We start from the raw sequence: 140,801 nt of genomic DNA, 5'->3' as shown, positions 1-140,801 counted from the left end.
GGGGACTGGGGGCTAAAACATGAAGAACGGTTGCAGCAAGGGTCTTCCAACTTGGCAAGTTTAAGACTTGTGGACTTCAACTCCTAGAATTCCTGAGCTAACATGACTGGAGGAGGGATTCTGGGAGTTGAAGTCCACAAGTCTTAAAGCTGTCAAGTTTGAAGACCCCTGGGTTACAGGAACTGGGCCTGGCTAGTCTAGTGAAGAGAAGGACCTGGGGAGAAATAAGAGCAGTGTTCCAATATCTGAGGGGCTGCCACAGAGAGGAGGAGGGGGTCAAGCTTTTTCCAAGGCACCTGAAGGCCAGACAAGGAAAAATGGATGGAAACTGATCAAGGAGAGATTCAATCTGGAAATGAGACATTTCTGACGGTGAAAGCAATCAACCAGCAGCTGGCCTTCAGAAGTTATGGGTGCACCATCATTGGAGGCATTAAAGAAGAGACCGGACTGCCATCTGTCCGAAATGGTGTAGGGTTTCCTGCTTGGGCGAGGGGTTGGACTAGATGACCTACAAGATCCCTTCCAAATCCGTTAATCTGTTATCATAGTACCTTTTAAAAGTTTGTTCTCTAAAACTGTATATGAAACATGAATGACACCAAAGAAGAATAATCCAAGAAAGATTAAATATACCTGTTATAAGGGACTTTAACACAGTTAAAGCTCACCGGTCTAATCTGATTATGTTGATCAGATTAGACCGGTGAGCTTTAACTGTGTTGATCAGATTAGTCCTGATCCTTGTACTGTATTTATCTTCTGTGGCTTTGCTGGTTTTAGCCTAATGGAAACTGCCCTTCATTTGAACAAATCCAAAGATAGCTAAGTGTTAGAGAAGAAGAAATGGCGTGCACATTAATATGGATTGGGGGTGACATGATAGCAGTCTTCCAATATTTGAGGGGCTGTCACAGAGAAGGGGGCGGGGGGGGCGGCGTTAGCCTGTACTCCAAAGACCTGAGGGCAAAAAGCAACGGATGGAAACTTACAAAAGAGTGAGTCAACCTAGAACTAAGGAGAAATTTCCTGACGGTGAGAACGCTCAATCAGTAGACTGTCTTCTGTCTCCAGAAGTTGTAAGTGCTCCTTCACTGAAGGTTTTCAAGAAGAGACTGGACAGCTATTTGTCAAAATGGTTTCAGGGTCTCCTGCCATGGGCAGGGGATTGAAATGGACCTCTGTTGTGATTCGCCAGCAACCGGTGCAGACGGCAGCAGAATCGGGCAGTGGAGAAGAACGGGGACCAGTCCAGGAGTCTGCAGGGATGGGGCCAGGACTACCTGGGAGTGGGGTGCTGCTCCAGAGTCTGGCAGCAGCGAGGCAGAGGAACCAGGGGAGCCTGTTCCCAGTGCACGTGTGCGCAGAGTTGCCAGAAGCCAAGAACAGCTGAGACAAAAGGGGCAACTCAGGAGTAAGGCTTGGAGGCGATTGACCCTCCCATAAGACATAAAGGAGGAGCAAAGGGACAGGAACCTTTGCAGGAAGCAAAGACATTCGTTCTGTTCAGATCAATCCTTGAAGCTCTGTGTCGACTTTGTACTTTAGTTGGTTTTTATATTCATTTGGCACTTTTGTTGTTGGCAGCAATTCAAAGGAGAGAAAGGTGGGTGCTTATCTCAAGAGACTGTTTGGGACTCATTACAGGCTGTGAATGAACATAATTCCCAGCTTTGAAATAAAACAAGAGTTGTTTTAACTAAGCATGTGCTTAATTGCGGTCTCAGGAAGCCTTGGTCAGAACAAGCTCCAAAGTCCCTTCCAATTCTGTTATTCTGTATCAGGGGATCTTTAGATATTTTGAGATTCCCACTTGTTCAGTGCCTTTAGAACCATGAAAATAAGTAGTCCTCAACTCAAGGCCAATGTTTATGAAACTTTAAGATTTGTGAACCTGCTGGCTGGGGAATTTTGGGAGTTGAAGTCCACGCATCTTAAAATGCCCAAGATAAAGAAACTCTGTTTGATTCACAACTTGGTCTCTCAGTCTCTGTCCTTTATCTGCTTCAAAGAATTATGGCTGCTTCTACCCTCCTGTCCTTCTGTAAGGGCCTGGAGCAGAGGTGGGTCTTCAGCAGGTTCTGACCGGTAGTGGAAATTTTGTGTAGTTTGGAGAACCGGCCAATCCCACCTCTGACTGGAGATTTCCCCTGCCACGCCCACCAAGCCACACCCACAGAACCGGTAGTCAAAAAATTGGAACCCCACCACTGGCCTGAAGCCTCCCCCCATCCCAGGTGCATCACAAGGAAGGTGGAAGGATTAAGAGAAGATGCCAGCTCCACCCCCCCACTGTGCATCCTTCTCCCTTCTTCCCCATCTTTTTAATTGTCATTTTTACTGTTAATAGGAATATTTATTTTTCATCGTTTTATTGTTAGCCTTGTAAGCTGTCCAGAGTTGACCTGAGGAGAGATGGACTGTAACGAAACCAAATAGACCAGGGATGTCATACTCACACCGTCACAGCGGTGTCACATGACGTATCGGGACCAGAGATGGGATTCAGCCACTTCTGACCGGTTCTGGAGAACTGGTAGAGGACATTTTGAGTAGTTTGGAGAACCGGCAAATCCCACTTCGGACTGGCCCCTCCAACCCCATCTCTTCTCTGCCTCCCGTCGCGCCCCAGCTGATCGGCTGGGTTTGCTTTGGTTGCCCTGCACAGGAGAACGGAGCTGGAAAGCAGGCTAGTGGGGTGGGGAGGGAAGGGGGATTTCACAATATATCCTTCCCCTGCCACGCCCACAAAACCAGTAGTAAAAAATGTTTGAATCCCACCACTAATCAGGACTTTTTTCCCTTCACTAAACCGGCCGTGGGTGTGGCCAGCATGTGACACAGCTGGCCTACCGGCCGCGAGTTGGACAGCCCTGAAGCAGATGAATGATTGCCAACTCTACTGCTGGTCCTTTTTTTAGGAGGCTGGGGGCCTTTGGGGGCCAAGGGACCGGCTGCCATGGGCTTTCTCTCTCTGCTGGCTTGCTGGGGCTTCGCTCACATTTCCTCCCCAGAAAAAGGCCCCTGAAGGAGCTTCTCTCGGCCTTTCCTTTGCCCTGAGTTTCCTCTCCCCTGTTGTTGTTGGGGGGTCCCCCACTCCGGCCTGCTTTGGTATCCCCCCCGAATCCATTTTAAGCCATTTTAAGCTCCCAGAATCCCCCACACAGCTTGAAGTGGCCAAGGTTGGGGTGCGTAGGAGAAGAGCTGGGACCCTAATATTAGGGCGAAAAGTAGCATTGAAAATATAGGATAACTTAAAGTTGCACGTAGTCCTCGACTTACGAGCACAATTGAGCCCAAAATTTCTGTTGCTAAGCAAGACAGTTGTTAAGGGAGTTCGCCTCATTTTACGACTTTCCTTGCCCCGGTTGCTAAGTGTATTGCTGCAGTTAAGTTAGTAACATGGTGGTTGAGTGAATCTTGTTTCTCCATGGAAGTTGCTCGTCCGAAGGTCATAAAAGGGATTTTATGGGATACTGCAGCCTTCATGAATACATGCCAGTTGCCCAGCATCCGAAATTTGAGTGTGAAAAATGGTCATGTCACTTTTTTCAGTGCCATTGTCCCTCGAACGGTCACTAAACGAACGGTTGTAAGTTATAGTTATGGCATATCTAAAAAGAATACACACTGTACATGGTCCCCAACCTTTTTGGTTCCACGGATCCGTGGCGGTGGCTGTGGCTTCAGTGTGTTCATTGGCAAGTGGAAGTGCTTTCACACACCTGCAACCTAAATCCTGCAGATGATGCTCAGGTGAAGTTCTGCAGGCCTGCCCGTCACTTCCGTGGCCCAGTTCTCAACAGGCTGCAGCCCTGTAGCAGCCCAGGTGTCCCCTCCCCCGCCCCCCTCCTCACCTGGCTGTACATCATCATCACAGAACGTGAATCTGGCCAATTTGTAAAGGGAAGCAGCCTTCCCAGCAGGCTTCGGAGCGTTTTCCCTGGAGCTAAAATCAGGTAATTGGGGGCGTGTCTTTGTACTGCGGCTACCTTAGGTCGCTCGTGTGCCATTAATGGCTTTCTGTGAGTTGCTGTGGGGAAGAATGGCTCCAAAAGGCTGGAAGTGCACATGAGCTCAGCCCTGGGCTACATGTGCCGCACCGGGCCAAAATAAGGCAAGCCTGGATAGGTGGAAGGCAGAAGAGAATGGGCCAGAGTTGGAAGAGACTCTTTGAGGTCAGCAAGTCCACCCTCTTGCTCAGTGCAGGATCCACCTGACAGCATTTGTGACACGTGGCTGCCCATCCTCTACTTGAGGGGGAGGAACATCCATTAATTTTTTTACTTATCATATTTTTCGGAGTATAAAACGCTCCTAGTATAAGATTCACCTAGCTTTGGGGCAGGAAAACTAGAAAAAAAAAATCTGCCTCCCAGCAATTTGTCTCCTTGCTGTAAATAGCAGACAGCCTGCTCAGCTTCAGCACAGCCTGATTAGCACAAGCACCTGGTTGTCAGTTAGATCGGCCTCCCAACAATCAGCTGTTCCAGGCTGCAGGGATCGCCATCGCCTATTGCTCCCTCCACGTGCCCCATTTTTGGCCTCAGCGCGTCCCATTTTCCGCCCATTCTGATCCCCACCGCCTGCAGCAGGCCAAAAACGGAGCATGTGGAGGTCAAAAATGGGGTGCACAGAGGCGACAATAGGTGATGGCAATCCCTGCAGCCCGGAACAGCTGATCGTTGGGAGGCCGATCTAACCAACAATCAGCTGCTTGTGCTAATCAGGCTGTGCTGAAGCTGAAACAGATTGTTTGCTGTTCGCTGCAAGGAGGCAAATTTCTGGGAGGCTGAAGGGTGGGGCCAAAGAGTGGGCAACAACAGACCTTTCTTTTGGAGGTGAAAAAAGTGCATCCTACACTCTGAAAAATACGGTACTTATTTAGTAAATTAAACAGCATCTCATGACTCCATCAAACTTCTCTTTTTCCTATGAGGTGGCACAGTTAGGATGGGGGGAGAAATGTACTTTCAGGTTCTGTGAAAATGGCTTTACAATTAAGGGCCTTCTGGTGGAGTTTCTGTCCGGTCTGCCTCCGAAGGCTAATCTGTCTCCTCCTTTTCAGGTATCCTATCGGTCCCCTCTACTTTTCCACTTCCTGCACTTTTTCTCCAGTGCTTTTTGTTTATGCTCCCCTTCTTGAAACCTGCCTGAAACCTTATTTCTAGTGGGGCCCAGAACCAGGCAGCCAGGAGGGTCCCATGCAGAGTACACATGCTTGTCATTTCCTGTTCTTAGTTTCTTATTCAGATTTGCTCCTGGTTCACTTTGCCCCCAGGTTTGTTACTCTCAGCTTGCTGGTGGCCGTGTCAGGCCTTGTGCCCTCCTGCGTCTGTCTGCCAAGGCAGGTGCCAGCCCGGTGTGTGAAATGTTTGGCCTCTCCTTAGAGCAGAAGCTGAATTGGTTTTCAGAGCTTCATGTGGCAGAGGGAAGATACAACACATTTATGATCTGGTTCTGGGGTTCTGACAGTGGAGCGTGCACATGGCCACGTTACACTCAAATCTGTGATCATGATTTACAATTTTTGATGCCACTTTCCAGCCTTTACAAATGGTATCTGGCAAAAAGCACCACCTTCACTTTAGAGCTGCCACAAAAAATGGTGGTAAAATCAGGTTGTCATGACTTACAACAGAAATTCTGGGCTCCATTAAAGTTGTATGTCAGGGATTCCCTGTAGAAAAAGGCCCAGTGGGTTCCTGAGGAAAAGCCCTGGCATTAGGGTGAGGGAGAGTTCAGAAGCGCCCTCCTCCCCGGCCTCCAAGCCAAGCGTATCCTGCTTAGGGACGCTTCCAGAAATGGCCTCGCTGCCCCTTTCCCCCTTTTAAGGCACCCATCCCATTGCTGTTCTTTAAATGTGTGTGGTCCAGACCTCCTTCCTTCTGAAACGCAACATTGTGCCAAGGGAACCGTGCTTTCCTGGGCTGCTTCCACTCATTTCTGGGTCGCAGCATTGTGCCAGCTGCCACAAGGGATGTTCGCATATATTTTTTTTAAAATGGTCTTAATAGCGAGCAGAGAGAGCAATGGAATTCTCTTCCCTCTCCCAAATATTTGCACCGCTGTTTTTAAATCCCCTCTTTTGGAACACACACACACACGCACCTCCCTTTGAAACAGTCCCAAACGCTGTTTCCTCCCCTCCCCCAAGGTGATGTCCTGGTGGTGCCCATCAAGCTGCACAAGTGCCCCTTTTGCCCCTACACAGCGAAGCAGAAGGGCATCCTGAAGCGCCACATCCGTTCGCATACCGGAGAGAGGCCGTACCCCTGCGAAGTCTGCGGCAAGCGCTTCACGCGCCAGGAGCACCTCCGGAGCCATGCGTTGAGTGTAAGTGGCATGTCGGGCTGCACCCACCCACCTGGGGGAAGCCGTGTTCCCATTGCAACTGACAGTCCACTTGTGGGAGTTGGGGAGGTTTTTGGGGAAAAGGCTGGGCATGACTCGGACCAGCACAGACGAGACACGGAGTTTGGGGCATCAGCCATGTGGTTTGTTCACTGTAAAATCTAAATGGCCGCCCAACTGACACAAAGGGGACCCTGGGCAGCTCACAACATCAACATATACAACCCATTCTCCCTCCTGCCCTCCGCCTCCCATGGCAGCAGCAGCATAATTAGGCCAACCCCTTGATTGCTCCATCTCCATGCAGAAGGGTGGGGGCCAATCTGGGGGAAGGATGGTCCTTAAGGAGGGGGTCACCCCCGAGAGGGCCTTCTTTGGTGGCCTCAGCCTGACAATCTGGTCACGTGCCCTGCCTTCCTGTCTGGGTGGGCCGGGTGGATGGAAGAGGGGATCCTTCAAGCTGCCTGGCCCCAGTGACCCCCAGCACCTTAATCAGACCAGAAGCAGGTTGGCAGCCAGTGTGGCTCCTGCAAAGGAGGTGACGGTGACCGATGCACGAGTCCAGGCTGGTCTGGGCTGCTGCATTCTGAACTAACGGAAGCTTCTGAAGGCTCTTTGTGGGCATCCCCGTGTAGAGCGCATGACGCCGGTGCAGACGGGAGGGGACCTGAGATGGGCATGTTGGTCCAGGAATGGGCCTAACCAGTGTGCAATCCAAAGTTGTGCAAGGGCCCTCCTGGCCACGCCTGCCCCTCTGTGGCTGACCGCCCTGCTTGATTCTTGGCTCCCCAGGTCCATCAGTCTAACAAGCCCATCATCTGCAAAGGATGCCGGCGAACGTTCACCAGCAGCCTGACCCAGGGCTTGCGTCGCTTTGGCCTGTGTGACAGCTGCACGTGCGTCACTACCACGCACGAGGATTCGGGGCCCATCAACCTCAGCCTCGTGGAGCCTTCCTCCGAGGGGCCGGAAAGGAACGACCCGGACAACGACTGGCCCATCTACGTTGAATCCGGGGATGAAAATGATCCGCCTGAGGATGAGGCCAACCCCGACCATAAGCGGGGCCTCCGTGAAGAAGCACTGATGTAGCAGTGCAGGGGGGGGAGGGGGGAGGGAGGGGCTGGGGCCTGGTTGGGAATCCCTTTTCCTTATTATGGATGAGTCGACCAACACAGTTACCTAGAACTGCATGAAGTTGTGTTCTTTTGATATAAGTGGATGTAATTCTCTTTTGGAGACCACAGGTGGATTTTGTCATTCCGAAATGTCTTTTTCAATGGTCTGTCTGGTGCTGTGCACAACTTATTTGGAAAAGATTCCAGGTTCAAAAGTGGGAATAAGAGGGCTCCCAGCTGCACTTTCCAGAAGTTGGGTGCCTTTTGCAGCTGGCTTCTTCTCTGCTCCCTTTCCTCCTGCTGCTGCTTTTTTCCTTGAGGATCCAGAAAAGATTTGAGGGGACAAGCTTTCCTTCCTTCCTTCCTTCCTTCCTTCCTTCCTTCCTTCCTTTCCTTTCCTTTCCTTTCCTTTCCTTTCCTTTCCTTTCCTTCCTTCCTTCCTTTCCTTCCTTCCTTCCTTCCTTCCTTTCCTTCCTTTCCTTTCCTTTCCTTTCCTTTCCTTTCCTTTCCTTTCCTTTCCTTCCTTCCTTCCTTCCTTCCTTCCTCCTTCCTTCCTTCCCTCCTTCCTTCCTTCCTTCCTTCCTTCCTTCCTTCCTTCCTTTCCTTTCCTTTCCTTTCCTTTCCTTTCCTTTCCTTTCCTTTCCTTTCCTTTCCTTTCCTTTCCTTCCTTCCTTCCTTCCTTCCTTCCTTCCTTCCTTTCCTTCCTTCCTTTCCTTCCTTCCTTCCTTCCTTCCTTCCTTCCTTCCTTCCTTCCTTCCTTCCTCCCTCCCTCCCTCCCTCCCTCCCTCCCTCCCTCCCTTGTTCTGATCTTTAATTCTAACTTAGAAATGTAGAACATGATTCTGTCCATGCACAAAGTGGAAACTTCATCACCAGTTTGAAGTTTGAATCGAAGAAGAACTGCCACAATGGAATCCTAATTTTTAGATATTTTTAACAGCAACTTAAATGGACGCTTCTGTTCTGCCTTAAGCCAGGGGCAGATAAAAAGTTTACAAATCACTGGAGAAACAACCTTGGGGATTGCCATGCATCGGGCACGGATGTGCTTCCTGCTCAAACCGAAGGGGCACTTTTGTCTTGAGCGGTGTGTCCATGGCAGGACTTGCTGATGGCGGAGCATCTCCAATTGAAACACCCAGATATTTTGCTGCCTGACTGGCTTGGTATCAGCAGCTGCCTTCAATTATTGGACCCAAAGCCGATGGGTGGTGTGGCTGGCAGTACAGAGGATGTACTGCTTGTTGACCAGGGCCCTTAAAACAACCAGCTGAATTGATGACTCCGGATAGTTCATACCTCTAGGAAGAGATGTGAGAGGGAAGCTGATGGTACTCCGGAGCCAGAGGTGGGGAGTAGAGCTCCAGCATCTTCATTGGCGGCTGAGCTGGGACCTCTGGCACGCCTCAGCAAAGAGCCTGAAATCAGCCTGTCGGGTCAAGGTTAATAGAAGTCCATTTTGCATTTGTGCATTGCAAAGGAAACGCTGTGAAGATTTCCGGGAATGTCCGCATTGTGGACCTGACCGGGGGGGACCCTTGAAGGATCCCCTTTCTGGTGGTGACTTTATTGTGAACACTGAGTCAACAATGAACCACAATTCTTTAGTTTACTGCCCCACTTCCCTCCAGGATGTCCCAAAGGTGCTTTTTCAAGAGGCAGCTGGACTTTCTGGTTTTTCTTTGAAGACGTTTCACTTAAGAAGAAGCTTCTTAACGGAGCAGAGCTGAAGAACCTTTTTGGGTGAGAATTGAAACATCTTCAAAGAAAATCCAGAAAGTCCAGTTGCCTCTTAAGAAAAGCACCTCTGGGACAACCGTGACCTGGATGACTAAGAATCTCCATGGACATTTCCCTCCAGGGTGTGTGCCTCTCGTTGCACAGATACATGGTAATATGGGTGAGTTGTGATGGTTTCTGTGTTTGTATCGTCTTACAAGTTTGTCTTGAGTATATTCCATGTTTTAAAAATATACAGTTTAAATTTTGCTTTATTCCTGTCGATGATGTACACTAGGGACTTGGTTTCCTATAGAATGTGAAATTACTCAATGTATGTCCTCAGATTGATTTTCTAGAGGTTATTTAAACAAGCTGGGGAACTATCAAAACACATTGGATATAACAGAACAAAGCTACCAAAAGAAGCCAATAAAGTGTAAAATAAAATAAAAAGTGTAAAATCATATGTAGTGGATTGTAGCTTCTGTATTCAGACTCTGGGAAAATCCCCCAAAAAGTCTGCAGGAAAATCCCCCACCCCGTTTTCCTACCGATCGATCATTCTTTATTTGGGATCGCAGGATGCCATTTCCAGCTCCGTTCTCAGAGAGAGAGAGAGAGAGAGACTTTTGGCTTCATGCAAGGAAAGCAGCAGAAGCAGCAGAAGTCTTTCTTTCTCTCTCCCTAAACTCTGCCAGAAATGAGTCTTTGCCGGCGCAGCCTCTTGGACGGTCTCAAAGACTCATTTCTGGCGGAGTTTGAGGGAGAAAAAGAAAGACTTTTACTCCTTTCCTTGCGTGCAGCCAAAAGCAGAAGAAGAAAGGAGCAAAAAGAAGCAGCCCAGTGGCCAGGCAAGGCAAGTGGGGCAAGTTCCCCCCCCTCCCACCTTTCCCCTGTCCCCTCACTACCTCGTGTTGTTCGCAATGCAAGCAGCGCAAGCCTTGTGTTCCCGTGGGCCATGTGGGCGGCACAGCCTTCTTCCTGCACAGCCTGGATTAATTGCTTTGGGGGTGACATTTCTTTGCGGACCATCAAAATTTTCTTGCAGACCACCAGTGGTCTCCGGCCCACTGGTTGGCAACCACTGTTCTAAGCAGCCTCTCCCCCCGTCTCCCAAGGGGGTTCCCCAGATGTTAAGTACACCTGGTGTCCTTTCCAGTGTGTTGGACTACCTCCCACCGGCTGTACTGACTAGAAATTGCGGAGATTAATCTGGCACATTAGTGCAATCCATAGTAGTAGGAGGAGCAGAAAGTCCTGGTTTCTAGTTCTCCCTAAGACACGGAAGCCAAAATTGGCCCCAATCACACCCTCTGTAAAAGCTGGCTAAAAAACCCACGCTTGCTGTATCCTTGCTCTTTAAAAATGGAATTGTCCCTCCTCTGCTCCTGCGCTTCCCAAGTGCTCATCCCCAAGATGATTATTGAAAAAGTTCAAAATAGAGTATGTGAGCGCACAATCAGCCCCGCTGCTTTGTGTAGCTGCTACTTTGACTTGTTTTATTTCCCCTCCCTTTGCCTTTGCGTTGTCAGGTTCCAAGGAATTGGGGTACCTGTGCATCCCACTGTTGTGGACCGGCGGAATAACCTGAGGCAAACATGGAGCGAACTTCAGCTTTTACTTTATTGTAACAATAAAGGGTTGCCGCGGCTGCCGCGTTAACAAGGCAGCCAGCTGGCGGACAACAGCTGATGCTGTTTGACAGCTCCCTTTTAAAGCCGGCTGTCAAACGGCATCAGCCAATAGGAACGGTCCGTGTTCCTGCTGGAAACACGGACTGGAGTGAAGACTTCAGCTCAGTCTTTTCCAAACGCCACACTCCTTTCCCCCAGAACGGAGCATGCATAGTCCTTCAGATAACTTGGGCGCTTGCGCAGGCGGCCAGATCTTCTAAGTCCTGACGAAGCTGCTGCTGGAAGGAACTTTTCTGCTTGCTGGGCGACTTCTGGTGCCGACGAAGCTGGCATCTCGGCTTCAGGCATTTCTGGGCGAGGGACAGATGGCTGTTCAGGTAGGCTTGCGTTCCTGTATGATCCGAGGGAAGTTTCTTTGGGCGCCGGCGGTTTCTCTGTTGCAGGAACGTCTTGAGGGCCATCTGCAGGCACACTCCAACGCCTTCTAAGCTGATCGATATGGCGGCGCCAGATGCGCCTGTCTTGCAGTTGGACCCTGTAAGACTTAGGACCAGTTACCACCACAATTTGCCCAGGCATCCACAAAGGGTGTCCCGCATAGTTCCGGGCATAGACCTGGTCATTCTCAGCGAACTCCCTTGCCTGGCTTTTTGACCCTAGGGGTGTGACTGGGGCATAATTCGTATGTAGTCTGTCTAGGGTGGTCCTCAGACGTCTACCCATGAGAAGTTCAGCCGGAGACCTATTAGTGGTGGCACAGGGAGTTGTGTGCTGGGTCAGGAGGTACTTAGCGAGCCTAGAGTGCCAATCTATAGGCCCAAACCTTGCCAGGGCCTCCTTAACTGATCTGACTGCCCTTTCAGCCAGGCCATTACTGGCAGGATGAAAAGGAGCTGTAAGTGCGTGCCTTATTCCTAGGTTGGCTAGGAAGACCTCAAACTCATAGGAAGTAAACGGGGGGCCACTATCAGACACGATGGTGTCAGGGAGGCCATGGGTAGCAAATATCCTTGATAGAGCCTTAGTGACAGCTTCTGAAGTTGTGGTGGTCATCAAGGTCAGTTCTACCCATTTAGAAAAAGAATCAACCATCACCAGGAATGTACGCCCATGAACGGTGCCAGCCAGATGAATATGCACCTGGGACCAAGGGGCCACAGAATCTTCCCACCTGCCTGGAGTGGATGTGGGTGGAGCAGGTCTGGTAGCTTGGCATGGCTGACAAGCATTCACCCAACTTGTAATCTGAGCATCCATGCCTGGCCACCATACATAATTGCGAGCCAGGGCCTTCATCCTGACAATGCCGGGGTGGCCCTCATGCAGGACCTTTAAAACTGAGTCTTGCAACTTGAAAGGGATAACTACCCTCGTTCCCCAAAGTAAACAGCCTTGCAAAGAAGATAGTTCTTGCTGGCGAATTTTGAAAGGCATGAATTTGGGGGCATAAGGAATTGCTGGCCACCCCCTTCCCACCCAGTCAAGAACTGGGGCAATTACCTTGTCCCTGGAAGAGTGGGCAGCGATATTGAGGGCAGTGATGGGGAGTTTGAGGTTGTTGATCTGGAAAACAGCATTAGTTGGTGCAGGATCTTCCACAGGAACAGGCAGGGGGCAGTGACTAAGAGCATCAGCGTGGCATAGACTCTTGCCAGGTCAATGAACCAGTGTATAGGAATAGGCAGCCAGAAATAAGGTCCACCTGTTCATTCTTGGAGACAAAATCTGAGGAGTTTGTCTCTCGCCAGACAGAAGGCCTAACAGAGGCTTGTGATCCGTGATCAACTCGAAATAGTGTCCATATAGAAACTCATGGAATTTTTTGACAGAAGCAACTGCAGCCAAAGCCTCCTTGTCAATTTGGCTGTAGTTGCGCTCAGCTGGGGGAAAAGTTCTGGAGAAAAAGGCAATGGGTGCCTCAGAACCGTTAGGCAGTCTATGACTTAAAACAGCACCTATGCCAAAAGGAGAAGCATCTGCTGCTAAAACTAAAGGTAAATGTTCATTAAATTGTATCAGGACAGCATTGGAAGTAAGTAATGATTTGACAGCATGGAAGGCATTGGCTTCCCTAGGTCCCCAGTGCCAGGGGGATTGCTTGTCCAAGAGTCTGTGCAGAGGCTCTGCAACAGAAGCTTTATGAGGCAAAAATGAAGTATAAAAGTTAAGAAGTCCTAAAAAGGCCTGGAGCTCAGTTTTGTTAGTTGGCGTGGGTGCCTCGTGAATAGCCCTTACTTTGGATTCGATTGGGTGAATACCAGAGGCGTCAATTCTGTATCCCAAAAATTCTACTTGTGGGGTGGCAATAGTGCACTTGTCTTTCTTTAACTTAAGACCATGCTGTCTGAAACGATCGAGGACTCCTCTGACTCTTTGCAGTAACTGAGGCTTGTCAGGGGCAGATATTAAAATGTCATCAAAATACGGAATTACGCCCAGTAATCCTTTAAGAAGTCTTTCCATTAAGGATTGGAAAATTCCTGGGGCTACACTTACGCCAAATTGGAGGCGCCTACATTTGAAAGCGCCCCTGTGCGTTACAATAGTTTGTAGTTCAGCGGCTGTGTCATCAACAGGGAACTGTTGATAGGCCTGTGACATGTCTAATTTAGCGAAAATGGTTCCTGGCTCAAAAGAATGTAGTAGGTGCTGGATAACAGGGACTGGATAGGCGCTGATTTGTAAATATTTGTTCAATGACGTCTTGTAATCCGCGCAGATTCTTATGCTCCCGTCTTTCTTCAGGGTTGTCACTATTGGGGTTTCCCATTTTGCGAAGTCCACAGGCTCTAATGCACCTTGTTTAATTAATTTGTCAAGCTCCATGTCTAATTTGGGGCGGATTGCAAAAGGTACCCTTCGAGGCTTTAAATGGATTGGTACTGCCTGAGGGTCCAAGTTGAAAGATATTGGGGTTCCTGAATAACAGCCCAGCTCCTCGCTGAACACATCAGCATAGTCATTAAACAAGGTGTCCACTTCAGGATTTGTAATAGAGTGGATTCCACTTATATGAAGGCCAAGGCCAGGGAACCAGTCTAACCCCAACAGGCTAGGGAGGGCACCATCCATTACCACTAAAGGCAAGTGACCTTTAAAATTTTGAAATTGTACAAAAAACTTGCCTTTTCCGATGACTGGGATGGTCCTGCCTTGGTAGTCGCGTAGGGTTAACTGGCAGCCGTGAAGCTTCTTCTTAGCCATTCTGGGAAGTAGTTGTTTCAAGGTGCTCCCTGAGATGATGGACAGTGCTGAGCCTGTGTCAACCTCCATCCTGCAAGGTTTTCCTTCTATAGAAACAAAAACACTATTTTTGTTAGAGCCTTTGTTAGTCAGCTTGGCTTGATAGCAGGTAGAACAGTCTTCAACTTGTTTTTGGAAATGTTGGGTTGTCTGAGGCTTTTGGGCAAAAGTCTTTCCTGCTTGACAGATCCTGGCTAAATGACCCTTCCTTTGGCATTTTAGACAAATGGCATTCCTGAACTTGCAGGATGCCCTGAGGTGGTTTCCCCACAGCTTAGACAAATGGGCTGATGCCGTGGAGGTAGATTGGGGTTTGGCCCGTTTTTCCCTTGACTGGTTTTTTGCTGCCTGAGGTGATTTACATCATTAGTTTCTTCATAGCCTTCTTCTGAGGAGGCTTCATCGTAATGGATGGCCGAGCTGCCCTGGCTAATTGGATTTCCCTGAATTTCTGCTGCTGAAAGTGCTGATAGTTCAGCAGCTTGAGACTCTTCAATTGCTAATTTAAGGGTTAAATCCCTTTTAGCCAATAGACGCCTTTGTAGCCTTAAATCCCTGACTCCACAAACTAGTTGGTCTTCCAGATAGTCTCTAAACCCACAATGCAAGGCAGCTGTTTGTAGGGCAGCCATGTACCCACTAATAGTCTCTCCCTCAGCCTGAATCCGTCTCCTAAAAGCATGACGCCTGCCAATTTGGGATGGCTTAGAGGAATAGTGGTTGGAAAGAATTTCCTGCAATTCTTCCCATGGAACAGTCTTAATTGAATGTGGAGCCAATAATGCCGTAGCAGTGTCAAACACTGTGGCTCCACAAAAACTTTAAAAGTAGGACTTTTTCCTATGGTCGGAAATGTCAGCAAGGTCTATGGCATCTAGGAAACAGTCAAATCGGTTTCTGTAGGATTCCCATGTTTCCGCTGTCGGTCTGAAAGGCGGGAATGCAGGGTTCGAAGTCATCTCGACTCAGCGGTGCCGGATCTTTCGAGGAAAGTTGAAATTCGCGCTCGCGAATAGTGACAGTAGCTCTTAAAGTGACATTCAGTTCGGTAGTGACTCTTTTTGTAGTGACTTCGCTCAGTGATTCTTTGGCCGGTTGCCTCTTTTAGGGATCCCACCTTCGTCGCCAGTGTTGTGGAGCGACGGAATAACCTGAGGCAAACATGGAGCGAACTTCAGCTTTTACTTTATTGTAACAATAAAGGGTTGCCGCGGCTGCCGCGCTAACAAGGCAGCCAGCTGGCAGACAACAGCTGATGCCGTTTGACAGCTCCCTTTTATAGCCGGCTGTCAAACGGCATCAGCCAATAGGAACGGTCCGTGTTCCCGCTGGAAACACGGACCGGAGTGAAGACTTCAGCTCAGTCTTTTCCGAACGCCACACCCACAATCTGGATTCCCCCCAAGTGTGCTGAACTACCTCTCACCAACTCAGCACTGCAGCTGTCTAGGCTCCGTCCACACTTGGGCTCATGGCCCTGCCTGGACCCAATTGTGTTATAAACCCATCTCAGCCGAGCGTTATATATTTTTTTCTGCCATGGCCTCTGGATGATGATGCCGTTTCTGGCTCAGGAGTCAGAAGGTGCAAATTGTCCTCAGTGGACCTGATATAAATACTAAAGTTCTGTTCACCGTGCAGGAGGCAGCCTGGAGGTACGTAAAGTAGATTAGGCTTTGCTCCTTGGAGGAAGCCAGGAGACCGGCAACGATGAGGAATAGTATGAAGCATTGAGAGAGGGCAGCGAACATCATGTTGATTTTCTGAAGGGAAGGATTGACAGGTGAGACAGTTAATCCATCTGGATTGTGGTCTTCTGCAGTGGTCAGAGTGCAATATTGCAAGCTGATTCAGCTGACTGCCAGCAGTTCCATCCTACCCAGCTCAAGGTTGACTCAGCCTTCCCTCCTTCTAAGGTCAGTAAAATGAGGACCCAGATTGTGGGGGCAATTTGATGACTCTGGAAATTGCTTAGAGAGTATATAAGTCTAAATCGGGTGGGATTCTACCAGTTTGCACCTATTCGCTAGAAGCGGTTGTTAACATTCTAAGCAGTTCGGAGAACCGGTTGTTAGAAGAAATTACTGGGCTAATCCTGTAAGGAAGGCAGGAAGGAAACATTCTGGTGTTGCTTACAGAAACTGCCTCTCCCTTAATCCTTATTACATTCTTGGCAGGACTAGACTTCCTGTCTCTGGAACTTCTCTGGAGGTTTTCCCCCCTCCTTTGCTGGTACTTTGCTTGTGTGGAGTGACCATTCAAAGTTACAATGGCACTGAAAAAGTGACTTATGACCATTTTTCACACTTACGACTGTTGCAGCATCCCCCCAGTCATGAGAGGCCAGGCAAGGAGATGCACGTCTCGATGTGAGTGATATTGAGTTGACCACGCCCACCAACTAAGCCACACCCACAGAACCAGTTGTTAAAAAATTTGAATCCCACCCCTGGTCTAAATGCGATTGTTATTGTGGCTTGGGGGAAAAAGTCAAGATGGCCCATACTCAACACAAATTTGGTGATTAATTGACACAACGCTGCAGCTTTCTTGGTGATAGTGCAAGGGTCTTCAAACTTGGCAAGTTTAAGATTTGTGCACTTCAACTCCCAGAATTCCTGAGCTAACATGACTGGAGGAGGAATTCTGGGAGTTGAAGTCCACAAGTCTTAAACTTGCCAAGTTTGAAGAGCTCTTTGGGGGTTTAAGGACTCTTGTTTGCATCAGACAATTCAATCTGGTTTCAGGAATTTTCTTGAGAGCAGAGAATGAAGCTTATTTATATAAGGGGAGAAAGAGGAGAGAATTCTAATCAACATTCCCATTCTGGCCAAACCTAAGCGAATTATTTTGTTCTCCCATTTGTGTTTCATGAAATTGTGTTGTCTTTGCCTTCCCTGTGAGGACACACCATCTGTGTGTTCCTTTCATCCTGTAAATGCTAAGTTTCATTATATTTCTGTGAAACTTTACAATGAAAGTTAATTTTAAAAATGGCATTTTGATAAGCAATGCTTAAAAATAATGGAAACAGGCTTATTCCTAATATAATTTTGATTATTTTTCTATGAGCCCAAGAAGCTGTTTGAGCTAATATAATCCAATCTCATTTCAAAACTATTTCTTTACTTGGGAGGTGTCAATGGTCTCCCCTGCTGGGAAGTCCCATTGACTGCAGAATACAAATACTTTGAAGTAAGCTTCAGCCTCTCAAAAGTTTATTTTGTTTTCAATGAGTAGTAATCTTTAAATCTTTAAACTGATTTTTTTTAAGAAAGCTGTTTTACTTGGTTTCCTCTGTGACTACAAAATTTAAATCTTTATGAGATTTAATGTGGCAAAATTCTTCCTTAATTTCTGCCTTTGTATCACCGGAGCTTATTGAATGGAAACTAAAGCAAGTTCCTTGACATCCACTGAAAACTTTCATAAATCTTGAAGTCCGAGTCTTCAAAAGTAGGCAGGGCAGGCTGGGGCTAAAGTTCCGAAGTCAAGCTCACCTCCTGGTGCTTCCCATGTGCATCCAAAATAGCTTTTGGTGAAATTATCATTTTTACTGAAACTGGGTGACTTTCCTTCTTGAGGAATGTTTGAAATTTCCAGTTTAGCCACAACTGTGGTGGTTTCCCATTCTAAGCAGATCTGACATTGTTTAGTTCTTATTATTAGTTCCTGGTTATTCAATAACCAGGCTGGAGAATTCTGGGAGTTGAAGTCCACAACTCTTAAAGTTGCCAATTTTTGGAACTCCTGTGTTACAGTAACTAAAAATAACAAAGGCAAAGATGCAAGGACTCCAACTCCCAGAATTCCCCAGCCAACATGCTGGTAAGTCCAGAAATCTTAAAGCAGTCAAGATTTAAGAAATGCTGACATAGACACCAGGAAAGAAGAACATTTGGCATTTGGTAATCATAGCATCTGATCAGCAGAACATGGCTTGGCCTTGCTGTGGGCTGGCCCAGCGCTGCTAAAGCCTCCTTTTCTATAAGAGGCTCTCCTTTCGCCGTCTTTTCTCCTAGACGCCGAGCATTTTCTCTCCTAAATGGCATCCTTTTTGGTGCCCAAAGACCTTTCACACCAAGGAAAAGACAACCTGGTTAACTAGGTCCTTCCACTCCAAGCTTATTTCAGTCAGCTGCTTCTGGGAATTCCTCGTGGCCATCATTTATGATAAATAGAATATTATTATTTTTATAGGACAAAAATAATAAATGCACACCAGGGGCAGAGAAGCAATTCAAAAGAAGTCTGAAAAAGATTCATCGACAATAGGGCTGTCAAATTCGCAGCCTGCAGGCTGGATGTGTCACGTGCTGGCCACGCTCATTCCCAGTTTAATGAAGGGGGAACAGTCCCAATACATCCCATGACATTGCTCGAAGCCACGAGTTTGACACCTCTGACCTACAAGCAAGCAAAAATCTGGAAACTCAGTCTGTGTGAAATAGATCTCCAGTGCCGTCCACCACTGGCCTCTGTTTGCAAGCGATGCCCTCCCGATGTTGGGTTTGTCTCAAGGCAAAAGGGCTGGAAATAAAGCGGAGAATCGACAAAGGCCACTCTTTGACCACACTGTGCTGTTCTCTCTGCAGGATGTGGAACAAATAGGAAATGATTTGGTAGCCTTGTTTCCACACTGGGGCATCATTCAGTCTTTCTATGTTTGTGTCATGTCTCTTCAGATAGCTGTAGCAGCTCAGGACTTTTGGAGCTGACAATGTGAACAAAATAAAGTTTTGACAACAATATAAACTTGGTGAGGCTTATGGCAGTATCTTTTGGAGAGCGATTTTGGTACAGGTGGTCCTCGCCTTACATGATTGAATAAAAAATTACAGTTGTAAGTTGTAGTCATTAAGCAGGGTATCATGTGACAGTACCTGATTTTATGACCTTTTTTTGTTCCAGTAATCATTAAGTGAATTCATTTTCACCAATGGGCATAATAAGTGAAGGCTAGTTTCTGGCAAAACCTGCCGTAAATCATGGCCATGTGACTGAGGTGCTGCAAACAGCCAAGATGCAATGGCTGCAGGGGGGTGGGGTGGCCTTTGAAATCTTGAAACCAGGTGATAAATGCCTTTTAGGGAGTCTGGTTGTAAGTCAAGGACTACCTGAGGCTGTTTCTCTTGAGAAAGGCATTCTCAGTTGTGGACAATCTTGTATTTTTGTGCGGAATTTCTACGATTTGTGAGTCTTGCTATAGACACTGCAGGAGGGGTACATTAGTCCATGGAGGCAAAAAAATATATATATCAGGAGCTGTTAGCACCTTTTCCAAGTAACAAATGACAGCGGAAGAAGGCAGGAGATGGGAACTGTGTCCCAGGAACAGAAGGAGGGAAGCCCTCGAATCCTCAAAGAGTACCAAGATCTACGTCAGGAAACTGAATTTCATTAAGGGCCACATGGTGTTTGACCTGAGGGGGCAGGGTGGGCATGGCCAGGGTAGGTATGGCCAGCTTGATGTCACTCATGTCAGGGGCACCTGGGGTGGTCTGAGCACTCTGCCAGCAAAAATGGGCTCCTGGTTTCGGCTGTGATCGCCTCTTGCAACCCTCTGCCAGCGAAAATGGAACTTGGGTGGGCCTCACATGTCCCACCGTGGCTTTGTTTTCACTGGCAGAGGCACCATGGGCTGGTCCTTTGCTGTTTCCAGGGTGGCCCTATGGGCCAGATCTAAGCACCCCCCCCCCATGCCGATCTGGCCCTTGGGCCTTGAGTTTGGCACCCCTGTTCTATGTGATATATTTAGTGAAAAAGGGGTTGGATGCAGTCCCATCCCACCAGCCCACTGACTTTTCCATGGAAATTTTCCCAAACCCAAGCTATATTCAATGACCCCTAGAGAACTGGGCAAGGTAGAGACTTTCATTGACAAAAAAATCTAGAATGAGGGTTCATTCAACCAGCCCGACTCTGGGAAGCCATCCCAGATCCTTGGTTCTGTTCCGAGAACAGAAAGATGGTCCCTTTGCCTGTGTGTGGACCATAGAGGGTTAAAAGCTGTCTGTGTGGAAAATGTTTAACCCCCCCCCCGCCCTTAATGAAAGACATGCTGGCCCATCTGGCAAAAGGGAAAATTTTTCACAAAGCTAGTCTACTGTGAGAAGCATAGAAGATCAAAGAGGGAGATGAGTGGAAGACAGCGTTCAACTGCCCCTTAGGGTGTTTCCAGTTCAGACACCTCCTATATAGATGCAAGGAGCCCCTGCGGTCCTCATGCAACTGATAAATGAGGTGTTGCACGAACGTTTATACAAAGGGGTGCTGATATACTTAGATGACATTTTAATCTGTACCGAAACTATGGTGGAGCATGTCCAGCTGGTGTGGGCAGCACTAAAGAAACACCATGCTACTCAGCGATACACAAAACTTTCTAAATGTGTGTGCCATCGAAGCAAGATTGACCACTTGGGTTACCGAATATCCCATAAAGAGATAGAAATGGACCCAGAGAAAGTCTGTGCAGTACTGGACTGGGCTCCACTCTGCACCAGGAAACAACGGCAGAGCTTTTGGGGATGTGCAAAGTTCTGTCAGTAATTCATCCCCTCATTTGCACAAATTGCTTTCCGCATCACGAATCTGATAAAAACAAAAGCCGCTCCCATGGATATTGGACTGTCAAGCGGCATTTGAAAAAATTTAAATGCCTGTTTGCAGCCAAGCCAGTCCTTAAAGCACCCGGACCCAAGTGCTCCTTTTGTCATCCAAGCTGATGCCAGCAATGTGGGTGGGAGGGCAGACATCCTAGAAAGAAACCAGGAGGGGGCTCTTCAACCATGTGCCGACACATCCCAAAAACTCACCAACGCCTGTGTGATGGTGGACTGTTTGGGAAAAGAGATGTATGCAGTGCGATGGGCATTACTTACATGGAGCACTTCCTGATGGTGGCGAAGGCTCCTTGCGAGGTTTGGATAGACCACAAAAATATAGAGCCCCCTCCTAAGAGGATAAACAATTTTGGGATCTTTTCCATCAATGGTTAGATAATAAAATACAGAAATGAAATATGTAGACTTTTAGAAAATAATAAATATATAAAGATGTACTTCTTTCTTATTATATCTACAAAACGATTTTAGGATAGATTTGGGGTGATAATATGAACTGTTATAAAATAAACTAAGTAAATTATGATTATCTTGTAAAACATGAATGAATTAAAGTATAGTCAAATGATTGATTAATAATGATACCAAGGTATTTAATTTTTGATTGAAAATATGAGATTATATGCAATGTAATTGTAATTGACGACTATGAAATGGAAGCACAAAACAATTTGTAAACCAACCGGCACACTGTATGTACACCTATGGAAGATAGCTTGATGTTTTTATGTTTTGTTTGTTTATGTTTGTTTTTAAAAACTAATAAAAATTTTTTAAAAAATATATATAGAGCCCCTAACCCTCACCTTGAAAGCTGTTGCCTAAATAAGTCCGATGGGTGCAATACTTCAATAGCTTCAATTTCACTCTGAAATACCTCCCGGGGGGGTGGGGGGGAGCTTCCTAGCTGATGCACCGGTAGGATGACTCAGTATAATAGCTCTTAATCCAGAAATAGTCAGTCCAGTCATCCCTTCCCACCAACTAGCAGCCCCAGTAACCATCAGGGCACAAACAAAAATGAGGGAACCAAAAACTGAAGCCCCTTAAAAGGAACCCCGGAGGGAGACTAATGGTTCCAGAAACATAAGAATGAATGCACCATGAGAGATGGTTTGGCTTGGGTGGGAGCTAAATTGTATATCCTGAAAAGCCAGAGACTGCTAATTCTAGAGACAAGCCGTGACTTTATAACCACGGGACATTTCGGGTTCGTAAAAATGCTCCATTTGGCTGGAAAAGGACATTAAAGGGTACATGGCAAGCTGCCAAATATGTGCTTCAGCCAAATGACAGCAAGAGAAAACACCAGGGCTCCTTCAGACAGTAGTGGAGCCTAGCGCTCCATGAAAAGAAATCTCCATGGACTTTATTGTAGAACTCCCTGGGAGCTGGATATATGGTGATCGGGTCGTAATGGACCTACTCTCCAAACAAGTACATTTTGCAGCCTGCCAAAAGATCCCATCTGCCCATGCCTTGGCTAAACTTTTCATTAAACATTGTCTATAGACTGTATGGGGCTCCACCACTCATAATCTCAGATCGTTGATCCAATTCAGCTTGAAGTTTTGGCAGCAGTTTCTGGGACTTTGGGGGACCTCCCAGGAACTAAGCTCTAGTCACCACCTCCAAACTAATGGGGTATGTGAGCAAGCTAATGGGGTTCTATAACAGTGCCTCAGGTGTTATGTAAGCTACTAGCAAGGCAACTGGACGGAGCACCTTCCATTTGCTGAAGTAGCATACAATAATTCTGTCCATAGCTGCACAGGCTTCACCCCATTCAAGGTGGCCACAGGCCAAGACTTTGCCTCAATACCAGAATTACCTGTGCCCCTCCCATCACCTCTCAAAGACTGGTTGATCCAATTACAGGACATCTGGCCAGTAGTTAGAAAATTGCTAGAAGAGGCAATATAAAATATATTGCTATAAAAAGCAAGCTAACAAAAAATGCATGAAGCCTAAGGACTTTAAGAGGAGATCAGGTCCATCTGTCTACCAAGTACTTGCAATCCAGGTAACCCTCAAAAAAAGAAAACAGAACCCAAGTATGTTGGATCTTTCCCCATTAAATGCCTGATTAACTCCCCAAATCACTCGGGCGGATCCACCCGATTTTCCACTGCAATCTGCTGAAACCTGAGGTGCTTTTCCCGCTGCGTCCAGGACGACCCACCTGAGCCTCTCATGATCGAAGGGGAGCAGCATTTCAAAGTCAAAGACAATCTGGATTCCCGCAAATACTGAGGGAATATCCAATACCTGATGGCATGGAAAGACTTTCCCCTTCCGAAGTGCAGTGGGTGGACTTTAAAGATGTTAAAGCTGTGAAACTCCTTAAATGCTTCCACAACCAATACCCTGGCAAACCAAGATGGTCTAACCCTGGTTAGATCACTCCCTCCCTCCTGTCAGACTGTGCTCCTTCTAAATCCCAAGAAAGAAATACTCAGACTCCATGGTGTAGAGCAGAATTTATCTTTTACTGGAAAATGAAATAGTAGCAACAGAATCAGTTCCGAAACTAAAATATTGGCGGGTAAAATGCATATACAAAGGGATAGAATTGCTCCCCCCCTCCAGAGATCAAATGATTCTTCCAATTAAAACTTCTGAATAGGATCATGTGGTCATCTCTAGGTGATGATGAGGCTACTGTCAGTGACCTTGACATATTTTGATAAAAGTTCGCAGTTGCGCATATAAGAGGACAGAGGTTAGTGAGAAATGGAAAGTTACAACAAAGAATCCCCCCTCCCTTTCTTTACCCAGCAAAGGAATGCAAAACACCTCCTGCCTTCTTCCCTTCAAAGATTCCCCCCTCCCACCGTTTCATGACAGCCGAAAGAGAAATAAAAGCATAGCAACAAATGAGCCATAATTAGGAGCGGAGATATCTTGATAGGCAGGGATGGATATCTCTTGAGGCTGACATTCGGACCCCCTAGAAGAAGGACATTAGTCCCTGTAAGAGAAAAACAATCATGTATTAACATTGGCATACATTTCTATGGTTTATCAGGGTATTTGGCATAAAACTTTTTAAGCAAATCAGGGGCCCTAATGTCTTTTTCATTAACCCATTCAGCTTGGGAAGGAGGAAAATGTTTCCACGCTACAAGATATTGGACACGACCCTCCATTTCCTAGAATCTAGAATTTCTTTAATCTCGAAATGTTGTTCCCCCTCGATCAACAGGGGTACGGGTGGATCAGACTGGGTCGGCCGCAAAGTACTGGTATGTTCTGGTTTCAACAAACTGACGTGGAAAACAGGATGAATACGACGAAGAGTCTTTGGTAAAGTCAGTTGAACAGTCACCGGATTTACAATCCTCTCAATGGGAAAAGGTCCCACGTACTTAGGACCCAGCTTCTTCGACTTCTGAGTAGTCTGCAAATATCTGGTCAAGAGGAAAACTTTATCGCCCACCTTATACACCATCTGTGGGGCTCGCTTTCTGTCAGCAAATTTCTTATGAGATTGGTGTGCCTCTTCCAGAGCTTTGCGAACGACCGGCCAATTTTGTTGAAGCTTAGATATCCAATCGTCCAACGATTGGATAGTGGGGTTTTCTCGAGGCAGTTCAGGTATGGGCACAAAATCTTGTCCCGTGGCTACTTTGAAAAGAGTAAATCCCGTACTACTGTGTACAGAATTATTATACGCCACCTCCGCAAAAGGCAGTAAATCCACCCAATTATCTTGCTGATAGTTTATATAACATCTGAGGTACTGTTCTAACACCCGTTTGTCCTCTCACAGGCCCCATTAGTTTGGGGATGATGGGCGGAGCTTAGGCTCTGGGTGGAGCCTATCAATTTCAAGAATTCTCTCCAAAAGTTCGAGGTAAATTGGACCCCCCAATCAGAAACTACACGCTCAGGAACGCCGTGCAACCTGTAGACATTTATAATGAACATTCTGGCCAATGATTTCGCTGAAGGAATCTTAGAGCAAGGGATGAAATGAGCTTGTTTGGAAAACAAATCAGTCACTACCCAAATGACAGTGTGTCCAACACTCTCGGGTAGATCTACTATAAAGTCCATGGAAATTTCCTTCCAAGGTGCCGTTGGCCTGGCCACATTCTGCAACAAACCTGGTGGTTTACCAGGCGGCCTTTTCGCTGAAGCACAAACTGGACAGCTCGCCACATAAGTCTCAATGTCCTTTTTCAGCGAAGGCCACCAGAACTGTCGTTTCACCAAATGTAGAGTCTTCACAAACCCAAAATGACCAGCCGCTTTAGAATCATGAGTTTGTTGTAAAACTTGGCTTCTCAGGATTTGGGGTACATACAATTTTGCACCTATCCAGGCTAGACCATCTCGAATGGTGCAATTATTCGCATTTGCTAGGAACCACTCATCTGTTTTCAAAGCCTCTTTAAGTCGTTCCATCAGGTCAGTGGACAGATCCCTCTCCTGGTCTCTTTTTGTGCTCTGGTAATTACAGGAGCAGCCAACTGTGTAGTGGACACGATTGGTCTTACCACTTCTTTTCGGATACTGTTGTATTGAGGCATTCTAGACAAAGCATCCGCCATAAAATTTTTCCCCCCTGGGATATACTTCAACGAGAAATTGAATCGCTTGAAAAACTGAGCCCACCTAACCTGCTTAGGAGATAGCTTTCGAGGAGTCTTTAAAGCTTCCAGATTTTTATGGTCCGTCCATACCTCAAATGGATGTTTCGCTCCTTCCAAAAATTGTCTCCAGGTTAGTAGAGCCCAACGGACTGCAAAAGCTTCCTTCTCCCAGACGGCCCATCTCCTTTCAGTGTCAGTCAATTTACGGGAGGTATAAGCACACGGCTGTAGTGTCCCCTTCTCGTTTAATTGAAGTAAACCGCCCCCACCGCCACATCGCTTGCATCAGCTTGGATCACGAAAGGGGCATCCATGTCGGGGTGTTTCAATACTGGTTCTGCAGCGAAAAGTCTTTTTAGCTTTTCGAATGCGGCTTGGCATTCCATGGACCAGTTCAATGGTTGGCTGGGTTTTGGTTTCGCTTCCCCCTTGTCTTCAGGAGGTTGGTGATGGGCATTGCTATTTTGCAAAAGACGGGATGAATTGCCGATAGAAGTTGGCAAACCCAAGAAAACTTTGAAGTTGCTTCCGGGTTCTCGGGGGCCCATTCCAATACAGCTCGCACTTTCTCTGGATCCATCTCAATGCCCTCGGGAGAGATCACGATATCCCAAGTAGTCGATTTTTCTTGATGGAACTCACACTTGGACAGTTTGGCGTACAGTTTGGCTGCCCTCAACTTGTGCAACACCGAGCGTACGAGTTTCACATGTTCGTGTTTATTCTCCATGTAGATGAGAATATCATCAAGGTAGACCAGAACCCCCTTGTATAGATGTTCGTGAAGCACTTGATTTATCATTTGCATGAAAACAGCGGGTGCCCCCTGTAGGCCGAAAGGAAGAACGTTGAACTGGAAGCAACCCATCGGGCAGTTGAACGCAGTCTTCCACTCATCGCCTTTCTTAATTCGGATCCTGTAGTATGCCTCCCTCAAGTCCAACTTTGTGAAAATCTTCCCTTCGCCAGGTGGGCTATCATGTCCTTCATCAGGGGAGGGGTACATATTGTCCACCGACACGGCGTTTAAGTTTCTATAGTCCACTACCAAACGTTTTGAGCCATCTTCTCGCGGAACATTACAGGGGCCGCCACTCGAGGTCTGGCAGGCGTGATGAAACCACGTTTCAGGTTTTCGTCGATGAACGCTCTCAGTTCTTCCAACTCCCCCGGTGTCATCGGATACAGCTTCAGTTTCGGGAGCGTTACCCCTGGTAGAAATTCGATGCTGCAATCGGTTGATCGATGGGGAGGGAGCTCGTCAGAAGCTTTTTCACTAAACACTTATCTTAAGTCCCAGTATTCCTTCGGATTTTCTCCTCCCCATCCACTCGTTCGACACCTGCGGAAGCTGCCTCGGCCGGAACTTGGGGCTTCGGATGGGGCTTCTCCTCCCCTCCCGAGAGTGGGGCTCCTCCCCTTCCGGTGGGCGATCGGTGCGGATGCATATCCACCCTTCCCTCCAGTTTATGTGGGGGTTCCATTTCGAAGCCAAGGTAGTCCCAATATTAAAGGCTGTTCTATCCCAGGGGCCACAATAAAGCACAAAATCTCGCGTGAGTTCCCATGGTCATTTCTAAGGGTTCCGTTATAAAGCTTGCCGGGCTACCTCCCACCACAGATCCGTCTAATTGACAGAAAGCTATGGGCGTTTTCAAAGTTCTCAGTCCGATGCCCATGGTTTTAACTACTTTCATGTTAATTACACACCTCGTGCACCCCGAGTCCAACAAGGCCAACATCTCTCCCTCGGTCCCGATGTAGGGTCCCTTAACTTTATTGGGATGGTCATGGGCCCTGGGTAGGACTTACCGAGGCGTCATCCTCCGAATCGGTCTCGCCGAGTAAGGTTGGAGGTCCCAGCTCCTCCCCGCCGGAAGGGCGACCTCTACAACCTCCTCGCCTTCAGTCCGGTCTCGCGGGGCTTGGTTGGGGTTTACCGGGCTTCGTCCCTGGACCCTGCGTCTTTGGTGGGACCAACTTGACTCGGCACTCCGCCATCCGGTGGCCCTCTTTCCCTAACGGAAACAGGCTGTGGTCTTGGCTCTTGCTGCCATCCCTCCTCTTTGGGGAGTGGAGGCCTCTTGGGGCGTGGGGGTTTAGATTTCTCCAGCCAGGGCCCCTTCTGCGTCTGTTTCGAGCCAGATCAATATCCACCTCTTCCGCCAGCAAGTACCACGACTGCAAATCACGTGGATCCTTCCGGGAGATGCACATGTGGTATACATCTTCATTTAAGCCGCCTTTGTAGGTTTCCACCAGGGCCTCTTGGGGCCAGCCTCGGAGACAGGAGACCAACTGCCTGAACTCCTGGGTGTAGTCTGCCACCGATCTCCCCGCTTGGGTCAAGGTTTTCATTTTGATTCTAGCCCTTCTCTCTGCCAGGGGGTCTTCAAATCTTCTCCTCAATGCAGTCATGAAAACATCGAGGTTTCGCAGTTGGGGGGAGTTATCATTGAACAAAGTCACCACCCAGTCTGCTGCCATCCCTTCCAGGGTCCTGGTGACACATCTCACTTTGGCTGCTTCAGAAATGAAACCTTTCAAATTCTGCCATGTAGCTTCCCACTTGCACCAGGAAAAACCCCAAGTCTCTGGGATTTCCTCCAAATTTCACATCTAAGGGAGGCAGGGGGCGTCTTCCAGGAAGCACACCTATTGCTGGGGCTCCCCAGGCGGCCGCGGGTGGCTGCACCGGCGTAGGTTGGGCTAGGGGGGTGGGGTTGGCTTGACTTCTCCGGGCTGACTTCGCTCCCTCTTCCCCCTCATACCTTTGAGCCGTGCCGGGCTTTTCAGAAGCATCCATAAGGAATCTGCCGCCTTGATCCAGCCTGCATTCCATCTCCTCCCCCTCCTGCCACAGCCGTTCCTTCGCACCTCTTCGTCTTACAGTGATTCTGGGAGGAGGGGGGTCGTCCCGATCTCTCCAACCAACCCCCAACGACCATCTGGGCATCTCAGCTGGGGTTTCTTCCAGAGTCAGGTCGGCCAGTAAATCAGCAGCCGGCATCTCTGGCAGCAACAACGGCTGCCCCCCACAGCTCCCTGGTCCTCTTCATCGCTGGCTGGAGACGACATGAGATGAAGCCCCTCGAAGAAAAGTTGCTGTTTTCTCCGGGTGGGTTGATGTATTTGGAGTTTCGGAATAATGTCAGACTATGCTCCTTCTAAATCCCAAGAAAGAAATACTCAGACTCCATGGTGTAGAGCAGAATTTATCTTTTACTGGAAAATGAAATGGTAGCAACAGAATCAGTTCCGAAACTAAAATATTGGTGGGTAAAATGCATATACAAAGGGATAGAATTGCTCCCCACCTCCAGAGATCAAATGATTCTTCCAATTAAAACTTCTGAATAGGATCATGTGGTCATCTCTAGGTGATGATGAGGCTACTGTCAGTGACCTTGACATATTTTGATAAAAGTTCGCAGTTGCGCATAAAAAAGGACAGAGGTTAGTGAGAAATGGAAAGTTACAACAAAGAATCCCCCCTCCCTTTCCTTACCCAGCAAAGGAATGCAAAACACCTCCTGCCTTCTTCCCTTCGAAGATTCCCCCCTCCCACCGTTTCATGACAGCCGAAAGAGAAATAAAAGCATAGCAACAAATGAGCCATAATTAGGAGCGGAGATATCTTGATAGGTAGGGATGGATATCTCTTGAGGCTCTCACCCCTTCTCTCTTCCTTTGCAAGACTTATGTCCTTGTCAAGGGGGGCAGCATGTCAGGATCTCCATCGTCAGCCTGGCGCCTTGCTGGGTTCCTGCCATCAAAAGGGAAAGGAGGAAGGGGGCATGGGAGGCAATCCACACCTGTGTATCTAATGGTGGTAAATGGGAAGTAGTGGTGGAGAATGGAAGGGAGAAATGTCACTTTTTTCAATAATGTAACTGAAAGGTCACTAAATGAATGGTTGTAAGTCGACTACATACATAGGATTAAAAAGCATTTGGAAGAGTGTGGTGTTTGTAGTTCAATCTACAAGTGTTCATTGGGCAGAGCAATTGAACAAAATTGAACTGTGAATGTAGGACAAACAGAAAAACAACTATCACTTGCCCTCTTTGCCCATAAAGCTCTCCAAAATGAATTCAATCGGACCTCAGATCTTTATGAAAGCCACAACAATGTTCTGCCCTCTTTGGAAACGTCGCACGTGACGAGCTCTTGCGAATCCTTTGATGCAGAAGGAAAGAATAGCCGAAGAGTCGCTGGCTCTTTACAGGACTCCAAATTCAGGGTTAATTAAACAATCACAAGTTCTTGGGCTTCTCGTGAGCCACAACAGGTGGGCACAGTTTAACCTGGGGAGATGCTCACCCAGCAAATTGTCACATCCAGTTTTTAATGCCAGTCCTGCTCTAGTACTGAGTGGGAACAGCAGCCATGCACAAGAGTTGCCCCTCAGCTGGAGCTGGGTGAGAGCCAGCTCTTTCTCAATGAGGGCTTGTAGATTCGGTAGGCTTTGGGAATCTTGGGTGATGCACATGCCGGTCAACCCTCCTTTGGCAAAGTTGAGACTTTCTCCCAGTAAATATCCCCGCTCCCCCCGATTGTATTGAAAGGCGCTTTCGCTGCGGGAGCTCCGGAGGGCTGAGTGGTGGCCGGGCGCCCTTCTCTGCCCCGGGCGGCGGGGGACCGAATGGCCTCCGGGCCTTTCCAGGAAAGCCCTGCACGAGACCGGGCGTTTGGGGGCATTTTTCAGTTGCAGCCGGAAAAGAGGCGGTTCCAACCACGCGGCTCCTCGAGCATCGCTCCAGCCGTTTTTGGCAGAGATTTGCCCCGACCCGTTATTCGGCCGCCGTCCGCCTCCTGAAGCTCGGCCCGGCCACTCGGTCAGAGGCCACGGGAGCCAGGCCGCTTCCCCGCCAGCTCGTCCCACCCACGGCCGGGCATCAGCCTCGCATCAGGCCGGTGGGCGCAGCAAAGCCCGGGCAGGGGAGGCGAAAACGGCGGGCGGCCCGGACTCCAGCGGGCGTGGGGAGCCACCGGCCCGACGGGGACCCGGCGGATGTGGGCAGGGCGCCGGCGGGCGTCCCGGGGGCGGCGGGGAGGGCAGCGCCAGCCGGACGGGCGCCAGGCCGGGCGGGGCAGCGGCGCGGGGCGCCCGGCGGGACCGAGGAGGGGCGCGCGCGGCCAGGCGGCGAGCGGCGTGCGCGCTTGGCTCCTGCCGCGCTCGCTGCGTTGCCCCTTTAATTGTGTCCCCGGCCCTCGGGCGCCTCTCTCCGCCGCCCACGTCAGCAGCCACCTTTGTCTCTCTCCGGCCGGGCTGCGGGGCGGCGGAGCCCGCGACGCTCCGCGCCGTCACCCCCGCCTCTCCCTCCTTCCATCCGCCCCGCCGCCCGCCCGCCTCCGGAGCCGCAGCCAGCCCTGCCCTGCCTTCGCCGAGCGGTAAGTCTGGCAGCAGCCCGGGCGAGCAGGGCGTCGGGTGGGCTGAGCGCGCTCCGCGGCCTCTGCCTGCCTCGCCCGCCCGGAAGGGTGCCCGCCCGCGCCTGCCCGGCGCCCCCATCGCCCGGCACACAGGCGGTCCCGGGGGCGGGCGGGCGGGCGGGCGGGCGCCATTTGCTGCTGTTGCCGCCCCGGGCGCGGCGCTCGCTCCTCGCAACAAAGGGCGGCGAGGCCGGTGCTGCCGGGCGCGGCGCTGCGAGACGGGCGCCGGGGCGCTTGCGAACCGGGCACCGAGCGGCGGGGAGGGCGGGGCCTGCCGCATCGCCACCAGCGCCGGGCGGCCCAAGATCCGGCGGGCGAGAGCGAGGGAGCGGGGTCCCCCCGTGAACCTCCCGGGGCTCCCGCTCCGGCGCCGCTGCCTTGGCGGGCTCCCGACGGCCGAGCAGCCAATTCGGAAGTGCGGGCAAATACTGACGGCGCCCTCTGCCAATGCGCCGCCGCGCTCCCTCTCCGGCCGGGCTGGCCCGTCGCTGCCCCAGCTGCCCGCTCGCTGCGGCGGCGGGCGGTTAGGCGTCCGCAGGCGGCGCGGCTTCCTTCGGCCCCGGGCGGGCGCGGCGCGGGAGCTTCCTCAGCGGCCGCGCTGGGCCGTCCTCGGAGCTCACCTGAAGGGCGGGGACCCTCTGGCCGCCCCAGCTCTTCGCGCTGCCCTTCACGGCGCCGAGCAAATGGCGCTTTGCGCGCCGCGCCCCTCTGCCCGCGAAGGCGGTTTGGCCCCCGCCGGACGAGCCGGCGTCTGAGTAGCGCCTTCCCGGGGAGCCGCCAGCGGGGCCCCTCCGCCTGCGAGGAACCAGCAGAGGGGCGGGAAGGGCCCCCTCCCCCCGCCGCAGCCTTTAAGGCGCAGGCCGGAGATGCTGCCCGAGCCGCGTCAGCGAGGGACGCCCAGCCTCCGGGGACCTAAGCGGGATAGCCGCGGTCCTCATCGCCGGAGGCTTCTGCCGCCCTGAGGAAACCAGCCGGGTTCCGCGGAGAGATTCGCCCTGCGCGAGAGCCGCCTGAGCAGCTGCCAGAAGGCCCGGAGGGAAAGGCTGGTTTGGGGAGCCTGGCACGGGGTCCCGACGCCTTTGGCAGCCTCCAGAACTCCCCTCGCCTCCCGGTCCTCGTAAAAGGCCTGAGGAAGTTGGAAAGGAGGGAAAATACCAGCAGCCAAAACCACAGTAATGGAGAACAACACACCCACCCCGCCTAGTGTGCCAGTTTGGAATGAGTTTGTGTAAATGATCCCTCAATGTGCCTGGCTTTGTGACCAAGAGTGAAGCCTTGCCGCCTGCTTGGTGGGGTTTTGCATTTTCCACAGACCTTCGTCCTGTAACCTGTTTATATTTCTTCATAAGATTATCAAGTGCCTCCATTCTGAAAGCCTTCCTTATAAAGTCCAGTTTGGACAACAGTGGCTGAGATGCAGCAGACAGCTGGGGAAGAAGATGTCATGTGGGTATCCAAGCTTTGGGGGTTAGTTTGTTGTGTGAGGATGGCCGTTCACTAAACGGGCTGATTGCAAAACAAAAACAGGTCTGCACGGGAACATTTTTGCCGAGGAATAAACCGGACTGGACAGGATTAGAATAGAGTAACCTACACTAGGCTAAAACAGGAGAGATTTCCCAAAGTAGCCACAGCTGGCCCAGTATGAGGTTATGAGGAGTGTGAGGCAGATTGAGGATTATTTTCCTCCCACAATTGCAAACTTCCTGATAGTTACATCAGCTGGCTTAACTGCACCTGTGTGGCTGAAAGTGACCAATTCTTTAAAAGTGTGGCATGGATTTTGGGGGCCACATAATGTTAATTCCTGCTGCAGATGTTTAGAGCAGAGGTCCCCAAACTTGGCCACTTTAAGACTTGTGGACTTCAACTCCCAGAATTCTCCCGCCAGCTGTGCCAAGTTTGGGGACCCCTGGTTTAGAGCAGCTGACCCAGAGATTCTGCTGAGGATGAAGCTTTGAGGGACTGCTTGTACCAAATTCTGCCTCATTTGGCAGAGTAGCAAAAAATACTGGGGTTCCTGTGTAAACCTCACTAGTTAAAGGGGACACAGAAATTGGTTTTCTGTTGTAGAGCTGCTGCTTGAGTGGCTGAAAAGTATATTGTGCTGTTTTCCATAAGGCTCTGTAAGTAGCCTGATACAATTTTGGGTTTCTTAAAAACATCCTGAGAATTTTAGGAAGTTTCAACTAGGCATTTGACTTGTATCCAATCTTTTTTTAAATACTGTAATTAGTCCAATATCCAGTTGCTCCAGGGATCCCAACAGGTCTGTTTATAAATTAATTGAAGTAGTTGAAGTAGTAGAGAAAACCAAGATGATAAGATAGTTCAGAATTAGCCAGAAATAAGCAAATATGGTTGAGTACGATTTATGAGCACAGTTGGGACAAGAATTTCCATTGCTAAGCAAGGCAGTCGGTAAGTGAGTCACACCTAATTTTGCCACCTTTTTTAAAACCACAGTTAAGTGAACCATGTGGTCCTTAAATGAAGGTGGCTTCTATTTGCTTCTGGTGATCACTAGAACACTGTAACTGCCATAAATATATGACAGTTGCCACGTGCCCAAATTTTGATCTCATGACTCTGGGAATGCTGTGAGGTTGTAGGGACCAGTTGTCATTTTTAGGAAGATAGAATCCTAGGGCTGGAAGGGACCCCTGCCCACCTTACCACACGCTGGACTAATGGCTGTCCATTCTTGAAGAACATTTTTGGAGCACCCACAGCTCTTGAATGCAAGATGCTTTATTGATTCATTCTTCTCGCTGTCAAGAAACTCCTCCTTAGTTCCAGATTAGATCTTTTTTTTAATGAGCTTCTTGTCTTGCTTTGGAGAATAAGAACTCATTCTGCCCTGTGATTGCTCTTCAAGAACTGAAAGGCAGCTATTGGGTCTCCCCTGAGCCTTCTCCTCTTTAAACTAAAACATACCTAGTCATGCCCTCAATCGTTCATCACACGGTTTAGTCTCCAGGCCCCTTATCATCTTTGTTGTTGTTATTCTTCGCACTCTTTCTAGAGTTTCACCATCTTTTTGTATCTTGGCGACCAGCACTGGATGCCGTATTCCAAGTATGGCCCCAGTACTGCAGTGTAGGACGGTATTATCAGTTTGTGTGGTTTTGATGCTGTCCTTCTGTTGATGCAGCCTGGGGTTGCATTGGCTTTTTTAGCAGCTGCAGCACACGGCTGGCTCATATTTAAGTGAGTGTCCTCTAGGACTACCAAAATCCCTTTCAGTTACTGCTGTTGAGCCAAGTACTGTCTATTCTATTCTGTGTATTTGGTTTTTCTACCTGAGTACAGGACCTTACTTTTGAATTAGGTTGGATAGGGTTCAAGATTTTTCTGGATCTTAAGCCAATCTTCTATTGTGTTGGCTATTCCCCCCAATTTGTTATTGGCTGCAAATTTCTATCTCCTCATATTATCCCCTCATACTGGATGATACTTTTTCAATATCTCTGTAACTTCAAATTAAATGAAGGGTTTATTGTCAAAACTCAGCAATAAAATGGCCAAACTTTCTTCATAGGCTTCCCGATCAGGCAGCTTTTTGAACCCCTCTCTCTACCATTAACCAATTCTGGGGGAAAAAGTGTTCCTGTGCAGTTGCAGTAAATTGATGAGAAGTAAATTTGGAGCCCTTTTAAAGCTCATTTTCTGATGAAATGACCACACTTTTCTTTTAAGGTAAAACTTCTAGGGATAGGAGATCTGTGGGCACCAAGAACAACTTAGCTTATATGCCACCTGCACTCCAATAAAATGCAGCGTGTTTAGCTGTATTTACACAACACTAGGCGTTTCAGGAATTAGCCAATTGTGTAAACCCAGAAACCTTAACAACTCAGAGTCAGAAGGAGGATAATAGAATCATAGAATTGGAAGGGACCTAAGATATCATCAAATCAATACCCCTGCATGCTACACTCTACCCTCCCCAAAACATGTAACCCCAAATATCTTGTGTCAATTGTTAATCAAAACTATTTTGTACAAATCCCAAAACCTGGTCACTTTGTAGTAATGGCTTTGCACTAACTAGCTGCAGAGAAGGAAGAAAGTGTAGAGAGGCTGGAAAGAGAAGGCTTCCACTGCAGCAGTATTTTTCAACCTTAAAATCTGTCGATTTCATCTCACAGAATTCCCCAGCTAGCATGACTGCCTGGGGAATTCTGGGAGTAGAAGTCCACCTTTCTTCAAGTTGCCAAAGTTGAGAGACACTGCAGTATAGAACCAACTGCTGTACTTTGGTAGCTACTGAAAACACCTTCAAACATTGGGAACTCTTAAGCCTTCCACCTTGCTGCTTTCCAGCCAGGGGGGGAAAGCAGAAATAATGATTGACACTTCGTGAGGGCTGGTGTGATGCTAGGCAGGAAGGAAGAAACAGCTGGCGACTGTATTCAGCCCTGCATTTTGCCAGATCCAGCGGTCAGGCAAGGAGCAATGCCAGGGAAGCTACTGCGATGGATTAATGCTCACGAGTAGAGCAGGGGAAGAGCGGGGGATGCCAGGGCGAGGGGTGGCCTTGATTGCCTGAAACCTGAAGAATTGTTTCTAATAGTGGCTGTGTTTCTCAAACTTGACAGCTTTAAGTTCGGAGGACTTGTGCTCCCAGACTCCCCCAGTCAGCATTAAAAGGTCTAATCCCAGAACAGGCTTATAATTATAATCATCTCCCGCAGTGGAGGATGCAGAATGAATCCTGGGAGCCTGGCAAGGGAATTCTGGGAGATGAAGTCCACCCACCTTCAGACAGCCAAGGTAGAGGGTGTAGTATTGGGCTCTCACAATTTCATCATTTAAATCAGGGGTGTCCAACCTTGGCAACTTTAAGACTTGTGGACTTCAACTCCCAGAATTCCTCAGCCAGCAAAGCTGGCTGAGGAATTCTGGGAGTTGAAGTCCACATGTCTTAAAGTTGCCAAGGTTGGACACCCCTGATTTAAATCATTCTTCTCTTTATATATACTATAGGCTAGAGCCTTCTTTCCCGTTAGGGGAATCCATAGTTCCGTGCTTTTAGCTAAAGAAGGCTTCTGGGCTTGGTCCTCAGCATATTCAGGTAAGCCAGGAGGTAGTTGCTGCCTCTTAGCGAGTGAGACATTCAGCGGTCCAGCTCACCCCTTCCGTCTGGCAGACCATTCCCAATGTCCAAGGGGCCGCCTTTTCCCCAGAGTCTCCACCATCCGATTCGATCTAGCAGATGGGGGCTGCTGCAGATCCCGTCAGTCAAAGGGGGTTGGCTGGTGTGGAACTTCCTCCCCTCGGAGATTAGAAGGGCCCCAACCCTCTTGGCCTGTCGTAACGCTCTAACCACCTGGCTGTGTCCCAAAACTCTTGGCATGGTGGGTGCTAAGGGCCCAGCTTCCTGGCTCAACTGTTAACTAGCTAAGCATCTCGGCTAGTTGTTTTTGATGGTTTTTTATTGTTTTTAAAACGCTTTTTATTGATTTAATTGTTTTTGTACTCTTGGGAGTCATTGACTGAGATGGGCAGCTACACAAATGGCTATAGGAAGGGAGGAAAGGAAGGAAGGAAGGAAGGAAGGAAGGAAGGAAGGAAGGAAGGAAGGAAGGAAGGAAGGATACATCTCTCTGTCCCAAGGTCTGAAAATAGCTTCCTGTTAAAAACATGGCAGCCGCTGTGGGTATGTCAAAACAGCCCCTCTCTCTGCTCTCTTGCAGCATAAAGCTTGCCCGGTTCCAGGATGGAGATTTCTTCCCACCAATCCCACCTCCTGCAGCAGTTAAATGAGCAGCGCCAGCAGGACCTGTTTTGCGACTGCAGCATCCTAGTGGAGGGGAAGGTCTTCAAAGCCCACCGCAACGTCCTCTTTGCCAGCAGCGGCTACTTCAAAATGCTCCTCTCCCAGTGCTCCAAGGAGGCCGGCCAGCCCGCCACCGCCACGTTCCAGGCCTTTTCCCCAGAGACCTTTTCTGTGATTCTGGATTTTGTGTATTCAGGCAAACTCTCCCTCACTGGCCAGAACGTGATCGAGGTCATGTCGGCCGCCAGCTTCCTGCAGATGACCGACGTCATCAGCGTCTGCAAGACGTTCATCAAGTCCTCCCTGGACATCAGCGAGAAGGAGAAGGACCGCTATTTCAGCCTCTCGGACAAGGAGGTCAGCTCCAACGGGGTGGAGCGCTTGTGCCTATACAGTGCCGGCTGGAGAGCGGAGTCCAGCCCCCCCCGTTCCCACCTGAGCCCCGACCGAGGGACCTGCGTGGTCAACAGCAACTCTTGGACAAACTTCAGCTACTATCCACCTGGTCCAAGAGCCACCCAGCCTCTCTCCAAGCACGACCAGAGGCAGGAATCCCTGAGGAAGGGCAGGCACCTGGGGCTGGCCCAGCCTGCGGACGGCCCCCCCTATAAAGCGAACAAGCTGGAAGACCGGGCTTCTGCTGAGCAGGCAAGCCACGCTCCTCCCTCTGAAGAGGAGCTCCAGGTGGACTCGGAAGGGGATTCCTGTCCCGCCAGCTACCAGTACGGGCAGGGCTCAGATGCCGTCGCAAGAGGGCTGGCTGTGCCTCAGCACGAGCACGAATTGCCCCATTCTGCCAGCAAGTCCAAGTCTTCCAAAGCCGAAGAGCCGTACCCCAGCATGCCCTCCGTCCTGGGGGTCATGGGGAACTGGGCTGAGGGTAAGAGCCTTTGGAGCTGCACTCCCTTCCCTACCCGGGCAGAAGCCCCAGGCTTTTGCAGAAGCTCAGTCAGGGGTGGGAGATAAAAGAGAGACCCCTGAGTTGCTAGTCCTTGGGAAGGGTCCAGGGGACGCATCGCCCATGAATGTTTGCTGAGTGCTGGGCAGGAGTCGGTGGATTTGGGGGGGACTCAGCTCTTCGGCAGGAGTTTCAACCCAGAGTTCTCTTTGCGTAAGGTGGGTGGCCGAGACGTTGGGCCCAGAGGGAAACCCTGGAGATGGTGAGCTGGTGTAGCAACAGGTTAGCCCTCCTGGATAAACCAGATGGGAAATGGGACTACTTTATTCTAAAAGTCTATTAAGAGTCTTGCAAGTCTGAAGGTAGAAACTTCGTACTGCCGCTTTTAGCTGCCTGATCCTTTAGGACGGGTCCTTCCTAAGTGTCCTGCTCTGGTGGTTAAGCCGTTGGGATCTTCTCTGATCCTTCCTTCCCTCAGCAGCATCTCTTTCCTTTCTCCCAAATACTTTCCTCATTCCCAAATACTGTTTTGTACTGCCTGCCCAAGACAGTTTGCTGCCAGAAGTAGATCCTCCCATGTCCTCCCCCAACGTTATTCGAAAATGCTGTCTGACTGAAACACACAATTCTGCTTTCTTTGATCCTCTGCTCAAGTTGACCAGATGTTGCATCCAGTTGCACAGCAGGGAAATCCATTGAATGTGTATTAACTGCATTTGTTCTAAAGAGGCTTTTCGCGTCGCTCACATGAGCTATTCACAATTCACAGTTTATTTCATTTCAGAGAAATAAACTCTAGAAACTGTGTTTTCCCCAGCTGAGTGCCCACCAGCTGTCTTGAGCAGCCTCGCTCTTTAGCACGCAGATAGTAGAAATTATAGTCCAGCACACAGCTAGAAGGGATCCGGTAGAGAAGAATGTGTGAATGGGCTTTTATATCCACTTAAGTAGTCAGTCACATAGTTCAGTTTGCTTGACTAGTCTGACATCATTCAAGGTTGCTATCAGCTTCTCCCTGTAGTCCCCAACTTGAGCAAGTGATTCTGGGCAGCTAACAACTATTTATTTATTGCACCTTTATTATTATTTAATTATATTTACAAATAACACAGTGAACATAATCAGTGTCTCTTCTTCCTATTTCCCCGACAACCACCACCCTGTGAAGTCAGTTGGGCTGAAGGTGACTCTTTGTGCCTAAGGCGGAACAAAAACTCGGGGTCTTCTGCTTTCTGGCATGGTGCCTTAACTACCCCAAATGGCAAAAGAACCACAAAACCTGCAGAATTAGAATTAGAATTAGAATAGAACAGAGCTGGAAGGGACATTGGAGATCTTCTAGTCCAGCCCCCTGCTCTCAAGCAGGACAACCTATACCAGGGGTCCCCAACCACCGGTCCGCGGACCGGTACCGTCCGCTGAACAACTCCTACCGGGCCGCGGCTTGGGCGCCGCCATCTTTTTCATGAAAAAGTGCTTCCGGTGAGCTTTTCCGGGTAGAAAGCTCACCGGAGCACGCTTTTCATCAAAAAGATGGCGGCGCCCAGCTGATGCCGGTACCGGGCCGCGGCATCAAAAAGGTTGGGGATCACTGACCTATACCATTTCAGACCAGTCTCTTCTTAAAAACCTCCAGTGATGGAGCAGCCACGAGGCTTCTGGAGGGAAGCTGTTCCACTGGTTAATTGTCCTCCCTGTTTGGAAGTTTTTCCTTAATTCCAGGTTGCTTCTCTCCTTGATTAGTTTCCATCCATTGTTTCTTGTCTTGCCATCTGGTGCTTTGGAAAATAAGTTGGGCCCCTCTTCTTGTGGCAGCCTCTCAAATACTGGAAGACTGCTATCATGTCCCCCCTTCTTTTCTCTAGACTAGCCAAACCCAAATCCCGCAACCATTGTTCTTCATATGTTTTTTTTCCCCAGGCCTTTAATAATCTTAGTTGCTCTTCTCTGCACTTTTTCCAGAGTCTCAACATCTTTTTTGTAATGTGATGACCAAAATAACTGCTGAGTTTAAAAACGAAAATAAGCACCATCTCTTGGGAGGCCTCATTTGTTCCCACCTAGAATATTACGAAACTATCTCTTTGGTTTGTATTTTCTTGCTGGTGATTTCTGGGCTCTGGCCTTGTGGCTGTGCCAAAATTGGGCAAGGTATCGATCCATGCAACAATAGGGCAGAGGAGATCAAAAGGGAAGGGCTGAACTAATTCCCTGGTTGCAGGGAGAGCCTTGGGCAGAAATCACCGGCTGGCTGAGGTTCTTTGGGGTTTTCTCCAATCTCCAAGAAGAAAAAACGAGCTCCCTCTGTGTTTTGCGTATTCCAAGCCTAAACAAACAATTCCTCCCTCCTTCCTGCATATTCATTTCTTGTATTCATACCCACAACCAAAAATAGGTTTCAGAGCGACAAGTAATACAGATGAACCATGATTACAGTATAACAAAAACCTGAGCATATCACGTTTGGGCCTATCAACAAAGTGGGCAGAAGCAACAGACACCGTTTTCTGCCCAAATCTGTCTCCTTCACTCAACAGTGGAAAAAAGCTTCTGGTGCCAGAGGCCGAATTTGGCCCCGAGAGGGACGGGAACCGGCCTCTTGGCATCCGGGGACAAAAGATGCCTGTGTGAAAGATCTGCTGAGCCTGAAGGACGCGCCTCACCGGAAGAGCGACTCCTGGGGAGATTCTGTGACTGGGCCGGGCTGTTCCAGGTGGTCTCTGACTTGTGACTGTCATTGAGCCCAGAATTACAGTCCTGGGTTTGTCCCAATCATTATGGCTCCAGCCTGATTTTGCAGCCTTTTTTGTAAACGCTGCAGTTGTTAAGCAAACCAGTGGTTCATATTGGGCTGGTTTTGCCTGAAATGGAAAATAAACACCTGTTTCCAGCAAAAAGTATTGCAAATTGTGACTCTGGGATGCTGCAAACAGCTGTAAATGTGGGCTGGTTGCCCAATGCCCAAAATGCAGTCACAGGCGTGGGGTGGGGTGGGGCAGTCATCAGAATTTTGAATTTGGGCTGTAAACAGCCCTGGAGAAGCCTGTCATAACTTTGAACAGCTGCTAAACAACTAGTCATAAGTTGAGGACCACCTGCAGTTTCCAACAGAATCTGTTGCAAGTCCTCCTTGTTCACTTTAACAAGATTGAGCCAAATGAGCACACAAAGATAAACCACTTTGGGTTCCTCCATTTTGGCAACCTTAACACAGGTGGACTTCAACTCCCAGAGTTGCTGGCTGGGGAATCCTGGGAATTGAAGTCCCACCTGTGTTAAAGTTGCCAAGGTTGCAAATGCTTCTTCTGGGTGCCTTCCAAAGCCTTTGAAAGACGAGAACTGCCACTCAGGCCAGTAGGTCATCTTGAAGGTCTTGCAGCTGAAGGGATTATTGCTTTGCATTGCAGACGACCTGCCACGGATGAGGTTCAAGTGCCCCTTCTGCACCCACGTGGTTAAACGGAAAGCAGACCTGAAGCGACACCTTCGCTGCCACACAGGAGAGCGGCCGTATCCATGCGAAGCCTGCGGGAAAAGATTCAGTCGGCTGGACCACTTGAGCAGCCACTTTCGGACGGTAACCTTACTTTTTTTTTTAATGTTTTGCTTTAAGTTGGTACCTACACACACACACACACACACACACACACACACTAGGAATTCTGGGAATTGTAGTGAAACATCTGGAAACGCCAGGTGGGCAAAGCATATGTTCTCAAGGCAAAGTCTGCCTCCTACTGAATTCAAGGGCGCTTCGAGGCCCTTTTCCTGTCATCCATGTTTTCTGAATTTCCTGTTCACAAATGAAGTGCAGATGTTGGCAATTGCCTCTTTTGGTATCTGCTTGAAGCAACCCCCCCCCCCTTATTAAGTTTTGTTGAAAAGATGAAGTATAAATGAAAAAGCATTTTCCTTCAATATACTTGTATTACCGTGGGTTCTTACCACAACCAAGACCAAATAAACTGAAATGTTACATCAGCTATGAAGATCCTGGAACAAATCTTCACCCAGGCACTGATAAAGCATACCACCTGATAGGCAGACTCATATATCCATTAAGAATCTAAAAGTAAGGAAAATAGTGTTAATACTGTAAATCATGTTTTATTTCACTGTTGCTTTTATTTGTTTCCCATGTTATAAGGAAACTTTTGTAGTAGGTCCACATTTTAAAATGCTATTGTGTCCTCTAATTTTCAAAAAGTCAAGAAGCCGAGATTGGTTAATGTGGGGGGAGAGAGAATCAAATATATTCAAGATGGCAGCCATGATTTTGTGAGGTAATCCATTGTACAACACAGGGGAAGGACCCTACTGGCATAACAGCCGGTTCAGTGAGTGTGCGCTTTGCTTCTGACTGAGCTTGGCATGGTCTGGGGGATAGGAAAAATGTTCTTGATGCTAGGTTGCTCGGATGGATGTCTTGGAGCCTGGAAAAGGGAGGAGCGTTTTGCAAAACACGACCAGACCAAAACTTTGCACATTCTTATCAGGGAAGCAAGCAACAACCTCTGGGCTTTTCAAGAGTGGTGAATCCTTGCCCTGATTAACATCGATTAAAGAAGCACTGAAATATAATTCTCCAATTTCCAAGAGTCTATAAACTCCCCTCTATCAATAAACATGGCAAATAAAAAAAATACGAGAATGTAGCATTCTTGGATGTGAATGGCCGGACTGCTGTTCATTCGGCATCTGCCTGTCATTCGCATCAGACACCCTCCCTCTCTTCGTGGTGAGGTCTTGATCTGACTGGAGGCTTCTGTTGTGGTTCACCAGCAGCCGGCAGCGGAGTCGGACAGTGAGGATGAAAGGGGACCAGTCAGGGAGTCTGGAGAGGACTCGGACGAGGGTCCTGCATCCGATGCAGGGATGGGGCCAGGACCATCTGGGAGTGAGGTGCTCCAGAGCCTCGGAGCCTCCAGAGCCTCTGGAGTCTGGCAGAAGCAAGGCAGAGGAACCAGGGGAGCCTGTTCCCGGTGCGCGTGTGCGCAGAGCTGCTAGGAGGCAAGAGCAGCTGAAGCAGAAGGGGCGACTCGGGAGTAAGGCTGGGAGGTGATAAAAGTCAGACCTCAATGACAAAACCTTCGCAGGAAGCAAAGTCGTTCGATAGATTCCGAGTCCTTTTTGAAGCTCTGGTTGGTTTTTTCTTTTACTTTGGTGGGTTTCTGTTATAATTGGAGACTTCTGCTTGGGGCAGCATTCCACAGCATTGAAAGGCATGTGCTGATCTGGGGGAATTGTTTATAATTAGTTCTGGCTGAGAATGAAACTAATTCCCAGTGTTGCAATAAAATAGGTTTTGCTTTTCAAACAGGGTTGTGTTTAAGTACGTTTGACGAAGCTTGAGTCAGGACAGCTTCTGGGGCTGAGGCAAGATTGGCTTTGGCATTGCAGAGGAGCCTCTGCTCAGCATGAGGGACTTTGGCCAAGAGAAGCTGCTGGCAGACAATGAGCAGAGAGGCCGGGGGTTGACCGCGAGAGCCGCCTCTCCTTCCCAACAAGATGGAATTGGCTTTCCCCAACATGCTAACCAAGTTCTGCAGTGTCTACATTCCAACAATATGTTAACTCTTTTAACCTGGTGGCTTTCTGAGTGGCTTAGGGTTTTGTGCAAAGCCAAATCTTTCTGGAGTCTATACATTGTGCAGACCCAGAAAATGGGACTAATTGCGTCCTTAGTTTGCATGTTGCGCAGACGCAGCACTTTAAATGATGACTCTTGTGCAGCCTCCCAGGTGTCTTCTGACTAACCATCCTTGACACTTTCTCCAAGAACCAGATCTGATGAACTAGGTGGAATAATCTCATCCATCCATCTGTTGCATTTCTATCCTACCATATTCTCTCTGAGAGCTTAAGATGACTGGTATAAGGACCAGCCTCTCCACTCTTCATAAAATAAGGATAGACTCTAGAAAACTTTGTATTCAAAAGGAATCTTTTTATTGAAGGGTGGTAAAAGCAAGTCAAAATTCAAAACAGGATCTGAAGTCCCTCAGGGCACGCAACTAGGATAAAGGGGATTAGAAACCCCTCCCAACAGTCAGATGTAGATTCCACCAATCCACAGGTGTGAAGATGTTATTATACCATCCTCCCTGAGAAAGCAGATAAGGTAGGTTTCCCAGGACTATTTCCTAGCGCTGGAATCCACATGGGCCCTTCTCTCCTTTCATCTCCCCAAGAGGTGAGAATTTTCCAGACATCTGGGGCACCAGGCAACGGTTATAAATCGTGAAAAAGTTATACAAAAGACACTGTAAGAAATAGGATATTTAGGATACAGAGAGAGGAAAAGAATTAAATGTATCAAATCCAACACACACACCCCTTTCTTCCATTGAAGAATGGCAGATACACGGATCTGACAAGTGGTCTCAACGTTGCTCTCTGGGATCAGTGATGAAATGAAGACGTAGCTGGCTCTTGATCCTCATGGATATTGCTTAAGCTACAAAAATAATTCTAATAAAATATATCTAAACACCAACGGGATGGATCGTCTTGTTATATTATGGCCACAATTCCTTATAATAGTGTGATTGTTCACAGCTATTATGTTGCACAAGTCATTTACAACACTATTATGTTATAGGGTGTTCAAATAGAATTACAGAACATTCATGAATGAAAGCAAATACACTGCTCAAAAAAATAAAGGGAACACAAAAATAAAACATCCTAGATCTGAATGAATGACATATTCTTATTAAATACTTTGTTCATTACATAGTTGAATGTGCTGACAACAAAATCACACAAAAATTACCAATGGAAATCAAATGTAGCAACCCATGGAGGTCTGGATTTGGAGTTACACTCAAAATTAAAGTGGAAAAAAACACTACAGGCTGATACAACTTTGATGTAATGTCCTTAAAACAAGTCAAAATGAGGCTCAGTAGTATGTGTGGCCTCCAAGTGCCTGTATGACCTCCCTGCAACGCCTGGGCATGCTCCTGATGAGGTGGCGGATGGTCTCCTGAGGGATCTCCTCCCACACCTGGACTAAAGCATCCCCCAACTCCTGGACAGTCTGTGGTGTAACGTGGCGTTGGTGGATGGAGTGAGACATGATGTCCCAGATGTGTTCAATTGGATTCAGGTCTGGGGAAAGGGCGGGCCAGTCCATAGCATCAATGCCTTCGTCTTGCAGGAACTGCTGACACACTCCAGCCACATGAGGTCTAGCATTGTCGTGCATTAGGAGGAACCCAGGGCCAACCGCACCAGCATATGGTCTCACAAGGGGTCTGAGGATCTCATCTCGGTACCTAATGGCAGTCAGGCTACCTCTGGCGAGCACATGGAGGGCTATGCGGCCCCCTAAAGAAATGCCACCCCACACCATTACTGACCCACTGCCAAACTGGTCATGCTGGAGGATGTTGCAGGCAGCAGAACATTCTCCACGGCATCTCCAGACCCTGTCACGTCTGTCACATGTGCTCAGTGTGAACCTGCTTTCATCTGTGAATAGCACAGGGCGCCAGTGGTGAATTTGCCAATCTTGGTGTTCTTTTGGCAAATGCCAAACGTCCTGCACGGTGTTGGGCTACAAGCACAACCCCCACCTGTGGACGTCGGGCCCTCATACCACCCTCATGCAGTCAGTTTCTGACCGTTTGAGCAGCCACATGCACATTTGTGGCCCGCTGGAGGTCATTTTGCAGGGCTCTGGCAGTGCTCCTCCTGTCCCTCCTTGCACAAAGGCGGAGGTAGCGGTCCTGATGCTGGGTTGTTGCCCTCCTACCGCCTCCTCTACGTCTCCTGATGTACTGACCTGTCTCCTGGTAGCGCCTCCATGCTCTGGACACTACGCTGACAGACACAGCAAACCTTCTTGCCACAGCTCGCATTGATGTGCCATCCTGGATGAGCTGCACTACCTGAGCCACTTGTGTGGGTTGTAGACTCCGTCTCATGCTACCACTAGAATGAAAGCACCGCCAGCATTCAAAAGTGACCAAACCATCAGCCAGAAAGCATAGGAACTGAGAAGTGGTCTGTGGTCACCACCTGCAGAACCACTCCTTTATTGGGGATGTCTTGCTACCTGCCTATGCTTTCCACCTGTTGTCTATTCATTTGCCCAACAGCATGTGCAATTGATTGTCAATCAGTGTTGCTACCTAAGTGGACAGTTTGATTTCACAGAAGTGTGATTGACTTGGAGCTACATTGTGTTGTTTAAGTGCTCCCTTTATTTTTTTGAGCAGTGTATATGTGTCCGAGGATAATGTTGCAAGATCCAATCTGGGTCAGTCACCAGGACTGAGTCATCCAGTCACCCAGAGGTTTAGACCTCTGAGCTTTCAGGCTCATATTGGAACCCATCCTCAGCGAAGTTCTCTCTAGCACAGAGATCTCCAAACTTGGCAACTTTGAGACTTGTGGGAGTTGAAATCCACAAGTCTTAAAGTCATCAAGTTTGAGGACCCCTGCTCCAGCAGAATGTCTTCTTTGGGCTATTCTACGCATGGTGTTTATGGGGTGCCTGGTTGGGTGTGTCTTTGTATTGGTTGATTGAGTGTTGATAGCTGGCCATTAAATGGTTGGTTGTTGTTTCCTTGTGCAGCTGAGCCCTTGGCTCCTAAGTAGCTGATAAGTAGGTGGCAAATCAGAACTCTCCTGCTGACTGACAAGAAGCCCATTTCCTAGACTTCAATGGAACATTGAACAATATATGTGTGATATCACATGCCTCAGTACCTCAGAATTAAATTGATGCCATTAGTCTAACATCCTTTAAAGCAGGGGTGTCCAACCTTGGCAACTTTAAGACTTGTGGACTTCAACTCCCAGAATTCCTCAGCCAGCAAAGAATTCTGGGAGTTGAAGTCCACAAGTCTTAAAGTTGCCAAGGTTGGACACCCCTGCTTTAAAGCAGGAATAGCCACAACTCCAGAAGATACGCTGCAGAAGATCCAGAAGGATATTAACAGACTTGAACACTGGGCCATAACTAACAAAATGAAATTCAGTATAGAGAAAAGTAAAGTTTTACACTTAGGCGAGAAAAATCAAATGTACAGGTACAGATTAGGTGAAACCTGGCTCAATAGCAGAGACTTTGAAAAGAGTGCAGAAAAGAGCAACAAAGACCATGGTTAGGGGATTTGAGGTTAAAGCATATGAGGAATGGTTGCAGGAATTGGATATGTCTAGCCTAGTGAAAAGAAGGACTAAGGGTGAGATGATAGCGCTGTTCCAGTATTTGAGGGGCTGCCACAAAAGAAGAGGGGATCAACCTATTTTCCAGAGTACCAGAGGCAAGACAAGAAACAATGGATGGAAACTAATCACAGCAGCCTAGAACTAAGGATAAATTTCCTAACCGTGAAAACAATTAACCAGTGGAACAGCTGGCCTTCAGAAAGTATGGGTACTCTATCACTGGAGACTTTTAAGAAGAGACCAGACAGCCATTTGACTGGAATGATCTAGAATCCCCTGCTTAAGTAGGGGGTTGGCCTAGAAGACCTCCAAGGTCCCTTCCAAGCCTGTTATTCTGTTCTGTTGTTTTTCTGAAGAAATATATTTTGCAAAGGGAGGAGTGCATGTGTGGCTAATATAAACAAAATATTTTAACCCAAAAATGGTTTGTGCATGTACTTATTGAAGAAGAAAAAGTTACTTCAAACTGTCCTTGCATTTTATAACTTTGTTGATATCACCTTGCATCTTATATACAAAATTGTATATAATTATAAAATTCTACAAGAGATTTATCCTATAATTTATTTGCTTTACAAGTAATTTGTTTTCACCTCTTCTTTGCTAAAAGAAAAAGAGAGAAAGTCCTTATCCTGAAATGTAGGTTTGCCTTGACTCAATCTTGACTCCTGCTGATGTCATAAACAATTTCATAGAGTTTTCTTCACAGCCACAGAGAAGAGGTTCAGCGCCTTTTTTTAACCTCCCATCGTATTCAAACACTAATTGTGTCCTTATCTTACAAACAGACAAAGTCTTTTCTAGCTTAAATTGATTTAACTTAGGTCTAAATTTAACTGATTCTCTCAGTAAGGAGAGTATTACTTGCTATTGCCACACAATTCCGTTTCCATTTAAGCACTTTCTGTCCCCTCCCATCATTGCAGATCCATCAAGCATGCAAACCCATCTGCAGAAAGTGCAAGCGTCACGTCACCGAAATGACAGGCCAGGTGGTCCAGGAAGGGACAAGGCGCTACAGACTTTGCAACGAGTGCCTCTCTGAAGCTGGGATCGACAGCATCCGCATTGATTTGGACACAGAACCGCCCCCGGAGTTTCCCCTGGAAGAGGACAAAGATTCCAACTGGAATTACAGCGAAGACAATAGATCTGATGTGGAGATTGTAGAGGACGGCTCATCTGATCTGGTTATCCAGCAAGTGGATGATAGCGACGATGAAGCCGAGGAAAAAGATGTAAAGCCCAATATCAGGTAGGTATGAAGGACTGATCCTGAATAGAGCCTCCCCCCTCCTCCTGTTACGTTATATCATTCCTTGTCTTGAGCGTTGACGTCCAGCCTGCCTGCCGGCCCAGGGTTCAAATGCACTCTGCTCTGAAGGCTTTCCCTGGCTTGGGGTCAACTGCATGCAGTGACGGACATGCCGTTATGTCTCTTCTGAATTTAACTACTCCCAAGTATCCCAAGCCTTCGTTTCAAGATAGCGTGATGTATGAACAATGATTTGCAAACGACAACCATTATAACTTTTGATAATATAAAATTGTCCTTTTAATCCTTTTACAAAATTGGAAGCCCTTCAAAATAAAAGTGAACAACTTCATAGTAATTCAGTTACTGAATTAATTTTTTTGCAAGTATTTAACTATAAACACTAAGATCAAAAGGTTTAGCAGTGTTTCAGCCACGGAGAGTAACCTCAGCCCTGTGTTTTCTTGTAAACACGGTCAGTAGATCCAAAGGAATGTAGTAAGTGGACAGCAATTCATAATCCTTCACCAAGCACGCACCTTCTCCAAACCATTGTTTGTTTATTAAAAACAGTTAAGTTTTCAAAACCAGTTTTTGATTCACGGATCCGTTTTTGGTGAACCCTTTTGGCAGGCCTTGCAATTGGTAGAACAACTGACACTTTTCAACACACAGGTGGTAGTGCAGCTCATGAGACATGTGTTCACACATGTTCACTTCCTTGACCTTATGGAAATGTTACACTGCACCAACTTATGGGGTTGTGAAAGGTAATAACTTGTATTTTCTCATTTATCCCAATGCTCTTCGGTGACATACGTCATTATGATTACTTCACCTGAATTTACAGGATATGTTTTGCAGTTTCTTTTTCCAGTTGTGCTTTTGTTTTTCTTTTGTTTTTTTTTTTCTCTGCCTTATTGAAGCAATTAAACAGAAAAAAAAACAGATGACCCTTAAGTGGAAGCAAAGAGATACTAAAAAGCTTAGCTTCATCTTGACAGTGATTGACAGTGGTTTTCAAAGTTTGTGAATCCTTTGAATGTTCAGTATTTCTGCATAATAGATTTAAAATGAGATCTGTTCTTTATACAAGTCTTAACACTAGAAAAAGACCATTCAATTAAACAAATCAATCAATCAAAAGCATTATATTTGTTCATTGAGGAAAACGATCTAAAGCTACCTACTTGTGTGTGGCAAAAGTACATGAAGCCTCAGGCAGGTCTCTCAACCTTAGCAAATTGAAGTTGTGAGGGTCCAACTCCCAGAATTTACCCTGGTTGGGAAACCCGGCCCAGCTCACCTGAAGGGGAAATCAGAGTTGGGTATTTCAATCAGTGGGAAGAGGATGCAGGTGTGAGGTCCATCTAACTTAACATAATTGATTAAATAAATAAAATATGTTTATGCAAATTTACTTATTTATATGCTGCCCACCCCCTTCTGCATATTCACTATTAAAGTCTGATCTTCACAACTCGTGAAGATGTGGAAGTATGTTGTACGGAGAATAGATCATGTTTTAAGTCATATCTCCTCACCTAATGTCTGTTTGAAGTTACCAGGGATGCTCAAAAGGTACTTGGAATTTTGAAGCTCTGACGGCTGCTCCTCTCCCCACCTTTGCAGTCACATAATCACATTTTGGCCTTTATAATTGTTTGCAGCACCCTGCAGCCACATGACCACAATTGTTGGTGTTTCCTTTGCCAGTTTGGCGGCATTTTCTTCTAGTTTTTTTTTTAAAGTCTATTGGATAAAATTGATTCATTTAACAATTGCAGCAGAAAGGGTTATGAAATGAGGCATGGTCACCCAATGACCCACTTAATGACCACAATGATTTATGACCATAAGTTGGGTCTCCAGTCACTTTTTCCAGTGCTATTGTAACTTTGAATGGTCACTCCACACAAGCAAAGTACCAGCAAAGGAGGGGGGGAAAAAAACTCCAGAGAAGTTCCTGAGATAGGAAGTCTAGTCCTGCCAAGAATGTAATAAGGGTTAACGGAGAGGCAGTTTCTATAAGCAACACCAGAATGTTTCCTTCCTGCCTTCCTTACAGGATTAGCCCAGTAATTTCTTCTAACAACCGGTTCTCTGAACTGCTTAGAATGTTAACAACCAATTCTAGCGAATAGGTGTGAACTGATAGAATCCCACCCCTGCCTGTATGTAGAAATATTGAACATTCAAAAGGGTTCACACATTTTTAAGCCTCATTGTTTATTTTGGCACCTCAGGGCAAAGGATCTAACATTCCCCCCACTGTTTGTTATTGGGGGATCAGGGAGGTTCCTTTCTCCCAAACTGCTCTTTCCAACCTCCGTCTCTCGGCATCTGTTGCTGCTGCTGCTGCTCTGCCAGGATCATCCACTCCAGAGGAACTTAAAAGTTTGCAGCCAGCTGCCAGGAATGGACCTATTTTGAAAGCCCTGTTTTGGGATGGGTGGGTGTGCTAAACAAATGTACCTGGATCAGTGGTGGGATTCAAATTTTTTTACTATCGGTTCTGTGGGCATAGCAGGTGAAGGATACTGCAAAATCCCCCTTCCCTCCCCAGCCCACTAACCTGCTTTCCAGCTCCGTTCTCCTGTGCAGGGAACCAAAGAAGACCCAGCCAATCCGCTGGGACTCAATCGGAGGCAGAGAAGAGATGTGGGCTGGGCCAGTCAGAGGTGAGATTTGCTGGTTCTTCGAACTATTCAAAATTTCCGCTACCGGTTCTCCAGAACTGGCCAGAACCTGCTGAATACTCACCTCTGACCTGGATCCTTCTGATTGAGCAACCCCTGGAATAGCAATTTTACTGGGGGAGGATACCCCGAGATCCTGATCTAGTTGCTATTTATTGTAAAACACACATGACTGGCAAAATACCTTTCGCTGACACAGGATGGCAAAACCCCACAAGTCCCCCAGGTCGGTGACATTTGTCAAGTGGGCAACTGCAGTGGAAGACTAGAGGAAACCACACCGTTGAGCCTCTTGGCTTCTACGACAGTCAAATATTTTGCAATACTGTTTGTTTATGCAAAGTGAACATATTTTGAGTACATTTAAAATATTTACATCCCATCCTGGTGCCTGATTGTGACCGATCAAGGCAACCATTCCCCAGCTTAGATCCTTCCTATAAACCAGGGCTGTCAAACTCCCGGCCAGTGGGCCGAATGCGTCACGCATTGGCCACGCCCAAGCCTGGTTTAGCAAAGGGGGGGGGGGAAGTCCCGATACGTCATGTGACATCACCGTGACGTGAGTTTGACACCTCTGCTATAAAACGTTTCTCAATTTCAGAAAGCTTTAAGATGCGTGGACTTCAGTTCCCAGAATTCCTCAGTCAGCATGGGAATTCTGGAAGTCCACATATCTATGTTAAAGTTACCAAGCTTGAAAAACACTAATTGAGCATTTCCCAATTGTCGCAACTTGTAGACAATGGTTTTCAACCTCCAGAATTCACAGCCACGAGGAGGCTGAGTCGCATCCTCTGGCTCTGGCAGTTGAAGAAGTACAGGTAGTCCTCCACTTATGATCACAGTTGCTAAGTGAGATATTTAAGTGAGTTTTGCCCCATTTTACGGTCTTTCTTGACGCAGTTTTTAAGTGAATCTCTGCAGTTGTCCAGGTAGTAGCGTGGTTGTTAAGTGGCTTCACCGCTGACTTTGTCAGAAGGTCGTAAAAGGGGATCGATGATCCCAGGACACTGCAAAGGCCATAAACATGTCAGTGACCAAGGGTCTGAGTTTTGATCATCTGACAATGGGAATGCTCCTACGGGTCAGCCTCGGAAGCCATTTTCCCCTTGGCGCTTCGAGGCCGCCACATTTTGTGCCTGGGAAAGTGGGAGGGGGGGTTGCAAGGAGCGGTGAAGGATTAGCCACAACCGCATCCCTTTCTCTGGGAGTCAAGGGCGATTGCCCTGCACCTGGAGGGGGGTCACTGCGGGGTAGTCTCCAGTTGGGACAGTCTCCATGATTGGACCATGGGATGGACTGGTGGGTGCAGGGGATGGATTTTTGACTCTCTTTTGGGTGGGGGGGAAACCCAGAACTCTCAGATTTGGGTTTTCCCAGATGTGCCAATACGGCATCTCTAATAAAATAGAACTTTGGGGAAATGCTAGCCTTCGAATCTTTGTTCTTGGAGGTTGTTACTTGGAACGCTGACACAATGGTCATAAGTGTGAAAAATTGTCATGTCACTTTTTTTCAGTGATGCAACTTTCAAGAGTCACTAAATGGACTGTTGTAAGTCAAGGACTACCTGTACCACATCTGAATGTATCAAAGTCACTTTAAAGATAGCTTGACGTAACTGGAGCTTAAATGAATTCATTTCTTATCATTATTTTGTTATGATGAGGCTTTCTGCTAAGCAGAAACTGTAGTAGGGAGCTAAAAGATTATTTACTATTTATTCGTTTTGTTCTGCTTTTATTTTTATAAGTAACTGAAGGTAGCGAACCTACCTAATGCTCCTTCCTCCTCCTATTTTCCCTACAACAATAACAAGTGTTAGGCTAAGAGATGGACTGGCCCAAAGTCCCCCAGCCAACTTTCATGCCTAAGGCAGGATTAGAACTCACCTTCTCCCGGTTTCTAGCCTGGTGCCTCAACATGTCATGCCTGTTGGGGAGTCTGAATCTGAGGAGGAAGCTGAACAGCTGACAGGGAGTGGGAGTGTGGCTCCATCAGCTGTGGAAAAAACCGGGCTGGGCAGAGTAGGGGGAGGGCAAAACAAGGGAGAGGGAATTCAGAGGAAGACCCAGGCCCACCCCCTCTTCATCCTAGGGCACGCAGGGAGGAACAGAGAAGAGGACATGGGGTGCGTGGCTTAGGGGGGAGGAAAGGGCCCTGATTCCCTTCATTAGCTGCAGCTGGGAACAGTGTATAAAAAAGATAAGCTGCCGATGGCAGGCTGTTGGGAGCAAACATGACTTTATCCTGTATTGTCATGGCTTATCTGTGTTCCTGGCATCTTCCCAACCGTGCCTTCAAGTCTGAAATTCTTGCTTCTGCCTTGTCAAACTAATTACTTCAGTTTGGCTTGTTTGGATTTTAAGTTACAGGTTGCGTTATTCATGTTTTGGAGGGACAAAGGCTGTTCCTGGGAGTTTTTTTCTCCAGCCAGAAGGTAACCTGGACATTGAGGGCAAAGTTGGAGATAATAAAGGGACTCTTCTTGCTTATCTGACTGTGTTGCCTTCATGCCACGCCCCTTTGGGTCATCAGAGAACCACGAGACAGTGGCTTATTACATTCAATCAGTCCACTCTTTGCATTGGTGGGACAAATGGATTCCTGCAACCTCCCTTGCCATCCATGGTACCCAGTTCATGGACTGTGGGTGCAGCTGACATGCAGAAATACACAATCCTGGTCATCAACAAGGAAACTCATTTCAGACCATTCACATACCTTTCAGCCACTAGTCTTACCTGTCTGGGAGCCCTCCTCCTGTGGTTGTTGGTATCGCCCAATCAAACCCAGAAGTGGAATCCCAGACAAGCCCCCCATTGTCCCCAATTCGGGTCTGAGCCTGGTGCCAAAGCCAATGAAGAACACCAGATACATGGTGCAGATTTGTTTCCTTTTATTGAAGTGCTCCAAGAGGTCATGGCTAAAAATGCCAAGGAACCTGAACAATAGAATAAAGCAAGCTTTATACAATTTCACTAAAGTGGAAGGTGGGATAAATAAGAAATATAATCTAATACACATTTTAGTAAGGATCTAACAATTGTTCTATTGGTTTCTAGCTGTTCCTATTTCTAAACCTTGCTAATTAACGCTCCAGGAGTTATCTAATATACATTCTATTTGCTGCCGGCCAACCCTATTCCTAACTTCCAGCTGTGGTATGCAGGATATCTAACTTTTGTTACCATTATCAATTCTTTAACCACCCACATTTGATACAAGTTTTGCAAAGGCATAGTCTCCCTGGATAAGCATTCTTTGGTCTTGCCAGACAGGCTCCACCATTTGCCTTTTTTTAACAGAAAGAATCCAGGCCTGGGAGCACCCGATCCCCAACCCCTTCCGATGGCTGGAATGGAAATGGGGTGGGGTACATGCAACTCAGTGACCAGCAGGGGCACAGCTGCTAAGTGTGTGACATCTCTTCTGCTAGCCTCCCCCCCAGGCCAACCTTGACTCACAACCACAATTTATGTTGCTAAGCAAGACAGTTAAGTGAGTTGCACCTGATTTTGCAAGCTTTCTTTTGCATGGAGGAGCCTTCAAACGTCTGGAACAAAATCATCTGGGATGAGACCAAAATTGAACATTAGACCCAGCCAGACACAAACCCTTGCAGAGGAATCCACGGGGCTTGTGGAGACGCAGAACCATCCCTCCAGGAGGCGGCTCTCTGCTGCTCTGCAGTGGGGAGATTTGGCAGCAGTCCAAGTCGATGGCAAGAGGAACGCAGCCTCTGATCAGGAAATATTGGGAGGACAATGGGTGTTCATCAGCTCTGAAGCTGCACACGGGGCCTACCTGGACTTCCCAACACGATAGACATCCCGCACACCTCCCAAAAAGGGCAAGATGACCCTGGATGGCTTATAGCAGGAGTCCTGGAATGCCTGTCAGTCTCATGACCTCAGACATGCAGCTCATGCTCGACAACCCAGTTCTGCACCACAGAGGGAGTCCGCAATATACATTGTTTACGTATTGTTTTACATGAAGACGTTTCTGGGCCTCAGTAAGACTACCAGGCTCCGATTGTGGTTTAGACATTTGAGTGGTGGTCCTCGATTGACAACTACAACAGGGATTGGAATTTGTGTCGTAAGTTAATGTGGTTGTAAAGCAAGTCCTCAAATGATTGGACCCAATTTTATGACCACTTTTACTGCAGTTGAGAAGAGATCTCGCTTCCACAACTGACGCTGCTTGCCAGAAACTGGCTGGAAAGATGGCAAATCTCAACCGTGCAATCACATGGCCCTGGCACAATGGTCCTAACTGTGAAGGTTCTTTTTCTGAGCCCATAACTTCAAACTCTCATTAAATGAAGTGTCGTAAGTCAAGAACTCTCTGTATGACGCAACTTGCGTGTTCATATCTGGGGACTGCTTGTTTTACACCATGCCGTAAGATCTGCAACAGTGTGGATAACAGACCCTTTCTAACTTCTGATCCATGCAAACCACATAGCTAGAAGCAGTCATGGAGGTTATGAAAGGAGAACAAGGAGAATAGAAGATGTAAGTTGTGCTTTCATGGCCACCTCATCACGGAGAGCATGGCTGGAGGAGGAGGGCTGCATTACAACCCCATCCTCCAAGGGTTTCTTATGGCTGTCAGTTTCCGCTATTCACGCCAGAGAATAAAGACAAAAAGCAAACCTTCTGCCAATGATCTGTAAAAACACGGCACGAACAGACCAGCAACAAACTTGCTTTTTGTCAGGGCTGCCGGCTGAGTGCCGCCCACGACCAATATAGCCACGACCACCTCCACCACACCCTGTAATTTACTTTCTCCAAGCAAGGAGAACACCGTTTGACAGATAATTAAACCCCACGCCTCAGCTGTTGGCCGTGCATGCGCAGCACATCCCACCCATCACCAATCTTCAGCAGCACATTGGTCATTACTGCTGCGAGGTTCCATCCGACTGTCCACCCGCCAGAATGGCAGCCCTGGGCTCGGGTAGGGCTGACTATGGCTACATGAGGGCTGGGTGGGAGGGGGAAGGAACCCAGTGTAATTGAATGGCTGCAATCAGTGCCAAAAGCAAATGGATATTCAACAACATATTCCCCAAGGGGGAAGTGGAGGAAATGGCAAAATTAAAATAAGAAAGTAATTAATCCCGGTTAATTTCCATGAAGGATCTTGTCATGGAATAGATAACAATTTCATCTCTGGCTTTCACGGCCAATTATCTTCTCAATGGCTGCTGCCTGAAACTGCATCCAGAGCTTTTTTCCTCCTGGCTTCTGGGCTCCTCCTGAGAACGATTCCTGTTGCTCCCAGGGCCAGATGCAGAGGAACCACCCAACAGAATGACCTTTGTTTAAATATCAATTATGACAAAAACCTCTGGTTTTCCTTCTTCGTAGACCTGCATGGCGGAATACGTGATCGCTTTGACTTCTCTCCCCTGAGATGAACAAGCAAAGAGAAAACAGTAAATAACTTGCTAATTCAACAAACCATGTTTAATCATGGCTTATTCAGGCAGAATTCAAACATCCTTGTCAAGAGCAGAGTTCAGAAATCAGATGTGACTATTTGAGCAGCAGCGTCCCTTTGCATTGGATCAGACTAAGAACAACTAAGGGAAGAGCCCTTTAGCCAAACTGGAGGCAGTGAGGGTACTTGCTCCTCCTAGTCAAGAGGAAAATAAATGCAGTTACTGAGTGTATAAATCATGCCAAGCCATACCACTAACTGGCTTGTAAGGCATGGGTTATTTAACTGTGGTTATGTGGAGCTAAACAAGTGTGGCTTATTCAGTAAATCATGGTTAAATGAGCTATGACTTAGGGTAATGTGTGAACCCAACCCCAGGAGAGCTTGCTATTTGCAATTATTTGAGTCAGTGCCCTTTTAGCTGAAAGGTTGGAATGAACTTTATGTGGTGGATGTAAGTTATGAGCCTTTGATTGTTTTCCTGCAATGCAAAAGGACGCTCAATCAAACCAGATTTGACTCTGATTCACTAGTCCACAATAACCACATTCAAGCTTGTTAGAGCATACCTGGGGATGCTTCTGCAAAGAGAACTCTTCTCCCCACCTTGAAAATAAAGGAAAGCCATCATATAGATGATTACCAAAGAAAAAGAATTTTTTAAAAAGCCATCAACAAAGGAGAGGGAAGCCTCCTGGCTCATTTAAAGCTGTCCCCTATTTGTCCATGTGAACGGAGGGCCGGCACACACTTGTGGGACTGAATGAAGCTGTGCAAGCATGCCCCCCACTCACACAAAACCATCCCCTTTTCCCCCCCTCCCACTAACCCAGAAAAGTGGGGGAATGCGGATTTAAAGGCAGACAGATTTGATCCCAATGGCCTGCACTTCCTTTCCCAAAAGTTCATGAGAAATCACGGTGAACCAGGAACCTGGCAGAGAGATGACGCTTAGTAGCCATGTGGACTCTGCAGAATCTTCCACGAAAGTCACAAGAGTCTATAGATTTTAGAACTTCAACTCTTCTGGATAATTTAACTTACCCAATAGATCGTATCTTGAAGCGTATTCGGTCCATGTGAACCACTTTCACTTCCTATAAACAGGGAGGAATTTAACCTTAGTACGAAATCTATACACCCTCACAGGCTTCACACAGCTCCGGTAGCATGTCAGAGTACCAGGATTCTTAATCCAAGCAGAACGATTCCGCACTCTCTGCATACATCAAAGTGCACCTGAAGCGGTAACTTCGTAGAGCCTACAGATTGATATTCTAGTCTGCTCCAGCATCCTGAACAGCTGATGTAATCTAGTTAAGTTATAAAAATCTGATTCCCAAGTAGAACGCAACTAGTGGGACCTTAACAAAATACATTCCTGCTCCTCTAGATTTTCTCATTGACTATTTGCAGTCTTATGATTCTACCTCAGCCTCGTAAGAACGGATGAAGAGCCGGTATGTAAGATATCCCTATTTCTTAACATGAAAAAATAATAAATACTCACTCTGGGTATGAAAAACTCCTCGGCGCTGAATTTATAGAGCCACTCATCGAGGAAATGAAAGAGGAGAGAGAGCATATCATGCCCTATGGAAAAATATATTAGAAGCCTCAGGTGGATTTTCAAAGCAGAATTCCTCCTCCCTGCCCAAACCCACCCGATTCTCGCCTTAAACAGCTGGCAGGCAAAGGAGATGAAAGGGGATCTTTGTGTGTACTGGGAGGACTCCTTATTTTCCTGCACATTCTTAGCTAAGTTAAAACAGTCTTTTTTTGCTTGTTGTCCTGGACAACAGTTAAATTTTCTGCCTACCTGCAGGAATCGGCAATTATGCGTACAAGTATTTTAAAATTTTGAAGAACTATTTTGATTGACACTGAATAAGCACGTTTGTCTTTAGCTACGTTTACTCAAGGTTAATCACTATTGTCTATGTAAATATGATAGCTTGACATTTTATGTTCCTGATGAATGGTTAAGAATTTATCCATATTGAGTCAAAGATCCAAAAAAATGTGATAATGTTCCTCAAACACTCTGGATCACATCAGGTTAAGTGAACAGTGGAAAAAGCTGTCTACCTTCTTCCTTCCTTCCAGGTTGCATTGTAGGTCACCCTGCAGGTGTGCACAAATGGAGGGAGGGGGGAACCAACTTGCCATTCAACTGCAGTTTGTTTTATGACAAGGCCAGAAAGCTGAAAACATCCCCCAAAGCTCTTTCATAACATGTGAGCACCAGTAAATTACCTCAATTTAAATGTACCTTTCTTTTAAATTCTTTAAAATGAAATTCTAGAATAGAGACGTGTTCCCCTCGTAGAAATGTGCCCACTGGGTTATGGAGCCTGGCACCAGTCTACACCTCAGGAGGTGTGGCTGTTGTTATCAGAGAATCTCTAGTAGCCTCCAGGGTCACTGCTCCACAAGCGCCCGGCTGTGAGACCCTTTTTCTCAGGTTGGGCTCAAGGGATCAGGTGGGATTGCTGCTGCTATACCAACCTCCCTGCTGTGTGGCAGCTTCCCTACCTGGGCTCCTGGACCTCACCGCAGGGCTGGTGGTGAAATTTCCCAGGCTTATAGTTCTGGGGGATTTCAACTTGCCATCCCTGGGGTTGGGGTCAGAGGTAGGCCAAGATTTCATGGAAACCGGGACTTCCATGGGCCTGTCCCAGGTCATCCAGGGCCCAACTAGGAATAGTGGTCACACCCCGATTTGGTGTCCTTGTCGGAGCAGCGCCTGTGTGACCTGGAATTAGTGGACCTGTCCTTGGTTCCCTTGTCATGGTCAGATCACAGTCGGGTGGCAATGAGTTTCTCAAGAGCTACACCCCACCCCGGCGGGGCAGGATTGACTGAAGAAAAGTCAAGGAAGCCCTTTACAAAACAACTTTAATGACTGCGGTATATCAGACAAGATCTATATATATTTTGAATTTTTCATAAATCTTTCTCCCACCCACATGGCATAACAGACTAGAAGCCAATCTCTTTGGGGTGGAAATAATGTTTTCCATCGGCCTGCGTTTTGTGGTGGCCAGAGAAGGACTAAATGGTTGACCTTACTTCAGATGTTTTCCTTGGGATCATTTGAGAAATGTCTCAATACACAATAAAAGCAGATCCGTATATTTAATCAATCATTCATGCACTGACAGATCTGAGAGGTCCTGGGTGCTCTCTGTGCTTGCTCTTTTCTTGCAGACGTTTCATTAACCAAACTAGGTAACATCATCAGTGCTGGTAAGAATTGGGGTTTGCTGTCATTTTATATTCTGGTGTCTTGCCTGTCTGTGTGGATGTGGGTGGGTAGGGGCGGTCTTAAGAGATTATTTGGTTGGGCTGTTTACTGGTGGCTGTTTCTTTGGCAATTGGGGTCTTGTTTACTTGATTTTTAGTCTGAAGTTAACCTTGGAGTTAAACTATGCCAAGGGTGTCAAACTCGTGGCCTGCAGGCCAGATGCATCACGTGCTGGCCATGCCCACCCCCGGTTTAATGAAGGGGAGAAAAAGTTGTGATTCATCATGCAACGACAATGTGACAACATGAGTCTGACACCCCTGATTTATGCTGGTCTGGTTGGCAATTACTGGTGGAGAGGTGCTGGAATCTTTTTCTCTCTCTTTTCGGCTGGTTGACTGACAGGTCTTCATCTAATACCTTGCTCTTTAAAACCACTCATGTAATTCAAGGCAGTCTTCTTAAAAGTTGTTCCTGCCTGTGGAGGTTGTGAGCAAAAACTTCTGGGGAAATGCCCAATTAGAACAGCCAGGCTCCAACAGCGCTTTCTTACCTTCCGCTTTCACCTCTACGGTGTCAACAGGTGCAACAGTCTCCGTGTCTGTCATGTACCCAAACATGGCCATAGCACATTGTTCAAATGCCTCTTCCAAGGAATCGCCCCAAGCGTGCAACCTACAAGTTAATCAGAATTAATTCTGCTTGGTAGGGTGGGCCTAGCATCAGAATAAAATACACAGATGAGGAATCTGAAGACCAGACTATCGGGAAGAACAGTTGACTTATAGGATAAATGGTAAATGCTTTATACGTTGAGATCTCCAATAGAAAATAAATAGATGCCCTTTTAATTCTGTGGCTTCTATTCAATGTGCTCAACAATGACCTCTACAATAACTTTCCCCTTAGAGAAACCGTTGTCCCCACCCACTCTTCTTCCCAGTCTGCAGATGAATTATGTAGTCTTCCAACAAGTACAAAACCATATTAGCTAGAAGCTTTGGGGGAAGACGTGTATCTTAGGGAGATAAACTCCTGTTTTGCAGATAGTGAGTTCATATTTGGTTCCTCCCCTTTACAAATAGAATTGGAGACTGGAGAAAGTTCCAGCCTGGAGAATGATTTTCAGTTGAATCCCAAGCATAATTTCTGTAAGCCATAATTTCCTGACAACCCAGTCACAAATTTCCTAAATTATAAAAGACTCAATTTAATTAATTTAATGGACTCAAATTAAGAGTCTCTTAAATTGATTAAATCTCATTAAACACACCAAATCAAGATAAAATTTTATGGTTTAACACGGGAACTTGGACAATGTATGGAGCAAGACGAATAAGTAGTTTAACATGGTACAACACTTTGTAGACAGATTTAAAATGCTAGTCTAGCATATCCAGAGCCCAATAAGGCTAGAGTTACTAAGGAGGGATTATGACATGAAAAACCTCTTTCCGGAAGACTAGAGAAAGAATGGGCATAACTTAGCCCTCCCTCCTTCCATTTATTAGAGTACATGCTTGAATAAAAATACTCACTGCACATCAGCCGTATGATCCAGATCTAAAGGTGGTTTAAAAAGAACACATACAATCCATTAATTAAAATCAAGGTGAGATCCACAGAAACCACAATAAAGCCTCAACCTCAAGAATTTTGATTTGCTAATGGAAATGTAATCCTCTCAAATTCAACATTTCAGCAACATTTTTGGGAAACAGAAACCTATTGATTTAGCAATGCTAAAAAGCAGAGGTCTCCAAACTTGGCCACTTTTAAGACTGGTGGACTTCAACTCCAAGAATCCCAAACTGCTCCTCCTGCATGGATGGCCAATGAGGAGTCAAACAATTTTTGCCTTGTTTCAATTCCTTAATTGTACTAAGTTGCTTCTTCACGCTTTGTTTTCCATTGGTCTTTGCTCAATGATGGTTTTTAGCAGAGGTCTCCAAACTTGGTCACTTTAAGACTGGTAGACTTCAACTCCCAGAACTCCAAACTTGGCCACTTTAAGACGGGTGGACTTCAACTCCCAGTACCCCAAACTTGGCCACTTTAAGATGGGTGGACTTCAACCCCCAGAAACCCAAACTTGGCCACTTTAAGAAATATAAAGACAAGGAGATTGTGGTCCTGAAACAAGTACCCAGGAGAGAGATGAGAAGAGAATACCAATTTCTGACTAAAATTCTACTTAAAAAAGAGGTGAATTATAGATGGCTGATTCCAGAAGGTTTAATGTTCACATGGCAAGAACAGAGGCATAGAATTGATTCAATTGAGAAAGCTGAATTATTTTATACAGAACATTTTGGAGGGAAAGAGGAGACAGAAAAAGAAATGTCACTAATTGAATTCCAAGAGGACTGCCAAATAGCGACTGAAAAAGAAGAAGGTGCAGTAGGCAGAAAGGTGGAAGTTAAAGAGCAACGTGAACTAAGATCTACGAGAGCTGCTAAACCTAACTACAAAATATAACCATGGAAGAGAAAAAACTGATTACAATTAACATGAATGGACTTAACTCAGCTGTTAAAAGGAAAACTTTCCATAAATTAGAGAAATTAAAATTTGATATAATCTGCCTACAAGAAGTACATATTAAAAAGCAACATGAACAACTGTTGATACAGCCAAAATTAGGGAAAATATTTACTTCTTTGACATAATGCAAGAAAAGAGGAGTGGTGTTATACATTAAAGATATTATCCCAGCGAAACTGATCTATACCGATGACGATGGAAGATTACTAATGGTGGAAATAATGGACAATAATATGAAAACACTCCTGATTGCAATCTATGCCCCGAATGACAATCAAGAAGAATTTTATAGAAAACTACATATGAAAATAATCGAACTGGACTATGCTAATATAGTTATGATGGGAGATTTTAATGGAATTGTAGACAATAAATTGGACTATACAGCACAGAAAACAATAAAGCAAAACAGAAAGATTCTCCCTAAATCTTTTTTTACAATGATAGATGAAATAAATTTAAAAGATACATGGAGAGAAAGAAATGCTAAGACAAAACAATACACCTTGTATTCAAACAGACATTTATCATGGTCCAGAATAGATATGATATGGATGTCAACAGAATTGTTAGCTAATATCCAAGAAACAAATATTGAAACAAGTACTTGGGCAGATCACAATCCAATGACAATTAAATGGAAAGGACAAAGAAAAAGATCTAGATGGACGTTAAATAATACTATATTAAAGGAAAAAGACTTCATACAGAGGATGGAGAAAGAATTGGCCTTTTTCTTTGGAGAAAACAAAAAAAAAGATACATCAATCCAGAATGTATGGGATACAATGAAGGAATATGCCAGAGGCTTGATAATAGACTATACAAGGAAAAGAAATACCACGAAAAGACTAGCCTCTAAGACATTAGAGGATGAGTATAAAGGACTTGAAAAAGAGCTACAGAAAATGCCACAGAAAAAGAACATTAAGTTAAAAATGGATATAATTAAACATAAAATGGGACTAATGGAAAAATAAGAACTAGCACAGAAAATCAGAGGTGCGAAACAGAACTATTTTGAAGATGCAAATAAACCAGGTAGATGGTTAGCATATAAATTGAGAAAGGAGAAAGAATCAAGGAAAATATTGCAATTAATAGATGATAAAGGCCAAGTTTGCTATGGAAGTAAAGAGAAGAAGGAAATTATACGAAACAATTACGAGAAACTATATACACAAGATAATATTGACAAAGAAAGAGTATTTACAGAATGCTAATTTACCCCAGATACCTAAAAAGATTGAAACAATGTTAGAAAGCAATATAACAATGATGGAGTTAACTGAAGCACTTAAGAAGCAAAACAATAGAAAGGCACCAGGCCCAGATGGACTTCCGGCAAAATTTTACAAAACACTACAAGAATCGTTGAACCTTCCATTGCTAGAAGTTATGAATGAAGTTATGTTAAAGAAGAAGATACCAAAATCATGGTTAGAAGCTTATATTACACTTATCCCAAAAGAGGAGGCCGATCCGTTACAAATCAAGAACTGTAGACCTATCTCCTTACTAAACGCAGATTATAAAATTTTTGCTTCAATATTGGCAGAAAGACTTAAAAAATACCTAAATAATTTTATCCACCCTGATCAAAATGGATTTCTGCCAAAGAGACAAATTAAAGACAATGAGAGTAATCTTGGACACTTTGGAATATTACGAGGCACACCCTGAAAAACAAATGGCTTTGATATTTTTAGATGCACATAAGGCATTTGATAATGTGAATTGGCGATTCATGTTACTACAGTTGGAACAGATAGGCTTTGGTAAAAAAATTATCCAAGCAATAGAAGCTATATATCATAAGCCAACGATAAAGGTAATGATAAGAGGGAGAACTGACAGACTCTATTGAAATAAGAAAAGGAACAAGACAAGGGTGCCCACTGTCACCTTTTTTGTTTGTGTTAACCTTGGAAGTGTTAAACAGAAATATTAGAGAAGAAAAGGATATAAAAGGGATGAAAATTAAAAAAGAAGAATTTAAGTTTCAAGCATCCGCAGATGATCTGGTTTTAATTTTAGAAGACCAACTAGAAACAGCATCAAAACTGATAGAAAAGATAGAGACATATGGAAAGGTGGCTGGTTTGAAAATAAATAAAGATAAAACAAAGATTTTGACAAAGAATATGCTATCAAGACAAAAGGAAGAACTGGCAGATCTATTGAAAATCCAGGTCACGAATAAGATCAAGTACTTGGGGATACATTTGACAGCAAGATGTAGTACACTAAAAGAGAATAACTATATTAAACTTAAGCAGCAGATAGCGTTAGATTTGGCAAAATGGGAAAATTTACAACTGTCATTAATAGGGAGAATATCAACAATCAAGATGAATATATTACCCAGAATTTTATATTTGTTCCAAACAATTCCAGTTAGGCTTGGAAAAGATTATTTTGAAGATTTAAATAAAATTTGTTGAAATATATATGGCAAGGTAAGATAGCGAGAATAAAGTTAAAACTTTTGCAAGATGCCAGAATAAGAGGAGGATTTGGTTTGCCTAATTGGGAGTTGTATTACCAAGCTACAAATTTGATGTGGGTTAACAACTGGATAACATTAAGAAATACTAGATTGTTGACATTAGAAGGACATGACCTGTTGTTGGGGTGGCATGCTTTTCTATGGTATAAAGGAACTAAAACACAGGGGTATTTTCGAAGACATTATATATGGGAGTCTCTGTAGTTAAACTGGGAGAAGACGAAAAGGCAATGTTATTTGAAAATTCCAGTCTGGTTATCGACTATTGAAGCATTTTCCTGTCCTATAATATATAAAAAGGAACAAACAGTTAGATATGGTGAAATATTGAATGAAAAGGGTAAACTTAAATCTATGCAAAAATTAGAGGAACAAGGTATAAAGATGAATTGGTTTTCATATGCACAAATTCAAGGTATGACAAAGATTCTAAAGCAGAAGGTTTCTATGATAAACTGACTGATTTAGGTAAAACTTTGACAGGTACTGATGAAAAGGTGATTAAAAAATTGTATGGATATTTATTAGAAATTAAACTAGAAGAACAAGTTAAAGAAACTATGATTGCTTGGGGGAAGAATTTTGGATATGGGATTGATCTAGAGAAATGGCAAAAATTGTGGTCTCTAAATTAAAAAATGACAATGTCAACAGCATATAAAGAAAATTTGTATAAGATGTTTTATAGGTGGCATTCCCCCCCCACAAGAATAGCAAGAATGTTCAAGAACAAATCCGAAAAATGTTGGAAATGTCATCAGATACCTGGCTCATATTACTATAAGTGGTGGACTTGTGTGGATGCCAAAAAATATTGGACTAAAATCCACACATGGTTGGAAAAAAATGACAAAAAAGCATATAGACTTGAAACCAGAGATATTATTATTGGGAATTTTACCTGAAATATATAGTAAAGAATTGAAATATCCGATTGTAAATGTATTAACAGCGGCTAGGATTGTACTTGCCAAAAACTGGAAAAATGAGAAAACACCATCACAGGAGGAAATTATTAAGAAAATATTGGAATGTGCTGAAATGAGTAGATTGACATTTGAAATCAGATGATAAAGAATTTTATAAAATTTGGGATCTATTCTATCAATGGTTAGACAATAAAACATGGTAATTAAATATGTAGATCTTTAGAAAATAATAAGTATATAAAGATGTATTTTTTTCTTATTATATCTACAAAATGATTGTAGGATAGATTTGGGGTGATAATATGAACTGTCATAAAACAAATTAAGTAAAATATGGATTATCTTGTAAAACATGAATAATAGTATAGTCAAATGATTAATAATATTAATGTATTTAATATTTGATTGACAATATGAGAAACATATACAATGTAATTGTAATTGAAGACTACGAAATGGAAGCACAAAACAATCTGTAAACCAACCGACACACTGTATGTATATATATGGAAGATGGCTTGATGTTTTTATGTTTTGTTTGTCTATGTTTGTCTTAAAAAACAATAAAATTAAAAAAAAAAAAAGACGGGTGGACTTCTACTCTCAGAGCTGGCTGGAGAATTCTGGGAGTTGAAGTCCCCCCGTCTTCAAGCGGCCAAGTTTGGTGGCCTCTGCTCAAAGCCACCGTTGAGCAAAGACCAATGGAAAACAAAGCAAACCCTCCCCAAGGATTATTCAAGTGCGAAGAAGCAACTGATTACGATGAAGGAACTGAAACGAGGCGAAGACCGCCTGACTCCTCGCTGGCCGTCCACGCAGCAGCAGCAGCAGCAGCTCCTGCATCTGGGTCCCCCGGGCGGAGGAGGCCTGGCGCCAGGGGAGGCGAGGCCGCTGAACTTTCCCCGCAGCTCGCGCCTTCGCCCATGGCAGGGAGCCGAAACCCGGGCAGGACTCACATTCGTACTTCTTCAGGATGGCCGGGTATTTGGCTTTGACCCCTTGCTGCGCTTCGGTCAGGTCGTAGTCCCGCTCGTCGTCCGCCATGGGGCCGGGCTGCTCTGCTCCGAGGCGCCCGCAGAGGCTCCCTCGGCGCTGGGTTGGGGGCTGGCCAGTGGACGGGGGGGGGTTTCCTACCCCAAGCTCCTCATCCAAGCCCCGGCAGATCCGATCCCGCCTCACGGCGACACTCTCGGCCCCGCTCTCCCTTTTGCCTCCTCCAAAGCAGCTTCCCCGGCCGGATTTCTGCCCGACCACCTATCCCGGCAGGGGGAAAGGCCCGGCCTCCTCCGAGCGAAGGGCAGAGAGGGACGGGCCGCGGGGAAGCGCAGCCCAGCCGGACTCGGACGAAAATGGCGGCCGACGCGCTGAGGGAGGAGGGGGGAGGAGGAGGGAGCGGCAGGGGAGCTGGCGCGCGCGTGGCCTTTCCTGCCCCGCCCCCCTCCCGCCATTCCCGCGCTCGTGATTCGCGGAGGAGGCCGCGGCGGTGAGGGTCTGCGATTGGCTGCCTTTGGCGCGAACGCGTCGCGCGCGGCTGAGGCTCTGAGGCGACGGGCGAACGAGGGGGGGGGGGCGTCCGCAAAGGAACCGGCGGCGGCCTCGCCAAACGATAACGGGCGTGCCTAGGCAGTCAGCCGTCGGAAACCGGGAGCCGCGCCGCCGCGCGCGCCCCTTCGACGAGTCGCCATCATGGCGGATAAGGAAGGTAGGCGAGCCGCGCTCTCCCGAGGGGAGGACTCCGCCGGAACAGGCCCCGCTCCCGCACTCCCTTCCCGCCCTGGCGGGGAGCCCCTCAGCCAATCCCGGCGCCTGTCCGTCTGGCCCCGCCCCGTATCCCCGGCGCCGCCCAATAGGGTGCGCCCCGCGCGCTGGGCCCGCCCGCTCTGACTCTTTCCCCCGCGGCGGTGTCCGCGCTTCTGGGTCTCGCGGTGGCGGCAGCGGCGGCTGCAAGTGCGCCGGGATGAGACGGGCTGGGCTGCCCGATGGCTCAGGTAGGGGCCGGCGGGAATCTCGGGGCTGGCTCGGGCGGGCGGGCGGGCGGGCTCCCCGACTGTTTTCCCTGTTTCCTGGAAGGGGGCGGTTTGGCGCTCCGCCACCCCCATTTCCCCGGCAATGTAACCCCACGCCGCCCTCAGCAGCAGCCCGGATCGCCGCCCTCCGGGGGGACAACGCTCGTGCCGCGGCTGCCCGGGAGCCGACCGTCGGGCGCGGGAGGGTTACGAGGCCGTACGTGGGGGCCGCTGGGCCTTCCTCCGGCCCGGCCTTTCTGGGCGGCGCAGCCCCGTGGCTCCTGCGGGCCGGGGCGGGGGGGTGTCCCTCTCGGCTGCTCTGGCAGCGGGAAGCGCCGTGAGCCGGTCTCGCTCTTCCGCGCGGTTTGGTTGCTTTCCTTGAGACGAAGCAGACCAGGAAGAAGCGTCGCCGCTTGGTAGCCGAGATGGAGGCCTCAGCCCGGCCTCTTTGTTGTGCTGCACGCCAGAATCCGGTTGTCTTTTGGAGGAAAAATGACAGTCTGATCCCCCTCCTGTTGCGTTCCGTCTTCTGAAAAAAGATTGCCGGCAGACTTGGAACTTTAACACTGATGTTGTGTAAAATAATTTCTGACCACAGAGAAAAAAATGATGTGCTCCTCTGCATACGGGTGATAATTATCCTGTCTACGTTAACGGTCACATAAGTATAGGATTGCAGGTTTAATTAACTAGATTTTTTGCATTTTGCAGGTTGTGAGTATATATCAATACTTCTATGATATATAAAAAGTATTTTCCTCTCTTATCTCATTCTGAATAGTTTGCTTTACTAATAATTTGTTTTCATGCAACTATAAAATTAATTCGATTGCATTGTTGATGTTATATTTTAGCTGCCTTTGATGATGCAGTGGAGGAACGGGTTATCAATGAAGAATATAAAATATGGAAAAAGAATACCCCCTTTCTTTATGATCTTGTAATGACACATGCCTTAGAATGGCCCAGCTTGACTGCTCAGTGGCTTCCTGATGTAACCAGGTAATTTTCTAAGAATTACAGTTTAAGCATGTATAAATATTGAACACATTGAGACTTCTGAATAAACAGGCATTTAGCATAAATGTAACTTAAAGACCTTGCTCCTATTAACTCTAGATACCAATAATCTTTGCATGTGTGCATGTGTTTCTTGCAGTCTGCTTGCTCCCTCCCTTAGCATAAAATTATAAAAGTGTTTAGTTTTCTAGTCCTCTTTACCAGATGCTCACGCACAGTGCATTAAGTTCTAAAGGAATTAAGTTCTAACATGTATATTGAGGGTAAGATTTAAATGTATAGAGTAGTCCTCACCATACTTTTAATTTTCTTTGGCAACTGTTTTTATTAACCTATAATAAACAAGGGTGAAACGTAAACACCTATTTTAAATCAGAATAAATCTTGTTCCACAAGTTTTGCTAAACCATTATGTAGTGTTTGGGCAAAACAAAATCTAAAATGTAGCTGTTGCAGAAAAATTAACTCAGTCCTGGGAAAATAATAGTCAAATCTTGAAGGTAGGAATAGCCAAGAAACAGGAATCACGTGGAGTCTTGGGACAGGCTTTCCTATAATTACAATGTACCAGGAAGCTATCAAAGCCCCTCTCTAATTCATCTTAATGCTAAACCAATGAAGTTGGGACTTGAATTTATTTCTCTCATTCTTGGGACTCACATACCTTTACTGTAATGCCTTGGCCTTCTCAGAGTTAAGCCATATTCTATTGTACAGCTCTTTCCTGTGTGGAATGGTACTTTGGCTCAAAAGAATTTGGCAAACAGATTTTTCTGCAAGCAGATTCTGCTTTTATTTCCTCCTCTACCCAGTGGAGCCATAGTGTAACTGTAGCAGAAGAAATCTCGGTGGTCTTTCCCCCCCCTCCTCCAAGAAAGTCTGCCTTGTTTTTGAAAATGTACGAAATAGCCAGAGCTTTTGGCTCTTTCTTCATTTTCTTAGCAAAATATTCTTATTACTTATGGATGCATTAAGTGTTCAAAGGATGTTTTTTCTTTGTAGTGTTCACTGACTCTATTTAATCAGTCTAGCTTTTCTTTTTTTCTTTTAAGTTCAACCCAATCTCATTTTTAATGGCATTACAGACCTGAAGGCAAAGATTTCAGTATTCACCGGCTAGTTCTTGGGACCCATACTTCCGATGAGCAAAATCACCTTGTGATAGCCAGTGTTCAGCTCCCCAATGACGATGCCCAGTTTGATGCCTCACATTATGATAGTGAAAAGGGAGGTAAGAGAAAAAATTAAGTTTTTAGTTGTGGGTTTAGACCTCTTGTTTAAAACATGGCTTGTGCAATTGCATCTTTTGTGTACTTTTTAGCAGTAGCTGATTCCTTGTTTTGGTTTTATTGACTAAAAGGTTTTAAATCAATCAGTTATGTATGTATTAGGTGCATAATGAGCTGATAGAAAATATTAGTATTGTAACATTAAATATGAAATGTCAGGATTTTGACTTCTTTATGGTAAATCAAAGGAAAGCTTTTAATGGCACATTTGTTTGAAAACACTTTAGGAATCAGCAATAGCGTTTTAGGATGCTGCATTGTATTATTGCATTAGCTGTTATATTTTATATTTCTTTTCTCAATTCATATCCTCTGATGAGCAACAAAGTCGAGCTTATAAACCTTATCTTTTATTTCCAGAATTTGGCGGCTTTGGATCTGTGAGTGGAAAAATCGAAATTGAAATAAAGATCAACCATGAAGGAGAAGTGAATAGAGCCCGTTACATGCCTCAGAATCCTTGCATTATTGCTACAAAAACTCCATCCAGTGATGTTCTTGTATTTGATTATACCAAACATCCATCTAAACCAGGTTTCTGCCGATTTGCATGTCTTTCATCTGTTTAGAAATATAGTCTTAATGTTATAATAGGCCAAATAATTACTATTTGAAAATAAACATGTATGCATTCTGGCATTGAAAAACGTATGGTAGTGGTTAGGATTTTGAGTAACAGTTTAATTATGTGGTTCAACTAGACCAGGGGATGTCAAACTCAAGGCCTGCGGGCCAAATCCGGCTCATGGAATGCTTAGATCTTGCCTGCGGGGCTGCCCTGGAAACTGTGGACAACCAGCCAGTGGTGCCTCTGGCAGTGGGTTGCAGGAGGCTTTCTTTTGCAGCCAAAATCGGAACTTGGGAAGGCGACCCGCAGCCCTCACAAGCTGTTTTCACTGGTGAGGTTGCAGGAGACCATCGCAACCAGAAACAGACCTTGGGGTCCTGTTTTCGCTGGCAGAGTGCTTGGGTCACCACAGGTGCCTCCGGCATGAGTGACATTGAGCTGGCCAAGCCCCCCCAACTCTGATGCGGTCCCCAATGAAATCGAGTTTGATACCCCTGAACTAGACAGTCAAGTTTTCTTTCTTTTTTTAAGTTTTATTTGTTTTATTAGTATAATATATAAAAATTCCATTTCAATCAAATGTCTGGGTACAATTATTTTTAGGCAATCATAAAGTGTTTGTAATAATGTATCACAATAACATTAATACTGTACTAACAATATTTTGTTTGTCCATTTTAACAAATTTCCATTTTAACATTTATCCTGTCCCTTTCTAACTTCTGTTTTTATTGTCTAGCCATTGATAAAATAAGTCCCATGTCAAAAAGTAGTTTCTTTTTTGTCCTTAATAGTAAGCATTAGTGTCTCCATTCTGCACATTCTAATATTTTCTTAATTATCTTCTCATCAGTTGGGATCTCATCACACTTCGATTGTTGAGCATATACAATTCTAGCTGCAGTTAGTACATATAAAATCAAGTATATAATCTAACATATTTTTCTGGTAGAATGCCCAATAAAAATATATCTGGTTTCATATCTAAATGTTTCATCATTTTTTCCAACCAAGTATGTGGACATGTCCACCACATATGGTAATATGAACCAGATGTTTGATTACATTTCCAACATTTAGTATATCTATCCTTATACATTTTTGCTAATCTTGTTGGTGCAAAATGCCATCTGTAAAACATTTTATACAAATTTTCTTTATATGCAGTTGACATAGTTTAACATTTCTATCCCACATTTTTCTTAATTTTGTTTCAGGTTGGTATTAAAGCTAACACCTTTTCACAGAAGTTACATGCTTGCTATTTGCAATTCCCTAGTGTTAAATGTTTTAAAAAATGAGAAGCAAAGATTATTATTTTATTACATTTGTGCTTTTGCTGAGCCACTGCTTTCTTTGTAGATCCTTCCGGGGAGTGCAATCCAGATCTGCGTCTTCGGGGGCATCAAAAAGAAGGTTATGGTCTGTCTTGGAATCCAAATCTTAGTGGACATTTGCTTAGTGCATCTGATGATCATGTGAGTAGTTACGTCCTTAGCCATCCCATTACATGTATTAATTGCCAGGTAAAATTATCCTAACAAAACACACTTTCTCTCCTTGTTTAAGACTATTTGCTTGTGGGACATAAGTGCTGTTCCAAAGGAAGGGAAAGTGGTGGATGCTAAAACTATCTTCACTGGTCACACAGCTGTGGTAGAGGATGTTTCCTGGCATTTGCTCCATGAATCTCTCTTTGGATCGGTTGCTGATGATCAGAAACTCATGATGTAAGCAAAGCAGGATCCCTTATCTCAAACTGAATTTCTGGTTTATTTTTTTATAAAGAAGAGGGTTTTGTTAATCATATTTACAATAATGTATATATTACTAGCTTATGAGAATAGTTTCTCAAACTGAATTTATTTTCTTTCTTTTTAAGCTGGGACACCCGTTCGAACAACACTTCTAAACCAAGCCATTCGGTAGATGCTCACACTGCTGAAGTGAATTGCCTGTCTTTCAATCCTTACAGCGAGTTCATCCTGGCTACAGGATCAGCCGATAAGGTACCTAACTAGAATTATGTGCAGCGTTTGGTTTCAGTTTACGGCTCTTATTTTGATCAGCCATAGTACATAGGGTTTTGTGTTTTTTGTTTGTTTGTTTTTTTGTGGGTTTTTTTTTGGTATTGAGGTATTGGACATATGATTGCACTATATTGACTGCTATATATGAAATAAAGGGTAAATGTTTTAATTTGTCAAAATGTTTTATCTTCCTGGACAGACTGTTGCATTGTGGGATCTGAGAAACTTGAAACTTAAGCTACATTCCTTTGAGTCACATAAAGATGAAATATTTCAGGTAATTCATGTAATGGTTATGGAATGCCTTGCTCTTGATCATTCGACAAGTTGACTATTTTTAAGAAGATCTTTCAAAAGTTCTACAAGGAAAGCAAACATTTGGTTAATGTACTGTTCCATTTTTTTGCTCAAGGGTTGTGCACAATAGTTTACTCGCCATTAAGCTTTCTTTAGCCAAATACTTAGCCAGTGAATGGAATTAAGATTAGGAAATAAGACTGTTGTAACCAAATAGTTCACATGTCTGAGGACGGTCCCCCAAGTGGTATGTTGTAGCATTTGAGTTAGAGAAGGATTAATAAAAATTGAGATAGATTATGGTCATGCAATGTCTCACATTTGGTTAATCACTGGTGGAAGAGAGATTATAAATCCATCACTGTCACATGCACATGCAACACACAGTGGTGTTGCTGTTTCAAATTGTCATTAAGTGAGGACTGCCTGTACTACAACAATGTGTTTTGCATCATCTTACTCCACAGGTTCAGTGGTCACCACATAATGAAACTATTTTGGCCTCCAGTGGTACTGATCGCCGACTGAATGTCTGGGATTTGAGGTGAGCATCAAATTAGTGTAATGACATGTATATGAAATTTTTTTTATCAGGAATGGTTTTCATATAATTCAGCTGCTTCTTTTCTAGTAAAATTGGAGAAGAACAATCTCCCGAGGATGCAGAAGATGGTCCACCTGAATTGCTGGTAAGTGGGCACTTTAATCTACTCAACCATTCAACCCAATACAGCACAACCCACACAAGCCCTAAAAAGAACAACACTAACCTATAGCAAGAACGTCTCAGAAACTACCAACAGACTACTACAACCACAGGGCATCAGAGTAGCACACAAGCCAACTGAAGCCTTTCAGAACGTCCTAAGTAAACCAAAAGATCCAGAAGCCCCAGGAAAAACAAACAAACACAGGAGCCATCTGTGTTTGTGGCTGTTGTAATGACGACAACAGCCACTAAGTAGGACAAAGAGGCAGAAGGCTGGCAGAATGCATCCATGAATACCAACTAGCAGTCAGAAGACATGATGAAAACTTTAATTTCACAGTTAACCATAGTTTCAATTGGGAAACTGACCTATACCAAGCCAAATCCAAAAATGCTAGGGAATTTCTAGAAGCCTGGCACTCTGACAAATTAGCCATCCATAGACATAAACAGTATCTGCAAATTGTTCAAAAGAGACAACAAGCCAAAAAGGGAACCAAAAGATCAAAACTTCTCCCCACCAACCATCAGCACCCTGATGAGCATCGATTTACTCCAGAATAAACATCAGACTAACAATAAGCCTAGTCAAGGAACTGCCAAACAAGCCAGTAGTAAATAGCCCAATCAAAGAGCCTCTAAGACAGGTGTCAAACTCAAGGCCTGGCCTGGAAATATCAAATGACTGGCCTGCAGTGCCTCTGCCAGTCAAAAGGGGCCCTGGGGGAGTGCAGCCCCCCCACAGCCTGTTTTCGGCCTCTCCAGCCTCCAGTAGCACTCTGAAGGCCAAAAACGGTCCTGTACTGTTCTCAGGGCGGCCCTGCGGGCCAGATTTAAGCACCCTGTGGTCCAGATCCGGCCCACAGGCTTTTGAGTTTGACGCCTGCTCTAAGACCCTCTCTACCAACACTGAGAGGGTAAGCCACTAGAGCACGAATGTCAAACCACGTCACTTTGCTGTCACGTGATGTATCGTGACTTTCCCTTTGCAGAGCGGTGGTGGGTGTGGCCTGCACATGACGCATCCTGACCACAGCCGCCAGTTTGACACTCCTGCACTAGAATATAAACTGAGAGCAAACCCCACTCCTTACTAGCACTGATGATGTCACCTAGTTGGGTAATGAAACATCTGCAAGAAAACAACCAAGCTCAGAGCCACCAAGGACCCCTCCTATCTTGCCACAGTGGTATTATCTGTTTCTTTTCTCTGTTTGAAATGATTCCCTCCTCCATCTTTGACCCAAAATTCCAGAATCTCTCTGACTGAACGTTTTGCTTTTGCCACCTTCTGTTATGATCTGTTTTGTCCTGAGATGTGCTTTCCATATCTACACTACAGTAAAAGAGGTAGTAAAATAAGGTGCGTGGTCGAATGATGCTTGCTCATGGACCCTATAGTTACTTTTGAGTGTGGTCACATTGGGTAGCATTTCTCCTCCAGGTTGTATCAGTCTGGTGCGCCTTAGTTTTTCCTCTGATTTCCAGGAAGTTAATCTCCAAACAATTCACTGCTTTTCCATGATCTATCCCCAGTCTTAACAGAATACCATAAACTATTTTGGTTTTGAGGAGTAAGTTCTGAAAAACCATAGAGCCACATCAATAATAGAGAAATTGAAGAAGAAATGGGATTATTTTAGAGCCTAAAAATTCAGTTCCTGCTATAAATTTTGCACATGTTGACTTTTTATGTCCATGTAATTTAAAATAGAAAACTCCAGCATCTTTACTGCTAGGCCAATATTTTACTGTTTTCTAGATATGTTTTACGTCTCTTGGATTTTATGAAGTTTGTTTCTGATAGTATGCACCATTGCTGTTGTGTATTTGTCACTTTCTCTTGATTTTGATATTAGTTCATTCATGGGGGTCACACTGCAAAGATATCTGACTTCTCCTGGAATCCCAATGAACCCTGGGTAATTTGTTCTGTATCAGAAGACAATATAATGCAAGTGTGGCAGATGGTACGTATTCGGTTATTTCAAGGCTAAGCCAAAGTGCAAATTTTAGTTGACTGTTCCATTGCTTTGGTTAGTTTGTAATCTTTTAATCATTCCTTGCATGAACAGTGTTGACCCTAGAATTAGCTATATTATGGCAATGTCTCTAAAGAATGTGGCGTTCCAAGGCCGGGTGCATCACACCCTGGCCACGCCCACCCCCGGTTTTGCGAAAGGGGGGGAAAGTGCCACGATACGTCATGTGACAATGTGAGTTTGGCAACCCTGTTCTAGAGTATGTTTGTTGAAAGTTCCTTATGCTAATCAAAGGAAATTATCACCGGTGTTTGAGGAAAGAATATTAAAATCAGTGGTGGGATTCAGCCGGTCACAACTAATCATACCTAACGTTTTTGCTGAGTTTGGCGAACCACTTAGACATATTCCGGAAAAATCTGTGTGTTCTGGAACACATCTGGTTTTTGTTCAGCATCCTTCCAGTTGGGGGGGGGGACCCTCCCCAAAAGTCTAAGAGGGGAGCAACAGAAACATTGAGTCACGTTACCCAGGCGAAAACTCCAGGGATTTCGCTGGGGCCCGCACAGAAGGTGGCAGCCCGGGGCCAAAGTGCCGGCGGAGTGCCAGAGGGTTGGGGAGGGTGCTGAAGCAAGCGCCCCTGCCAACTGTCCCTTCCTGGCCAGAGGTGGAAAGCTGTCATGTTTTAAGTGCTGGTAGATGCTGGCTAGAGACGGGCCCGTTTCAGCACCTGGCGCCCAGATGCCCTCGCTTCCCCCAAGCATTTGTTTGCCTACCTGATTTCCAGCTCCAGCCCGTTTCAGGCCGTCATGTACAGGGAAACAAACGTTAGTGGAACTAAAAAAAAAAAAAAAAGCTCAATCAATTCCTACTTCTCGCAAAAAACAAAACCTCTCACGAATTTGGAATTGATTGAACTTTTTTTTTAGTTCCACGAACGTTTCCCTGCACATGATGGCCTGAAACGGGATGGAGCTGGCAATCAGGTAGGCAAATGTTTGGGAGAAGCCAGGGCATCTGGGCAGTGGGGGGTGGGGCAAGCTCCGTGGTGTGGCACTGCGCTGCAATGGAGAAACGGGCAAAAGAGCCGCCTGCGCGAGGGAAGGAAGCCGCTTTCCATCCTCCTCCTTGCTCCTCCTCCTTCCCTCATGCCGGCAGCTCCATTTCCCAGTTTCTCCATTGCAGCAGCAAGTGCCCAGGATCCATGTTGATAGCCTGGGGGGTGGGGACAGGTAATTTAACAACCAATTTGCCCAGGGTCAGGTTGGCCATTGCAAGAGACTCGTCCCGCATGTGCAGTGGAACCACATATCCCATGACGGCCAACCTTACCCTGGGCAAACTGGTTGTTCAAGTATTTGAATCCCACCACTGAATAGAATCCTTACTTACAATAGACAGATAAACAATGTTGCATGTTAAAGCTGCTTAATGTTACCTGTCAGTGACACGGTTAAAAATTGTGAAGTTCTTGGTGCTTCCTGAGCTTGGTGGCTTGCTTGCAGGCATTTCCTTGCAATTCACATTGATGGTACCTCATTGGGTAAACAAAGTAACGTCAAGGTGTGAATTGTAATGAAAGTCTGCAGACAAGCCACCGAGCTCAGAGAGCACCAAGGACAATGCAGTTCAACTCCGAGCTGCATATATTCTCTTCAGTTGGAACAGTTAACAGTTGCCTTCAGAATTGGTATGCTTTGCCCACCAAATCAATACTTCTTTCTCTATTCATCCCCTATGTAGGCTGAGAACATATATAACGATGAAGATCCTGAAGGAAGTGTGGATCCAGAAGGACAAGGATCCTAGACACGTGGCCCCTTTTCTTATTTCTCTTACTGTCCTCTTCCTGCCTTTTCTAACTATCCTAAGATTGACAACATTTGAGAGAAAGAAGTCACACCCTGTGCATTCAGCCGCTCATTCGTGAATGCTGTTCGTCTGAGAATGTAAAAGGTTGCTGTTGAATGTTGACGGATTGGCCTTTTTGACCATTTCTCTTCTAAAGAATTTGTGAGCTATGCTAGTGTGAATATCTGTTGCCACAACTATAAGATTAATTTGTGATCTTTAAAAAAATACAAGATATGCTCAAACCGTTGCAGTACAAGTTGCAGAGGGGATTCTCTTCTTATAAATACTTTTGATGCCCTCCAATAAAAGAGTTGGAGTTACTTTTGTTCTCTAATCATCAAGTTCTTGGCTTAAATAAATCCAACGCAGGTTCATCAATCCTCGTTCTCATCTCTAGCTGCTGTAAGACTTTCTTCCTAGGTTTCTCTGCAACATCCTCTTCCCTCTATCGTTTTCCAATAAGGCATCTTAGGATGTTAGGATATGAATATAATTTGGGGATGGTCTACATATCTGCACATTGCTCGGCTGTCGCTTTCTTTCTTGAAATGTGTTTTATCTTTCTTGTTTTTGTTTCTGTGTTTTAACTTGGGAACCAAGTTGTAAAAGGTGTTTCAGCTGAGTGATAGATTGCAGACCTCATGCCCAGCTTCCTAGAATTGAGCACTGGTAGCAGGTATACATAAGAGCGATGAAACTAGTTCAGTTTCCCCCCCCACCCCCAAATATTTGCTGTGTGGATTTAACTGTTTCACCAGCAGCCAGTGTAACTTCATGAACTCTGTAAAGAACTTCAACTAAAATAAATTCATTTTTTATGTAGAATGTGACTTGTCTTTTTTCTTCACCTGAACATGTGTAGATTTTTTAACAAATTATATATTTTTGAAAAGTTTGTCTTTTAGGTTTCTTAGAAAGTAAAGATGCTCCTTGAGTTACAATCATAATTGACCCTGGAACTACAATCATAAGTCATTGTGATCATAAATTGACGTGTCATGTGATTGTACCCAATATTTTGACAATTTTATGGTGGTTAAGTGAATGCCATGGATATTAAATGAATCTATTTTCCCCATGGGTGTTTTCTGCCAGAAATTTAAAAAAAAAAATGTCACAAATTGTCATGTGACTCTGGGATGCTGCAAATTATTGCCAAGCACCCAAAATGAGCCTGTGTAGTTGGAGTGCGGTGTGTGAGTTCGCGGGGGGAGGGAGGGGGAGGTAAGTAGCTTTGGGGGAGTCTCGTGTAACTGAATGGTTGCTAAGCAACCAAGGGCTACCCTGTATAGATGGATAATCAGCTGAAGTAAATTGTTCTTAGGGAATAAAAATTGTGTGATTATGTGCAACTGACTAAAGATGGTCCTAATGTTGAAAGCTATGTTTGCTTGTGCTTATGCAGCTTTTTTGCAATAGTCCTGTGCATAAGTAGTTCTGTTCCACACCACTTGGCAACAGCAATCCCTGCATTCCTGGTTGCTGTCACCTGGGTGGTTAGGCAAGGCAATTTCCTGCCGGTTTCCCACAATCAGAATTGGGGGGGGGCTGGGAGGAAGTTGCCAGTTTCAGGCTTGCAGGCAGGTAGCCCCCTGCCCTGTTCGGGGGGGTCATGATGTGAGGGTATGTGAGAAGTACCCTGTGAGTCGGGGGACGACGACACACGCTTAAAACTTTGTATGCTGCTCAGAATCACTGAGGGTGAGTGGGTGGCCATATAAATTGTCTTATCTAAATACACTTTCCCTGCTAGCCTCCTTGTTGACTTTTCTGGAGAAGTGCACAAGGAAATGTGCACAAATGGTGATCACGGGGTGCTTGGCAATTGGTTGTATATAGACTGCCAAGCACCCAAGTTGCAATCATGCACTTGTGGGGCTGCTGCTGGGACAGCCAGAAATCCAATGACTGGTCGTAACTACCATTCACTTAGTGTCATAACTTGGAATGGTTGCTGAGTGAATGGCATCGATTGAAAACTCCCTATAGGAAAGCAGTTCTTGTATGAAAAGCTTTTGATTGAAGTTTTGTTTCTTAGTAATCTACGTTACAAGTCTACAAAAAGCTCCACTATTCATAAGCAAGTTTTATACAGAAAATTAAAATTGACAAAGGTTTTGTCATGTCATCTGTACATTTTAACAATTGTTGATAATGCTTATGTGGTGTTCTGTTAACATCACATGTGTCATAAGGGCCACATCTCGAAAATTGTTATCCTTTTTAACAGTAAAAATGCAAACTCTCATTCTAGAAACCTTGCTTATTGTTTGCTACCAGTGTTAGTCGGATGGAGTCCATATTGATAAGCAAGGGGAAAGATGGCCGTGCGTAGGATTCAGTCTTCATCTTCCTTCACTTCCGATTTGCATAGTTGCCCGTACATTTCCAAGCAGCCTCTGTGAGAATTGAGAATTGGTTATGCAGCTGCATCAGTTTCTACGTTACAAAACACAATATATTGCAAAATAAGAATTTCTCTTGGGGTGCTTTGAACTTGTACATCCTACTTAGAAGGAAACGTGACAGTAGAAAAAGTTATGTAACCATTTTTATATCAAACCAAGATACCTTTATTTGTTATAATTTGAATATTGTACAAAAATCCTGTCTACACAAGATTATATGATTATATGCCACCATGGTTTTTCTAAATAGTCTGTACAGAGCAAGATGCTCTACTCTTAGTATAGTAAGAGTGGCTCTTAAGCTACACTTACAGCCCAAAGGCCAGGAAGCAAGGTACAAAAGGTAGAAAAAATAGGAAATCAAGACTCCTGGCTCCAAAGTATTTCTTAAATTATTTTCAAACCCTTCTCTATTAATGGTGTTTTCTTCCTTATTTTGCTTTTACGTGGATACGGATCAAAGAAATGAATCCTACTTGTAAATGGACAGTTCTTGATGTAAACTGGCTTTCAGTTCTTCCAATTCCTGGTTCTTTCGTTGCTGAAGTTGAACTCCAGTCTTCAGTTCCCTTATTCTGTTTTCCATCTCCTCCACTTGCTCCTGTGGGTGAAAAAAGGACAGGTACTCCTCCAGTTACAACCAGAGTTGGGATCATGTTGCTAAGCAAGGCAGTTATTGAATCATACTCAATTTTTACGACCTTTTTTTGCCACAGTTGTTAAATGAATCATGCTGCTAAGCAAATCAAGCTTCCCTCCATTAACTTGGCTTGTCAGAATCCAGCTGGGAAAATCCTAAGTGCTGATCTCATGATCATAGCACACTGCAACCATCATCAATACACATCAGTTGCCAAGCCCCCAAATTCTAAGTCACATGACTGGACATGCTGCAAAGATGGTGAGGAGTCATTTTTTGACATTTTAATGACCGAGTTGCCAGTCCCAGTTGTGGTCATTCAACAAGGAACACCTATAATTTATTCCAATTATCATAAGTTTATAGATTCCATCAAGCATGCGACCTGTGATTTGGCTGACTGAAAAGCCCTACAGCAAATCTGTTTGCAGGTTTCCTTTTCGGTTCACTTGTCCATCCCCCCCCCAAGTTCACACTTGTGTGAGGGCTGGTGGGAACTTTATTCCAGGGCCTGTGATTTTGAAGGGTCACTAAACAAATATTAGTGTCAGACTGTGCTCCTCCTAAATCCCAAGAAAGAAATACTCAGACTCCATGGTGTAGAGCAGAATTATTCTTTTACTGGAAATTGAATGGTAGCCACAGAATCAATTCGAAACTGAGAAATTGGCGGGTAAAATGCATATACAAAGGGATAGAATTGCTCCCCCCTCCAAAGATCAAATGATTCTTCCAATTAAAACTTCTGAATAGGATCATGTGGTCATCTCCAGGTGATGATGAGGCTACTGTCAGTGACCTTGACATATTTTGATAAAAGTTTGCAGCTGCGCAGAAAAAGGACAGAGGCTAGCGAAGAAATGGAAAGTTAAAACAAAGAATCCCCAATCCCCTTCTTAACCCAGCAAAGGAATTCAAAACACCTCCTGCCTTCTTCCCCTCCAAGATTCCCCCCCTCCCACTGTTTCATGACAGCCGAAAGAGAGAAAAAGAGCATAGCAACAAATAAGCAAAAGTTAGGGGTGAAGATATCTTGATAGTTAGGGGTGAAGATATCTTGAGGCTGACAATTAGTTTTCCTGGTATGTAAATTGTCTTCTAAGAAAGAAAGCTTTAACTTCTTCATGGTGGCCTTACGTTGCAGTCAAGGTGGCCCCAGCTTTGCTATTCTGCAATATTCAGGAACGGCCCCCTGGGTGTGAACTTGGGGGTGGGGGTGGACAAGTGAACCGAAAAGGAAACCTGCAAACAGGAGATTTGCGGTAGGGCTTTTCAGTCAGCCAAATCACAGGTCGCATGCTTGATGGAATCTATAAACTTATGATAATTGGAATAAATTATAGGTGTTCCTTGTTGAATGACCACAACTGGGACTGGCAACTCGGTCATTAAAATGTCAAAAAATGACTCCTCACCATCTTTGTTTTATAGACCTGTGAAAGGCATAAATATGAGGATTGGTTGCAACATTAACTTTTTTATAATCATAACTGCATGTGTTCATTAAATAAGGCGGTTTGCTAAATGGGAATTGTCTGTTTCATTTAAATTGACATTTGGTTTTAAAATCAATCAGTCTGGGCAACTGTCAAAAGTTTTTTAAAAATGCACGAAAAGACCACGGAAATCTGAAAGCAAAAATGGCTGCTAAACAGACTCCATACAACATCAGCATTCTGGGTCTAGTTCATATGTAACATAAATATGTAACATATAAATCCTAACCCAACATGCATTTACAGAGCTAGCTTTTTATATGTTCTGTACCAGGGGTGTCAAACTGGATTTCTTTGAGGGCCAGATCAGCATTGTAGTTCTCCATGTGGATGGACGCCTCCTGCAGCACCCTGCCAGCCAAAATGGGGTGTGAAGGGGCCACGAGCCCCCCTCCGTGCCCTGTTTTCAGCCTGGACGGCCTCCTGCAGCACCCTGTTGGCCATAATGGGGCATAGGGGGTCGTGTGAGCCCCCCATGCCCCGTTTTTGCCCCAGATTGCCTCCTGCAGCACCCTGCTAGCCAAAATGGGGCACTGGGGGCCACATGAGGCCCCCCGTGTCCCGTTTGGCTGCCAGAGGCACCACAGGCCAGTCCTTTGCTATTCCCAGGCTGGTCCTGCAGGCCAGATTTAAGCATCCTGTGGGTCGAATCCAAGTTACACCCCCCCCATTCTATACTGTATTTTTTGTTTTGAAAATGCACGAAAACAAATCTACTTGTGAGGGGACAAAATTATACAAGCCCTTTTAAGGCCAAATCAAAGTTTACACAATAAACTTTAAAAGAGTGAGTGATCATATAATTGGTGAAATAATTTTGCAGCATGAGTTTACTTACAAGTCTGCTGGCTTGTAGAAGTGATGTGATTCACTATTTGTTTCAAAAAAGTTTTACCACCATGAAATTAAATGATTTTGTTTATTCTAATTATCTTTGCACATGAAAGACATTAAACTGTCTTAAAGATATATTACTAGCTTAGCAGTATAATCACCTTGTGCTGATGTTTCTTGCTACAGATAAATCTTGACATGGGATAACAATTGGAGACAGTATTTCCTTTGTTAAGCAAGGCGGTTGTTAACTGAGTTACATCTAATTTTACAAATTTTGTTGCTGCTCAGCTTCCCCCACTGATTTTGCTTGTCAGAGTTTGCTGGCTGGGAAGGTAGCAAAAGGTGGATTGCATGGGGTGCTCCATGACCATCATAGATACACACAGGTTGCCCAGGGCCTGAAGTTTGATCAGAGGGCTGTGTTAAGGCTGCGATGGTTGTTAGTGCGAGGACTGATCATCGCTTTTTTTCAGTATCATAATTTCAGTCATTAAATGAATGGTTTTAAGTTGAAGGCTGAGGGTGTTGGTGTGATAGCCGTTGGTGCTGTTTCAGGTGCATTTGTGGCTCCTCAGTTGTAGTCTCTTCCTGAAAAGAAATATTAAATCGGGTCCCGGCACATTTCACAACTCTTATTATTCTGATGTCCCGCAGACCCTTCAGTGTCCTCACTGGATGAATATGTTACAGATCAGTCCTATTCATAGAAAGCAAAATGTGCTCCCGTGGCCACAAAAACTAGGCCGTTATTTATATACTCTCCAGAGAGGAGTCAGATCACATGGTTTTAAAACCTCTCTGAACAAGTACATAGATAGCTTCCCTTAATCCTGCTAGTTTTTCCTTTTGGAATAAAGAGAATTTGAATAATTGGAAGAAGAGCAATAAAGCTTCCTTAGAAAAGGGCAGCACTTTTGGAATTCCAACTCTGCTGGAGTTACAATCCCTTTGCCTCTGCAAGCTGGGCCACAGATTCAAAAGGCTGCTCTCAGCAGAAAACGACGTCAAAAATGAATGTATTCAGAAGTGCTGTCGTTCCACAACATCTGTCCTCTACATCAGAGGTCTCCAACCTTGGCAACTTTAAGACTTGTGGACTTCAACTCCCAGAATTCTCCTGCCAGCTATGCTGGCAGGAGAATTCTGGGAGTTGAAGTCCACAAGTCTTAAAAGTTGCCAAGGTTGGAGACCTCTGCTCTACATAAGCGTAGTGGTCTCCTGCCCAAGGATTGGTTCGGGTAAAGCCAGCTCTTGAAAGAAGAACGTGTTAAATCAGGACAAGGCCACAAAACGGGCTCCCTTCCTCTGCTACCGAACTGCAAATAGCCACAGCCCAGCTGAGCGGGGAGGAAACAGAGCTTGATGGATGGCAGGGAATCCGTTTAAAATAACGTCCTCAGCAGAGGGCCTAATAAAGATGCAGCTCAGTCACCAATTGCAGGTTATTTTCTCATGAACCAACATGACTGTGGTGCCTTTGTAAACTGAATGTAAGGTTACAGTGCCTTCTTTGAGGAAAGCACGGGATAATTTATTTGGTTATTTGTACATAGATAACAAGGCTTGTTAGTCTTGATAACCAGAGATATATATAAAAAGATGGCATAGAAAATGACAAGCTTTTCTCTGGCTTGCTTCATACAACTTGCTACACTATCACAACCATCATATTTGGTTTTGATTTGCGTGTCAAAGGCGGGACCACAGTTTTCTCTTACAATACAGATAATCCTTGATTTAAAACAATTTGTTGTTTGAAGTTACAACGGCACTGAAAAAAGTGGCTTATGACTGGTCCTCACACTCATGGCCATCACCTACAGTCAAATGATCAAAATTTGGGTGCATGGCAAGTGGGCAAGCTGCAGTGTTCTGGCATCATGTGATCAACATTTGCAACCTTCCTGCCAGTTTCTGATAAGAAAAGTTGATGGGGGAAGCCAGATTTGCTTAATGTGATTCATTAAAAAATTGCAGAGATTTTCTTAACAACTGTAGCAAAACAGTTCATAAAATAGGGTGCAAGTGCAACTCATTTAATAACACCCTGCTCAGCAATGGAAATGCTGGTGCCAATTGTGGTTGCAAGTTGAGAACAATCTGCAAATGTGTTGCGAAGCAGCCGTCCCAGTTGTGGGGAGGGCTCAAATGGGACATGGGTCTAGACTCACTAGGTGAGTACAAGAAGGCCAGTCTGGCCCTCCCCACTTTGAGGCTTTCGCGGAGGAAAGCTGCCAGACTGGGAGATTCTTGTATTATAGGCAGAGAATAATGAAGTAGCTAGTTGGAACACCGCCTGGGTCTGATTGTTTGCGACTGACAAGACACAAAGCTAATGTTTCCAGAACAAAGCATTATGGAGCTATTTTTCTTGAAATGGATTTCCCCCCCTCTTAACCAGTTGATTCACTCACCTGCAGCAGCCCAATGTTGTTCTTCCTCAATGATAAGAGTTGAGCTCAACTCTCCTTTTGCCCTGCCGAGCTACCTTGCTGGGCAAGGGCTGCATCAAATGGCCTAGCAGCTAACTGGAAGAGGGCAGGTGTAGGCCAGGAGATTTACCTTGTATTGCAGGACCTCTTCGTCGCGTTTCTGCTTGATCAGCAGAATCTGTTCCTCCAGATTCCTGTTTTGCAGCAGCAATTTGCTGACTTCTCCCTGCAACGGCCTCAGGGTCTCCTTCAATCTGTGGATTTCCCTCTGTGTCGTTTGCAAGGCTTTGCTGCTGGCTTCTCTCCTTTCCAAGAGGCGCACCAGCTTCGGTTCATAATGCTCCTCCAAGCACTGACGGTTCTCTAGTACAAAACTCTCAAATTCCATGGAAAGCCGCCGGCTCTCTTGGAGGTGACGGCTGCTCCCCTCGTGCCGTGGAGCCTTCAGCCTCTGCCTAAAATGTTCCTTCTCTCCCTCACAAGTCTCTCTCAACTGGGACAGCTCTTCTGAGAGCTGGCCAACTCGGTTCTCCAGTTCTTTTCGGTAGTCCACGTGCTCAGTGACTTCGTACCTCCTGGTTTCCAGCTGATACTGGCATGCCACGCATTCCCGCGTCACCCTAAATAGCTTCTGCTTCACCTGTCGAATCTCATCCCGCAGGTTATCCTTCTCTAGCTCTACCTTGGCATGGAGCCTATAGGCTTCCAGAATCTCTTCGTGGGCCCGCTGGAGTTCATCGAGAGCCGGCTGGCGTAAGAGTGTGAGCTCCTTAATAAGCCCATCCCTCTCCTCCTCTAGCTGTTCTACTGCTTCAATGCATTGCTGGAAACGTTCTCCAAGATCTTCCACGTCCACAGGTTGGCTCTCGACAGCAGAGAAGTCTTGGCAGGTCATGGGATCCTGAAGGCCCAGTGAGGCCCCAGCAATTTCTGGATTTTGCTGGAACTGAGCGCCAACAGGGTCCATGTAGAAGAACTCGGGGACATTTTCTTGGTTCCATTCTGGCAATGTTCCTACACTGGCAACATTTGGCTCCAAGGTTTCTTCGCTATCCTGCTCCACTGGAAGTTCAAAATCTGCCATCTCTTCCTTGAAAAGAGAAAGGAGGCGGTGAATCAGCTCTGGAGAAACAGGCACATCCTTATACCACACAGATGCCATAGCTTTGTACTGTCAACAGAGTGGGAAAGTGGGGATTTAAAAACATTAAATCAAGAAGTCATAGGAAGACTTTTGAGGGCATTATTTAGGAAAGGAGAATTTGAAAAGGAATCACAGTGGCATGGCATTTCTGCTGTTAAAACGTTTAAAAAGCTTTTTTGCCCATCGGTTCTGTTTTGAATTACAGCGCTTTAAAAACTGAAATCCTTTTGCCGAAGGCAACGGCCAAGAGACTGGTTTGGCTTCCCAGGGCCCCTCCCCCCCCCCAAAGCTCGAAACAGCTGCTATCTTATTTGGCCAAGTCTGCTCTAAGCCATCCATATGACGTCATTCTGGAACAGGGAACATTCTCAGCAAAATGATTTAACTTTTCAGTTAAATCAGGAAGGGTGTAATGCAGAGGAGACAGACAGAATTTCTTAAGTACAACGAAGCTTCTCCTCTGGAAACATTGAATTGCTAACTAGGGTATACAAAACCTTTGCTAGACCAATACTCAAATACAGCTCATCTGTCTGGAATCCACACTGTATATCGGACATTAATACAATTGAGCGACTCCAGAAGTATTTCACAAGAAGAGGACTACACTCCTCTGCTCGCAACAGAATACCCTACAGCACCAGACTTGAGATTTTGGGCTTGGACAATCTTGAACTATGCTGCCTACGGTTAGACTTAAGACACACAAAATTATCTGCTACGATGTCCTACGAGTCAATGACTACTTCAGCTTCAACCGCAACAATACAAGAGCACACAACAGATACAAACTCGATGTTAACCGCTCCAAACTTGATTGCAGAAAGTACGACTTCAGCAACAGAGTGGTCAATGCCTGGAATGCACTACCTGACTCTGTTACATCCTCTAACGCCCACTCCTTTAACCTCAAACTATCCACTATTGACCTCACCCCATTCTTAAGAGGTCTGTAAGGGGCGTGCATAAGCGCACCATCGTGCCTACCGTCCCTGTCCTATTGTCCCCATTTAATCGTACCTATTTTCTGTATTCTTACTCATGTTTATACTTATACCTATTATTTTGTAAGTGACTGACAAATCAAATAAATAAATAACTACTTTCTGACAAGTTAGTTTGGGGAAAACATAAAAAAAACCTCCAACCCCCTGCGTGAGTACCTGCCATACAAACGCAAGTGTGTGACTTTTATTTGCCCTTATTTTAGTCAACTCAAACGCCACTCATCTTTTGCCTTTTTAAGGTAGCACTTGGGCTTAGAAAAACAAACCAAAGAATGTTCTTTTCTAAACTCTGTTGCATTCTTCACCAGCAGGTGCTGGTGGGCTCTTGCAAGTCAGTCTCACTGTAGACTAATATGGAAAGGGAAGAACAATATACACGGGTAATTTTCAACTTAGAACCATTCATTTAGCAGCCACATGAAGTTGCAACAGTGCTGAAAAGAGTAACATACAACCGATCCTCACACAACCATTGCAGCATCACCAATCCCACGGCCAAAACTCCAATGCTCCACAGCCAGCCATGTATTTACAATGGTTGTCCCGGGGGTCATGTGGTCTCCACCTGCCATCTTCTGACAAGCAAAGTCAATGGGAGAAGCCAGATTTGCTCAATGGTTACATGATTCACTTAACCGAGGTGAGTTGCTTAACACCCATGGCAAGAAAGTCATAAAATTGGCCATGACTCGCTTAACAATCCCCTTGCTTAGCAACAGAATTTCTGGTCCCAATTGTGTTTGTAAGTCGAGGACATTGTTTTCTCCCTAGAAAAGAGTGTGGTTGTGCATTAATGTAGTATGTAGTCTATGAACCCGAAGGGATTGTAAATATTCTACCCTTCTAAAGACACTCCGTCCTCTTCCAGTGAGGGGCATAGGAGTGGCCTTTGGGAAGACAGAGATTTCTTTGGGCCAAGGAATTCTTGGCTAAAGGAGGACTTTAGAAACCTATCTAGGAGAGACCAGCTTCGTGCCCCCAAATCCCAGGAGATCCAAGACTAGCAAAGTGAACGTGTGTGTGTGTGTGTGTGTGTGTGTGTCATATACAGACCTTACATTACAGTTCTTGAGAGTTTTAGTTATGCTTCTGCTCACGCCCGTCTCTTGCTTTGCTCAGCTCAATAACTGCCAATGCTCACATGTGGCAAATTAAACCTCATGCAACGATGTGGCTATTTTCCTAAGTTTTTCTTCAGATAAACATCCTTTACTTTTTGTGAGTGTTGAGTTTTGATTAGCAGCATGACCTCCACACTACTGGGACTCCTAACCCGGTTATGATAAGAGACGTCTTTGGTTTGAGGATTTGGGCGTTTTCTCTTCTGTCAATAAACATTGGCAGCTGTTTTGAGGTTGGAATCTTTATGTGGAAAAATATTGCCAGTTGCTTCAAATGTTTGTGTGGTCACCCAACCCATCTTGCATAGAAGGACTGTGGTCTAAGCAGAAAAGTGAAATAAATTCACAGGACTGAAAGTGGTTTGGTGCCTGAAACATAAATGTATATGTTCTCTTTACCTTGGCAAACATTTTTTAAAGATAAATATTGATCCAACCCATTAGTGGTTCTAAGATGCTGTGTGATTTATTTAGCACTGATGGGTAGGAATCCTGCAAATTTTAATCTCAGTGTATCTGGACAGTGCCAGATTTGGGAAACCTGAGTCAGTGTTATAGAATTCCAAATATTTAAGCACCTTCCAATTTATGTGGTTGTTTTCTGTCAAATGTATGCAACTTCCACCTCCCAAGCTCTTTGCATTTCTTTCCATATTCTTCTAGTCCTCCCTTAGCCCACAGTAGAATTAAACCAAAATAGAGAGAACTACAATGTTGCTTTTCTCCTTCCCCTTAGCCTTCATTTTCTTCCTCTTCCATCCTTTCAACCTGACTGTAATTCATGCACAAGAGAAACTCATTGGCTCCATTCGCCCTGGGCATCCGGAAGCCAAACACTCGCTTGCCAGCGCCAAATCCACCTCAGGCATTTTCGTTTGTGGCTCAGAGGGAGAGGCCGGCATTGGCAACCCAGGAAATGGCACTAAGGGGGGGAAACGAGCTGGCAAGTGAGGCGGGAGGGCGAAGCTGCGGTGTGGGAGGCCCTCCGAGATCGATGGGACAAACCAAACCTTCAGCAAGAAAAGGAGCGAAAAACTTCGAGGACGGAAATTCTGGCACCGACTGAAAATCTGAGGAGTTTGCGGGGCTTCAGACCAGCCTCTCGCGGCTGCTTTCGGGGCCTCGGCTGAGGCGGCTGCTGCGCCCGCGTGAATCAGCGAGGCTGCTCCGCACAGCGGCGGGGGCGGCGAAGCCCCCCCATTACGGGACCACGACCGAGGTCTCTTCGGCGGGAGATGGATGGCCCAGGCGCTTGGGACGGAGCCAGCGCTCCGGCTGCTCCAGGCGGCCGGCCGAGCAGGAGCCGCGCCCGCTCCCCGCAGCAGCAGCAGCAGCAGCCGAGACGGAGGGGGGGAGGAGGCGAGCAAGGGCGGCGGGGCTCCGGCAACAGGTGGCCGCAAAGGGCGGCCTCGCCTTCCACCGACCCCGGGAGAGCGGGTGGGGGGAAGGGCGGCTGACTTCCACGCGTGGCCGGGGGAGGCGTGGCAAGAGAAGCGGCCCCTTTCCCCAAATAAGGCCGCGTCCCCTCCGCGGGCGCTCCTCGGCCGGCCCGCCCTCAGGTCTCCCGACGGGGCTTGGAGGCGGAGGGGCCCCGGCCGGGAGCTCCCCCGGCCCCGGAGGCCCCGGAGGCCCCCGCTGACCCCGCCGGCGGCGCTGCTGGCCGAGAAGCGCCCTGGGAGCTGCGGTGGGAGCCGGGCGGCGTCTTCTCCCCTCCCAAGTTTTCCGAAGAGCCCCGGCTGCAGCCCCGCAGCTCCCCGCCGCCCCCGCCCAGCCCCCGGAGCCCCTGGCGCCAGGCGCCGCTCACCTGCCCCTCCGGCACGGCCGCCTCCAGCCGCGGCTGCCCCGAGATGAGGCGAGGCGCCGTTCTTAAGAAGCAGGACTGGAAACCCGAAGCCCGCCGCCCCCGCCCGGAGGGAGGAGCCCGGGGAGGTGGGCCCGGCGGGGAGGCGGAGAGCCACGGGGCGTGCAGGGCTCGGGGGAGCCGCGAGGGCAAGAACCGAGGGAAAAGGGGACTGTGGGAGCAGCGTCTTTCCCGGTTCCCGTGTTTCCCCAAAGGCATCACCTGCCTCGCCTAAAACGCCAGGAGGCCTTAAAAGGGGGTCTCTAGGGGAGATGAGGGGCATGGAGAATGACAGGGCGGGAAGGGACCTTGGAGGTCTTCTAGTCCACCCCCTTACGCAAGCAGGAGACCCCAGACCATTCCAGACAGGGGGCTGTCCAGGCTCTTCTTAAAAGCCTCCAGCGACGGAGCTCCCACAACTGCTGGAGGGAAGCCGCTCCACTGGTTCACTGCTCTCCTCACTCTTGGGGAGCTTCTCCTCCATTCCGGGTTGCTTCTCTCCTTGGTTAGTTTCCGTCCTTAGTATCCCTCCGTCACCCAGCCAGCCTTCCTGCTTAAAGCGAGGCAAGAGCAAAGTTGAAAAAGGGAAAGAGGAAAGAAAAAGAAGGAAAGGGCGGAAGAGAGCAAGGAAGGAAAAAGAAAGAAAGGGGAAGGAAGAAGGAAGGAAAAAGGAAGGAAGGAAGGAAAGAAGGGAAGGAAGGGAGGAAAGGGAAAGGAAGGAAGGAAGGAAGGAAAGGAAGGAAGAAAGAAAGGAAGGAAGGAAAGAAGGAAGGAAGGAAAGGAAGGAAAAAGAAGAAAAGGAAGGAAGGAAGGAAGGAAGAAAAGGAAGGAAAAGAAAGGAAGGAAGGAAAGAAGGAAGGAAGGAAGGAAGAAAAGGAAGGAAAAAGAAGAAAAGCAAGGAAGGAAAGAAGGAAGGAAGGAAGGAAGAAAAGGAAGGAAAAAGAAGAAAAGCAAGGAAGGAAAGAAGGAAGGAAGGAAGGAAAGAAGGAAAGGAAAGAAGGAAAGAAGGAAAGGAAGGAAGGAAAGAAGGAAGGGAAGAAAAGGAAGGAAAAAGAAGAAAAGGAAGGAAAAGGAAGGAAGGAAAAGAAGGAAGGAAGGAAGGAAGGAAGGAAGGAAAGTCCTGCCTTAGCACTTGACCACCAGCAGACAGCAAGGCTCCTCTGCAGCAGGAGACTCCAACCTTGGCCACTTTAAGACTGGTGGACCTCAACTCCCAGCAAAGCAAAGCTGGCTGAGGAATTCTGGGAGTTGAAGTCCACCAGTCTTAAAGTGGCCAAGGTTGGAGACCCCTGCTTAGGGTGGAGGACAATGGGTTTGGCACTCTCCCTGGTCTCACCTTCCTCAGCTGGAGACAATGGATCCTCCAGCCCCACCCAGGCCACCACAGGTGCCCCCCCACACATGTGATGTCGTGCTGGCCACACCCCCACCCCTCTCCAGCACAACCCTGATGCGGCCCTCAATGAAGTCGCGTTTGACAGCCCTGCAGTAGGACAAAATGTGAAACTTGCTTCATTATACAAACCATAGTTAAGTCTGGCAGAATTCTCTGTGTTGTCAAAATGCAACCTAAATCTTAACAGTGGCTTTTTGGAAGGGTAAGAGATTGATTTGCCTTAAATGCCCTCTGCCAAGATGTTTGTGAGTAACCAAAGAAAGCTGAAAGCCTTTTAGTGTCGGAAGCCAAAAAGTTGATTTGTGCTTCTTTTGTAAAACAGCCACCACAATACATCACATCCTTGCCTGCATGCAGCTTTTTTAAAGGAGATTCTACCTGAGGGGCCCATTGCAGAAAGCCCAGGTGACTCCAACACCTGCTGGGCAGAGGGAGATGGAGGTGATTCTTTTTTTTTTTTTTTTTTTGAAAATTTTATTTGGGTTTTCACAAAAACAAAATACAAATAAAACATCTTTTTTTGAAAATAGCATGGTCCCAGGTTATCACTTCTTCATACAGATACAAACTCAATTTCATGCTCATTTTTATGTTCTATTCCATATCTTATTACTGTTTTATATTTTCTACATAGCTTTTCCCCTCTTTTAATTTTCTCAACTTTATTTTAATTATCTCATCTCAATTCAAATCATTATATTTATACTTTTGTCTGTCCTGTTGCAATTTCATATTATCTTTTCTCATTAAACAAATTTTCCCCTGTAGTTACTAATTGGAGTATGACACCTTTATATCTTTTAATTTTATCCATTCAAACTCTTATTTAAGCTTCAATGTATACCTTTAAAATTATAGCATTCAATATAATACATAACTTCCAATCGAATTCTGCTTGGTACATTCTTAAAATACACACTATATTCTTAAAAAGAATATATATATATATATAACACACATTCCATTCCAATTCAATTCTATCATTAATATTCATTAAAATCTTAACATCTTTAACATTTCTTTTCAATTAAATATCATACTTCCTTGGGAACACTTATAAACTTTCCATAATTAATTCTTCCCCACCCCATATTTCTCACTTATATTTTTATAAATCATTAATAATAATTAAAATGTTCCCATCCTTTCCTAATTTAATTATCTCATTCACTTTAATTCATTTACTTCTTAACAAACATTCCACTACATTACAGTGAATATTTTATCCATCATTTTAGTCATATTTTCTAAAATTATTTCTATTTGTAATATAACAATGCTATCTTATGTACCTTTGCAGAATCCCTTTTACAATTAAATTTTCACCCATTATCTCTAAACAAGGCTTATGGTTTCAATCCTTATATCTTTTCCCTGTTTCTCTATATCTTGTTTCTGTCTTTTATAACTTCTTTTCCTTACCTTCTTCCCCCTCTTCTTCTCCCTCCCCTTTTTACCCCCTTGTCTCTCTACTTCTAATTCTCTCATCTGTAATTCCCTCTTCTGTTGCTTTCTAATATTATGCTTATCTTTCAAACTCTTCTTCTTTTTGGTTGTTTTTTCTACTCTTAAACCTTCCACTCTCTTTCCTCCCTTTCCTTTTTTTCCCCCACTTAAAATTATTTGGTTATTAAAGATGGCTTCTTCTTTGTCCCGATCTTCTTGTTCTGCAAGTGTTTCTTGTTGTTTCTCATAGTTCCAGATCTCCATTTCTAAGAATTGAAATATGAAGCCAAAAGCCTCTCCCTTCTTGTGCATCTTCTTTCCATTTTTTAAGTTCCATTTTCAGTTCTTCTAAGAGTGATGCCATTTTAAACACTTTTAAACAACCACCCGATTAGTTTTAGTCATTTAGATGCAAAAAAAAAAAAAAATCACCAAGTAATCCAAATAATCCAAGGCTGTTTCTACTTGCTTCTTTTTTCCACTTTCTCTTCCTGGGGTTCTATTATTTTGTTGCCAAGTTTCAATTAGGATGTATCTTTGGGGAATCTTGTTAAAGTTTCACTGTAAGTTCCTTTTAGTTACAATTCCATTTCTTAGTTCCAGGCAGTCTCCTCCATTTTTCCAGATCCTACCCTTTTATTCTTTTTTTTCTCCTTTCCTGCTTTTAAAAACTTTTAAATATCCAGAAATCTTTATTATCCCTTTGACTTTTATTTTCAGCTTAAATGCCTATTAATGTCAAAGTGGATTTTTTTTTCCAATTTGTTGCTTAAGTCTCTTAGCTGTCAGTATATGAAAGGGAAGAAAAAAAAACCTAATCCTTTCCCTTTTTGCTCTCCTTTGCTGCTTCAAAATCTTCTTTGGGAACAATGGTATTTAGTTTAAATTCCAGGGTACCTTTTTCAGTTTAACCCGGTTGACCAAAACTTTCTCTTCTTATCTTCCTCCTGCACATTCTTTTCCGGTTCAGTTCTTCTTTGAGGTGGCCATTTCTGACCACCGCTGCAACCGCCTTCAGAAAAGGGAGAAATGGCCAGCTGGGGAAGAGAGATGCAGCTGGTGGTCTCCCTCGCCCCTGCTGGTGGTCTCCCCCCTCTTCACCACCTCTACGGGGTGGCTTACCCCGAAACCAGCCAGCTCGGGGCGCTCCGGCGGCAAGCACAGATCGAAACCGCACACGATCGCAGATTTCGGTCTGTCGCCAAAGAGACTCAAACCGGAAGCCCGAGATGGAGGTGATTCTTGTAATGCAAGGTGGGAGGGAGAGAAGTAAGGATTGTAAAGGCTTTGGTGTGAAAATGTTCCTGCGCTTGTCCACTCAGCTGCAAGTCCCACGTGGGACACGGTGCCCTTTCTACTAGGGAAATTCAGGTACGAAGGACTGTAGTGTAAGGTTTCAAGTCCTGGGATAATGACAGCACAGGATGGAACGGAATGGAATAGAAAGGATGGGATGGGATCATTATTGATATACTGTAGTCACTTGACAAAACTAAAAATATAAAATGAATACAAAGAAAGAAGTACAAAGAAAATAATAGGACATGTTCATAATAAGTGATCACCCCTACAATTAAATTCTTTGAAAAAAAGAGTTCAGCCTTACTAATGACATGCAGGTTTGTTCCTGTAAGACAGTTTCTCCTGGCTGTCCCAATATCTTTTACTTTTTAAATAAGATTGTAAGCAAGCCACCCAGGGGTGGGATTCTACAGGTTCGCACCTATTCGCTAGAACCAGTTTTTAACATTCTAAGCAGTTCGGAGAACCGGTTGTTAGAAGAAATTACTGACCTAATCCTGTAAGGAAGGCAGGAAGGAAACATTCTGGTGTTGCTTACAGAAACTGCCTCTCCGTTAACCCTTATTACATTCTTGGCAGGACTAGACTTCCTGTCTCAGGAACTTCTCTGGAGTTTTTTTCCCCTCCTTTGCTGGTACTTTGCTTGTGTGGAGTGACCATTCAAAGTTACAATGGCACTGAAAAAAGTGACTTATGACCATTTTTCATACTTACGACTGTTGCAGCATCCCCACAGTCATGAGAGGCCAGGCGAGGAGATGCGTGTCTCGATGTGAGCGATGTTGAGTTGGCCACGCCCAGCCAGTCACATGACCACCAAGCCACGCCCACAGAACCGGTTGTTCAAAAATTTGAACCCCACCCCTGAAGCCACCCTTCCTGCAGAGTCCAGCTTACAGACCCTGCAGGAAGTTGTCTTCCATGGCTGGGATTCCACACATGGAATGGACTGTTTCTTCCAGGGAAACTCCATGAAAACTCCCAGGGAGCCCAAATGTTCGAAACAAGCCCTGGAAACAGGCCTTCCCAGATGCTGAGGCACCTGAGAGTTTAAATACTTCTCTAACTGGGCAGCTAATAGCTAAGCGGCCTTATGATGGAAAGGGGCCTGACCAGGGAAGGGAGTTGGCCCATGCAAGCTGCCTGCAACCCTTGCTGGCTTCCTTCCCTTTGTTTGCCGAACTCCCAAAGCTTCCCTGAACAAATCAAAGGCACGAAGCTGCTCCCCGCTGCCCCCTCCCCTGATTTCCTTGGTTTGCTCACTTTGAGGGCAGCTGCACCGCAGAAACTTGGGTAAAGACAAAAGAAATGAGCTTTAAAAGGAATGAAACCCAGGGCTCTCTTTTTTAAAAACCTAAATGTGCTTTTGTCCTTTTTCAAGAACGCAGATCAACCCACACTCTCTCCCACTCCAATCGCAGAGAGGTGTTTGACTCAATAGTATAGGAATGCTGTTAACTTGGGTGAGGTTGCCTGTGTATATAAATACCCAACTAAATCCATCTAAGTGTAGGAACGGCCAGCAAAGTTACAGCAAAGGGTCAGCTGGGCTGGTCAAAGAGAGCCTTCTGAGGTATAAAGAGAGTGCAAAGGTGGGCACCTTGAGCCGTCCATGCACCTGTGCCCAGAGGGGCTCTGAGAGGGAAGGGGGCTGGGCAACCAGGAAGGGAGAGAGCCTTTTTTGCATGGCTCCTGATGCCCAGGGAGACTCAGGCCTTCTCTGTTTGTGGACACAGCCAGGCAACCGTTGACTATGTGTCATGCAAGAGGAAGGGGCCGATTACTTGATAATACCCAAGGCAGCTACGGGTTCCAAGAACGACACTGCCAACGTTGCAGCAAATCCTAAATGGTTTGTATGTGTGTGCCTGTGAGTCTGTGTGTGTGTGTGTGTGTGCATGGGTGTGTTCAAAGCACATAAAGTCCTGCCCTAAAGCAAAGCAAGATAGTCTATTTTGGGGTAGCAGCAGAGATTATGCTAAGAAACAGAGAAATCAGTTCTATGGCAACCATTCTGAAGGATTTTCCCCCCCTTTTTTTTGCAGGCGCCTCACCCAGCTCAGTGCTAAGTGTTTTGCACAAAAGGAAGGGAAGTCGCCACTAAAGCTCTCCATTCTTTTCCAGCTGTTGCAAAAGCAACATCCCTGATTTCCTGAAACTGCTTTTTTTTTTTTTTGCTCTTTGCCAATTTTCCTGTGTTCTTCCCAAGCTATTTTTAGACTAGGCGAGCAGCATATTGGAAAATTCCTTCCATCTATAGTTGAAGTCCACAAGTCTTAAAAGTGGCCAAGTTTGGGGACCCCTGGGGTAGGTGGTGCTCCAAGGCATCACAGGTCGCATAAAAGGCCCCTCCACCCAAGGCTGCCCCCGCCCTCCCAGGTTTAGTAGAAGTCCTCCCTGGCATCGGTCCGTCCGCCGGTGAATCCCTCTCTTGCCATGCCAGTAACTCTACCAACTCTGGCTAGGTCGCTCTCAGGCCTATGACTGACTGACAATGGACCAGTTTGAAGGCTAGGAAGTCCGAGTGAAGAATGAGTGCTGCATGCGGCCGATGCTTTCCCTGTTGCTTAAGTTTAGGTGGTGCTTCTTCTCACAACCGAAGATGCTGCCTTGAAGCACAGGTGAGCCCCAAGGCTACTCTGCTCGCGTAGCACTCTTAGCCCCCTTCCCATTCGCCTCATTGCTGGGGGAAAACGCTGCTTGGAAAATGTGGGAGCAGAGCAGAGGTGGGATCCAACCGGCATAACAACCGTTTCGGGGAGCGCACGGCATGTGTGTCAAACATATGTTGCATGAGCGTGCACACTACTGGCTCTGGCAAGCATTTACTTTCTCCAGCTGACGAGCGTCACTCAGCTGTGCCACGCAAAGCAACTGAGGAGGAAAACGCAGCTACTAAAGGACAGCCTAGAGCCCGGACAGGCGGGTAGGCCAAACAGCAGACCAAACCTCGTCCCAGCGAACCGGTTCAGTGTCAGCTGCTCTTCAGAGCTACCGGTTCTATAGAACCGGACTGAACCGGTAGGACCCCACCCCTGGAGCAGAGCCTTATCTTCCACCTTGGCTGGCTCCAGCCCAGGTGCAGCTCCCTCCAATGAGAATGCAGGACCAGTAGAAGGGGTGTCAGTGTATCACACTGGCTTTGTGGCCGGATCTTGTCCTGTCCTGCTGGATTGAACCCCTGGCCCATTTTGTCCAGCAGTCTATTCACCCATTGGCCAACTAACTTCCCAAGGAAGCCCAGGGGTCTCTCAGGAGATGTCCTTCAGGGGCAATAATCCCACCATCAAGGCTGATCCCAGGATTCCTGTGAATCTTCTGAGCCCTACTTTGAAGTCAGCCAAGCAAGTAGCTGGCATATCTTGTGATAATTCTATGGATAACACACCCAAATTATAATGGTTATCCAAATGAAGCCATGGAAGAAAAGATCTTTATAAAATAAAAGAGTTCTACCAAAACTCTGAGCACTAAAATTTTAGAAATAAACTGAACAACAATTAGAATAAAAAGTCCCATGGTTTCTTTGATGTCAGATCAATTCGATATTGTATGATAAATTGCAATAGACATCTCTGTGTCCTTTTGGAAAAATGTTTTTAATAGAAGCTAAAGGTATAATTTCAAGATTTTTTTCAAATTTGATTTGAAATAAAATAGATTTTATTTCAATCTGCTATGGGCTAAAAGAAGCCTAAAAGAAACAATTAGAAAATAATACTTCATATTATCGGCACTCTGAAGGATTTTATCAGAATCCAAAGAGAAAATATATCATAAATGTTTGTGTTTGCAGTATCAAACACCAATACAAATGTTACAGATATGGTATCTTCTCAATATACAGTACAATGACGTGCTAGCAAATCTGTAAATTACAGGAACATGTTCTCACTTTTGATGGAAATGCAATAAAATATCAGAGTTTGGAAGAACGTTTAAAGAAATGTCTCACAGAACTAAACAATATATCCAGTTCCTTCCAAAGCTCAGTCTTCCACACATATTTAAGGGCCAGAATAAAAAATTGCAAAACAAAAGGCCTCGTTAAGTCTTTATTTGTAAGAACCAAGTTAGTCATTGCTAAACAATGGAAAAATCTGGATAATATTTCAGTAGGTAGATGGCATAGGATCTAGTATGTAGCTTTATTTGAAGTCTCTGAAAAAAAATCCACTGTATATTGAGCTGATGTACTGAATCATTGTTTTATAAGGAATATAGAATTTTATAAGCACCCTGGAAACATCTAGTACCAATTGGCATTTTAAAATGTCCCAAAACAAAGTAAATATCAGACATTTTTTTACAAAATGTCTAACCTTCACCTTCGTGCAGGAATTCAAATCTGATGCTATCTGCATGAACAAATTCAGATGCAGTAACATCACATCGTCTCATCACACTAAAGATTCTTACTCTGCTTGTAATCAGCAATTATTACTATAACTTTCTAAATCATGACAAGACTTCAACTCCCAGAATCCCTCAGCCAGCATACCTCATCTGACTATCCCCAATCCTTTATATGTGCATTTTATTCATTTATTTATATTCATTTTATTTTTTAATTTTAATTTATTGCCCATTTTGTCCAGGTGGCTTAGCATCATAAAATATTAAAATAGTGAAAATATCCCATCTCTATTATTTTTATAAATAACTCAAGGCAGCAAACATATCTAATATACTTCCCTCCTCCTATTTCCCCCACAATAGTCCTGCTGTGTGGGCTGGGTTGAGGGAGAGTGACTGGCACAAAGTCACCCAGCTAGCTTTCATGCCTAAGGCAGGACTAGAACTCACTGTCTCCTGTTTCTAACTTGGGGTCTTAAATCATTAGACTAAACCAGGGGTCCTCAAACTTGGCAACTTTAAGACTTGTGGACTTCAACTCCCAGAATTCTATGCTATGCTGGCTGAGGAATTCTGGGAGTTGAAGTCCACAAGTCTTAAAGTTGCCAAGTTTGGAGACCTCTGGTGTAAATGGTTGCTAAATAAGTTGAGGACTATCTATATATTTATCTGACTTTGATGCTTATTTTTTATTTTTTTTAAATGGTTTCATGCTAACAAGCATGAACAGGATAAATTTGTGGGATGCTTTTAAATTTATATGACAAAAAGTAATAGTCCCTTAATAATAAATATTTCAGATTTCAATGTAATGTAAAGGAGACCTTTGCCAAGTCTTTAATTCAAGCCTGAATATGTCCACAGGCAAGATGGCCTCAATCTCATTCCATTCTACAGATACCGTTTTTGAAAAGTGAATTCACTGTTAATGTTGCTTGGCTTTGCATTCAACATATTACAAGGTGCTATATAGATAGACAGAGTGCAAAGCAAGGCATAAATCAAATACAGAAGCAAAGCTAGTATTATTGACTAACTATCTGATCAATTGAGTTCATGGCTTTCAACTCCTAAAAATGTTTATTTATACAAATATAAATAAGGCCCTCAGATTAAATGAAATGGTTTCTGAATGATAAGTAGTTTATACTCCATTTATTATTCTTTATCAATGCATAACTTTAAACAGCAGTTTGATGTTGGTTAAGCAGAGGCTATAATTTTTCATAATTTATTTTTATTTTAAACAACATGGATTAACTTGGTACTCTATTTATAGAGTAGGTTGTCAAGAAATCAGGGGTCTCCAACCTTGGCAACTTTTAAGACTTGTGGACTTCAACTCCCAGAATTCCTCAGCAAAGCTGGCTGAGGAATTTGGGAGTTGAAGTCCACAAGTCTTAAAAGGGCTAGAGGTTGAAGGCCTAGAGGTGGAGCTCTCACCTCACAATCGGGAGGCTGTGAATTCGGTCCTAGGCAGAGGCTAATATTTGGAATAGATTCTCCTGCTCGAGCAGGGGGTTGGACTAGATCACCTCCAAGGTCCCTTCCAACTCTGTTATTCTATGATTCTAAGTCTTAAAGTTGCCAAGGTGGAAACCCCTGGTAGATGACTCATGTTTTGATATACTACACTACAGAATGGATCTTTGTATGTTCGTGTGCCTCCTCTTAACCATTTTTTAAAAATAATTTGTACACTTATTTTATTAATTAAATTTATTAAGTGTTTCAGCTGATACTTCACAGCATATAGTGCTTCAATGAAAGTGAACTGTAATTTTTCCTGTAGCTTCCAACGTTCCTATACAGTTAAATAGATATTTTTAGAAATATCTGAAAGAGCAGCAAAGCAGCCGATCCATTACTTTTTTTCTTTTTGCCTTAAGTGCACTTTGCAAGCTGCTTTCAGCCACAGCACTGGCTGCTGCTGTCTGCAAGGCATGAATAATATTACTTGCTTTAACGTGAACAAAAGCATTTGCTATTTGGAATCACATTTTAATGCCTTTAATGTAGATTGCCTCAATTTATAACTGCAATTGAGTCCAGAAGTTTGGTTGTAAGTCATAAATTCAGGCAGTCGTTAAGTAGATCACCATGTGACCTGACTAAATTTTATGAGTGTTTTATGACCATCATAAAGTGAGCCACCATGGTTGTTAAATGAACCATGTGGTTATTAAGTGAATCCAGCATATCCAGTTGCATTTGTTGCCATTTTCTGCTGAAAAAACATCAAAAATCTCAGCCCCACAACTGCTAATCATAAGCCAGTTCGCAAGCATCCAAAATGTATTTCTGACCTCGTCATTCAGCGATGAGGTATTTTTAGCACTAAATTGTGGCCCAGAGGCAATAGATTATTCTCTCATATGTTGCAAAAATAACCTCATAAGTGCCCCAAACATTTCAAGGCAAACCTGCATGCACAAAAGAATCCATTATATTGTTGTAATTCTGGGCTTGTGCTGTGCTCCATCCAAAGGAGCAGGTCAGGACCAGTCAGAACCAAAGTCGTCGTGGCAAAACAGACTTGCCAAGCATTGGCAGGTGGGACGAAGGCGCCACTTGTTGATCCCTGGAGGATGGCTGTGTAGAGAATGGCGAATTGTTGCTGTTGCTGCTGCCACAGACACGGCAGGGGCCTGGCAAGGACAAATACCTCCTGAGTCACCCTTGGAACACGGCGGCTCTTTGGTACATGACGGGCGAAGCAGCCTTGGGCTGGCATGCAAAGCACTTCAATGCCCCTGTCATGCCCCTGTTGGAGTCTGACTCTGAGGGAGAGGAGGAACAGTGACAGTGATCCCCTTCATGGGCTGCAGCTGTGAGGACTTTTTTAAAAGGATAAACTGCGCATGGGCCAGTGCTGGAAGCAAAGCATGAAATAATTCTAGTCTTTCATCCTGGGGTCACATCGTCTCCATTTGCAATCTTAACCACTGGCTTCTGACAAGCAAAGTCAATGGGGGAAGCTGGATTTCCTCATTGAGTGCGTGGTTCATTTAACAAATTCAGTGATTCACTTAACAACTGTGGCAGAAAGCTCGCAAAATAGGGCAAAACTCACTTAATAACCACCTTGTTTAGCAATAGAAATCCTGGTCCCAATTGTCCTAAGTGACAGGTCACCTTTTTCAATGCCTTGAATGGTCATTAAATGAATGGCTGAGGACCGATTGCCCCCTCGATTATCTGGTTTCAGGATCAGGGGAGGTTCCCAGACGTTGTTTCAAAATCTGCCATCTACGGGCTAGCAATGGCTTCAGATGCTTAAACATGTTTAAATGGTATCTACAGATCTGAAGCTGATTCATTAAAAATTGTATTTAGTGCATGCTGGATTTCCCAAATCACCTGACTTTTATGCTGGCATCTGAGGGCTCCCCAAGCCACAGGATACAGGGGCGTGCATAAGCGCACCAACGTGCCTACCGTCCCTGTCCTATTGTTTCTCTTATTCTTTTATTTTTCTTATATGTACCCATTTCATGTATCCACAACTATGTATACACTTATACTTACTATCTTGTAAACAATTGGCAAATAAATAAATAAATAAAACATGGGATCATTTTGGAATCCGATCTTAACGTACATTAATTTAGTGGATTTATGGGAAATACCTTTCAACATGAAAGATGTTGATGTAATGTTGAATCATAAACCAAAGCTTTGGGAGGAATTGTGCTGCTAACAAGTATGATGGTTGGAAAAAGGAATTGTATTAAGAAATAAGTAAAGTCATTTTACTCTAGTTATGAAGGAATGTTATTCTACCAAAGGATGCAGCAGAAGGCACTACTAGGGCAGATACTATGAGATAGCTTACAATAATATATTGTATTGCTTATATTATAATAGTGAATTCATTGGGAAACTGATGACTGTTGATAAGTTGTAAAAGTTTTTTTTGTTTGTCCTTTTTTCAACATAAATTATCTGGAAGCTACCCAAAAGTCAGGATTTCTTCCTTCTCCTTAACAGAAGGAAGAAAACACAGTTCCTTCAGCAAGGATTTGAATTACTTTCCAGCAGAGAAGACGTGAGTCATCCACTGAATGACAAAATAATAATAATACTAAAAAAAGTTAGAAAGGACTTTGGAGGTCTTCTAGTCCAACCCTATGCCAAGCAGGAGACTCTACACCAGGGGTGTCAACCTTGGCAACTTTAAGACTTGTGGACTTCAACTCCCAGAATTCTCCTGCCAGCTATGCTGGCAGGAGAATTCTGGGAGTTGAAGTCCACAAGTCTTAAAGTTGCCAAGGTTGGACACCCCTGCTCTACACCTTAAAAACCTCCAGTGATGAAGCACCAACAACTTCTGGAGGCCCACCCTGCCACTGGCTCATTGTCCCCCACTGTCAGGAAATTTCTCCTTAATTTGCCTTTCTCCTTAGTTTCCATCCGTTGCTTCTTCTGCTGCCTTTAGGTGCTTTGGAAAATAGGTGGTCCCACCCCCTCAAATGCTGGAAGACCACTATCATGTCATCCCTAGTCCTTCTTTTCTCTAAACAGACCCAGTTCCTGCAATCATTCTTCATGTGCTTTAGTCTCCAGCCCCTAATCGATCGTTCCCAAGGAAGAGAAGCCTTGCCAGCTGCGTCCACTTCTGCCTATCCTAGCAAAGCTTCCCTGCTGCCTCTTCCTCCTGGGCAGCCCGTCCCAGCCTCGGCCCCCCTGCTCCCCTTCTTCCCTCTGGGTGCCACAACTGGAGAACAACAGCTGTCCACCTCCCCCCCAATGCTCTTTTTGGGAAGCGCAGGGCCACCTTTGGACACCAGAGGGCGTCAGGAGCACACCTGACCTCTTTCAGGGCTCTCCTTTAGACACAGGACAGTCCATTCCATTGTGCCAATGGGCCACCTTTGCATCTCTTTAAATTCAACTCCAGTTCTTTCAGCTATACAGATTCTACAGTAGAGGCCGAGTAAAGAAGCAAAAATCGTAGCCTTCCTAGCCCGTCTTTTGGGTTTTCCCAGGACCCCCAACCTTCCTTTCCTGCCTTTCTCTTCCCTCCTTTCCCTGCCTTCCCTTCCGGTCTTCCCCGGCCCTTCTTTGCCTCCCGGGCATCGGCTCAGCCAGGATACCATGTGGTGTGCAGCCTTTAAGTGACTTTTCCACTAGAGGTGGGCAGGGGCGGTATTTTTTGCCCTGGTGTTTTTCAACCTCAGCAACTTCAAAGGTGTATGGGCTTCAACTCCCAGTATCCTCCAACCAGCCATGGCTCACTAGGGAATTCTGGGAGTTGAAGTCTACACATCTGAAGGCTGCCAAAGTTGAGAAACACCGTTTTGCACTTTTAATTTTTATACACTTTTGGTTTTATGTCATGGAACCTAAGGTTAGGGATACTATCTGTGGAGTGAGCCTTTGGAGGTGTTATTCATCTATTTGCCTGAATTCAATGCCAAACGTGGTTGGTTTGGCCATCTGTCCCTGATCTGGGCAGTACAATTGGGGGAGAGATTCATGGGGTGTAAGTCTCACACAGCATGTCAGCTGGAGGGGGGAGGGGGGCTTTCCATGGCTGATCAGAAGCTGCCGGAGCTGCAAAGGCTGCAGGAGCTCTCTCCTGGGTTCTGGCCAGTGGTGGGATTCAACCTTTTTTAAACTACTGGTTCTGTGGGTGTGGCTTGGTGGGCGTGGCTTGGTGGGCGTGGCAAGGGAAGGTTACTGCAAAATCCCCCTTCCCTCCCCACCCCACTGACCTGCTTTCCAGCTCCGTTCTCCTGTGCAGGACAACCAAAGGAGACCCAGCCTATCAGTTGGGACTCGATGGGAGGCAGAGAAGAGACGGGATTGGCCGGGTCTCCAAACTACTCAAAATTTCCACTACCGGTTCTCCAGAACTGTTCAGAACCTGCTGAATCCCACCTCTGGTTCAGGTGAGACTTTTTGTTCCCTGAACAGGGAGGTCTTAAATGAAATCTGGGAATGGGAATCTTCCAAGCCAGCTCTTGACCCATGCAGATTCATATTCTCTCTCCCTCCCTCCCTCTCCCTCTCCCTCTCCCTCTCTCTCTCTCACATCTATCCATCAAATTCAGAAACCGCCCATCTCCTCACAGAGAGACTCTGGGTGAAGTACAAATAAAATATTACAAGCATAAAGAATTAAAAAATGTAACCTTAAAAACGTGGTCCTCTCCAGACAGGACGCACCTGAGCACCTTGTGTTGTGGCATCTTTGGGAGCGTGGCCAGTAAGTCAAAATAGCAGCTATGACTGCGCAGCCCTTGATCTTCCGGCTCTGTTTTACATGCATGGCACTTGCTGAAACTGGGTGGCTGCTTCAGAGCGCACACAGCCGCGGCAGCCACCTCGACTTGGGTGACCTCCCTATGGTTATCCCCGATTTCCCTTCCCCTGCTAAAATCCTACTTTCTTCTCAGCCACTACATTTCCCTGGCTGCCAGATGCTGCTGAAGTCAGGGCAAGTCAAGGCCACCTAGGAATGTTTCTTGCTCGCCCTTAAACATGTACAAGCCAGAGCAGCTCCCAGAAGTTCTGTAGCTGCAGAGTCTCTGCCAAGGACGGATGCTTTGGGAAGGCGGGGCCTGGGTGGGAGGAAGAGAGGAAGGGAGCCAGCCAGTGCTGGGAGTCTCACCCTCTTTCTCAACTCAGCAACTGAGAGAGTGGGCTTCCACTTCCAGAATCCCCCAGCGGCACGGGCACCTCTTCCCGCCTGGCCTCTCCAGGTGAGCCAGGGCGTTCCTTCGCCCCGGCTGTCCCGGTCATGCTGGGCGCGAGGGCTGCTGTCTTCTTGGGTATCATGCAGGCAACCAAAGAGGCACCAGAGCAACCTCCTGACCTCTGCCTTTCCTTTGCTCTTAAGAGTAGCAGCCCAGGTGTCTGCGCTGTTTGTGGATGTGAGCGACAAATGCCAAACCAATTGTCTGAAGAATCCCTCCCAAGGTTCCCGGCAACCCGGGTGCAGCTGAGGAATTCCCAGCCTTTGCTCTGCTCCAGGCATGATTCCCTGCCTTGGAACCCAACCAGAAAAGCTGTTGCTGGCAGGACAGAATTCTCCCAAGAGGTGGGCCTGCGATTGGCTGCGAGGCTAATCACGAGGTGCTGGGGGGTGGGAGCAGCTCTTGCCTGGGCTGGCAACCGACACCCAGAGAGGGGAGCATCATTGCCAGGCAACAGGTGGGACACTGATGGGCACCAATGGCAGCCGCACCCAGGACCCCAGATCCGACCCTGGGAAACTTGGAGAAGGCTCCAGGCAGAGTCCTGCAGCTGCCTAAAGCGATGCTGCCCCTTCCCCCAGGCAGCCGCCCCCTCCCAGGGCTGGCAGCTGAATGACAACCTGCCTCCTCAGCCCCCCCCCTCCCTTTTTTCCTGTTTCCAACCAAGGTCCTCCACTGAAATTCTGCACCAGCTTTGTTTTCAAAGAAGCTCACCTGACCTAAGGTGAATCCAACTGGAGGCAAGACGAGTAGAATATCCATTGCCTGACTTTTCATTGGAAAGAGGCAGACAGGAGAATTCTGGGGGCTCGACTGGGGGCATACCTCTCAGGGTCCTCATCCATGGCTCTGGGCTCCGCTTGCCTTGTCGCAATGGCTGAAGACACCTGGCTGGACTGCTTGGAAGGCGACAGAGACCCCCTCCGGAAGCAACATGAAGGTGGCAGGACCTGGCGTGCAAAAGGTGCCATCCCTGGCATTCTGGCTGGTAGGGGACTCTGCCAAGCACCAGAACACCAGGCCAGGCACATGGGGCTTCCCAGATAGGCTGCCCCTTTCAGGTTTGTTGTGGGCCAGGCTCTTCTCGTGACAAGGGGCTTTCTCAGGGGAAATGCTCCAAAGTCAAGGAGAATCTGTGCCACCTTTTAATAAGGGCCTTTCTGCCTTAAAGATAAATTGTAAAAATCAGGTGAGCTCTGGGGATTAGCATGGTTTTTTTTGAGATGGGATGATTATTTTGAATTTGGATGTTGTGATTTAAGCCAGCGTTTCTCACCCTGAGCAACTCTTTTAAGATGTTTAAAATCTTTAAGCCTGGGGAATTCTGGGAATTGAAATCCACATATCTTAAACCTTGTAGAGGTTGAAAATCACTGTTTAATCTACAATGCTCTCCTCCCACAATGTGTCCTCTGGGGCGTTTCTTCCAGATAAGGAGACTGTTGTTTGGAGTTTAGTCTGGCTTTTTAAATCCGAAGACCGATATGAAAGCGAGAAAGTCCTCAGGGCCGGGTGAAAAAAGTCAATATGGTAGCCAAGACAGTGTGATGGAAGCTCAACCTGTTGTTGTTTTTTGTTTTACAAATGTTGTGTTTTTGGGGTCTCAGTCACCGAGTTGCAGCCACCCTCTCAACTTTCTTGGCCATTCCCTGGAGGGAATCTCTGCAGGGGTCTTCAGCCTGGCTGCCCACCTGAGCTACGGACTTCCAGAATTCTCCGCAAGCACGGAAATGGATGGGAAGAGAGCGAGCCGCTCGGCCTGGTGAGGAAGGGCCCAGGCCAGAGTCCTCATGCCGGCCCTTCTCTCTCAGGCCACGGGGGGTTGGGCTGTTGTGCGGAAATTAGGAAGAGGAGGGAGTATTGTGCGCATTTGGCACCCTGAATTATTCCTAAAAATAATAATAAAGGAGGTATTAAAAATATAAATTAAAAAATATTGTGGAAATTGGTAGATTGCACCATGGAAAGAGGCCCAAAATTGGGGAAGGCAGCAAGAAACAGCCCCCCCCCCCTTTTTGAACTGTGTCCAAAGGGGCCGAGCTCCAGTGAGCGTTGACGGTGGGAAACCCCAGCAGCCTGTCAGAGTGATGCCCGGCCACCTGCCGCTCTCCTGGGGTGCGGGACTTCAATCCCCATAAGCCCCGACCGGCAGCAGGACCCGAGCTCGGGGGCCGGGCGGGCAGCAGAGCGAGCAAAGGGCTTTCCGAGGGCAAAAGTAGCCGAGCGAATCCGGCCACTCGGGGCACCGTCACCGCCTCCTCTCCACCCCACCCCCCGCCGCAAACCGGTTCTGCCGCTTTCCTCCGCCAGGGCCGAGCCGTCCACGAAGCCCCGCCCGCCGCCCGCCTTGCTCCGCCCGCGCTCACCGCCAGCCAGGCACAGGGAAAGGCCCCGCCCAGGAGGGGCATCCGCGAGATCCGCGAGCAGCTCCTCTGCTAGGGGAGGCCCCGCGGAAGGGGCTCCTCTGCCCTGCCGCGGCCGCCTGCCCGAGGCACCTGCGGCCCTTCCGCGGCTCGGCCTGCTGGGCGGGCCTTCTTCCCCGGCCGCCGGATGCCCGAAGCCCCCGCGTCTCCCAAAGCTTCCCCGGCGGGGCAGGGGGCCCCCTGGTGCTCCTTTGTGCTCGGCCCAGGCGGCCCGGCCTTTGGGGAGGGGGCTGCGGGGGGCTCCATCCAAGCTCCTGCCCAGGAGACCCCCGCCCGCCCTGCACCCTCCCAGCCCCCAGCAGCGGGGCGGAGGGCTTTCTTGCTCGGCCGCGCGGCCCCTCCCTTCTGGCCCTGGCACTCCCGGCCGGGGCGGGCCTCCTCTGCTTGCCCTGCCCTGCCCAGGGGGCTCCCTCCCCGCCCCGCAGCGTGGCCAGAGCACCCGGGAGACCCGCCCTCCTTGTCCTTCTCGCGGCCAGCGCACCTGAACGGCTGCCTCTCCCGAGCCATTCGGAAGCCCAGCAGGGCTGCGGGGGGCAGAGGGGGCAGGCCCATTTTTGATAGCGGCCTCCTGGCCCAACGCCAGGCTTTTCGTGCTGCTGGACCATCTTCTGATAAGGGAAGCCCCCCTTTCCCCAGAGCATTTTGGGAATGTGGGGGGGGGCAGTCTTGGGCCCATCCCCTCATAGACTTCCAGGCAGGTTTTCTTCCTGCTTCGGGACCCCCATGTGCAGCTCGACTGTGGGCACTGCCAGCCCAGCCCGGGAAGACTGGGAGCACCTGCTGCCCTTCCTGCCCGGGACCCTTTCCAAGAGCTGCAGATGCCTCTATGGTCACCCTTTGCAAGGCTATTCTGGGCACAAACATTGGGATGGTGGGAGTTGTCTTCCAATCGATTTGGAGAGGAGGGCCGTTTGTCTGTGGACCTGGCAACAAAGCTGCTTGGACTCCATGGGTCTTCCTTCCGATGGGCCCAGGGCAACCCGCCTGAATGATGAAAGCATTTTCAGACTTTCAGCCTGCCCGTTATGGTCATATGTCATAATGGTCATAAAACAGGTCGGTCACAAGATTAACCCAATTTTACAACCTTTTTTGCAGCAACACTACAGTCTGTAAGAAAACCAATAGTTCTTCTCTATGGGGCGATTTTGCTGAAATCTGGAGGTGTTGCCAGTTTTTGGCAAAACCGTTGTATGAGGGGGGGTCATGGGACCAGAGGATGCTGCAAACGGCCCCAAGTTTGGCACATGGCTGTGGGGGTGCCCCAATTGTCAGAAGTTCAAATCCGAGCCATAAATTCCCTTTTTCAGGTGGTTCTAAGTTTGACCAGCACACTAAGTAACCAGTTTTAAGATGCGGTCTGCTGGCATTCTGCAAAACTCATTTTCATTTATCTCCAGCAGCCATCATCTTCAGCTTACTGGAGAAGGCGCATTCGAGTCTTTGCCAGCCAAGGAGCCTCTGGTGCAGTGCTTAGAGTGCAGTACTGCAAGCTACTTCTGCTGCAGCCAGCTGCCTACAATTTGGCAGTTCAAATCCCACCAGGCTTAAGGTTGGCTCAGCCTTCCATCCTTCCTTCCACATTGTTGGGGCCAAGAGGGTCATCTCAACTCCAGGTGACCCACAGAGGCACGCATCCAAGCAGGTTCCTTGGCCGGCCTGGCCCTTTCCCTCATCTCCTTGCCAGCTGCATTGTGCAAACCTTTTCCAGGTGATGCTGACCAAGCTCACCTCTGCAGGGTTCCTTGGACATCCAGCCCTCTTCTACTCTCAGCTTCTCAGCCTACTAGTCCTCCTGCCTTCTTATGTAGATCCCCTTCCCACATTTAGCCATAGGTTGTGTTTCCAGCAGCTGTTGCAAATTATGCCAAACATCTTTTGCCTTGTGCCAGCCGAGATGAGACTCTTCTTATCAGCCCACCTCCCCCCCCCCGCCAGGTTTCCTTTGCTGGGAGCCTAGTAGGTGGAGCCAGTTCCACATCTTCCAAAGTTTCATGGAGACACAAAGTTGAGGAACCAAGCAAGAACGGAAGAGGGCGGGGAAGAGGCAGCAAAGGCGGAGCGGCAGAGGTTCTGCTCTGTGTTGGTGGAGAAAGATGAAAAGCTGAGGCTGGGGATCCATGCCAGCTTCTCTCCCACTCCTCCCCACGTCCTGGAGGGCCTCAGAAGAGATTTCGGCTGACAATGGACTCCCTGTGTGGCTCTGGGTCCTGCGGAAACAAAGGCTCAGCCGAGATTCATCCCAGTCTCTGACCCGTCAAGCAGAAGCATTGAAAAGGGGGTTGTGTGGGAAGGACGGGGGGCCACAGAAGGCCCGGGGAGATCGGCATCCTTCGCAGCGAGAAGAGAGGCTTTGCCGAACTGAGAAACAGATCCGGAGTTTGCAAATGCTGCTTGCTGCAGAGAGTTAGGTGACGCTGGCCGGAAGCAGCCTTGGAGACGCTTATCAGTGGTCTCCAGAGACTTTGCCTGCTGCCAAGGACAGTCCTCTGATCCACTCTACAGTCAGGAACTTCACTTGGATGGGAATCGGGTGCCAGTTATTTTCCTCCTTGGTTTTGGTTATATACAGTACAACGCTAGGAAATATTTTCTCCCACAGGCAAAATATGTAAAGTTTATTTGGTTTAAAGAGCCTCATATGAATCTTAGCAAGTGTTCTGGGCTGGTTAAAATAGCAAAACTGAACAACCGGCAGGGTCTTTGGAATGTGTGGCCTTCTCTGATAATCAACAATCTTCCAGGGATTTCAGGACCCCTGAAGAGGATGAAGAGAAAGCCGACGAGCAGAGAAAGCAGCAGGAGGAAGCGTGGTGGCATTGCAGGCAGAGCTTAAGAGAAGAAAATCAACTTCTTTTGCAAAAGAACTGCAGCAGGACAAACTTTTGGGAAGAGATAACCGTGCTTAATCTGTTCTGCAAAAATCTCAAAAAGAATTTTGTAACGGTGTCAGAATGAACACATCCATCACGACGTAAGTTTCTACAGAGGGCTGTTCTCCTCTTCCGATGCAGGTCTCAACCCAGCATCTTGTCCTTCAAAGTGAGACACCAGTTACAGGCAGTCCTTGAGTTACAACCAGTCCCTTAACCCCCATTGGCATTGATGACGGCCACAGGATGGCTGCCGAACAGCCCACGAAGCTTTCCTCTCCACCCCACCCCAGCCATTGCCCCTCCCATGGTCACGTGATCTGTGAGGTTCTTTGCTGGATTCCAACATCCTTTGTCAGTTTCTGGCAAAAACACACAGTTGAAAGAATGGATTTGTACCTGCAACCACTGTGTTTGCTTAAAAACCACCACAAAAAATGTAGTAAAATCATTTTCGGTCACTTGGATGCCTCGACTTAATGGCTGTAATGACTTATGATCTGGTTTCCACTTACTTTTCTCTGTTTGAAAACAAAATTACACTTTGAACCTCATTGAAGACAAAATCCAACATGTGTGCTATAAACCTTATTACCATCATGATTATCTTTAGGACACTGATCCAAGATATTAAGAAAGCATCACTTAAGCAATTTCAGAATTATTGCCTTAATTCTCATATCATGCCAAGTCACATTTTTAAAAAGTTGGTTTTTAAAGCAAACAAACATTTTATAAAATCTTAGGCCACACCTGGAATACTGTCTCTAGTTTTGGTTACCAAACTACAAAAAGGATGTGGAGACTTTGAAAGATGAGCAAAGAGCAACTAAGAAGGTTAAAGGCCTGGAGACAAAAACACATGAAGAACTGCAGAAATTGGCTAAAGAAAAGGAGGACTAGGGGGAATGATAGTATTCCAGTATTTGAGGGGCTGCCACAAAGAAGGAGGGGTCAATTTGTTTTCCAAAACATCAAAAATCAAGACAAGAAGTAATGGATGGAAACTAACCAAGGAATGAAGGAGAAACTTCCTAATATTGAGGACAACCAGTGAATCAGAATCAGAATCGGAATAGAGCTGGAAGGAACCTTGGAGGTCTTCTACTCCAGCCCCCTGCTATATCAATTCAGACAAGTAGCTGTCCGGTTTCTTCTTAAAAGCCTCCAGGGATGAAGTACCCACAACTTCTGGAGGGAAGCTGTTCCGCTGGTTAATTTTCCTCCATTAGGAAGTTTCTCCTTCATTCCAGGTTGCTTCTCTCCTTGATTGATTAGTTTCCATCCATTGGTTCTTGTCCTTCCCTCTGGTGCTTTAGAAAATAAATTGTGTGGCAGCCTCTCAAATACTGGAATACTGCTTCCATGTCCCCCCTGGTCCTTTTCTGTGGCTTTTAGAAGTTGTGGATGCTTCATCACTGGAGGTTAAGAAGAGACTGGACAGCCACTTGTCTGAAATGGTCTAGGGCAGGGGTGTCAAACTCACATTGTCATGGCGCCATCACATGACATATCGGGACTTTTTCCCCCTTCACTAAACTGGGCGCGGGCATGGCCAGATGTGACGCATCCAATCCGCGGGCAATGAGTTTGACAGCCCTGATCTATGGTCTCCTGCTTGAGCAGGGGGTTGGACTAGAAGACCTCCAAGGTCCCTTCCAGCTCAGTTCTGAATATATAAAACAAGGCTTAATACCTTCGTTTACATAAACCTGTATGATGATGGCCAAGGTCATAAAACATGAAAACCAATTGCTCTTTACCACAAGGTTGACCAACCTTCCTGAGCTCCGAGAAATGCTGAAACTCTGCAACAGGCCATGAAGAAGCAGCCGCCATAATGGGAACTGCTTGCCCAGTGAGGGTGGGTAACGGTGCTTCACAGCCCTGGCAGCTTTCAGGTGAGTGGACTTCAATGCCCAGGATTCCCCAGCCAGTCACAATTCTGGGAATTGTTGAGGAACTTTGAAACCCATTGGAGTTTTGGGGAAGTCTCTTGTAATTCGTGGCTGCCGGTAAATGTGAGAAAAAGAACACCCCAGAAATTGCCATTGTAGGATCAAGAACTCCAATGACTCGGCCATCTCAATAAAAGGCAGCTGCCCAAGGACCCCTTTGAAATGCTTCATGGGGAAAAAAAGGTGGAAGGTTGTTGGAAAAGGCCTTTTCCAAATTAATCTTCAGATCTTAGGTCCTGGCCTCGCGAAGGTGAGAGCCTCACAAATGTTAAACATTATAAGGCGGATTCCTTTGATCATGTAGCAAATGGAATATGGACGAGACCTCGGGCTTAGCATGTCTTCACTCAGTCACTTGTGTTTTTTCAGCAACTAAGAGTCACCCAATGATGATTTAGTTACGTTGTGAGAACACAGTGATACTCATCAGTGATTCCTTACAAATTGGAAAGAAAAAAAATGAGTGGAACCATTTTTAACTGGTATTTATATTAATATCTTGAGGGAAGAAGGACCTGAGAATGTGCATTTCTCATTGGCCCTGAGGATCCAATAACATGGCTATGGAGTCCGTCAGGGCGTTCCTTCATTAGGGAAGCCACTCCTCTCACCCACACATTAGGATTTTTATGGTTTTACCGCGTTTTAAATATTTTGCTATGTTTTTGGCTACTTGTTCTACCGTTTGTTTGTTTTTTAACTTTATATGCTGCCCAGGATCACATATGTGAGATGGGCAGCTATATAAATTTACAATAGTAAATAAGAGATGGAGGAAATACTTATCAGAGCTGAAGATGACACAGAACTAAATGAGCCAGTTAATAGCTCGACTGAAATAAAAATCAAGATTATCTTGGTAGGTTAGAGAAATGGGCAGAGAATCATGGAATGAAGTTTGGTGGAGAACAGGTGAAACTCGAAAAATTAGAATATTGTGTAAAAGTTCATTTATTTCAGTAATGCAACTTAAAAGGTGAACCTAATATATGAGATAGACTCATTACATGCAAAGCAAGATAGTTCAAACCGTGATGTGTCATAATTGTGATGATTATGGCTTACAGCTCATGAAAACCCCAAATCCACAATCTCAGAACATTAGGATATTACATGCAATCAATAAAACAAGGATTGTACATAGAACAACATCGAACTTCTGAAAAGTATAAGCATGCATATGTACTCAGTACTTGGTTTGGGCCCCTTTTGCAGCAATTACTGCCTCAATGTGGTGTGGCATGGAAGCTATCAGCCTGTGGCACTGCTGAGGTGTTATGGGAGACCAGGATGCTTCAATAGCGGCCTTCAGCTCTTCTGCATTGTTCGATCTCATGTCTCTCATCTTTCTCTTGGCAATGCCCCATAGATTCTCTATGGGATTCAGGTCAGGCGAATTTGCTGGCCAATCAAGCACAGTAATTCCATGGTCATTGAACCAGGTTTTGGTGCTTTTGGCAGTGTGGGCAGGTGCCAAGTCCTGCTGCAAAATGAAGTCAGCATCCCCATAAAGCTCGTCTGCGGAAGGAAGCATGAAGTGCTCCAAAATCTCCTGACCCTGGACTTAATGAAGCACAGTGGACCAACACCAGCAGATGACATGGCTCCCCAAATCAACAGACGGTGGAAACTTCACCCTGGACTTCAAGCATCTTGCAGTGTGTGCCTCTCCATTCTTCCTCCAGACTCTGGGTCCTTGGTTTCCAAATGAGATGCAAAAGTTACTCTCATCAGAAAAGAGGACTTTGGACCACTGAGCGACAGACCAGTTCTGTTTGTCTTTAGCCCAGGTAAGATGCTTCTGATGTTGTTTGTTGTTCAGGAGCGGCTTGACAAGAGGAATATGACATTTGAAGCCCATGTCCATGATCCGTCTTGTGTGTGGTGGCTCTTGATGCACTGACTCCAGCCTCAGTCCAGTCCTTGTGAAAGTCCCCGACACTTTTGAATGGCCTTTTCCTGACAATCCTCTCCAGGCTGCGGTCATCCCTGCTGCTTGTGCACCTTTTTCTTCCACACCTTTCCTTTCCACATAACTTTCTATTAATGTGCTTCAATACAGCACTTTGGGAACATCCAACTTCTTTTGCAATTACCTTTTGAGGCTTTCCCTCCTTATGGAGGGTGTCAAGGATGGTTTTCTGCACAACTGTCAGGTCAGCAGTCTTTCCCATGATTGTGCTTCCTACTGAACCAGACTGAGAGACCATTTAAAGGCTCAGATAGAAGATAGATAAAATACTTTATTGGCCAAGTGTGATTGGACACATAAGGAATTTGTCTTGGTGTAAATACTCTCAGTATACATATAGAAAAGGTACATTCGTTAAGAATCAAGAATCATAATGTACAACACTTAATGATAGTCATAGGGTACAATCAACAATCAATCATACTAGGAAACAGTCAAAATAAATCGTAAGGATACTAGCAACAAAGTTACAGTCCTACAATCAATCACAAGTGGGAGGGGATGGGTGATAAGGAGTGATGAGAAGATTAATAGTAATAGTAGCGCAGACTTTGTAAATACTTGGACAGTGTTGAGGGAATTATTTGTTTAGCAGAGTAATGGCTTTCGGGAGAAAACTGTCCTTGTGTCTAGTTGTTCTGGTGTGCAGTGCTCTACACACTACAGCGTCATTTTGAGGGAAGGAGTTGAAACAGTTTATGTCCGGGATGTGAGGGGTCTGTAAATATTTTCACAGTCCTCTTTTTGACTCGTGCAGTATACAGATCCTCAATTGAAGGCAGGTGGGTAGTAATTGTTTTCTCTGCAGTCCTAATTATCCTCTGGAGTCTGTGTCTGTCCTGTTGGGTTGCAAAACAAAACCAGACAGTTATAGAGGTGCAGATGACAGACTCCATAATTTCTCTGTAGAACTGGATCAGCAGCTCCTTGGGCAGTTTGAGCTTTCTGAGTTGGTGCAGAGGGAACATTCTTTGTTGTGCTTTTTTTTATGATGTTTTTGATGTTAGGTGTCCATTTTAGGTAATGTGATATAGTAATCACACTTGGCCAATAAAGTATTCTATCTAGAAATTTGAAGGTCTCTACTGTTGAGATACTGTGTTGTCTAGTATTGTAAGAGGTGGTAGTATGGGCAGGTTTCTTCTAAAGTCTACCACCATTTCTACGGTTTTGAGTGTGTTCAGTTCCAGATTGTTCCGGTTACACCACAAGGCAAGTTGTATAACCTCCTGTCTGTCTGTAGATTCATCATTGTCTCGAATGAGACCAATCACTGTTGTGTCATCAGCAAACTTAGCTCTCCACTAAGGAAACAGGAATCAAATGTAAGGTTTGCATAGACTGATGTTCCTCTGCTTTGGCAATTGCAGTTGCAAATGACATGTGGGCCAATAGTGTGATGTGTCTGCAGAAAAGGCAAACACCCTTTTAGGCTGCATCAATGAAAGTCCGGCTTTCAAAGAAGGGGAAGTAAATATTCAATTTTATTCCCCATGAATGAAGCCTCACCTTTAACACCATATTTGAAGAACAATATGGAGGATCAGCAAATTAGCAACTCAAACCCAACATCAGCCCTCCCAAGTAAACCAGACAGGAAACGGGACTAGATGAGCTAATTCTATTTTATTGATAGGCTATATTAACAAACAAAACTTGCAAGTCCAAAAGGACAAAGTTCCCACCACCATTAGGTTGGCTCCTCCCAAGGTCACCCATGCCTTCTGTTACACCCAGGAAGAAGGACTGGAGGAGCTGACATTTGTCTTATCCATTAAGATTCCTCTGGGTGAGTCTCACTTCCACCTCTACAGCTTTCTAATTCTGAACTGCTTATAAAACTGCTACTTTTTGTATCTACTAGAATATCTCTCTTCAGAGCATTTGCCCTGTTTTGGAAATCCCTTTGCTACTCAGTTGATGGATAGTGTTTGTTTTGGCAGTATTTTGGCTCCTGGGATCAAGAAAAGTAATTTTGCAATTGTTGCAGTGTTCAGTGGTTATTGTGTGTCCTTCCTGCTGTTCCTATTTAAAGTATTCCCATTAAGAGCATCTCTCACTGAAGTGGCCTTCTGTTGGCTATATGTTTACCTAACTTATCAATGCAAGAGGAACAGCCTAGCAGTGTGTGTGTGTGTGTGTGTGTGTGTGTGTGTGTGTGTTTTCCAAGTATGGCTGAACAATTCCTGGGTTCAACTGTCTGGAAAATTTTCAGCAACGTATGGAAGACCAAAGATGTCCCATTCTTCCTGTGTCCATGGTGGTGGGGTAGACACCTGTTCTTTCAGGGTGTGGTTTGCTAACACAGGTAGGAAGGGCGGGGCTCGAATTACGCAGAACCATTATCTCCACTGATTGCACATAACCCATAACTTTGATGATCAGATATTTCCTTTGTTCTATTACACAAGTATGAAAAGGAGACGCAGCAGAGGAGAAAACTAGCTGGAATGTTTGCCCCCCCCCCCATTAAACTGCCCCCCCTGCATCTGAGTTGGCAGCCGGACCTATTCAAATTTAGCTGTGGGGGGGGCAGGCTGTGAAGCATGTGAAGAGAGGAGCAACAAGCCTTGAGCTTTGAGTCTTGGAAAGGCTGGGGTAGGAAGACCCCACCCCCAACCCCACCCCACCCTGCACCCAGAGCCCGGCTGGGGATCCACACCTTCACCCAGTTCGAAGGGGCAGCTCTGAGGAGGCTCCTACGTGCAGCTCCTGCTTATCAGCCGTTTTGGTTCCAGGCCAGCAGTTGCGACACCCTTGTGGGGCCTGTGCTAGGAGGAAACGGGATATCTTGTGCACGTGCAAAAGAGTTATTAATAGATAGCCAAAAGTCACACAATCACTGGCAAGCTTTGCGTGTATTTATTCGCTGGACCTTGTGCTGTTCTACAGGAGAAGGAGAAACGTGCAGATTATTTTATCAATAATATTTATAGTATTTTGGACGGAGGCATGCAAGAAATGGTAAAGGCCCTTCTGAGTGGAGCATGGCCTGGAGGCCTTCAGTGCCGGGATTTGGACGTCCATCAGAAAGTGTCGCCTTCAGTTGGGGCTGCTTTGAAAGTCCCCAGTCTCCACCAGGAGCTTTCTAGGAGTCTCTTATCCCACCTGTTCAGCCTTTGAAAACCCACAGCATTTTTCTGATTTCAACAGGACTTTTATAAAGCAGTAAAAGGCTGCAGCCTTTCAGTCCTGGGCACATTTACTTTGAAATGCAATGATTTTAGCAGGGGCTCCTCACAGGAGAAAAGGGGCACAAGACTCTGAGAGTTTGCAGCAAGCGATGCAGCCTCGTACAGGAATGACTTAATGACCAAAACTCAGCCTGCAATTTCAGTCATCAATCAGGACAGTTATTAAGTTGGTCGCCATGTCATCACACTTGATTTTACAAGCTGTTTTTTTTTTTTAACCGTAGGCATTAGGTGAATGCAGCAGCCATAAAGCTGATGCCATGCCCATTAAGTGAACGCCATGGTTCGATGGGGCTTTTTTCCTGGAAACTGGAAGTAAGTGCCAGTTTTTGGTGAAAACATCATAAACGGTGGTCATTTAATCCCAGGATGCTTCAAGGGACCATAAATGTGGTCCAGTTTCTGAACATGGAAAATGTGATCCTGTGACCCCAGGGGAGGCCACCAGGAGGTCATAAGTAGCTTTTTGGGGTAACTGGGTGGTTGCTAAGCGACTGGTCATAAGTCTCTATTTCTTTGAGTAAGGAGGGAATGATAGGAGATTCAGGAAGTAAACAAAACAAAAATAAAAAAAGAAAGCTTGTCAAAATGGATCCATGTAGTAGAAGCCATGATTTTTGTCATGTCAGTAAAAGTTGCAACTACCGTCTTGCAACTAAGAACAGTCTGGTCTGGTCCCGATGCTGGCTCCCCATTATCCATTTTTTGTCCCCATGTTAAACCTGTGAAAGATCTCACACACATGTTTACAAAGCCAGGTTGTGGATGGTGCATGCAGTTGTTCCGGGTTCAGGTCAGGACGTTCTCCTCCCAGGCTCTGCAGGGGCCCGGGAAGAGGCTTAGGCAGCTGCCCTTCAAACTTGGCCGCCTGATCCCCAGTAGTTCTTGCTCAGGCTGACCATGAGGGCGTGAACCTCCCTGCCCTTCAATGCTTCATCTCCACCGCAGTGTGCAGATGCAAAACTGTCTGAAGGGAGCAGAGAGCCTGCATCAGGGCCAGGCTGTCTGAGAAGCTTGATCCATCCCCAGAAAATCCTGACCGTCGTGTTTGTCTGCCTCTGGAGGACTGAAGCCTCCCGTTGCATTTCATCTCGACAGGACATTGATGCCTCCTCTGCCTCTGGCCCCCTTGCCCAGGGACTGGGAACAGGCTGGTGCTGCCCTAATTCAGGAGCCAGGATGGGGGCCCAGCTGAGGCCGAGGTCCTGGGGCAGATGCAGACCTTGGCTCTGAGCGGGGAGGGGTCTCCAAGCCCACCTGCCAGAGATACACTCAGACATTTGGTAAGAGTTTGTGGTCCCTTTCCTGCAAGAGGGGAAAAGTTTCAGAAAGTGGGAAGGGAAGAACAGGGATGGGTTTGCATAATGCACAAGACCCCTCGACTTACAGGTCCCCTCGACTTACAAACCATAAGTGGAGGTGGGAAATTCATCATGAAGTGGTGGGTGATTAAGTGAGGCATCGCATGACCCTTTTTGTAATCTTTTTTTGCCACAGGCATTAAGTGAATGAGTCTGGTTGTTAAGTGAGACATCACATGATCAGAGTTTGTGACCTTCCCTGCCAGTTTTCCCATAGATGTCACTTGTTGGAAGCCAGCTGGGAAGATCGCCAAGGGTGACTGTGCAACCGTGGGATGCTGCAGTGATTGTGTGAGGACCGGTCACAAGTCTCTTTTTTCAGTGCCATTGTAACTTCGAATGGTCGCTAAATGATTGGCAAATCAAGAACTATCTGTGTGGGTTTTGTGTTGTGTACTGCAATGTGTGAACCAAGGCACCGTGGTTTCCATTTGATGATTTATGGCTTAATAGCAATAGTACTTAGACCTATATACCACTTCACAGTGCTTCGCAACCCTCTCTAAGCAGTTAACAGAATCAGCCTCTTGCCCCCAACAATCTGGGTTCTCACTTTACCCCCCTCAGAAGGATGGAAGGCTGAGTCAACCTTGAGGCTGGTGGGATTTGAACTGCCAAACTGCAGGCAGCTGGCAGTCATGCCTTATGTCACCCCAGTCCTTCTCTTTGTTAGGCTAGGCATATCTAGTTCCCTCAATCATTGATCATATGGTTTAGCTTCATTTTTGTCAGCTCTTCTCTGCACACTTTCCAGTCTCAACATTTTTTTTTGTATCGTGGCGACCAAAACTGGACGCAGCATTCCCAATGTGGTCTTACCAGTGCAGTATATAGCAGTGATCTCTGTTAATGCAGCTAGGATTGCGTTGGCTGTTTGGCGGTTGCAGCACACTGCTGGCTCATATTTAAGTGGACTCCTAGATCCTTCTCACAGCGACTAATGCTGAGTCAGGTACATCCTATTCCATGCCTGGGCATTTGACTGCCTTGCCTAAGTGTTGGGCCTTTTCTCACCAGTGAACTGCATTTTGTTGGATTGGGCTCAGTATGATCTTTGAACTTGGTCTCCATTTTCCTTGGTTTGAGAAAATGGCTCCCAATTCACCTCATAGCTGTAGCCTCGAATATCTTTCTACAGTGTAATTATAGAGTTATTTATCAAGAACATACTTGCTCTGTTATTTATTTTTAACTTGTGCTTTTAAAATGATTCTATTTTAATATAAAAACCATTTATTACTTATTCATTGTTTGGATTCTTGCTTTTGGTGGAATCACAAGGCCAGCAAGCAGAACCCCAAGAAACAGAATGAAGTAGAAGTTTTACCTGAAGTAAGTCCTGCTGAGTTTCCTGGGGGAAAGACTGCAAATTCAAGAAATTTTCCCTGCTGCCAGTTGCCTGGCTCAGCCTAATTGCTTTTGGTTACTTGGAGCTAACGTGGCCTCCAGAAACCAAACGTGATTTTTTGGAGCCACCAATTATGACTCACTTTGGAAGGCAAAAACACTGGTAATTTTGCAGCCCTGTCTGGGCACTTCCAGCCCTTACATGCTCAGACAAGAAATGAATGCAATGGACACACTGACATACTTCTGGGGTAAAAATTAACAGAGATAGGAGGGTGGCATTTCCCCACCTGGTTCCTCCAAGCAGCCAGCTACCAAATTGCTGCTGTAGGAGCTGGAAGGTGTGTGTGTGCGTGTGTGTGTGTGCGTAGGGAAAGAGATAGCTTGAGTACAACATTTTCCAGAGCAAAGGTAGGGCCCGTCTCAGCTTGAGCTGACCTCCCTGTGAAAGGCAATCACCCCAGCAAAACTCTTTAAAAATGAACGCTGAAGAAACGCAAATGAGTGTGATCTTTATCTCCCCTCCTGTGTTGTGTTTTGCAACCTTAGCAACTTTAGGGGATTTCAACTCCCAGAATTCCCCAGCCATAATTGCTGGCTGGGGAATTCTGGGAGTTGAAGTCCACTCATATTAAAGTTGCTCACTTTGAGAAGCATTGCTCCAGTGCTCCCTGATATCAACACCATGGAATGGAAACTTAGCAACAAGTTGGTGGGGCTGCACAGGGCTGGGATTCAAAAATCACAGCAACCAGTTCGCTGCTCATTTGCTGGGTGGGCGTGGCCATGGTGGGCGTGGCCTACCAGAACTTCCGGGAGGGCCGTTTTTCATCTTCCCAAGGGTCCAGAGGCTTTCCTCGGGCCTCTGGGAGGGCAAAAATGGCCTCCCCGGGCTCCGAAGTCCCTCTGGAAGCCGGAAACAGGCCCGTTTCCAGATTTCTAGAAGGCCTGTTTTTCCCCCTCCCAGAGCCTCCGCACAGACTCTGCACTTACCTGCATCGAAAATGGGCCACGTGGAGACTCCTGGGAGGGGCAGGGTGGGAGGGGCCAGCCGGTTGGTTCAAATACCGGTTTGGCAACCCAGATGCAAATTTAACATCTGGTTCTCCTGAACCAGTCTGCACCGGTAGAATCCCATCCCTGGGACTGTAGCTCTTCTGCTTTCTCTCCCTTCTTCTGTTATAAAGCAAGCTGAAAACAAATACAAAACTCCCAGACCCAAACAAGGCCCAAAATTACCCACGGAGGCTGATTGCTATCATACCCATATCTTGGAAGTCAAACTATATTAAAGGTTGCCCACTGGCAGCCTGAACAGCAAAGCTGCATTTCTGCCTGTCAGAGTCTGGCGAGGCCGATTGTCAGGGGTCCCCAGGATCTTAGGCAGGTGGTCTCCTTTACTGGGACCTTTTAACTACACGGAAGATGATCTGCAGGAAGAGTAAAAAAGGTTCATTCTCTCTCTCAGCCCAACATGTCCCGCAGGGTTGTCATTGTCAGGAAAATAGGAGGAGGAAAATGTATTGGATATGTTCACTGCCTTGAGTTATTTGTAAACATGTCAAGGCAGGATACAAACAAACAAACACACAAATAGGCACTATCCAACTCCCGACTGACTCTGATATGATCCCTCAGAGAATAAGGAAACAGCCAGGGTGGTTAAAAATCAACAAGGCTTGGTACAAAACAAGCTGGAAATGCTGTGTTCTGCTGGGAAATTAGAATTAGAATCCTAGCGGACAACCACTTAAATTTGAGCCAGCAGTGTGCTTCAGCTGCCTAAAAGGCCAACACAGTCCTGGGTTGCATCAACAGTGAGACAGAATGAAGATCACGTGAAATGTTGTATCACTTTATAGTGCCTTGGTAAGGCCACACTTGCAATACTGCAGACAGTTTTGGTCACCACATTATAAAAAAGATGTTGAGACTCTGCAAAGAGCAACAAAGAGGATCAAGGGGCTGGAGGACGAGACAGATGAAGAATGGTTGCATGGCTAATCTAGTGAAAAGAAGGACTAGTGGTAGTAGCGTTCCCGTATTTGAGGGGTTGCCACAAAGAAGAGAGTCCATTTATTTCCCAAAGCCCCAGAGGGCAGGACAAGAAGCCACGGATGGAAGCTTATCAAGGAGAGAAGCAACCTGGAATTGAGGAGAAACTTCCTGACAGTGAGGACAGTCAGTCAGTGGAATGGAGTCCCTCCAGAAGTTGTGGGGGCTCCATCAGCGGAGTCTGGAAGTTGAGTCATACAACTGGATTTCTTTTCTTTTTGGTTTCGCTGCTTATCCAGGTAGCTTCTTCAGTCTGACTGAAATGTTTCAAAGAAGAAGTCCAGTTGCCATGACTCAACTTCCAGAAAACTCTACCTGGGTGACTAAGAATCTTCAGTGACGTTTCATCCATCATGGGAGGTTTTCAAGAATAGAATGGACAATGGTTTCACTGTGATAGCGTCTCCTGCTTGAGCAAGGACTAGAGGACCTTCAAGGTCCCCTTCCAACTCAGTCATTCTGTTCTGTGTTCCAGGCTTGCAGAAACGGCAAACCGCCTCCCCCTGTCTTGATCTCTGGAGCTCTGAGATCAGGGAGAGGCTGTGGGGACAAGCAAGAGGGCAGTTATGGGCCCTGCAGAATGAATGGCCTGGCCAGTCCCCTCCGCTCGACGTTTCCACGGGGAGGAAGAGGGGCCACTTTCTGCACACAATGCCACAATCCATTGCACACCTGAAACTTCCGGTTCAGGAAACAATTTCGAGGGATCTACAAGAAACTTTGATTGCTTTGGCTCTGGACTCTTGTGAGGATTATGGGTTGGATTTTAACAGCAGCCATTCTTTCACTCTGGCTTGTCCTTCGGGTATATTAAATGGGATTATAGATTTATGATTCTTTAGCAAAGTTAACACTGCAAGGAATAAAAGTCTTCTGAAAAAGAGGAGACCACCCTGGGGGTGGCTGAGATGCAATCCAGTAGGTCCCCTTCTTCATTGCATGGGATCCTACGTTCACAGGATGCCACCTTAAATGAGAAGCGGTTGCCCCTTTTTAAATTTTTTTTACCCCGTTTATGATTCTCTTAAGAAGAGTCTTGCAAGTGTCGCCCCCTCCCTGGTTAGTAGCAGAACTGACCTTGCCACTGGGTCCTCAATTTACAACTGTCCCTTTATCAACAATTCAGTTACAAAAGCACTGAATAAACGAAGTGATTTAAAACCAGTCCTCGCACTTACAATGAATGCTGTGATCAAAATTTGGGCACTTGCAACAATTGCAATGTCCCAGGATCGTTTGATCTCCATTTGCGACCTTCCCAACCGACTTCTGACAAGTGAAGGTAAGGGAGGGGGTGAGAGCCAAGTCCACTTCATTTGCTGGGCTTGGCTAGTCGGGCGAAAAGTAGGACCAGGGAGGCATGATAGCAGTGTTCGTATATTTGAGGGACTGCCACAGAGAGGAGGGGGATAAAGCTATTTTCCAAAGATCAGGTACTTTCAGAAGGTAGGCAGAACAAGAAGCAGCTGATGGAAACTAGTCAAGGAGAGAAGCAACTAGAACTAAGGAGGGATTTCATCCTGACAGTGAAAACAATGAACCAGTGGAACAGAAGTTGCCTTCAGAAGTTGTGGGTGCTTTATCACTGGAAGAGACTGGACCGTCATTTGTCTGGGATGGTCCTGGGTCTTCTGCTGGAACAGGAGGTTGGACTAGATCAGGGGTGTCCAACCTTGGTAACGTTAAGCCTGGAGGACTTCAACTCCCAGAATTCCCCAGCCAGCAAAGCTGGCTGGGAATTCTGGGAGTTGAAGTCCTCCAGGCTTAACGTTACCAAGGTTGGACACCCCTGGACTAGATAGAAGATCCCCAAGGTCCCTTCGAACTCTGTGATTACAAGCATCTTGCTTAGCGACGGAAGTTCCAGTCCAACTGTGGTTGTAAGTCAAGGAGTACAGTACTTGTTACTCCCTTGTCAGACCTGGCGTTGGTGTTGCTCCTTTCCTGTCCCCAACCCATGGCCGGATGTCATGTTTGGCCCAGCACAGGGAAGGCAGCCTCTTGGGAGGAGGTCAGGGCAGCCTGCTGCCCTTGCCTGCCTCTTCCAGGATTTTGCTCCGAGGCAGGAGGAGGAGGAGGAGCCCAGCCGAGGCTCTCCAGTGAGAGAAGCTGAGTCACCGCTCCTTTGACTCCCGGCCCTCCTGCCTCCCTCTGGCCTCTTCTTCTCAGGACCTTCGTGAAAGGGGGAGAAGTTATGCATGTGCCCAGCAAAATCTCTCTCTCTCTCTCACACACACACACTCGTTCACTTGCGGAGGGTCTTCTTGCCTGAGGGAAGGGGGAGAAAGGCGGGAACTGAGGGGCGCTGGACGCGGCCTGGGGGGGGGGGGCTGGGAAAGGCTGGCCGAGGCCCCGCTGGACCACAAACGGGTCCCATCAGGGAAGCAACTGCTGCGGGGGAGGAGAAGGAAGGAATGGCGGGGCTGGAGGGGCGGAGAGGTCCGAGGACCCGTCCGAAGGGCACCGGGCAGAGGCGTTCGGTCCGGGCTCTGTCAGACCTTTGCAGCCCCCAAATGGGCCAGGCTGCGCCTCAGGCGCCTGCAGCAAGTGGCACTTTGGCGGCCGTCGGATCGGACTCCGGCCCTTCGGGACCAGCCCCTTCGCGAAGAAGGGCCCACGGAGCCGCCGCGCGGTCCCCCTCCTGAGGCTCCGGCGGAAGGAAAGCGCGGGAGGGGGAAGTTGCCCCGCTCGGTCCGCAGACCCCGCAGCGCCGGCCGAGAGGCGCGCCGGCCATCCAAGGAGAGACGCCCCGCCGAAGCCGGCCCCGGGCTCTCTCCCGCCGGCAGGAACCGGGCCGGCCTGGCCACAACCCCCGCGCCGGCCCGGCCCCACCGCGCGGCTCTCTCACCTCGGCAGGGGCCCTCGCGAGCCGAAGAGGCGGGCTGCGGATCGCGAGGCTGGAGCGGCGGCTGCGGGGGATCTTCGGAGCGAAGCGCGGCGGAGGCGGAGTGTCGGAGGGGAGCTTTCCACACCCCGCCGCGCTCCGCAGGCCCCGCCCGGCCTCCCCACACGCCCTCCGGTCCGGCCGAAACTTTACCCGGCGGCGGCGGCGGCGGCGGTTGCAGCGCCTCTCCTTCTTCGCGCCTCGCGGATCCGGCATAGGCCACCCACCGCGGGAGGAGGACTCGCGGGCGGCCCGACCGAAAGGCGCTCGCTCCGCTCGGGGCAACTTGGGCGGGCGGCGGGGGCATCGCGGCGCAGGCAAGGCGCCCAAGCGGGCGGGGCTTCCGATGGGGGTCCCGGCGCCGGCTGCCCGCGGCCACTGAGCCCGGCTGAGGGAGAGGCGGGGCCGCGCGAAACTTCCCCCCCGGCTCGCCCCCCCCACCCCGCCCCGCGATGTCGGCCAAGAGCGCACCTGCGGCGGACCCCGCGGAGAAGGGCCCGGGCTGCCCCGCCGCCTCGCCGCCCAAGAAGAAGAAGCCCAAGTCCGGCTCGTCCAGACTGCGCCGGGCCTTCAGCTGGCTGCGGGGCCGGCGGAAGAAAGCGGCGGGCGGCCAGCCCGGAGCGCCCCCTGCGGAGGGCAAGGAGCGAGAGGAGCGGCGCCAGGGCAAAGGTGAGGCCGGGCTCCGAGGCGGGCGGGCGGGCGGGGGAGGCCGGGTCGACGCCTGGGGGCGGGGCGGGGGCTCTTTCGGGGTGCCCACGGACTCTCCCCGCCCGCAGGAGCGGAGGAGCCGAAGCCGCCCGCCGAGCGAGCTCTGCGCCCAAAGTTGCAGCGCGAGCCTGTTGCTCCGTCCTCGCCCCTCCTGGAGCAGAAGCCGCTTCAGCCTTGACGCCACCTGCCCGTCCGGCTGGCTTCTCTCGGCGGCGCAGAGCAGCCTTTGGGGTCTTGGAGCATCGGGAAATGCCCGGGGCAGCTTGCCCAGGTGGGAAAAGGGCTCCGGCTGGCACTAAACCAGGGCTCTCCAACCTTGGCAACTTTAAGCCTGGAGGACTTCAACTCCCAGAATTCCCCAGCCAGCTGGCTGGGGAATTCTGGGAGTTGAAGTCCTCCAGGCTTAAAGTTGCCACTGTTGAGAGCCCTGCACTCTTTGCTGGCTGGGGAATTCTGGGAGTTGAAGTCCTCCAGGCTTAAAGTTGCCAAGGTTGGAGAGCCCTGCACTAAACTACCCAGGGGCAACCCTGGTTAGGCACACAGTCTGGATAGGCGGCCTTGCTCCGCAGTTGGGCTGCAGCCAGGCGGTTCCTGCCGGCTGGGCCAGATGTGGGTCCCCTTGCAAATCCCTTTCCTGCCAAGGCTGGTCCACAGGCTGCTCCCTCAGAGTCCTCAGGTCAGGGATCCTGGGAGAACCCTGGTGCAGCAGCTCCAGATGTCCCCCAAATGAGGGAGGGAACTTTGCAAGATGTGGTGCAACCGGGCCCCACCCTGACCCGGTCATCTTGCTGGGAAGCACAACGGCAAAGGTTGCTGCTCTCCCTTAGGACTTAGGACTTTGGATGGAGGGGTAGGGAAGGAGGTGCGGGCGGCTCTGTCGGTGCAGTCAGGCCTGAGCAGAGTTGAGAACGGCCTGGACCGGCCAAACTGTAGCCCACCTGGGAAGCCTTTGGGCGAGGTTGAGCTGAAGTCGCCGTCTTGGGAGAGTTTACCCACTTCCTGCTGCCTGGTTCACTCGGTTCAAGGCCGAGTCACGCCAAAGGGGTGTGTGCGTGGTGTGTGTCACACAGATGGAATGGAGCGTTAGACTGGGGGCAACATGCCAGCCAGGCAGCTGGACCTTGTGGATCCGACTCTGGAACTGGCCAAAACATTTCCTTGGCCTGAAGATCCTTGGAGGAGAACAGGAAGCAAGTGATGACATGAGAATAATGTCATTTTTTAATGTGTTCGCTAGATACACCAGGGAAATAAGCAACAAAACTGCAATCCATTTGTTTTGGCATATCTTTTGTGGACTAACAAAGCATATTGTCATCCCTGCAACCAAATATAGTTGCTTAATGTTTAAGTTGTCATGAGGCTTTTTATACTTGTGCAGAGATAAAATAATCTAATATGGATACCGTCTTTTAAAAATCCATAACTTACCCAGAAAGGTGTAAGGTCTTCTGCCTCGAGCAAGGGGTCAGACTAGAAGACCCCTGAGTTTCCTCCCAGGATTCTTATGGTCTGTGTTCTTTCCAATTGAATTAATAGGAGGGTGTTGATGTCCGGGTGAAAAGCATCCTGGCACTTTGGCCCCACAGTACTTGGAAAATCTGAGCCCACCTAGAAGGCCAGCAGCTCTTCCCTCCCCCACTTCTCATCATCCGGGCAACATGCAGGTTTGCCTTGCTTTAAGTCAGGGGTCTTCAAACTTGACAGCTTTAAGGCTTGTGGACTTCTACTCCCAGAATTCCTCCTCCAGTTATGTTAGCTCATGAATTCTGGGAGTTGAAGTCCACAAGTCTTAAACTTGCCAAGTTTGAAGACCCTTGCTTTAAATTGTACCATGCTTGATCCCTCCCCCCACCAAGAAAGTCAGGGGCCACCAGAGGTCCAAGCAATGGCAGATCCGTGATGGCGGATCCGTGAAAGCAAAATCTGCCAGGCAGCGCCTGGGATATGCGAGTGAGGCCCATGGGAGGCATTTCCCCCTCCCCTGGGCATCAGATGAGTCATTGGTGGTAGGGGGATTGAGTGCAGCTCTCGGGATGGACCTCAGCCTGGCTGCCCAATTGCAGGGAACTCAGGTGGGGAATCCAAGGACCACCCAAAATAGGAGACAATGATGTACACGTGTGCGCAAAACGTAAAATCACGGGCCGGAATTTACCCCGATCGGATCCCACCCCTGGGTTTAGGTCCAGTGCCATTGTCACCTTGAACAATCGCTAAATGGGTGTTTGTAAGTCGAGGACTCCCTGTAGGGCTTCCAAACTCCTTTGTCTCTTGCTGGCAAGACAGCAAAGGATGCCACCCCACCCCAACCCCAACTGCATGGGAAGTGGCAGGTTCTGGAACGGAGCTCTGCCCATATGAAAGAGCCAAGAGCCCCCGGAGGACGTTTGGGAGATTCCCTGGGAGATGAGGGCAAAGGCTGACGGCATCTTTTAATTTCAGGTACAGGGCAGTGTTCTTTTTCAAAAGCCATCAGCCCCTGGTGAGTGGTTTTCCAATCTGGAAATATTCACACACCCTTCCACAACTTTGGAACCTGATCCAGTGCTATTTTCCTTGTACGGATGAGCCTGATTTACCATAATGCAATTTCCTAGAGAGTTGTGCGTTTCAGCTCAAGCCTGGAATTATATTTGCAGGAGTTGCACATCTGTTTTGGAAACTTTATGTATCTTGGAAGGAAAAGCCATGCTGTGAGGTAACACTTGTTGGCCAAACTTTTTACAGTCTATAGAAAAATGTACCTTTCTCCACAGCTGAAGGGAGAAGAAAGTCCATTCCCATCTTTTTAGGGACCCCAACCATTTGCTGTTGTGACTATAGAGATTCTCAGTCCCAAAGGTGCTTTTTCCAATAGGCCGCTGGACTTTCTGGTTTTTCTTTGAAGATGTTTCACTTCCCATCCAAGAGGCTTCTTCAGAGAGTTGAAGAAGCTTCTTGGATGAGAAGTGAAACGTCTTCAAAGAAAAACCAGAAAGTCCAGCGGCCTCTTCAAAAAAAAGCACCTTTGGGATTTGTTAACTGAGTTTTGCCAGTTGTTAAGTGAATCATTGCATTTGTTAGGTTAGCAACAAGGCGATCTGTTAGGTTCGTAACCCGGCGATCAAGTGAATCCGGCTTCCCTGTTCTCTCTTGGCTTGTCAGGAGGTTGCAAAAGGCTCAACCGTCAAAATAGGAGGCAGTTGCCAATTTGGATCACCTGAGTACAGGGATGTCAACAACGGTTGTAAATGTGAAAAACAGTCACTTTTTTCAGTGCTGTTGTAACTTTGAGCGGTCACTAAGTGAACTATTGTAAGTTGAAGACTGCCTATATTGCTCCTTTGGGTTTTCGACGTCCCACTTGTTCGTCAGAAGAGGACTGGACAAAGAGAGGGAGCCGCCACTTACGAGAGGGGAGGGGACCTCCGTTGGTAGCTCTGAGCCTCTTGGCTCCCAGGCTCTTCCGTTGGACACCAGCACGGAGGGGAGTTGGCGGTGGTGTGGATGGGCTGGGCTGGATTCCCCGAAGGCCTTTCCTCTCTCTCTCTCTCTCTCTGTACCCCTCCCTCCAGCAAAGTAATCCCAGGAGGCTGCTGGGGTGGGGAGGAAGCCCATTGGCGTTGGGGCAAAACAGGCGAGATCAAGTTAAACCAACAGGGTGTCCATGGGGTGCGCGAGTGTGTCAAAAAAGTCAAAATGGTGGACGTGACCTTGTAATCGGAGCCCTGCCTCCTTTTTATGGATATCCTCCTGCAGAAGCTCCTGAAAGCTGGTTAATCTGCCGGCTGGACTGTTTTTCAAAACGTATTTACTTTGGCCTCATTTTGGAAGGAAGTGTGATGTACAAATCACATTCGTTTTATTTATTTATTCTGTCCTTTTGTTAGCTCAAGGTGGCAAACATAACCCGCTCTCCCTCTTCCTCCCGTTTTCCCCACCCCCATCGCCCTGTGGGTAGGTTGGGCAGTGGGAGAGAGTGAGGGGCTGCTCCCCCAGCGCGGATGCTTCTCCCCCGTGGTCGCAGCAAGAAGGCCTGTAAGGCAGGTGTCTCCAATGTTTGTTGGCTGGGGAATTCTGGGAGTTGAAGTCCTCCAGGCTAAAAGCGGCCAACGTTGGAGACCCCTGCTTTAAGGGGCTTTTTACTTTGAAGGGAAAGAAGAGCCAGGGCTGTTGGAAAGTATCTTCAGCAAGGGTTGAGCCTGGTGGGAAAGGAGTGCAGAGAACAGCATTTTAACCGGGAGAATCTGGGCATCGCGGAGGAAGAGGCAGAGGGATAGATTTTGACAACCCAGATCCCTTCCCTTTGGAAGCACCCTTGACGGCCGAGTCCCCTTGAAGCACGTGAGGGCAAGGAGCCGCACATGTGAGTTCCTCTGCGGATTACCAAGGAGACACGAAGTTCTTCGCTTGCCAGATCATTATGACTCCAACAGGCTGGATGAAATCACCACCCGTCTCCCAGCACGTCTTATTCAAGGCTTCCAAAATGCCGAGTGCAGACGGGCCGCACCCTGTTCAACTCTTTCAGCTCCGGGGCTCCTATATAGTTCAACAGCTGCAGCAGCCTTGCGGGTCCCAGTGGGGCCTGGACGGGAGGGTTCGCCTTCACTGGAGTGTGTGTGTGTGTGTTTTGAGAGGGAGAGGGAGGGGGGTTTTCTGAGGGCCAGGGACCGACCTCTGGAATTGCTTTACAGCATTGCTGACAATGGAGAGAAAGCGCTATAAAAAGGGAAAGTGGTTGTCGGTGATTCTGCACTCTGGGCACAGAGAGTGGCTTGTTTGGGGACAACCAAGGATCCTGCCACACAAGGCACTGCCAGTGGAGAACGGTGCCCCTGCGAGGGTGGCAAGTAGGGGTGGGGGCAAAGGGGACTCCACTGCAAGGGACGGGGAGGGGGGCATCAACGAAACAAAACCGTCTAGGAGTTCTGTGTGCTGCTGTTTTGTTCAGCCTTTCTCCTGGACCTCAAGGGGGTTTAGTGGGAATCTGCCTTTGCTTTGTCTTCCCAACAGCCTTTTGAGGTGGCTGAGGCTGAGCAGAGGAGGCCAGAGAGCCCTTTTCCTGGCTGGAGTTATACCTGAACCAGCCTCCCAAGTCTTAGGCCAACAGGATTTGTAGAGGTTTGCACTTTGGCCTTCCGGTTCCCTCCACTCTGCAACTTTGCAAGGGATCCTAGGAGTCTCTTGGATTCTTTTGCCATTTGATCTTAACCAAAGGGTTACACCCTTACATTACACTCCTGTTTTCTTCTAATGCCTTTTCCTGTTTTCGTGAAATTCTCGGCTTCCTTCAAGTCAACTTGTAATTTCATGAAGTAGCTCAAGTAAATCTCTGACATTTCAATTTTAAAGGGTAGCCGGCTACTCTCTGGGAAGGGGTGGGTGGGGGAAGGAGGAGGAGGAGGCCCTGGTGCCTGCCTGCCTTTCAGAGCTGGACTGCGAGTTGGGTCCCCAATGATGGGGAAGATCATCCAGAGGGAGGGGAGGATTCAGGTGCAGAAGATGCCAGAAAACAGATTGTCTGGAACTTTTCCCTGTATAGGAGGAGATGGAGTGAATATTAGTTCTCCTGGGACCAGTGCTGGGAATCAGAAGGGCCCATTTACTCCTTTGGACAGCTTTCAATGGCACTGGTCAAATTGTCCCGCTGGGCGGCTGAGAATGGGGGTCCCTGAGGTCGTCCAGGGGCTCCTCCATCCATTCACACACCAAACATGCCATGCTGGTACCTAAGACCATCCACTCTGGAAAGCCACACATGGCTGGGGCGTCACCCAAGGAGACTTGAGATGCGCAGGACATTCCCCTTCTCTGCCTCCAGGAGCATCTGCAGGGAGAAGTCAAGACCGTCAGGAGCAGATGAAACGGGCCACCCTTCACTCACACCATTGTGACTTTGGACTGTGCTCTGTAAGCACCTGTACCCAGCAGGGAGGGGGCCTGCTGCTTTCCGACTTTTCTGACCCTCTCTCCCCATGGTGCCTCTAGATGTATAGCATACCACTTCTTCCTTCCTGCCCTACAGGGCGGCACAGACTGGGAGAGGGGGACTTAGATAGTTGTGGGTCTCCCAATTGAGCAGAGACATGGGGGGCATTTCATTCATACATTGCTTTTTGATTTATCAATTGTACACAGATGCCACTCTCTGGTCCCCCAGATCTGGAGACTATGCAGTTGAGACTTTCCACCATCTGAAAAATCCAGTTATTTTTTTTTTTCAGTAAAAGATCCAAAGTGCCAATTCTGCCTAGTTTTAAAGGGTTAACTGGACCAGCTTGCTTGAGAAGGAAGAGACTGCAGTGGCATAATTTATGTAGTCTCATAAACAGAGGAGAGGAACTCAGCCAGGTAGCTGTTGGCACAAAGACTGAATGGTTGAAATGTTGGGATCAACCTTTGTATAGACAGGGAGGGGCTCCGAGAGTTTCAGGAACGGAAAAAATTAGTAGCCTGTTTTGTACTGCAGGAAGAAAAGATATTTCATTGTCCAATCTTAATTTATCTTCCCAGAAGAAAACGGGTACTTACCTGGAACCTTTTGCCAGGTAAGACCGACATCCCTGCCCTTGGTAGAAACTGCAATGACGACATGAAGTTATTGCACAAATGGTACAAATTACATGGTTTGTGTCAGTCATGTGGCATTTTTTTTACATCTCTGTGGCTTGTAAAAGACGCCGGTGATTGGCAGGGAAGCCTAACATGACCAATACAAGTTATATAATTTGTATCATTTGCACGTCATGAATATGTTTGACCCTGGCACTGTCCCTGCCTTGAGGATTGCCACCCTTGCCATCTCAGTCGATTATTCGGAGTGGAGGGAAGGACCTGGTCCCTTTTTATTTCCAACTTCCGGTCTGGCCCTCGGTCCCACAGCTTTCTGGGGTCTCCCCACACAAGGGCTGGCCTGCTTAGGCTTGTGGGACAAGTCAAGGGGCTAATTCTAAAGATGTGGTTTATTTAAGAGTTTGGTCATTGCTTGTGTGGCTCTTAGTCTGCGGGGTTTCAATGGCTGCAACATTGAAAGACGGTTCCTTCTTCAGAGGAAAAAATGGAGCACAGGTTGTGCTCATCTTATGACCACGGTTGGTATCAGAATTTCCAATGCTAAGCAAGGAGATTGAGTTATGCCCAATTTGACATTTTTGCTGGGAGTTTTAGATGACTAACTGCAGTCATTAAGTGAGTCCTGTGATCATTAAACAACTCTGGCTTCCCCTGTTGTCAGAAGTCGGCTGGGAAGGTTACCAATGGCGATGCCGCGATGCCGCAGGTTCTTTGGAGGGGAGGCTGGACGTGGAGGTCTGAAGCCGGAAATGCTGTGCCCCCAAACTTGCCTCATCCCCACGTTGCACACCCCAATGCTTCAACATTTGAATGCTTTGATGATATTGCTGCTTTATGATATCCTCCGTTATAGAGGCGGTGTTATGCCGTGATGGAAACGAGGCACTTTTGCCTCTTTAGATCATGATATCATGTTGCAACTAAACCAGTCACATCCTTTGTATGCTGACGCTATTCTCCCCCCGCCCCGCCCCTCGTTGTTGTCTTTCCTGCGGACATTCTGGGGTGGGCAAGGAGGCAGCTGATGTTTCCGGGGGGTCGTTGTTCAAAACAAGGACGAGACAACAGTCTTCTCTTCCTCCAAACATTGGTCCCTTTTTAAACCATCGTCCTCAATCTGCCGTTACTCAAAATACACAAGCTGTCTTTTGACTTCAGAGACATGCTGAGACGTAATGCATCCTGGCTTGTGAAAGCCAAGCCTCCTGATGTTACGTGTTGCCTAAAGCAGCCAATCCCCCCACCCACCCACCCCCCATCCGTGCTGCCAGCTTTAAAAGTCTTCCCCTTGGGCAGAGGGAGGGCCTCTGGCTTTGCCCCACAGCAGATGGGAGAGCAGAGGCGGCTCTGCGTAAGGCAGGGGGGTGGTCCGGCTTGGCTAAGGAAAGCCCCTGGCCTGGTCCTGCCTGGCCCTGCAAGGGAAAATGTATCTGTCCTCATGGACAGTCCTCATAAGTTTACGACTGATGGTAACACCTGGCTGAGAATCATGGGTTTGTAGTTCAGCACATCCTGAGGGGTCAGGTTGGAGAAGGCTGCTACATCCCTAGAAGGAAAAAAAATATCTAAAGCCACTCTCTGTGTGTGTGTGTTTGTGTGTGTTGGCTCATTAACTGCACCCTGAGCTGGATTGCAAAACTGGTTTCCAGGGACTCGTCGTTGGGAAATATTGTGGTTAGTTTGCAGGATTATGAGGGCTGAGAATGGCATTTCTGAGATGGAGAACTTTGCACCTGGTGTGTGCTGGAAAAGGCAGAGAGTCGCTTGGCTAACAAAGAGATGTGTGTCTTTTCCACCTGAAGGTGGGCGAGGAGGTCCTTGTGCAACAGCAACACCTGATTGTTTTTAGAGCCCAGGATGGTTTTGGAGTCAAGTTTCTGAGCAAAAGGAGGCTTCCTTCTTAAGACAGTCTGTCTTTGAAAGGGAGGAAGACGGAGAGCTGAGCAAACACCCACGGCAGCAGACGGGACTCGTCCAACCGGTGCTGGAGTTTCTGTAGGCTGCTTTTGCACGTGAGGAATCCAGGGGCCATTGGCGAGAGTGTCATCTTAGGCAACCTCACCCCAGGCTAAATCCCGTGGAAGGGACACAGGACACACACGGCTCTCTTTTTCCATCACTCTGGGTTGCAAGGGGAGGAAGGAGGAGGCAGGTGCCCTGGGGGAGGGGGGGCAGGGGCAAAATCAGGTTTCAGCAGGAAAGAGCTGGGAGCCTCCTGGCTCATTTCTGTTAATGATTTCAGATCTTAACCTCCTGGTTTTGTTTTAGAAGCAGGTAGGCCTTTGTAGGGCTTTGCTTCCAGAGGCTGGAATGCTCCTTTGTAAACCGATGCGGCTGCTCCTGAAACCACCTTCCCTGGCAAACTTGCAATGACCCATAACTTGACCCAAGACTTTCACTTAATCAGCTTCCCTTCCTTTCCCTTTCCAGTTCTCAGCTGGGGGGGGGAGCTTAAGGCCACTCAGAGCAGGAGCGGCTTCGGGCAGCTTTCTGAGTCTGGACCCACCTTTGTGGCAACTTGAGGCTTTCCATATTTTCCTTCCGTTCCAAAATGCTGGGCAGAGCCAAAAGTGAATCTCAGTGGAAGACTTTGTTCTTCTCAACCCCCTAGAAGGATGCTGGGATCCATCAGGATTGGCCCAAATTAACTAGGGGCTTGGTAGGTTTCCTGGGAAGTACGCCTGTGGGTCACTGTATTTCAGCAATGAAAGCCTGGCACCCAGTGAGGCTTCCAGCAAGGCATTGTAGACTAAAAATCCTTGGGAGAATTTGCCCCCTGCGCTTCATGTTGACTTGCAAATAAAAATATTTGAAAATGTGCTGCTTTCATCGCAGGTATGTTGTTAAGTATTTGAGGGGGTGCTGATGTGAAGCCCATTGGGAGGCAAAAGGGGGGTGCTTGCAGGCCACGAGGGTGAGGAGATGGCATGGCCCTTGTGTCTGTGATGGACAATCTGCTTGCAGTACAGTACAGGTGGTCTTCGACCTAGGACCACAAGGGGGGTGAGGAACTTCCATGGTTGAGCAAAGCAATTGTTAAAAGTGAGTCATGCCTGATTTTATGACTTTTGCCATGACTGTATAGCAAATTGCTGCAGTTGTTAAGAGAACCAGGGAGTCGTTAGCCTCCACTGATTTTGCTTGTTAAAAGCCCTCGGGGAAGTTTGCAGGTGGGTGTCATGGCCCTAGGACACTGCAGTGACCATAAACACATGCCAACCATACCAATTTTGACCATGTGGGTACGCTGCAACATTGTAAGTGTAAGGACTGGTTGCAAGCCACTTTGTTCAGTGCTGTTGTTATCTTCCAATGGTTGTAACTCAAGGACTTCCTGTACAGCAGAGTAACTTTAAGGAGAAAGCTTTGCAGAAGGTCAGCCAAGGAATCAGAGTTTCGCTTTGCTCGGTTAAATCTCCACAGAGGTCAATGCTGGCTGGTAAACCATTGTTTCCTTGGCTGCACCTTAAGTGAATGGGAATTCGTGCAATTTTTCTAAAAAGGGAAGGGCTACCAAAACGAATCTCTCTCTCTCTCCCATTCTTAGTAGAGGGACAGGCAGCTTTCCTGATCAGCAGCCAGCCCAGCAGCTTTTTGGGGCCTCTGTCAGCAACCTTAGCAACTTTAAGACTTGTGGACTTTAACTCCCAGCAAAACTGGCTGCGGAACTCTGGGAGTTGAAGTCCACAAGTCTTAAAGTGGCCAAGGTTGGAGACCCCTGCTCTGGATGACATGGACTATATAGGTTGTGTGGTTTTTTAGTTTTTGAAAAAGCCAAAATGAGAAGCAAATAAGTCTCTTCTGAGCCTAATGCACCATTTTCCTTTAAAAAAAATATTTAAAATATCACCCTGTCCCCAGAGCCATTCACTCCCTTCCAGGAACACCGTCACTCACTTCCAAATTGTGTTGGCACTTGGAAGCAAGGTGGGATCCACATGCATCAAAGACTTCAAGACGGCCCCTGCGTGACTATATCCCCCTGCCCCTTGTTTGATGTGCATTGCTCAAAAAGGCTCTGTGGATGCCCCTGTTTGTAAGCCAGGAGTTAGGAGAGGCTAGAGTACCGACAGAGAAAAATGGTCAAGGTTATGATGGAGTGAGTTTTTTAAATGTTTGGACGGGTAGTCCTTGACTTATGAGCACAACTGAGCTCCAAATTTCCACTGCTGAGCAAGATAGTTGTTAAGTTTATTTTGCGCCATTTTACTTTCTTGCCACAGTTGTTAAATGAATCATTACAGTTGTGAAGTTAGTAACACGGGTGTTAAATAATTTTTGGCTTCCCCATTGACTTTGTCAGGTCACAAAAGGTGACCACATGATCCTGCAACCATCAGAAATGCAAGCCAGCTGCCACACACCTCAATTTTGATCATGTACCAGTCTTAAGCAGGGGTCCCCAAACTTGGCAACTTTAAGCAGAGCTGGCTGGAGAATTCTGGGAGTTGAAGTCCACAAGTCTTAAAATTGCCAAGTTTGGGGGCCTCTGGTCTTAAGGGTGAAAAACGGTCACACGTCTCTTCACAGGGCCATTGTAACTTTGGACAGTCACTAAATGAACGGTTGTAAGTCATGGACTATGTCAGGATTTCTGGAACCGATTCAAGTTTATGCAATGGTGGCATTCATAGAAAACAGGCGAGACTCTTCAGGAGGCCAAAGTGATGGGCCTGAATGTGTTTCATGTGTGATGATGTTGAAGGCTCCTTAGGAGGATGCCTGGCACTTTGATGCCATACACATCATAACTCTATAGTGCCTGGATGTAATAATAACAATACACGATTTGATTGCACAAGTATGATTTAATTTCTGAATGTAAACTATGGGTGGGAAAACAGGATGTTTCATCTCTAGGCTCCCATAACATGCTAGTTTCTAAACCCAGGCGAAGGAAACCACATTGCTGTTTGCCATGGTGGCCATGAACATCTGTAGCTCTGTTGCTGCCTTCCTGTGTTCAGGTGACACACTGCGTGTGTCTAAAGAAATAAGCCGTAATAATTGTGACCACGGAGCCCACCTGGATACAAACCTAGTCCATGTGGAGTTGGACTATGAGGCTCAGCCAGCTTGGCCAATGGCCAGGGATTCCAGGAAGGATAACCTGGCAAAACTGGCGCGTGAGGGGGGGGGCGGCTGCTGCCATAAACCACCTCTTGATTCCCCTCCCAGAAGCCAGGTGACCGGAGGGCTCAGTCCCGGGGGGCCGAACCAGGGCGCCCCCACCCCCAGCAGCTACCTGACAACGGAGCAGGGCGGCGGGGACGCTCCGGGCTCCTCCCCGGTGCCTCCATTGGTTCCGCGGTAGTCCCGGCGGCGAGGCAGCGTCGGGGGCCGGGCTGAGCGGGCGCCGAGGCTCCGCTGGGGCGGGGAGGCGCTGGGGTTCCCGAGCCTTCGTGTAGCGCCCCGCTCCTCCTCCTCCTCCTCCTCCCCTTCCTGCTGGGGTGGGGCGGGGTGGGGCCGGGGGCGCGGGTGGGGGTGGGGGTGGGCGGCTTAGGTGGCCATGGGCAACGCGTCCCGCAAGCGCAGCGCTCCCGGCGCCCGGCCCTGGGCCTTCTGGAGCTTCGCCCGCGCCCACCGGGCCAGGACAGGTAGGGCCGGACAGGTGGGGCGGCGGTTGCAGGCGGGGCAGGTGCTCGCCGGGCGCCAGGGCGGAAGCTTCCCGGCAGAGCCCGCGGAAGGGCGCCGGGGACTCGGGGTGGCTCCTCCGCCTTCCCCCGGTGGCAGCCCTTCGCCTCCGAAGCTCCCGGCCGGTCCGCCCGCGGCAGCGGAGTGACCTTGATGCGCCTCCTGGGAAGCGCAGAGGCCGGGCGGGCTGGCGCTCGGCACGCGCTCAGAGGTCCTCTGGCGAGGCGGGAGGCGGAGCGCGGAGGCTGCATTGCGGTTCCGGCTGCGGGGCCCGGGGCTGCCCGGGAACAGGTCGACCGCGGGCGGCTTCAGCCTTTCGGGGCTCCCCGGCCGGAGCTGCCCTCGGCGCCTGCTCTCTCCCCTCGGGGCTTTTGAGTGGCAAAGCTCGGAAAGTTTGGGCAACGTCTGAAGCCCCGGGAGCCCAGGCGGGGCGGGCGGGCGCTGCCTTAACCCTCCTTGCGGCTGCAGCTTTCCTCACTGCCCCCGCCAATCGCCGTTCTGTGGAACCGTCGAGCCGCCGTGTTGGTTTGGTGCCTGCAGACCGTCGGGGCGAAGTCCCGGTCTCCGAAGTGCGGTTCTAATTGGTGATTTCGGACTTCCCCGTCCATGGTTTGTGCCCTAGGTGGGGCGACAGCGTTGTGTGCCTGAAGAGCATGAGACCTTGCAAGGGAGGCTGCCGCACTAGCCTGGCCCTGTTTACTCGAGTAGTTCAGTGTTTTTCTCCACCATGGCAACTTGAAGATGGATGGTCCCAACTCCCAGCATTCTCCAGATGGCCTGGTTGGCTGGGAAGTTCTGGGAGTTGAACCCGTACATCTTCCAACTTGCCAGGTCCAAACTGTGTTTATACGGACTCCGTCATAGACTATGGTTTGTGAAGCACAGCAGGAGGAGGAGCGTTGGGGGCACCATGTTATGTGAGTGATTGACTGGGTAATAATTTTGATTTTATTGCCAACCAGATCAACAGCAAATTGTGTAAGCTGCACCTTTTGCACCATGCAGGTGATATCACAATGTGTGTGATGCACTCCCTCCGTTCAGCAGCTAGATTGGCAGGTTGCCTGAAGTCGGAAGGAAATGCAGGGAGCGCTTGCTGCTTTGGCCTAATTCTAACGCCCCCCCCCCAGCCCCACCCCGGTGCTTTGTGACTTCGGGGCCTCTGCCCTGCTCTGTACTTTAGACTGCAAACTTCAGGTGCTTACAGGCCCTGCCCTAGCATAATGGAGTATGTTGATGACAAGAAATAGCTTTAATTGTTGTTATTTCATTTCATCTGTGTTGATTATATTCTATGGGTGCTAATCACGATGAACAAAAGGGAGGGCAACCCCACCCCCCCAACTTGCTTCACTGTAACTGAGGTCCTCCTAATTAGCACTAAACTTTCTGAGTGTGAGAAATGCGGAGCCTTTGGAACAGGAAGCTTGTGAGTGTTTTTCCCCTCCCAGCTCTGTTGGTTGGCCTAATGAAACACCAGAGGACGCGGGACCCAAATTTTGCTCTACTGATGGGCCCATGCTCGGACTGCGTGCTCGGGAGGGGCGAGGGAGTTATTTTGCTGTGTTATACTTGGGTGCTGCTGCTGATTAAGTGAAACCAGTGTTTCCCTTCCACATGAACCTTCCCCACAAAACAGGAGTTCGTTTATATTTAGTTTGGGTTACGGCCGGTTAATACCCTCAGCTCGTGTCAGTCAGTTCCTTAACTTGAATGTTATTTAATAAGGAAATTGTTTGCTCTTTATTCAGACCTTAGAATGGCACCAATGCTCCGTTTGTTAAATAGGGGTTGGTCCCGATGTTGAGGGTCGTACAGGTGTAAAGTTGGGTTGGCCTGCTTTGAGGGAAATAGATCACCAGCAGCCCCCTGTTCCGGAGAGGTTGGGTGCACATGCGAATTCAGTGTCACCCACATTTCTGCAAGGCTAGCATGAAGATTGGTGTCAGCTCAGGCGAAAGAGACCCCCAATAGGTTGTGCCCGTTTGCAGAGTTAAGCAGGGTGGGCTTGGGAGCCTTTCTCACAAGACAGCCAGCCAGCTTTGCCGCTTTCCCCTTGCCAAGCTCTCCATCTGCCCAGCAGTTAAAACAAGACCTGCGGGAAAAAGAGAAAGAACACGTTTAAATATTTCACTACATCTGTGACTGGACAAGAATTAATCTGCTAATTTCCCCCAGTTTAGTCTGTAGTGACTGTCCTTCACTGTGACAATCAATCTATAGCTAAACATGAATCAGATTAAATCCTGAACTTCTGACTAATATGATTTATTTTCTGATCAATTTTTTTCTTCTGATCTTTGAAAGGAACATGATTTACTAAAACTTTGAGGGTAAAGTTTTCCCTACATTTTTTTTTTCATTCTGATAAAACCTTCACTTAATAATTGGGTCCCTAAATTAGGCTGTAATACATTTTGCTTAACAAATTGAGAAACTACAAATGTCTGGGTTCATGTGTAATAGTAATAATATATAATAATAATAATAAGTCATAAAGATTCAGACACTGTGCTCAAGTTTACAAAACACACAAATACAAACTACCTTGTGACTTAATGGCAGTGTGCAACACACCACACCTAAAAGTCCGGTACAAGCCCAGTTGATCTATTTGCTCAACTCACTAACTGTGGTTCTTTTTACTCTTGGTTGGTTTTAGGTTGGTTTTTGTGGGCTATATTCTGTCCAACTTCAGCCTGGTTGGTTCGTTTACAGT

At 47.0% G+C, this 140,801-nt stretch overlaps 5 protein-coding genes across 15 annotated transcripts in view; 3 read left to right on the top strand and 2 right to left on the bottom strand.

The window, feature by feature from the left end:
* ZBTB8B (zinc finger and BTB domain containing 8B) overlaps positions 1 to 8,013 on the top strand; it is a 13,024-nt gene extending 5,011 nt beyond the window's left edge. For both annotated transcript variants that reach the window (XM_026673717.2, XM_087970467.1), the window contains exons 3-4: positions 6,158 to 6,336; positions 7,147 to 8,013. In XM_026673717.2, coding sequence (XP_026529502.2) covers positions 6,158 to 6,336; positions 7,147 to 7,446 — 479 coding nt within the window. In that variant the 3' untranslated portion in view covers positions 7,447 to 8,013. The remainder of the gene's footprint in view (positions 1 to 6,157; positions 6,337 to 7,146) is intronic.
* Positions 8,014 to 30,361: 22,348 nt separating this feature from the next.
* On the top strand, positions 30,362 to 48,204 carry ZBTB8A (zinc finger and BTB domain containing 8A). Of its 2 annotated transcripts, XM_087970268.1 has the most exons (5): positions 30,555 to 30,689; positions 32,078 to 32,174; positions 36,428 to 37,390; positions 40,816 to 40,985; positions 47,518 to 48,204. In XM_087970268.1, exons 3-5 carry the CDS (start codon positions 36,451 to 36,453, stop codon positions 47,848 to 47,850), a joined length of 1,443 nt encoding a protein of 480 aa, XP_087826394.1. In that variant the 5' UTR covers positions 30,555 to 30,689; positions 32,078 to 32,174; positions 36,428 to 36,450; the 3' UTR covers positions 47,851 to 48,204. The 2 variants fall into 2 exon arrangements, with proteins under 2 accessions (XP_087826393.1, XP_087826394.1); XM_087970267.1 differs by lacking the exon at positions 32,078 to 32,174 and having other exon boundaries at positions 30,362 to 30,689.
* TSLIG1 (tRNA splicing ligase complex subunit 1) lies at positions 48,116 to 66,682 on the bottom strand. 6 transcript variants are annotated; one of them, XM_087970269.1, is made up of 8 exons: positions 66,191 to 66,682; positions 60,791 to 60,815; positions 59,806 to 59,927; positions 57,516 to 57,598; positions 57,050 to 57,102; positions 56,575 to 56,611; positions 49,037 to 49,152; positions 48,116 to 48,901 (listed from the first exon to the last, which is right to left on the bottom strand). In XM_087970269.1, the coding sequence occupies exons 1-8, from the start codon at positions 66,276 to 66,278 to the stop codon at positions 48,691 to 48,693; spliced, it is 735 nt and encodes a 244-aa protein (XP_087826395.1). In that variant the 5' UTR covers positions 66,279 to 66,682; the 3' UTR covers positions 48,116 to 48,690. The 6 variants fall into 6 exon arrangements, 5 of the variants coding, with proteins under 5 accessions (XP_087826395.1, XP_087826396.1, XP_026529509.1 ...); XR_015750392.1 differs by lacking the exon at positions 48,116 to 48,901 and adding an exon at positions 49,391 to 49,520 and having other exon boundaries at positions 49,033 to 49,152; XM_087970270.1 differs by lacking the exon at positions 48,116 to 48,901 and having other exon boundaries at positions 49,033 to 49,152.
* On the top strand, positions 65,883 to 77,814 carry RBBP4 (RB binding protein 4, chromatin remodeling factor). 3 transcript variants are annotated; one of them, XM_087970266.1, is made up of 12 exons: positions 65,883 to 66,215; positions 68,095 to 68,242; positions 69,346 to 69,491; positions 69,910 to 70,083; positions 71,480 to 71,595; positions 71,687 to 71,847; positions 72,000 to 72,126; positions 72,347 to 72,424; positions 72,912 to 72,988; positions 73,076 to 73,133; positions 75,013 to 75,123; positions 76,879 to 77,814. In XM_087970266.1, the coding sequence occupies exons 1-12, from the start codon at positions 65,936 to 65,938 to the stop codon at positions 76,942 to 76,944; spliced, it is 1,542 nt and encodes a 513-aa protein (XP_087826392.1). In that variant the 5' UTR covers positions 65,883 to 65,935; the 3' UTR covers positions 76,945 to 77,814. The 3 variants fall into 3 exon arrangements, with proteins under 3 accessions (XP_087826392.1, XP_026529507.1, XP_026529506.1); XM_026673722.2 differs by lacking the exon at positions 65,883 to 66,215 and adding an exon at positions 66,662 to 66,936; XM_026673721.2 differs by lacking the exon at positions 65,883 to 66,215 and adding an exon at positions 67,077 to 67,222.
* A 1,243-nt stretch (positions 77,815 to 79,057) lies between these two features.
* SYNC (syncoilin, intermediate filament protein) lies at positions 79,058 to 90,064 on the bottom strand. Of its 2 annotated transcripts, none has more exons than XM_026673725.2 (4): positions 89,879 to 90,064; positions 84,933 to 85,892; positions 79,874 to 79,998; positions 79,058 to 79,388 (listed from the first exon to the last, which is right to left on the bottom strand). In XM_026673725.2, exons 2-4 carry the CDS (start codon positions 85,884 to 85,886, stop codon positions 79,328 to 79,330), a joined length of 1,140 nt encoding a protein of 379 aa, XP_026529510.1. In that variant the 5' UTR covers positions 85,887 to 85,892; positions 89,879 to 90,064; the 3' UTR covers positions 79,058 to 79,327. The 2 variants fall into 2 exon arrangements, with proteins under 2 accessions (XP_026529510.1, XP_026529511.1); XM_026673726.2 differs by having other exon boundaries at positions 84,933 to 85,888; positions 89,879 to 89,990.
* Between the last annotated feature and the right edge of the window lie 50,737 nt (positions 90,065 to 140,801).

Source organism: Notechis scutatus, chromosome 8 (genome assembly GCF_049901735.1).
Source record: "Notechis scutatus isolate UNSWTSFEM ecotype Mainland chromosome 8, rNotScu1.2, whole genome shotgun sequence".
NCBI lineage: Eukaryota > Metazoa > Chordata > Lepidosauria > Squamata > Elapidae > Notechis > Notechis scutatus.
Note: the sequence above shows the minus strand (reverse complement) of the source record. Positions and strands in the feature narration are given on the sequence as shown.

Excerpts from the sequence above, each read along its gene's own strand:
- ZBTB8A (XM_087970267.1), top strand. The coding sequence starts at position 36,451 with ATGGAGATTTCTTCCCACCAATCCCACCTCCTGCAGCAGTTAAATGAG. Across the intron at positions 37,391-40,815 it reads CATGGGGAACTGGGCTGAGG|ACGACCTGCCACGGATGAGG; the intron begins GTAAGAGCCTTT and ends TTTGCATTGCAG. Across the intron at positions 40,986-47,517 it reads TGAGCAGCCACTTTCGGACG|ATCCATCAAGCATGCAAACC; the intron begins GTAACCTTACTT and ends CCATCATTGCAG.
- RBBP4 (XM_087970266.1), top strand. The coding sequence starts at position 65,936 with ATGGAAAACAAAGCAAACCCTCCCCAAGGATTATTCAAGTGCGAAGAA. Across the intron at positions 66,216-68,094 it reads TACTTCTTCAGGATGGCCGG|CTGCCTTTGATGATGCAGTG; the intron begins GTATTTGGCTTT and ends GTTATATTTTAG. Across the intron at positions 72,989-73,075 it reads CTGAATGTCTGGGATTTGAG|TAAAATTGGAGAAGAACAAT; the intron begins GTGAGCATCAAA and ends CTTCTTTTCTAG.
- TSLIG1 (XM_087970269.1), bottom strand. The coding sequence starts at position 66,278 with ATGGCGGACGACGAGCGGGACTACGACCTGACCGAAGCGCAGCAAGGG. Across the intron at positions 59,928-60,790 it reads GATCATACGGCTGATGTGCA|GTTGCACGCTTGGGGCGATT; the intron begins GTGAGTATTTTT and ends ATTAACTTGTAG. Across the intron at positions 57,599-59,805 it reads CGTAGAGGTGAAAGCGGAAG|GGCATGATATGCTCTCTCTC; the intron begins GTAAGAAAGCGC and ends ATTTTTCCATAG.
- SYNC (XM_026673725.2), bottom strand. The coding sequence starts at position 85,886 with ATGGCAGATTTTGAACTTCCAGTGGAGCAGGATAGCGAAGAAACCTTG. Across the intron at positions 79,999-84,932 it reads AAGAGGTCCTGCAATACAAG|GAGCAAGTGGAGGAGATGGA; the intron begins GTAAATCTCCTG and ends TTTCACCCACAG. Across the intron at positions 79,389-79,873 it reads CAAGAACTGTCCATTTACAA|AGGCTGCTTGGAAATGTACG; the intron begins GTAGGATTCATT and ends CAATTCTCACAG.